This window comes from Pungitius pungitius, chromosome 19, assembly GCF_949316345.1.
Source record: "Pungitius pungitius chromosome 19, fPunPun2.1, whole genome shotgun sequence".
Lineage (NCBI taxonomy): Eukaryota > Metazoa > Chordata > Actinopteri > Perciformes > Gasterosteidae > Pungitius > Pungitius pungitius.
Window position 1 is genome coordinate 2,755,727 of NC_084918.1, and position 123,510 is coordinate 2,879,236.

Sequence of the window (123,510 nt, forward strand, 5' to 3'; positions counted from 1 at the left end):
CCGTCAACGCGCTCCAGAGACGCTCTCGGCCCTCACGCCCTTTAAATGCCACCGCGCTCCGTAACGCACAGGCTGCCCGGCAGCAGAGACGGTGCAACAGAGGAAGAGAACTACGCGGAACCACAGACGGAGGAGACCTTGATGCTGACCTCTCCGAGGGGGGCCCCAACGGAGGCAGGCCCCCCGGGTGAAGCCCGAGTGGTGCTTGAATGCCGAGCTCCACGGCTGTGCATCAGCACACAGAGATCCCTCCAAGCCTTCCTACCTTCCTGTAATCATCCGGGGGGCTTTTTGGAGAATGCTGCTGCGTGCAAACAGCTCACTTGTTGAGATTTAGCTGCAAAAAAAAGAGTCAGAAAGCTAGTTTTCCATATTGTGAGGAAAAGGTGTTTACTGTTTTACCACAGAACGTAGTGACAATGGAGCAAATGAAAGCACCACTGATTCCTTATAGCATGAATAACGTAAAATAAATGGAACTAATTCCAAACATTTTAACCCATAACTCAAATCCTTGAGTGTTCATTGACACTCTGACACCAGCTCTTTCTTTACATTGTGGCACTCGATTTTTACACCACTGTCAAGATGCTTTTCTAATAGTCGGCCTGTGCGGCACATTTATTGTAATGAACCTTCGCCGATGCGCTCCCGCGCTCGGATCGCTTTCGCTCCCATGGAACGGCGGCGGCGCCCAAGGTGAAGTGGAGGAAGCCTCCCACGCTGAGGCCAAGCTACACAAAGCGAACCGGCTCTTTTCTGAACACCCCTGCTGACTCTTGTGTCTCTGCTCGCAGCACACACACACACACGCACACACACACACGCACACAAAAACACACTCACACACCTCGTAATAGGTGCCTGGGTTTCCGCACTTCTTCTTTTTTCTTATCCGGCCTCCCGTTGAGGAAGCCTGCCCCTTCTCGCCGCCGCCGCTTCTCAATCAACGTGGCTCCAACCTCCAATTTGGTCCCGTTCCCACGATGCGAGAGCAATTACTCTGTCCTCGCCGTCCACGTCCCTCGCCGCCACCGCCGCGAGCGCCGCCGGCTTGTCACCGAGCCACCACATTAAAAAAAAAAGGAAGAATATCCCGATTGAGTGAATTAAACGGCCCGTGAGTGAGTAATGGAGCCGTGACTCACGGACCAGTTGGTGGTAGCGGTCCTGCAGGTTTTGCTTGTGTCTTCCTACCGTTTGGACTGTTAATTCTACACTGTCAGTTTAGGGGGGAAATGTGAGGTCTACGCCAGCTGCTGGCCAAGGAAAAAGGTCTCAGTTTCAAAATACTGGTGTTTGTCGGAGATGGAAGTAGTAAAAAAAAAAAGTGTATTTTTGTAAGGTCAACAAGGTCAACAGGAATAGAAAGCAGGCCTAACCCGAAACCCCAGTCAGCTCAACTGACCTCCAACTGTCACTCCACTCATGATCTGTTTGAACCTGCTGCTCTTCTTCACAAGTGCCCACCGACACCCAATGATGATTTCTATCGCAGGTTTCAGTTTAAGGGGAAGGGGGGGTGTGGTTATCAATGAAAACGTTTCCTGACAGCCTCATGCATGAAGCCATGGCAACCAACGAAAATGACATCACATGACCCTGATGACAGCGACGTGCTCCCCGAGTGATGGTAGTAATGAGCAATTTACTGACTTCTGTATGTGTCAAAGATCCATAAGATTTATAGAAAGAAGTAGTTCTCAAAACCCGCGAGATAAATGAAGCGCTTTGAGCGGATCCAAAACTAAAAGAGCGACATCATCCTTCTAAGTATCGGTAATAGAGTCTTTGCTCATCTCGGGGGGGGTCACTGCAAAGGTCCCCGCAGTGGCAGGGAGCCAGGGGTGGACGAGATCCGAGCTGAAGTAATGAGGACTCCGGATATCAGGGTGTCATGGCTGATACATCTCTCCGATGACATTGAGTTCCCAGTGACGTTGGACTCGGGTGGTGGTCCTTTTCTTTAAAGACGGGTCCACTGGGTACGTTCAAACCACCCCAATCAAAACAAGATCACGTGACCGTTTGCAGGAAGCTGTGCAGGAGGGCTGAATAGGACCAAGATGGAGATCTGTGTCTACAAATTTGTCTGAATTTGTAGAATTGTGGAGATTCAATAGTTTGAATCAGTGGCGAGTGTAATGTACAACGCCTCCTTGTGGAGGCGTAACCGGATGGCGACCAAGGACGGGATGAACGGCCGACCGCAGATGACAAACATTACATTTCTCCTCTTGTAGCTGAACATTTAGGGAATGGATTTTGAAAATGAAATAAAATGTCATCATGCAGAGGGAATTAGCGGATTTTCACAGGAAATGGCTAATGGCTTTGATTCAGGCAATCTTTTATCTCCATTAAATTATTTCAAGGCCACTCAGGTGCTTAGATGGAGCGCTCCTTTCCATCCTAACTCTGAGATAGAATCAAGACTTTGGCTTTTAGCATTGAAGTTCCCAGTCTGATGCTAAAAAGCAAAGCCAAATCACCTTCACTCTAATAGCTCATATTTCACTTCCTCTTTTACTCTTGATGTATGCTCATAAAATTTGAAACCTAATCTGCAAACCTTTTTTAAACTACTATTTTAGTTGTATACTTAATTCACAAAAGTGGCCATTTTTTAAATGTGCACGGTCGTGGGAGCTGCTGAAAAGAATATTTTTTTAGAAAAAGCTTCCACCGCGGCCGAGGCTCTGACCTATTGCTGCAGACCAATTTTCCAAAGTTCCAGATATCGAAAGTTTTCTCGTAACTCATGAGGAGAATTTGTCTAATCATTTTTAAAATTCATCTCTGTTTTTTTTTTCCGACCCAAACTTGCTGAACCTCGGGTCGCCGGCGCCTTTTTCACGCCCACGCGCACGGGTCACGGCGAGCACCCTCGCTCCGTCCTCTGCATGTTCACCCTGAACACAATTAATCAGAGAGCCGGGCGAGTCCAAGATAAAAACAACATTAGTCAAAAATTACTGGTGACCTTCTCTCGGTCGCAGAGTAAGCCTCCCGTCTGGTGTTCACTAAATCACCTCCAGGCGAGAACACACTCTCCATCCTTTCCGGGTCTCCTCTCGTCTCTCTGTGGGGGGAATGTGAAGGGAACCAAAGGGCGAACGGTTGGGTTGGTTTTTGTTGCCTGAGAGCGAGTCGCTACGGTGGCCGGGAAGGTTCAGACAAATACAAAAGCCGCAACACAACCGCAAATGCCACAACACAACCGAACGCCGCAACACAACACGAACGCCACAAAACAAAAGCGAAAACGGAAGTAGCTAAGTAACTGCCCACAGGAGCTGGAGGATGCCCGATCGTTTAAGAAGTAAGTGAAACACTATTCTTTGCGGCTACAGTTTAACTAACGTTAGCCAAATGGCGCCACGCATCTTTTAGCTAACGTTAGTTAGTTAAATTCTGTTGTGTTGTGGCTTGTGTATTTTGTGTTGTGGCGTTCGCGTTGTGTTGTGGCTTTTGTATTTGTCTGAACCTTCTCGGCCACTGTAGAGTCGCTCAACATCGACGGCGGATAAAAAAAAAACCACACTGACTCTGGATGGCGAGGTTTGGTGGTTCTTTGTGCGCGCACGTCAGTTGCATTCTGTAACCTCGTCGACAGGTGGCGCCAAATCTCACACGGCGCACCTTTAAATGAAGCACTCGTATTCATACTCACTCAATTTGCTCTTTTAGATCAGATTATTTCCACGGTAGTAACCGTATGTACGTTTTGTTTAATCGTCCTACCTCCAAGTCGAGCCAAAGTCAAAGTACTTTGGTAAAGTGAGCGTATCAAGTCCGCAGAGAGGGAGTTTTAATGAAAAACAAGATCAGACAATGAGTCTCTATAAACACGTCTGGTAAATAACTAATTCCCTGGTAATGTCAGCGCAATAAGGCAGCAGCTGTTTGGAAAGGCTGGCTAAATGGGAACGTGTCATCCTCGGGGATTATTCCCAAGACCTCAATATATGCTGGAGCTGTTGTGACCCACAATGTGCCGCTCCCTGTATTTTAGATTTTCTACGTGTAATACTGACAGAGTCAACTGTGAATGTGAAGGAGAGAGAGACAATTCCCGTAAACGGTGCATTTGAAGACAGCATTTCTGGAGAAAGAGAGTCAACTTGCAAAATGTCTCATATTCTATTAAGCTTCAAATCCTCAGTGAACATCCGCGTCGGGCTCCTTTTAACTAGAAACAAGACAATTTTGTCCCATGGTACGATGTGGAATGTCAGTCTGACTTCGCACTGAGCACATCCATTGAAAAATGAATCGTAAAACGACGGAAAATGTGACTTTGACGGTAATCCGGGATGATTTCCTAAGGATCAGGATACATTTATGGCTCCGAATTGGCACCGCCGCCCGGATATGGAACTCAATCACATGGAAAAGTTTAGACAGGCAATCGTTGAATTGCTTTCTGGTATATTAATTACTGCTGGAGCGGGTGTAAGGTATCCATTGCTGCTCATACGCTGACCCTCAATAACTAAACATTAAAACCGATGATGACGTTAAGTTGTGATTTTGAGTAATTTTTCTTATAAAATGCTTATTATCTTTCTGGCGGATAGTTAGCTGAGAAGATTAAGCCACTATCGAAAAACTCTAGCAAACCAGCGGAAATCAACAAAAAGAGAATTTGATAACAATGGCCCCCTTCTACAGTGAAAAGGATCTCTTCTTTGTGGATTTTGCCCCTCGCCGCTCCTACGATCATCGGGGGGGGGGGGCATCAGTCAGGAAAGCTTAATCGGCCCCTTTGAAGAACACGTGTCACACGCATTGATGCGCTGCGCTGCCTTTGCCAACATTTTAATGTTCTACCTCAGAGGTGTCTTCATCAACATATTGAATAACAGGTGGTGTTTGTAATGGATTAATTACAATTCTCCACGGAGGGGGGGGAGGGGGGGTGATTTGCCAGGCAAAAACCCAGTTACTATAATTAAGTCATCATTTTTCAATCGATATGAAAAGTAGAGAAGAAGAGATTTGCCTCAGTCTGTATTTGAGTGGAATGAAAGCAGCTCATTACACTGAATGTCTTGATATACATTATTAATTTGCATTTTTTTCCCTCGTCCTTGTTTTTCATATTTTATATCTCATCTGTTCATTTGCATCGCACACATTATTATATACTTTTCTTCTTTTTCTTTTTACTTAAATAACTACATAAACCAGGAGGCAACACTAAGTAAAAAGAACAGCACCCTGCTGACGTGTTGATGAAGACGTGGTGAGCTCTCACACCGCAACGGTTGTGCATCCTGTGGAAGCTCTGTGCACAACAGGTGCTTCGACAGCCACCCCTCAGCTTTTACAACAACTCCCAACTGTTTAACACACCTCCATCATCTTTCATCACGTTTGTCTTCCCTGTCTCTCTCGCACACGCACACACACACACATTATGAACTCTAGGCCTCCACGTCTTTCACCCACATGACACCTACCACACTGCGTCCCCACGAGGCTCTGCAGCCGCTAATCAGAGCGCCATAGCTGTGTTTCCATGCAATAATCTCTTCATTGTCCTCACCCTAATTACGCACATGAACCCATTATGTTGTTTACAAGCCACGTGTGGGAGAGTAGCCGGTTAATATTACCATCTTAATCCAATCTGGCATCTTGTAATTGATTCAATATAGTAGTTGCCTATCTGCAGCAGGACACAAGTGATGCCAGTCATCTGCCTTTTGTTCTTACCGTCAGACAAACTGATTGCGATTTCTGCATATTATCCTTGATAAGAGGACCGGAGCTTCAGACATTTCGGTCCCTGATCTTATTTAATACAAACGATGAGGCGGAAATGTTGCTTGTGGAGCTCTGATTAAACAGAACGACATGATCGTGTATTTATACTGTTAATGTCCCCAGTGTGAGGGATGCATGGCGCCTCCTCTACTCCGCCACAGGCTTAAATATGAAGAGTGCCATGCAGTTCAGTTACAACGGGGTCTGTGTGGCTGGGGGGGGGGGGGTCGTGAAAAGATCTTTTCCCATTTCCATAGCATGAGTCTCTCGTTCTCTGTTTGCTGTAAAACCCCAAACATTGTATTTAAAATATATATACGCCAAAAGATGTGTGTGTGTGTGTTTGGGCCCATTGTGACTAATTTACTCCCCCTGCTTTCTGCTATCAACTGAAAGTAAAAAAAAAAGAATTGAAAAGAAAACCTGCTTAGTGGTTAAACTATAATAACATTTGAAAAGCCGACGGCGATGAGTCTTTGTTCTGCTGTTTTTCTTCCGTTTAACGCATTTCAATTAAGATCTCACAGTCGGCTCTCTGAACAGTCTCAGGGAAAACAGTAAAAAAAAAAAAAGTGAGTTCTTTTTTTTATTGGAATTTTCGGTAAACTGACCCAACGACCCCTAAGAAAGTAGTTATTTAGCTAGTTAGTTTTGCCTTAATCTCATTTAGTATTTCAGGACGTCTCAGCCCATTTTGATTGTTTGTTTCAGTCTCCCAGTGTTCTTTAGTGCAGAGCAATGCTAAATTAGGGGGAGTTGTTGGTGTTTGTGTACCTCACAATGGTACATCTAGAGACCTTTTCATTTAACACATCAAGGCAATTGCCCAAATCTTGCCAAACTATCTCTCAATGTAAGTCCATCTTATACGATTTTAATAAGAAAACTAATAAAAGATTAAATGAATGAATTTAAATTACACACCTACTACACACACACACAGATTTACTGAGCAAAAACACATAAATGTTACATAACAGCAAACTAATGCATTATAAAACTCTGAGGCGAAAACCTCTCCAGAGTGAGCCAGAGATTTGTCTAAAATAATGTATCAGGAGACGTATTACCTCGGGGACCGTCGTCCCTACCAGGGCCGCCCGCGATAAATAATGCAACGAAAATTCATCATCGTGATGTTTCTCTTTATCCAACATGTGTAGCTGTCAACTTTGATCAATAAGAACGCACTAAACGCAACGGCATATGAACACAGTCCTTTTGTATGTCCGAACCCGGGGACACACTGCAAATAAGGCATTTAGATGCAAAACATTTGTGGCCCCCCGGGGGCCCCAGAAAACCTCCAAGGTTGACCTGGGGAGCGCTGCGTGCAGCAGGAGCACCGGTGTGAAGACATACATATCGAGACGCAGAGGGTTTGGAGCCCAAGCGCTATACGGTGCGCATTGATGTTCTCTAAAAGGTTCGAGGCTTTTCCAAATTACCAATTTACGCAGCGTCTCCGCAGCGCGCGCGCGCGCGTGTGCAGACCGGGACGCACCGGGACGGATCATTTGAAATTCAAATGCCTTTTCCTCTCATCTCTCATCACACGGGTGTGGTGATCTAAGGAGCAACCCATCAATTTTAACCGTCAGATCAAAAAAAGGGGTCTTCATTTGCGTCGGCTCATATGCGTTCTCATCATCCCACGTGTCATTGTCTGACAGACGTTTGAATAGTTAAAACAATTTGCTGAAAAGCATACTTAGCTTTTATACTTTAAACCCCGCATGACACAAAACCGCCAGGTGATGTCATTGTGTGATCAGTGAATGGTGTGCATTGAAGTTCACACTTCAAACGGTTCAAGCTCCAAAGAAAAGGAGAGGATGGCGCATTGGAAATAAGATAATTGAGTTCCTGAAAAAAAAGAGGAAGTATAGTGGTAACAATGCAGCAGGGTTGAAGAGGAACTCCGCCTGTCAACGTCTCCTCACATCTGCTGAATTCTCTCTGTGACGATGAGCAGCTGTGACCCGGCCCCTCGAACTGCCGCAGCGCATCTTGCACCGGATTCATGCCCCCCCCTCCACCTGCACGAGCTCCCTGGGCCTCAATAACCGGACCCCGAAGACGCGTGGTGCGGCCCCGGAGATCCACGGTGCCCAAGGGGGGAGGGGGGGGGAGGGGGGCTCCCGGGACTTCTGGAGCTCTGAAGCATCTTTTTGATGTCGAAGTCAAGGAGCGCTCTTTGTATTCCGCGGGCAGACCCTGCGATCAGAGATCCATTACTCACCTCTTAGCCATTTGCCGGTTTAAATTGATCTGTACTCTTGGTTTCTGGTCCATTGGGACAAAAACCTCTCGGTTTCAATTTCCACCGGCAATATATTACCATCAATGCATTATTGGAGTAATATCATCGCTTATACTCTGGGTTATTTGCATTTGATTCGGGCGCAGGTCTGCAGAGGGGGAGAGGGGGAGGGGGGGGGGCGAGATCGCTCCCAGTCGCGTCCCTTCCTGCCCAAACATTTCAACGTCATCCGGCCGCGTGCCGGGGACAGAGCGGCGCAGAACGGGGACCCTGAATACATTCGGGGGCCGAGGTAACAAATTAGATCAGTCTATTTATCCACGAGCCCCCCCCCCCCCCCCCACCCCCGGCCCTCTCTCTTTTCTCGGCGGGAGGCCGCAGTCGTGTCGCCGCCGCCGTCTCCTCTCCCGTTTTCCCCCTCAGACGCAAACCGTCCCCGCCGATCAGCCTCCGCGCTGCCAGACGGAGGGGAGATGAAGGAAGGGGGTGGGGGGGAGGCAGAGCTGGGGGGGGGGGGGGGGGCTCAGCGTCGATGTGGCCGGATCATGAATATATTCAACACGCTGGGAGAAGACTGCGACCCAGCTGTTGTGGGGATATTTCATATTACCATCCCGCACGTGTGAGGCAGTAATCGTGTGAATGGAAGCAATGCATATTATATTTTCATTTCCCCTCCTCCCTTTTTCTACGCAGGCAGCTGTGGATTTTTATTTGACTGAAGTAAAAAAAAAAAAATAATAATAATCCAACAGTTTGCTGCGTGGAGGTAATGTTCTCATTCTGAGCTCTGTCAATATTCTCCCACGGCTGTTGTTGTAGGGTACAATAACTGAGTAGCAGGTGTGTATTACGGGGGGGGGGGGTGGGGGGGACACATTCCAGCATTATTTCACAGCTGAAAAGCTCATTGAACCGCATCCCAGAAAAAGTCTCAAAGTCATGGAAACGGCATAAATGTGATATACCCCCCCCCCCCCCCTCGAGGCCGCCCGCGCTACGTTTTTTCCCGCTCATTTCGCACCCGGCTCACGGCCGTCTCCATTGCACTCAAAGCGGCCCGCGTGGCCACGCATCAACAAAACGGCTTAATTTGAGTAAACAAGTGACTTCAAAAGCCGCAGAGGTGTCGCGGTAAATCCACATTAATTATTTTTTGTTATCTGCTAATGACACCGTGTGTCATTAAGAGGCGGTTGGAGTGAATCGTGGCTTCATCAGTCGCTCACCCGCCAACATTGCAGGTGGGAAGTGTCGGATTGATATTTGAGTCTTTGACACGGAGGAGGAGCTCGCTTAAGTGCTCGTCATCATTTACATGCACTCGCATGGAAAGTGCGTTATTTATTAAATACATTATACCCACTACTCTTTTGAAGGCCTTTTGAAGGCCTTTTGCGTCCCGCTTGCGGCTGTTATGCTTCTCTTTGTGTCCTTTTGGTGTCTTCTCGTGTCAGTGGCGCCTTTTGTTGTAGCTGTTGGTCCCCGCGTCTGTTCTTCGTGTCTCTTTGTGGCCATTTTGTGTGTCAGCGGCCGCTCCGTACCCCCGTGGATGTGCCTCTCTTTGTGTTGGATTCCTGTCCCTCTGTGGTCATTTTGCATCTCTCTGTAGTTGTGTTTGGTTTCACGTCTCCCTCTGACCATTTTGCATCTTTGGTCGCGTATAGGCCCGTTTCAGCGAACCCAACAACGAGCTCACCACCTCTCCCCCTCGCGGGCCAACACTGATGCCAATACGTGATGACAGTTCACGGTGCACGCTCCCCCCCGATGATACCGTCCACGCGGCGAGTCAGACTCCACAGATAAGGTCTTATCTCGTTGTATACAACTAGATAACTCGTATAAAACCCTATCAGTGCTGCAGTGTATCACAACAGTTTGGGCCACGTTCTCAACGATGCTCGTTAAGTCCAAATGAAACATGGCGACTGATATCTAGTCGCCTGATATTAGAGTTGGCGGCGGGATTCCTAATGGGGCCACAGCGGCAGAATGGTGTTGGAAGTTGTAAAGCCTTTTCGCGTGGCACCCAACGACTGTTGTCACTACCTGTGTTGACCTAATTCAATTTCCTTTTCAATTACCTGTAGTATGTTACCATTACAGCCGTTGGTATTGTGGTATAAATCACCCAGCCGGGCCCTGTGGCTGGAGCGGACAGCCACCCCACTGCGTGATGTAGAGCTGTGTGCTGCCTGGCCCTTGACTCCCTTGGATGTATTTTAGATTGAAGAAAAGAACACAAAATAACTCACGACACATATTTTGAGCAGCCAGACGAGGCCGCCGGCCCCCTTCATAGCGACGCAGAGCATAATTACAGCGACTCAAGGTCAGAGACGGACTAAAGTGAACGAAGCTCCCGGGATGCGAGGATTATTATTTGGGGATGTGTATTTAAAAAGGCTGAATTTTCTCGCGTCTTTGTTTTTTTCGATCCTCACATCTCGAGAGCTTGTGGCAGGTTCAACGAGGTGAGTGGTGGTTAACGAGTAGTGGGAGGGGGGGCATTGACTGGCTCGTGCTGCTCAGTGTCACCTCAGTGTCCCACCGAGGTGAGATCATTGATTCATTCAAGTGGGAAGAACCGAGAGCAGCGGGGGGTTCGAAAAAAACACCCGCTAATCAGCATGGGCGGTTGGTCCAATGAGTTTAATGTGTGTGTGTGTGTGTGGGGGGGGGGGGAATTATCCATGGCGTCATGCGATGTGGGTGCGGTCGAAACGAAATGTCATGCAGAAGCGCGGGCTTCTAAAAGGTCGTGTGCATCGGCGCTGAAGGTGTCAGTTGCTTTTATTGACGGGTCAAGTCGAGGTTAAAGGGGGGCCCGAGCTGCTGTGTCTTCTGAGCGAAGGAACCAGCATGTGGTCCCAGTTCATTTATACATTAATACACTCCAAGCCTTGCTGGGGGGGGGGGGGGCGGTCTGGCTGCCCAGTTGGTACGGATTGAAATGTCTCAATGACTCCTCGATGGAACCTTTGTACGGACATTCGTGGTTCCCAGAGGAGGAATCCTTTCCTCAGTCTTTCCACCACAAGGTTGACATTCATGGTCATTTAGTGAAATGTGGATGGATTAGCCGTTACGTTTTTTTTACATACATCAATCCTTCTCAGGTTGTGACTAAAAAATGATTTGTAGTTAGTGATCCCTTCATTTCTGATGAACCCTTCCGGGTCAGAGATCTGGAAAATATCTGACACGGTAAATATCTTCTGCTCCCAGCAGAAGTTTCAACAGACCTGTGAGAAAAAAAGCAAGTGTTGCTGGCATTGGCAGGAAAAATAAAATCCAATATTACACGAATACAATTGATTGAGCTTGAGAGGCTATTAAGTGTTTGTTTGTGTCTGGTTTCACTCGTTAACTTTAAGAAAAGGAGAAAAAAAAAAAAAACATTCGGTTCATTTAAAAGGCAGATAAAATTCAGATCAACAGCCTCACATAGTGTTTTAAGGGCTGAGGACTCGTTCACTGCAGCTAGTTGTATTAAGATAAAGGTACGGAGATCACTTTTTGTCAGCCAAATGTCCAAAACTGAACGAACAATGCGCAGTTTAGTGCGATGAAATGAAGCTAAGAACCGGAAACGTGTTTTCTGTGTGTTTTCTCACACATGAGGGGGGGTGGAAGAGGGGAGGAAGAGGGGAGATTCACTATTCGGGGTCGCGCTAAGCGGCTTTTGTAAAGGCTGGTTAATTAAATGAGATGCCGGAGTCGTCTTGTCCGAATTCGGGGACTTAATGAGGTTGATAACTGTGTTCTTTTTAATTAAACTCTTAGTTTTTTGTTTTTTTCTCTCTGGAAACCTGTAAGTGGAGGTAATGCCAGTGAAAAAGACATCACAACTTTGTTGAGAGATTTTTCCACCAAAGTAGAGAGTCTGTCGCGTCCTGATAATAAGCTGTGAGGCGGACTAAAAAAACAAATATCAGGAAACACATGAGAACTTGATAATTTAGTGATAATTATCCGTGGGTTTGTCACTACAAGTGACACCTTTCACACACACAACGAATAGGTTATAACAGGTTTTAATTGCAGTAATATTGATAATTCTTGATTATCAGTGAAAAATGTTCTATTAAAAACATGCAAAACATCTTTCAGTATTAATTATAACCGAATTGCTGTTAACTTCATCTGGTTAAGACATCCTAACTTGTATTGATTTGCATAATGCAGTGGCAGAAGAGCAGGGAGATTAATCGCGTCGGGTTTGGGGAAGCACACAGCTAAGGGGAGGCCTAAAGAGACAGTGTGCAGTGCTTTATTTGCATTAAGCAAATTGGACTTTTAGTTGCATGAGCAACATTCTGCAGAGCCCGAGCTGCTCCAGAGGCACAAGTAATCTTATTAGTTTAGTTAAACCTGGCAGAGCCAAATGACCAAAGTTTGTCTCCGCCTCAGTCAGGCAAAGTTTCTGCGATGCGATTTTCCTTTAACGGCTGTGCACTATTTGCTGGAAATAGGAAATTTTTTTAAAAACACTTTTTAATAACGCTCAGATTTGCCGCCCTGTGTTCATTTACAAAGGTTTGGAAGATTGGGCTGAAGCTGAATTGAAGCTGGGCATTTCATTATTAGCTTTTTACTGGGGGGGGGGGGGGGTTGTTTTAAACGAATTTTGGTCAGTCTACCAGAGCAGATTTAGGAAAAGTAAGAAGCAAAAAGTGTAAATATTTGAGGGCGTCGGCTCGTCCTTCTCGTCGCGGCGCTGAGAGCGAGTTCATTTAACACCGAACTCCAGCCAGCCTGCCTGTTATTAACGGGCGATTAACCAGCCCACCCGCTAGAAGGTTTCCTGTCAAATGTCCAACCAGACTGGTCCTGCTTTCCAACACAACCCCCCCCCCCTCCCCTGTCTTCATTTTCCTGCTGCAAGTCTGTATCAGTACAAACGATAGAAAGGGCAACACACCGTATAGGAGGGACTCGTGTGTGTGTGTGAGACACTGGTTGGAGAAAATCTATAAAACCTTAACATCAGAGAACTACTACACAACAAAAAATAAAGAAGTAAAGAAGCAGCTACAGAAAAAAAACAGCTTCAGGGTGAGCTTTGTCACAGCGGCTTCAACAACTTGCCTCCACGTGTGTATTTATACCCGGAATCTTGCAGAAGCAGAAGAGTTAAGTGTCAAACACCCCACAACACATCTTCAAGGGGACCAAGTCCATTTTCACACTGGTATTTTGGGGTTTTAATGTTCAGAAAATCCTTATATCTCATAATTGTATCTCTGAATATGCTTTTCTTTTTGCACCTGTCAACCCCGAAGAAGCAATCGCAAAAATGTTATGTGCAAAGAAGCGGTTTGTTGAATTCAATTCAAGTCGAGCCGCAGGAAACTGAAAAAGGACCCGCTCGACGCGTTTGGCGAGTAGGGGCGCGGAGGCCGCCGCGTTGGTTTAATTTCACGCTGTTGTTTCAAAGCTCTCAGTGCTGTACATGTAAAAGCAACCATTTCCGGTGCGTCCCGTCAATCCCGAACCAACTGAAGCGAGACAACTCAGGGAAGGTCAACTCCGGGCCAACTCCCGACGGCGGTGAGACGGGTGTGAAAAGCACCTTGTTCAACACGACACGACGAATCGACACCTGGGAACAGGACGAGCTTAAACGAAGGCTGGATTTACCGCCGCGTCGCATTGCACGAGTCTCTAGTCGCTAGGTGTACCTTAACGGGATGAAATACCGGATGTCATCAAACATCTGAGGATTGGATCCCACTTCAATAAATGAATGAATGTGAGCACCTCACCAAAGAACAATTGTGTACATTTTCCTTAATTATTTTGATATCTTTAATTAGTTTCTCCCCCAAAGTAATTGTGTCTCCAGGTGATTGAGAAATGCTGCTTTTAAGTCTACTTCACGGAGCTACTCTCAACTGCGCCTGTGCTCGGGCCCCGTTTGTGTCCATGTAAAGTGTGTTTGCGAGAAAGCGTCACCTCGGCAGTCCGTCCTGCTGACGGACGGGTCTCTCGAGCCGACGCGGGCCCAACAAACGAGATCACAGTCGGAATGAAAAGCATTATTACTGCTGACATCTTTATCTCCGGCCTACCTTATTCAATAAGCAACTCCTTTGAAGGCTTCCAGGAGGAGTTTACCCTTCGGGCCTCTCTGTGCAGCTGGGGATCTGCCGTTTCGTTGTGTACAGCCAGCTTCCAGAGGTTTTGTAGCTATTGGCTCATGGCTTTTCCCAATAAGGCTCCGGGGTGTTCAATTGGACAAAGGAATACGGCGCATGGGGCCTGGGGAGAAAGATCTGTCATAATGTGGCATTTCATTTGTCAAATGATTAGTATGATTAATCATTCATTTAAACAGCGGGCCGTACATGTCCACAGACCTCTGTGGGGCGACGCTTAGTGGTGCTTCGCTTTGAGCTAAATGCGTGGAGAATGCTTTGGGTATTGGATGTTCCAATAATAGATTCAAAACATGTAGAAAAAGAAAAAGCACGCATGTCTGTACAGAATTTCACAACCTTCCATCAAATATTGAATGCAATTGTTTACTGAAAGCCCCCCAAAAGAGGAAAAGACGACCTGCTTCAGTTGGCATCATCCTGTTGACACCATGAATGTTCAAAATAAAGGTGTCAATCAATCCAACGATTGCGGAGACGTTTCGGTCTGGACCGGAGTGACGGGTCGCCGATGTGACGACCGAATGCTTCCATTTTTATACTGTTTTTTTCATGACCTTCGGTTTTCTTATTACTGTGTTGACGACGTCTCGATGAGAGAGCTCTCAGCTGTTACGACCTCAAAACCTCAGTGGGGCCCCCGGCTCCTGTCCCCCCCCCCCTCCGCGGCACTCCCGTAACACTGTGCACTGATTAATGAACTTTTTCTTTTTCGAGTGCGGAGTTTGCGATTGAGAGAGGATCTCGCGATCGATGGTACAGCAAAGGGGATCAATTGCAATTAGGTGTCTGTAACACAGTGTGGCTGATAAGCGCGCCCCCCCTGCCCCCAACCCCCCCGCCCCCCCCCCACGCCGTCGGTCGAAAGCGTTGACACACTCTCGCAGGGCCCCCGAGGCGTCTTCTCTCTTCGTCATCGACCCCGCGCGGGGTCAGTGAGCAGAGATCAGCGTTTGTCGCGGCCCTGTCATGCGAGAAAATGGCGGCGGCTTTGCGTTCGCAGTCGTGTTTATTTTTATGCAAATGCTCAGTGATCTGCTGGAGACGCCGGCGCGGTCGGGACAATGCGGGCGCCGCGCCGTATGCTAATGCCGGGCACGGAGGCAGCGGGATGTTTGGAATCCTTCTGAATTGTCAGCGGGACAAAGATTGGCATGTGGGGTAGGTCGTGAAAACGGAGCTGTAGACGTCAGTCGTTTGGCATCTCGGACCATTCTGTCATGGTCTGATGCCAGAGGTGGATATTTATTAATATAACTTTACTAATGCGTTCCATGCGCGGTTGATTTTCTTTGTAAACTATTCAAAGGCTTTCCGCTGCCTGAATCCGTGCCTGCACTGAGCCTAAAACCTCTGTGCTTTGATCCCTCTTTTTATCGTGCATTGATCCTTTGGATCTGCTGAATTACTCCAGTGAGAATATTTGCAAATAGCCGTAAATGTACATGTTTTTTGATCCTTGACAAATACTCCCAGTAAACGTTTTGGACCAACTCTTGTGATCAAAGAAACCGAATCCTAAACGTACAACATTTTACGTGAATAGCATTTTGTAAATCGTAAACTTCAACATTTGTCTGTAATAGTATATAAATGTATTTTCCTTTGAAAAGATGGATCACACTTTACAAAGAACAACTTATTGCTCTTCTTATTTCTTGTTTTTTAAAACTAATGCACATGGACAAGCTCAATCTGTCAACTCTTGAGTGTCTAAACTGTGAGAAAATATTCAAATGTTTTAACTTGAAACAGACGGGTGGATGAATGTGTCCATCAAAAGGTTAAATCCATTTGCAACATCATCACTTCCCTTCATTCCTCGCCGCTCTTCCTCGTCACTGTCACAGCTTGTGACTGACACATCATCACAACTCCTATAATTGAATAAAAAAAATGGTCTCCAAATGCATTTCTGGTCTCAAGGCTGGCTGTTAATTCATTTCACACATTTAACAATGGCGGCAATCACGGCAGCAGAGGTGGGAAGAGAGCGCTGTGCCCTCAGTCATCAGGCCGCGAGAGAGAAACTAGTGCTGCAGGGCGGATTAAGTGCGGCAAAAAAAAAAAAGCATTCAGGAAACGGAGGGGAAGAGAGTGTAAGCCGGGGCCAAATGTCACAGAGTGTCAAAATGTATCCATTTTATATTTATTAGACACAACATTGGGATGTAGGCAAGGTGACCTTTGACCTCCGGCTGTTAGGTGAGGAAGATAAAGGTATGGCAGCAGTGATTAGTGGATGTACACAAAGTGGTATATATATATATATATGTATATCTATATACATATATATATATATTAGTATCTCGTCCTAGCAATATTCTTCTTTGTGCTTGACTACATTTACTGGATAGTTTCAGATTATCAATAACACAGTCAACCAATACATCAGGATGTATAATTATAAGTTAAGCTACCTGGTAGTGTATATAGATAGATTAATTATTCCAAACGTTTCTAGTTAGGAATCCTTTTAATCATCAGTCTAAATAAAAGGGATAAACACAGTACAGACACGTCTTACATCAATGAGGCCTGTCTTTACCTCATTAATAAGAAAGATTAAATAGAATAGCAAAGGTGTTTTTTGCTAACGTGGTTATAGATTCCCTTAAATTAATAACAATAATTATGTGCACCATTAATTATTTGGTCTTGACGTTGTAGACTTTGACGTCTATGCATGCCATGAAAACTCTTCAAATGTAATTTATTGGAAGTTTGGAAAAGTTTGACCACCGCCTCAAATTTCCCCAGAATAATAACCGTGTGAAGCTCTGCTATGAAACCTATTCTGTGGGCTGGACAGGTTTGATCCATTTGTGCAGGAAGCTTCCCAGCTCATCGACACACCTGTGAGGTCATTGACCTTGACCTTGAATAACTGGTGCAACTGTTTCCTGGAGCAGCCACAATGCTGATTTATGGTTTTGAGGGGCTTGTTTCCAGCCGTGCACCTGGAAATGTTTGTTGTTCGTCTAAGAGATTGTTCATACAACTTTTAACAAATTAATAAAGTGCAGTGTAGTGAACTTTTTGTAATAATAAAAAAAAAAAAACTTAAATAAAGAAAAATTACCAGGCTTAAAGGTCGGTGTTGCAGGGAAAAGTAAATTAAAAAAAGACAGAAACAGCTAAATTGAAATAAAACACTTTATCATGTTCTACAACAACAATAAAAAAAACCTTTAATTTCTGATAGGTCAGCATGCACATCGTTAAGTCTGCAATTCACAGTATGGGAATAACTATCATTATGTTCTCTTTCATTTCTTCTTGTCCTCCCTAATTACGCGTATGTCATTTAGACAAATACGAGACCGAAATGCATGGGCGTGTACGATGACTGGCATTGGGTTAAAATGTAGCATTAAATAACAGCAGCGACACTTTGTGTTTATTTATATTCATCCACATATATTAAAATTCATTACATCCATTTGATCTGATATTTGATCCTGTGCAAATTGAATAGTTATAGCCGCAGAACAACTAATCTAAATCTGCAGGGGTTTTTTTCTCCTGGTTACAAAGCGCTTAATACCCCTCCGGTGCAAAGTGCACACTGTGGCAATTCACAGCTTAAAACCTGCTTCTCCGGGAAAGGAAGACTCCAGCATCGCTCGGGCAGAATGCTGAGCCGCATTCACTGTTTCCTTAAGGCATAACGGAAAACCTTGCAGCCAGCGATCCTCGTCCTCCTAGTTTTAGAGGAAATCCTCAGCCCGGCTGGTACCTGCGTGTTTGTCTGAGTGCCAAGAGGATTACACGGCTAACACCGGCATCATCACTTCCTTTCTCCTGCTTTAAAAGCTACAGTACGACTCGGGCTAGAAGGTTAATACCTTGAGTGCAAACAGGAACGCTTCTGTGTATGTAAACATTCACATCCCGGTTCAGCGGATGTCTTTGTGGCGCTAACGCGGCTTACTCTGAATCCGCCGACGCTTCTTTGCTTCACACTTATGTGTGGCAATCTATTTTACACTTACTGCCGTGTCTTAACATATTCCAATTTCAATTAACCCACTGACTCCTAGTTACTGTTGCTATAGCTGTAAAGCTAGTAAACAATTATCGGTTGCACATTTAACAGTTTTTTCACTTTTTGTGGAATTTATTTTAGTAACATGTAACTGTGGCTAGCAGACTTTGTTAGCTATAGCTAGCTAGGAGGAGCTGAGGCAGACTCAAACAGGACAGTGTTTAAAATAGTACGGTTTCAGCAAAGATTAAAACATGACTTGATAAATTGAAACCTTTTGCTTCATTTGCTTCAATTCATCAATGTGGTGAAATCATTTTGATGACTCTTAGTGTGGTGAAACAGCTTAAATAATATTGTTTCTTACTGGACATGCAGTTAGCATATCAACATCTCCCTTTGCTTCACATTAGTCTTCCACTTGAAGGATATTATGGGGTCTGCCTGTATTTGTTATCGCTCCGTGTCATCTTTACACTGCAGTGAGGAAGTGAGACATGACGTGTGCTTCTGTCTCTTGTCTTCATGAAATTACCAGAGGCAGTGCAACTATTGCAATTATTCAATTTATTCTGATGCCACTGATGTTCGCCGCATTCGTATTCTTTGTAATCTATGATGCAATAGTTTACACAAGGTGCATCAATAAAACATTAAACGGACGTAAAAGCCAACGAGCTGTGTGACAGATGAATTCGCTGATGGCCTATTTACATTTTTTAAATGGTTTGTAACTTTTCTAAAGACGCTCTCTTTCTGCAATCATTTGCCTCCTCGGAGCGACAGAATTAGGTGAAATCTATCTGAGGTGGCAGAGAGACGCAGAGTTCGACCGCGCTGATTGTAAAACGCAGAGCGAAGAGGCCATGCTCCCATCCAAGGGAAAGTTGGAAGAGGCAGAGATTTGCAAAGCCAATCCCCGCCACCCTGTTAGCTTCAGATACACTGCTCGATAAGGTCTTTGGATCGATTTGCTGATGGACACGGTGACAGGGGTTGTGTAATCCCGGCCCCCGGGATCTTTCTATGTGTTGTCTTGTGTTGCAGGATTGGCTCATCAAACTGGACCATGAGTGACACATGAACATCCATGAATGGCTCTATGAATACTACTGTGTACTATTGTTCATTAGCTGCAATGAAAGAACATCTCCAGCCACACCTTTAGGCAATTTGGGGGAACCTTTCCTATTGCACTCATATTACAGTAAAATGTCCATGTGTAACATGGCCTGGTGCACAGAGACCTCACCGTGGCCCTTTCCAACACCTCCAGCGTGAACTGGAGCGCTGACAGCAAGACGGGCCTTATCACTAACATCAGTGTTGGACCTTACTGATGCTCTGAATGAGAATAAATCCGTGCAGCATTCCTGCGAGGATTGGAGGCTGATAGAATGCCCTTGGCCTTTAAAGCAGAGATGTTATAATCACACAAGGGCGTAACGTTCAGGTGCTTATACTCTTTTCACCATGTTTGCTGTATTCTGAACGTGGCCGTTCTACCGTTTGAGTTCGTAGAATTCAATGGGTAAATAACTTTTTTGGATGACCTGTTCTTAATTGGCAGGACTTCTCCCTGTCAGAATGTATTTTAACATTAAGGTAAGACTCCTTTTTGATTGAGAGAGCACTCCAGAGACTTATACAGGTTGTGGACTTTAAAGAGAAAGCCCTCAAAATTATTGCTGCTGAGGTCAAGATATCCTGACTTTCGTCCGTAGTATGGGTGATAATCATAAAAATGCTGCATAGGAAAACCCCCTAAAACCTAAATGTGATAAAAATGTGTATTCTCCAAACAGGCTACGATTGCAGAGGATTATAAAACTGTTTTCACAGGCTAATAACTGCAATACTCGTCATTTATTAATCCTAAGAACCCACTGTATCCTGTCAGCCCCCTTTGAACGGCAGACGTATATATTCAAGCAGTCTTTCCAAAAACACAATAGATTCCGTGGGTTTCCTCTCTTCACCTTCCAGAGAAAAACGCATCGAGCCGAGCTGCAGGGGATGAGCTCCCGAAGCATTGTTTTCCTCACCAGTCTAATGGAGATTTTGCTGTTACTGACACTGGGCCGTCAAGAAAAGGCAGCCCTCCCCTCCCCTCTTCCCCCCTCCGCCGACTCCTTCTGTTCTTATCAGCGGGAGGGAGATTGAAAGTTTCAATTGGGTTTATCGCATCAATTGTCCGGACTGACATTCAAGGTTTGGACTGGCAGCTCTGTCACGGTCAAGGAAAGGAAAAATACACTCTTGAACAAAGTTGTGCTCTTAACGTGGGCGGAATGTCAAAGTGTTGCAATAACATGTCCGCGAGGCAATAATGTTATTTTATACAAGCTGGTTACCGTTTATACTGAAAAGTCTATTCTTTAAAAGTGCAAATATTACAAATAATAGATAAGGCTGTCCACGCATCCTTCCCGTCTTATTGCTGATCCTCTTCGGGGTCGCATGGAGCTGGTCTCCCAGCATGCATTTGTGACAGAGTCGAGATGCACCGTGGACGGGATGTCTATCAAAGGGAAAACACACACAGAGACAACTCGGGTTTGAACTGAGGCCCTTCTGCTGTGAGGCGCCACGCTACCCCGTCTTATCCCTCGAGGCATCACATCCCTCTATGCCTTTTACCTTTTTACTTGTTATTCCAGAGTGAAAATGCATTTTGATTTTTTTTAATATACATGAAAACACGCTGCTATTGAAAGTTAGGTGAGCAAAATCCATATTTATTTATTATGAATGATAGAACGGCTGAACACGGTTCCAGACAGCCCAAATCCGGCTGACACGCATCTCATGCATCTCTTTCTCACTAAACTACAACGGATCATCAGGTCTGCAGAGATACTCATTGGCTTCGGCCTGCCTTCTGAGTCAGGAAATGACAAAAAGGGTTTTTACATGGATAATAATTAGCGCTGTCAACATAAACGCGTCATTTTATGCGATTAATGTGGCCGAAATTATTGCGACGAAATATTCGAAAAGTTATAATTTATTTCCGGAAGTAAACCGGAAGTTGGCCGCGGAAACGAAACGGCCGCTAGCTGCGGTCAGCTACATCGGAGACAGCAAGACGGTAGCTCAGGATGGAGAGAGCTTTTTTCATTGGAAGTAAAACAAACAGAGGCGCGACATGCAGCGGACAACTGTGCGGAGGAATTCCTCCACGTGTCAAACTGAAGGGGGGTGAGTGGCAAACGGATCACTCAAAGCACCGCTATGCTAAGCTAGCTGCTAGGCTAAGCTAGCTGGAAAAGTTGCTAGTTCCACATGTTCCACACGGGTGGAAGTCTGCCTCCAAGATGATCAAATGTGTGTAGTTTTTAGTTTAAAATAACATTAACAACTAAACGAGTGTCTAAATTAGACAGTATTCTAAAGTGATTACTCATTACTTTTCATTCATTAAAAACAACATTTAACACCAACAACAAAAGTATTTATTAATTGTCATAAATCGAGATGAATGAATTTCAAAATGTGCAATTAATTAGTAATTTTTTAATCTATTGACATCCCTAATAATAATGGCTATAACTGATTCTGACCAGATCATATTTATATACTGTAACTGTACATGTGATCAACCCCCGCTTTCTTTACTTTAAGTTTGCTACTTAGTGTAAACAAGTTGAGGCCTTTTACCAAATATCAGTTATCTATCGATGTCTAGGAATTTTTCTTGCAAAAAATGTTCATGCTAATCCTTTCAATCATTGCTGAACTATTTTATGTTGCACTTGGGTGGCGGTTGACCAAGACACTGACATGTCCTTCACAGCCAGGCTGCTTGCTTAAAACATGATAATTGTGAACTCTGACAAAAGAGAATATGGATTCTACAGCTATGCAAAGACAAGGCCAGTCCGAGTCAGTTTAATTCATTCAGTCTTGAGCAATCACGACCGAATTAGCTTTTGCAATAATAGTGCGACACCATGTGACACCATGAGATCAGTCCTTCTTATCTCACGAGTCCAGAAATCTCCTCTTTTGGGGTCTTATGTATGTTTGACGATGTTCTAACTTGAAGGCCGAGTTAAAGCGGGGCTCAAAGGTTTGTACGGACCTTCAAAGTGCAGAAAATTGAAATCCTCTGCAAGCGTCTCCATTTACGACTTTTATGTTGGTTTGATGTGGGCTTTTGTGAGGTGTTGCATGGCAACGTGATGCAAAACAATATTCTGTGCCTCTTCTCGTGGACTTTCTTTTTCTTCTCACGTTCATCTACGAATTCCAATGGTTTCGTGGAGTGAAATATATTCACAAGACGTGCTCCCACTTCCCACACCACTTGTTACCCCGTGCGAAGTGTCCTTTTTGTCAGTGACAAATGCTGCTGCGGCTTGTTTTCCTAATAGGTTCACAGTTTTCTCTTTCTTGTCAACTTGTGAGGTTAAAAAAAAGCAGCAAGCCTCTACGTCACTGAAGGTTTTCCAAGGACGTGAAGTCGACGTTGTGATTATTGACAAAGAAGATTACTCAAATTCACTCCAGGGAACCTAGGACCTGGCAGCTTGTATTCTTTTCAATATAGAGATACTTCTCAATGGTGTAATAGTCCTTAATAATAGTGTTATGTTTCATTTTATTGAAGGTTTCCCACCCGTAGGTTGAGCTTATTTTTAACATAAGTTATCTAACATTACAATGGTGATGCATTCATTTTAAAGCATGATGTGTTTAATTGTAACTCATTTGTAATAGTAAATATGCTACTAGTACTATTTTTGCGCTCACATGTTTGTCTACGATGTGATCATAAGTCTAAAAACAAACGCTTTGCCTCATTCTGTCTCACTTCTTATTTAGTGTGAAATGTACGACACGTGTCCGATTGGAAGCAGCCGCTGATCTGCGGGTGTGAGAGATTTAACAACAACGTCCTGCTCTCCGGGAAGGAATGCGGCGCAACATAAAACATGACATTCTGCCCATGATTCAATTTGAAATGATTGATAACATTACTTAGGAAGTCTAACAGCTCTATGAATGTAGAGCAGCAACAAAGACCTGAGGGGAAGCCGCTGCGTGATGGAATGATGGAAACAGGAAAACAGATTTGAGTGTTTTCCTGACGATGATATTTTACATTTTAAGGTTCAAAGGTGTTGATTCGCGTATTTGTTTCTCTTTTTCTCTTTAGAAGCAGAATGAACAAGTGTGTGAAATGTTTTGCTAGAATCAAATTTGGTCACTTTAGAGCAGTTGTTCCCTCAGCACATTCTAATGTAGTCTTTTTTTTGTGTTAACGATCTATCTAAACCATTTATGTCACATTTAAGCCACGTGAGAAGGCCGGATTGTATGTATTGTTCTGATAATTAGTTCTTAAATCTTTGAATCAATAAAATCTGATTCGTTCTATTGATGAGAGGAGACGAAACGAGGTGTTAACGCTGCATTATTGCATTGATTTGGTCTATTGACGTTCCTTAACATTTATTAAAAGAAGTTGTGATTTATCAAAGAAACATTTCTAGATGCTTCGTTGGTGATGCAGGATTGGTTGAGATAAAATATGAGATAAGATCTTTTGTGAATCTGGTCGTGTTGGTTTGTCATTTTTAGTTGGTACCCAGAAAAAAAGCATTTTAGGAACCACAATTGTAGATTACAGACCACAGAAAGAAGCCTTAACAGCAGTTTTGGGGACTCTGGGATCAAGTGACAGTGCTGCCTTCCAGCCAGAGGAACACAAGTGTCCAATAAATCCCCCCAACTATTATAAAATATTAGCTAATCTTTTTACAATCCAAAATGACACGGAGGTTTTTTTTTTTTTTTAACAGGTGCATTACTGCTGAAGTGCCTTGGGGGAAGAGATTAGCTGCTGCGCCAGTGCATGACTGCAGGACTGAATGAATAATGCCACGAATGCCGAGTATTACTGTGACCAGCCACTGTGAGGACGGACTCTGCTGCAATCGGAATGTCCGTTTTTAAGCCCCTGCTGTCGATTTACCCCGAGCGACATTTGTTAACCGCGCCGATATGTCTGCAGCTCATGAAGATAACGTCAGAGTCCGTCGCAATTTGTCAACCGCATCTCTTATTTATCAAAAACCTCTCAGCGTACCAGCACATCCACACATTGACTGAGATCACATTTTGGGTTGTACGGCGTTAAACCGAAATGTTGTCTCCCCGTGGCAGGGCGGTGGCAACATTAGCTTGCAAAAAATCGAGGGCGGCAAAAGTTTCACAAGAGTTTAGGTGCCCCAGGGCGCGCGTTTTTAATTTGTGATGTCCTGAGACGGGCCGCTTGTGGCTGTAATAAGAGCCTTCTAGTCTGCAGGCCCAATGCTGAATGCTTGTATTAAACCGATTTACAAAGCAACACTCAGTATACACGACTCCTTTAAGTACTCCGGGTACTTTGTGGTTTTTTTGTTAATGCACTGAGTGGGAGGCGTTTCAAATGCGGATTTTCCAGGCGAACGTGGCGGCGGCGGCGACGCGCTCTCTCGGAGAAAGACCTTGACGAACAGATCTTTGAACCCGCTCCGGCCCAAACCAGAATGGAACAGCTGTCTGCGAGCAACAGCAGCACCAATCCCTCATTAATCACCTGTTTGTCTTAAATACCGCAGCGCAGAGGGGGCCAAAAGGTGTGCCAGTAATTTTGTGCTTTCATTAGCGGCTAACGGTGATGATTACCCGGAGGACATTTTGGAGGTGACTCAAATTTGGTGAAATTATTAAAACCATCATTGCAAACTCTCCAACCCGGTTTGAAAGGCTTTTCCGGAATGGCAGCAGCTCGGTGATGAATAAAAACATTATTTTTTTTGGGACGGCGGGGAGACGAGATCACAAAGAAGCCGCGATGTTAACATCCTCCCCCCCCCCCCCCCCCCCCCCCCCCCGTTGTCCTCGCACAACGCGCCCCTGTCGCAGGTTTTAGACTTATCACTTTTGCTGGTGTCCCCAGAGGTGCCTGCTTTTCCCAGCGACTCGAGGTAGAGGACATCGCCCGGGACACGGCAGCTTGTACATGTTAATGTCCCCCCTTTTTTCCTATTCCACTCGGGCTAGATTGATGGCTCAGCAGCGGTTCTCATTGATCAATCAGACACAATCTGCGTCTGAAATGAACCCCGGGGGCCGGGGGGGGGATTGTGCATTCTTCCAGGGGAACCACGTCCCTAAGGGTATGACAGCGCGCCGCACTGGATCGATTGTTTTCAACTTATTTGTGTAAATACTTTGTAACCTTGCCAATTTATCATCTTCATCCCTTCGCCGCTGTGTGAGGAAACTACAACGGATGCCGAGGCGGGGCCCCGCTAACACCGGGCCCCCGGTTTGTAATTTCCATCCCTGCGCTGAAGTCTGGAGAAGGATTACGGGAGTGATGAGAATTAATTATGCATTTCGTGAGCGTGATGGATACCGCACGTTAAAACTCAGAACTATATTTCCCCCGAGAACGGAGAGGAGTCGGCTCGTTCCTCGAGTGACTCCTGTGAGAAATCTCACTCTCAGAAGATGAGACTTTGCTTAAAAAAAAAAAAAAAAAAAATTCAAAAAAAACAACAACAACAACATTGACTTTCTTACCACAGTGGAATATTCAGGTCGTTTTAAGTCTGTGTGGACACATCTTTTAGAACACTTCAAAGCCACCTCTGTTGTGTTTGGTCTCGGTTCCGCCCTCGGTCTCGGCACACAAGCCTCGAGGCCTCAAACGCCTCGCGGCTCTGGTCTATCGTCTCTCACCTGGATGTTGGAAGCTCAGAATTTGTGTTATGATCTAAACATCACGCGTGTTCTCAGAGGCCGATAACAGCTCAGAGCCGTCGCCCCCCCCCCCCCCCCCCTCCTGCTGCCTCCTTGCATGTTTTCAATGATAAAACGGATGCTATTGAATCATTTTTCCCCCCAAAAAAACAATGTCTCAGTTGTCACTAAAAGTGCAGAGACTCTCTTTTTTTCTCTGCCCCTGCCTCCGGCTGTCACCCCCCCCCCCCCCCCCCCCTTCCTCCTCTCCCCCCTCTCTGAGGATCCTGGAGGGGAGGGGGCCAGCTTAGAAGGTTGTTTTTTTGCGACCCACAACGCACAGATCCTACTTATTCTGTTGTTTTCCACTGGTGATTACAGTTTAAGGTCACTGCCTGGCAGCATATGGCAATAATGTTGTTGCTATGGTTACCTTCATGTTAATTAAGCCGCAAAATAGAAGTGGCTGCCAAGAAGTATTTTTCCCCTCCACTGAAAATGTACCTTGAAAAAAAGAGATTTTTCTCCCATGTGGTAATAATGATCCTTTTCTCCACTATACCCATAATCAAGGTCTCTGTTTGGGTATTTCTATTCAATACTACTTTATACTTCTACTTGGATAACTTTTGCGTACTTTTTGCCACGCTGTTGGCTAACGGTTGTTTTCTTTTTGAAGTGATGACTGTAAATGCTGTAGGAACTTTACTTGTAACAAGCTCAAAGTTCTCGCGTACACAAACCCCGCGTCCGATGCACCGCTTTATCGAGCGCACGCCGCGTTGTTAGTTCTCCCCCCTTGACTTTCGTGTTTTCTGGACAGAACGCTTTTGACCAAACGCTGCCCTCTGGTTCCAGGAGATTTCCCCGCGCCGCCCAGGCGTGCAGTCCGCGCTCATTTGTGGCAGATTCCTGGAGGATTCACAAGACCTGAGATGCCTCGCAGGCGGCGGCGGCGGCGAAAGCGGGCGGTCGAAAGTCGGCCGCCGGCCATTAGTCGACTTGTCGCAGCTCAGTTCAAACGTCACTTAAAACCGCCGCAGTGTTTACAGGCCGTGTACGCATTTTGGCTCCGGCTGATCATTGCCAGAGAGAGAGAGAGAGAGAGAGAGAGAGAGAGTAAAAAACCTTTATTTTTTCGTAAAGCAATATCAATGTTTAGACAATCTAACAGGTATATAATTTATGATTTATTTAATATAATCAATCAAAAAATCAGTCTCTTTTCCAATGGGCCGCCCCGCTCAGGAACCTCCTCAGCCGAGACTGACGCCTCACTCGGTCCCGGTTGTGCTCCCCCCTTCTCGGTTGAGCTTGAGGAGGAACTTCCTCAGCCTGTAGACCTCCTGCTGGGTGAAGTCTCCAGCTCCCTTCTTCATGCTGCCGTGTCGGGCAGAGCGAGCGAACTTCTCCACGTCAGAGAAGTACTCCTCCAGCTTCACTCCCCTCTCGTTCTTGGTGGCCAGCAGGAACTCCTTCACCTGCCCCACCCCGTACCTCCTGGAGACCGTCCCACCGGAGGAGACACTGATGGCAGAGCCCCACCCCGAAGAGGAGTCGGACTCCCCACCCCCCGCCTCCCCTCTGCTCGACGCCCCTCCCCTCTTTGCCTGAGAGCCTCCTCTACCGGCCCTCGTCTTTCTCTTCAGGTGGGGGACCTTAAAGCCCACCCTCCCCTCCTCCATCTCCTCCTCACTGTCGGAGACGCCCATCCCACCATCGAGCGACCCCCGAGCTCCTTTACAGTCGCTCTCACGACTCATCCCACTCGTCCCCTCTTTCACTCTGTCACACACGAGACTCGCCCACTGGGCTACATTCGCTTCTCCATTCACTCCTACACTCACCCCCTCACCCACCTGACCGACCGGCTGGGCCACACTCACTCCCTCACCCACCCCCTCACCCACCTGACCGACCGGCCGGGCCTCACTCACCCCCTCACCCAACTCTCCAACAACCTCCTCGGCTTCCCCAGCCCCCTCTTCCTCCCCGGCCCCCCCAGCACCCTCCCGGTTCTGGTCCTGAGAGGAGGACTTCACTGGACAACCCCTCGCCAGGTGCCCCTCTCCACCACACCGGAAACACCTCCCATCGTCCGATGTAGCGAACATGACGTATTCAAACCCCTCGATCCTCACCTTGATCACCAGGTTGAGAGCCTGGGTCCTGGTGAGGACCATGTGGAGCTGTCTCCTGTGCGACACCACATGTCTCAGCAGAGGAGACCTACACCCCGAGGACACCTTCCTCATTTGGGACACCACCGTCCCGTGCTTCACCAACTCGGCGAGCAGCGCATCGTCCGGTACGAACGGCGGAACGTTTGAGACCGTGACTCTGACCGCCGGCTCGGCGAGAGGCAGCACGGGAACGAGGGTGCCGCGCACCACCACGCCGCTCGCCACCACCTTGCGCGCTTTCTCCACGCTCTCCACGAAGATGACCACCGCGTGGTTCATCCGTGCAGCGGACTTCACGCTACCGTGACCCACCAACCCCCCCACGGCCAAGCCACAGTCCTCCACGGAACACGCGAAGCACGGCGCGAGCTTCACGCCGTGCTTCCGCGTTAGCCCCGCGAGGTCCATCTGTGCGTGCTGCACGCCGATCGGCTACAAACACGCACAAATTAGGACAGACAGAAACCAAATTCACACACACACACACAACCACACATTCACACTAAAAGATCCGAAATTAAACAAAATTACAGCTAGAAACCACAATCAAACAATTCACCTCACGCCACGCTCCGTTCACTCCGCACTCCTTCCACTCAGAGAGAGAGAGAGAGAGAGAGAGAGAGAGACCTGGATCCATGTTCTCGTTGGTCAGATGAGAGACTTTTTTCTTGTTCACTCTCTTGTGACTTTTTGTTTGCCAAAGTCCGTACAACTTGTGACCCGCTTTCCTTTTGTAGGGCCTCGTGCGGAGTGAGCGGACTTCTGCTGGGGAGATGCTGATGTTTTTTTTTTTTTTTTTTTTTACTGTCGTACGCAGAGATCCACCTCCGGGCAGCGTCAGCCCGTGTCCTTATTTGTCATAAGTGTCCGCTGTTTCCCGTGGCCGAAGACAAAAGGCCAAAGAACGCACGAGGAACATGCATTTTTAATGCGACATCTCTCATCAAATTGCACCACAATGCACTGAGCAGAATGCCAAGCGACGCTTTGCTCTTCTTCCAATCACAGCGGGGACGGCGCAACAATACGAATGGGAGCCGTGAAGGGCACAGCGTGTCAACGCCTGAACCGCTGCGTGCTCCGTCCCCCGTCAGTCGAAACCTGTGAACTTTACGGCATATTGACGTTTTTTTCTTCTTTTTTTTTTTTTCAAAGAAATATTCAGAAATCAGAAAAATGTGAAAACAACAACAACGCACGCCTGAGTTTTATGCCAAAACGACATCGTCTTCCCTTGAGACGATGGCGAAATATTCATCTCCATTACAGCCGACGCTATTTACACAACACGACATCCGCATTTGACCGGGCTCACCTTTATCCCGCTGCAAATATGCTGACCATTACTCGCTGGCCATCATTTCACAGCCCTGAAATGTCACCGGAGACACAGAGAGAGAGAGAGAGAGAGAGACAGTCCGGCTCGCCCGTGCCTTCGCCCAGATGAGGACAGCGGGAATGTAAATGTGCCTCGCTGGCGCCCGGGCCGCGGCTTTCATCCGCCGGTGTTCTTTTTTTCGCCGGTGGTCGGTTCACACTCCATCATTATAATGAGGGAGGTTCAATTAGACGGGGTCTACAATGGGGGCTTTAAATGTCACAGTGCAGGTCCTGACATTTCTCTGTTTGATATGGAATCAGAATGAGAGGCGGAGGAGTTCACGGCGAGAACTAATCTCAACTACCGAAATAACAAATCCCACCCTGTCACAAAGCTCTGAGGGAAGGATGCCGCGTCCCCGACATTTCCATCCTCCACACAGCTAGCGTCCTCCTTTTTGGAGCATTCTAATGAGGGAATCTATTAGCGTTGTCCAGGGCTGTAATTAGCCCCTGGGAGGTTAGCATGTGTACGAGAAGCATTTAACGAAGGCTCTTCTGGTGTTTCAATCAAAAGGTTATTTGGTTGTCAAATGTGAAAGAAATGACTCGATAAATGACTTAACTTTTAACCGAGCGGCGTCCGTTGAAGTGGAGGGTAAACGCCGTTTGGGGCGCCCGCTCTAAAACAACTATTTTATTCATTTTTATATAACAAACAAACCTCTTCGAAGCCCGGACCGCAATCATTTCCTCACCCCGGCCGAGTGGTTTATCAGCAGAAGGGGCTGGCACAGGCTCCCTGCTCCATCACTTCATGTTCCATCAGCACCTCCAACTCACCGCCTCCAATAAGGAGTCACATCAGTAGATGAGAGCAAAATCAGGCTCACAGTTAGACCACTGGAAAGTGCTCCTTAACTCCAAGCAAAAACTCAGTGGTACAAAGAAGAAGAAGAAGAAGAAAAAAAATATGAATCTTTCAGTTGTCGCTAATATGCCGATTCTAACTTAATCTCACATATTGCTTTAATTTGAATTAGCATAAATGACACTCAATAGCTAATTAACTCCCACAACATGAAATGAATCCGCGGTTGATGTAATTAACACTAGTAAAAAAAAAAGCCTTTTTTATATATATGGTTAATTAGATATAATACAAGATTTCATTGTGGAGGCAAAGCAGCGTGGAGGAAGTAAAGGTGTTACAGGATTTGATAAAGAATATGTTGTAAAAAAAACTGTTGTAGAAATAGATGCATTTAAATGATTCTTTTCAGTTCTTATGAGAAATAGAACAAATCCACAGTTTTGTTACTCTGCTTTGCTCCAAACATCAACACGTAATAAAGACATTTTTCGAGTCGTTTTTTAGACTCGTAGATCTACCCTTGACTTCCCGCTGCGCCCCTCACTGCGACAACGTCTCCAGTGATCCCACCGCGTGTCCCGGCTGACACCGCGTCACACTGGACCTTTTGAGGAGCAGGCTTGAATGTCAAAAAAAAAAAAAAAAAAAAACCAGGCCGTCGCCACACAGCGGAGGAATTACCAACCCCTGCATGCTGCTCCGTCTCCAGTCTAATAAAGCCGACGGCTTGTTCGCCGAAATGGGGAGGCTGAGGAGATAGAAATCCATTTTGTGAGCTGCGCGGTGGCTATTTGCATCGCGATGAAGGCCCCGAGTGTTCCGCAGACAATAGGGCCTGTGTGTGCTCTTCCCCGGGAACCTCTGAGAAGGGCCCGAATACGGGGAGAGGAGGAGGAGGAGGAGAAGAAAAGGGGAGGTCGTGGAGGGGGGGCAGGGGGCCATTGTGAAAACCACACGCGCTGGCTTCTTCCATTGTGGCCACCGAATTGCTTCTTGCGGCACCACCGCGGCGCTCAGTTAAGCAGATCGTGTTCCCTGAACAGCGCGACGCCGATCTCTGGTTGGATGAGAAGTGACTCGGGGTGTGTGTGTGTGTGGGGGGGGACACACCGCGGAATCACACAAACAGGTGGGTGTGGGGTGTGTGTGTGTGGAGGGGGGGGGTGTTCAGGCGCCGAACACCCCGGGAGAGATTGTGTTTCTTCCCCCCCCGAATGATGTTTTAGATGCAGTTTTTCCTGCGTTGTCCCGGAGAGGATCTCAAGGAGCAAAAATACCCTTTCAGCGTAAAAGCAGCCGCGGGAATTCCGAGAAAATGTCAAAATGTGCCGGTTTTTGTTGCGTTTGAGACAGTGAGAGATCTGCTTCTGTTTTATGTTTTTTTTTTTTTGCTGCTCTTGAAACAAATGACAATGACGTTTTTTACGCCGCGTAGGGAGCGGAGGTCAACGGGGTCGATCAGGGGGCGCGATCCCGTCGCACAGCTGCGCCGATTACCCCCCCCAAAAGGTTTATTTCATCAAAGCAAACATTCTTTTTGAATCTGATATTTAGTGCTAACTGCTAGCCTGCATCGACGTGGCCACCAAACACCGACCCTTCGGCGCATCCCGGCATTGGAAATTAAAGGAGGGCATTCAACATGTGACCTTCTCTTTCAGGCTCCGAGTAGTTTGTTCCTCTCGATCAAAGGCAGAAGACGGCGATGTGCAAACCGTGTTTACGAGAACAGAACATCCTGAGTGTGTGGTGGTGGTGGGGGGGGGGGGGGGGGGGTGGACAACCTTGGCCAAACAATCACACGTGTGTGAGGGGGCCGCTCACACGATGTGGTATTTGAGTGTGTTTGGAAAGAAGAGCTGTCCCTTTCACATTTTTGCACCATAATTAATTCTTTTTAGATAATTGCCTGTGGTTCAAATTCACCGTTCTCGGTCGATTGTTTTTGATGGAGAAAAAAAAAAATGCTTCGGCTGATAAACGTCATGGGGAAACTTTGCTTAAGAGTGAGGATTTTTCCACTGGCGCACGCAATAAAATGACAAAGAAACGACTTCCCAGCGCGTACTTGATAGCTTGACATCACCCCGTCGTTCCGCCTCGGTCTCTGGACTCGTTCGAGGTCCTGATTTAGGAAACACGAACTGCACGCCAGCGTTGTTGTTTTACGGAGCAGTAAACAGCAGGTCCCATGATGGGCTCCCAAATGACCAATTAAGGACATATTGCCTTGGAAGGGTGAACTTAAAGAAGCGAGGCTAAACAGATGCTTCTGCCTTCCAGACGGCAGATGGCTTTAGTGTCTATATTCATACCCACCGCCGCGTTTTCAGCGTCACACCTTTTTGCTGTGTAAAGACTACACAATCGGTGCCTGGGTAGAGTTAGCATTACTTGGCTGTTAGCGTGCATGTTCGACCTGTCATTCACAATGTCAAGTAGGAGATTCTCCTCCTTTATCGGAACGTATAAACACCCCTGACGGAGAACTAGATACAGCATTGATGCCACGGCGTAGCGCTCGACATTTGTGCGACTGCAGCTGGTTGTCATCCCGCCGTCATCGCCGTGCACTGTGCACACGGGGCCACAGCAGGTGGGATGAAAAGAGGATATCTGATCCATCGAAGGTGGTTTTTTTGAAGTACATTCTGTTCATTACTTTCCCCGGGGATTTCATCACTTATTTCCAAGAAGGCCCACGTCGTGGAATTGGCACACGGCGAAAAACACACCCGTTGACCCCGTGCGCGGCGACAGCCACACCAGCGATGCCTGACGCCTCGTCGGGGGGGGGGGCTCTTAAGCGGACTCCTCCTTGGCACGCCGGCGGGCTCCGATTAGCGTCATCAAGGGGGGGCGCCGTCTGGTCCTTTGGCTCGCGGCGCCGTTCGGGGGGGCCGCGTGCCTGGCGGCGCCGCCGCCGCACCAACAAGGAGCTCACGATTCACTGGCCACTAATTGGACTGTCACCCCGCGACGCTCCCCGACATCCGAAAATCTGGCCCCCGCAGAGGCGCAGACAGCGAGTTTTCACAGATAAAAGCGTGCGTCGGCAGCTGATTTTCTTTCCAGCCCCATTACGACTGGATGTTGGCAGCTAATTCGGTTTCAGCAGATTAAACGTGGACTTTACGAGCTGTTAAGCATTAGCCACCGAAAACTACTCCCAACGACGTCCTGGAGTGCACTCCAAAACCCCCGAGTTCCTCCACCGGGACCAGCCATGCGGAAAAATGTGCGCAGCCTGGATTCAAGCGTCCCAAATATTTGGGACTCCCATTTGTCACGTGCCAATGCAACAGTGTCAAAAAGCTCCCTTTTTGGAGGGGTTTAGAATTAAAGCCTCAGGCAAAGGTACCAATTTAGTCGCTAGTTTTCTATGGAAATGTTTGGTCTCTTCGACAGTAACGCGCTGACAGTGGATCGTTATTGCTGCTAACGGTTGAAAGGCATTTTTACGGTTAATCCGTTCATCTGAAGGCAAATTCGTAGAGGTTTCGACTGGGGAAGCGTCGCCGAGGCGGGTTCAAAGACGTCGCGTCGTCCTGACTAATCTGCCGTGTCGTCTGACCTTCGCCGTCCTCGCGCTCCCGACCCCGGGTCCGCGTTGTAATCGCATTGATTCCACTCGTGTGTTGTGTCTCTGTTTTTTCCATGTCTGGGAAGACATTGATCTAATTAGAAATCTTCATTAGCGAGCTGCAGAGTGCATCGTCAGGCTTTAGGAATGATTTTCAGGCCCTACATCCCCCCCCCCCCCCCCCTCCTCGACCCTCCTCCCTCATCCTGTGAAACACAGTGCAGGGCCTTGTCTCAACTCAGAACTTCATGGAAAAAACAAAAGGGGGGAGAGTTTGTGTAAAATTCCATCCCTCATCCGGCTTCCTTGCTTGAACTTCTCAAACATCTGATAAACATCTCATAAAATAACTTCATCATTTCCTCATCAAGCTCAAGGTTTTTAACCTGCATGTTGTTTTAATACTATTAATCATATAAAAGATAATATTGTTTGAGCACAGCAGGGTAGGTAAATGTTGTGTTTGGGGAAAGCGTGTTAACTCTCCCTTAGATTTGGGAGCTTTTGAAATGGAGCGTGTTCTACATTTGCCAATTTTTGCATCCGGTCCTGCAGATTTTAATTTCCTCATTTAGCAAACTGGAGATTTCTCACTCCGGCCTTTAATCGAATTGTTTCAGAGACATGAGCGCGCGTGCAAACCACGGCATAACGAGATGGGATCCAGTGAAGCACTGTGCTGCGGATAGAAGAATGAAGGCGACGGTGCACCAGTGAGCCCCCACCCCCCCGCCCCCCCTCTGTCCGCCGACCATGGGAAGTGCCGGGGAAGTGCGCGGATGGGCGGTGAAAATGAGCATGCCCAGCGTCCTGGCCGTGGTGGCGGTCTTTGCTGTGATGCCCGGCGGTGCACTGAGCGACATGAGAGGCGCTCGGGGCCCGGAAGCCCAGCAACTGGCCCAAGGATCCGCTCCACTGCACCGCCGCTCCAAGAGGGGCTGGATCTGGAAGCAGCTGTTTGTCCCCGAGGAAGATCCCACTCCTCGCGTTATTGGCCAGGTACCATTTTCAGATTGAATGTCCTCCAAGTCCTTGACAAGCTAATTTGTATTTTATTCGTTATATTGAGCTTGCGTGTACCTTTCCGCAGCTCAAATCCGACTACGACCGAGGGGAGGTCTCCTTAAAGTACATACTAACCGGAGAAGGGGCCGGAGACGCGTTCGAGATAGACGAGTACTCCGGGGAGATCCGGACCCTGAAGAAGCTCGACCGAGAGGAGAAGTCCTTCTACGTCCTCCAAGCCCAGGCCATCAACAGGAGGTCCAATGAGCCGGAGGAACCCCAGTCCGAGTTCATCATCAAGGTGCAGGACATCAATGACAATGGGCCGCAGTTCCAGAACGAACCGTATGTGTCCAGCATCCCTGAGATGTGTCCAACCGGTACGTGTACGAGAGGCCGGAGGAAATAACCCAATCAAGTGCTAAGGCCTGTTTTTATATGCTAACGGAGTTACTTATTTCATAAATCTAAAGTTAGAATTAATCTGTTTACACATAAAAGTGAAACCCTCGCTCTGGAACGGTGAGGATCGGCTTTATCGTTCTGAGCATATACTTTTAAAATGAATTTTCTTAACTTAGATCTGGACTGAAGACAATGATCTTTTAGGTTTTATGAATGTCTGTCATCTGTCCCCATGCAGGAAGTTCAAAGTATTGGATTGTGAAATGCAGCTCGGATGCCTTTTATGGATAAATGTATCGTATAATGTTATTATAACCACTGCCCTTTCATACCACAAACATAATGCAATCTGCTTCTGTGGCGTAATATCTCATTTGGATCATAATGCATTTGACTCTGAAAAGAGAAAGAAAGCCCCCCCCCCCCCCCCCCCCCATGTAAGGAAAAAAGAGGGTGTCTTCCGGGGTAAAAAAAGAGAAAAGAACAAGATTGACGAGGACTGAGGGAGAGGATGTGGTCAGTGGAGAAGAGGGCAGTAAGCGTGGAAAGATGGAGAGGCGGATTGGATTGGAAGGGAGGGGGGGTGGGGGGGGGGGTAAGGAGCAGCAGGTGGACGGCGAGCGAGACGTCGCTGTGGGGCCCGGCGAGGTCATCGCACACACCTGCACAGCCCGCCATGCTCCCCGCCGTCCTCCGCCATCGCCAGCCCCCTCCCCAAATCATCCCTCCTCTCATCCGCTTTCCCCCCCCCCAAGCCAGACAGACAGACCCTGCGGGACTGTGGCATAATCACTTCATCTCCTCGTCGACTGGAACTGCTGCCCAAGCTTACTCTGACTGTGTGATCTGCCCCCCCCCCCCCCACAGGGACCACCGTGGCCCGGGTGACAGCCACAGATGCTGATGATCCCTCGTTTGGAAACAACGCCAAGCTCATCTACTCCATCCTGCAGGGGGAGCCCTACTTCTCTGTGGAGCCAAAGACAGGTAGCTCTCCCACCCCCCAGGAGGCCTTTAGTGAATAATGTTAAACTCCACACAACAGGAACAGAACCCATCACACATCTCATCACTTTGAAAAGTGCATAAATGCACTTCCTTCTTTTCTTTAAACAGCTATTATTCACAGGTTTACATGGGTCTTTCTAACATGATGTTAGAAAGACGTTTACATGCAAATGAATGCATTGTGTAAAAGTGTAAATATCATAGCTACAGGTACCTGTGAAAAGACCAAAACAGCAGATGAATTGATCTTAGAAGCTTTTACTGCCTGTGTTTTTCCCTCCCTGTAAGAAAGCTCCATTCTTCCCTGAAATGCTTCAAATCATCAATGAGGAACAAAAGATGAAAGAAATAACAATGAGGCTCAGTGTTGCTCCAACAGACATGAGAAGCAGTTTGGCCACAGAGTGAGACCGAATGCTAAATGCGACATTTTTAAGGGGACTAAAATAATGTTGAAATGAACATCCGTGAACTAGAAACACATTGTGAAAGGGTTAACGCCGTAGGACGAGAGCACGGACGTCTACACACTGGACAGTAAAGGTTTACTCCAAATCAGACCAGAGTTTAAAAAAGGGATTATGTAATGTTTACTAAGGTGACAAATCAAGTGAAGAGCATCAACACTTCCCTCCCTAGCCCTCCTGGTATTAATCTACTTCTAATCTACTAGTCATGTTGATTTCAAAGCCCTCCTGGTATTAATCTGCTTCTAATCTACTAGTCACGTTGATTTCAAAGCCCTCCTGGTATTAATCTACTTCTAATCTACTAGTCATGTTGATTTCAAAGCCCTCCTGGTATTAATCTACTTCTAATCTACTAGTCATGTTGATTTCAAAGCCCTCCTGGTATTAATCTACTTCTAATCTACTAGTCATGTTGATTTCAAAGCCCTCCTGGTATTAATCTACTTCTAATCTACTAGTCACGTTGATTTCAAAGCCCTCCTGGTATTAATCTACTTCTAATCTACTAGTCACGTTGATTTCAAAGCCCTCCTGGTATTAATCTACTAGTCATGTTGATTTCAAAGCCCTCCTGGTATAAATCTACTTCTAATCTACTAGTCATGTTGATTTCAAAGCCCTCCTGGTATAAATCTACTTCTAATCTACTAGTCATGTTGATTTCAAAGCCCTCCTGGTATTAATCTACTTCTAATCTACTAGTCACGTTGATTTCAAAGCCCTCCTGGTATAAATCTACTTCTAATCTACTAGTCATGTTGATTTCAAAGCCCTCCTGGTATTAATCTACTTCTAATCTACTAGTCACGTTGATTTCAAAGCCCTCCTGGTATTAATCTACTAGTCATGTTGATTTCAAAGCCCTCCTGGTATTAATCTATTTCTAATCTACTAGTCACGTTGATTTCAAAGCCCTCCTGGTATTAATCTACTTCTAATCTACTAGTCATGTTGATTTCAAAGCCCTCCTGGTATTAATCTACTTCTAATCTACTAGTCATGTTGATTTCAAAGCCCTCCTGGTATTAATCTACTTCTAATCTACTAGTCACGTTGATTTCAAAGCCCTCCTGGTATTAATCTACTTCTAATCTACTAGTCATGTTGATTTCAAAGCCCTCCTGGTATTAATCTACTTCTAATCTACTAGTCATGTTGATTTCAAAGCCCTCCTGGTATTAATCTACTTCTAATCTACTAGTCATGTTGATTTCAAAGCCCTCCTGGTATTAATCTACTTCTAATCTACTAGTCACGTTGATTTCAAAGCCCTCCTGGTATTAATCTACTTCTAATCTACTAGTCACGTTGATTTAAAAGCCCTCCTGGTATTAATCTACTAGTCATGTTGATTTCAAAGCCCTCCTGGTATAAATCTACTTCTAATCTACTAGTCATGTTGATTTCAAAGCCCTCCTGGTATAAATCTACTTCTAATCTACTAGTCATGTTGATTTCAAAGCCCTCCTGGTATTAATCTACTTCTAATCTACTAGTCACGTTGATTTCAAAGCCCTCCTGGTATTAATCTACTTCTAATCTACTAGTCATGTTGATTTCAAAGCCCTCCTGGTATTAATCTACTTCTAATCTACTAGTCACGTTGATTTCAAAGCCCTCCTGGTATAAATCTACTTCTAATCTACTAGTCATGTTGATTTCAAAGCCCTCCTGGTATTAATCTACTTCTAATCTACTAGTCACGTTGATTTCAAAGCCCTCCTGGTATTAATCTACTAGTCATGTTGATTTCAAAGCCCTCCTGGTATTAATCTATTTCTAATCTACTAGTCACGTTGATTTCAAAGCCCTCCTGGTATTAATCTACTTCTAATCTACTAGTCATGTTGATTTCAAAGCCCTCCTGGTATTAATCTACTTCTAATCTACTAGTCACGTTGATTTCAAAGCCCTCCTGGTATTAATCTACTTCTAATCTACTAGTCATGTTGATTTCAAAGCCCTCCTGGTATTAATCTACTTCTAATCTACTAGTCACGTTGATTTCAAAGCCCTCCTGGTATTAATCTACTTCTAATCTACTAGTCATGTTGATTTCAAAGCCCTCCTGGTATTAATCTACTTCTAATCTACTAGTCACGTTGATTTCAAAGCCCTCCTGGTATTAATCTACTTCTAATCTACTAGTCACGTTGATTTCTAAGCCCTCCTGGTATAAATCTACTTCTAATCTACTAGTCATGTTGATTTCAAAGCCCTCCTGGTATTAATCTACTTCTAATCTACTAGTCACGTTGATTTCAAAGCCCTCCTGGTATTACTATATATCAAACAGGGTTTACAGGCCTGAGGCAGAGATTTACTCACAGTTTGAACAAACACCTGACGGCCTCCCCTTGGTGCACCACCTCTCCGTCTGTCCGTCTCTCGCTCCACCCGCCAGGCATCGTCCTGACGTCCAGGCCCGACATGGACCGCGAGGCCCGGGACCAGTACCTGGTGGTGGTGCAGGTGAAGGACATGCTCGGCCTCGGCGGCGGCTACTCCGCCTCCACCACCGTCACCGTCAGCCTGACCGACGTCAACGACAACGGACCCACTTTCCAGCACCGTGAGTCCGTTTTTAAATGCCGCACCTAAAGATGCTTCTATTTGGTCGGGGGGGGGGAGGGAGGGAGGGAGAGGGTGCACGTGCACAGGCGTCGCCCGCCGGATGGATTTAATCATTCACACATGAAAGGACATTTGTCATGACCTTTAGAAACAAACCCGGGATTCCCGGTGATAAAGCTCACTAAATGAATGCTCCGGGAAGAAATCAATTCTGAAGAAATGAGACGGCAGGGATGATACCTTTAACTATTAATGTAACATTCACATTCACTGCATCCTATCCAGTCAAAAGGCCTTATAATTATTGTATGACCACACTTCACTTTGAACTGTGCCCTCTGTTTTGTGACATAATTGGTGATTATTATGTGGGTTTTCTGTGTGTGTGTGTGTGTGTGTGTGTGTGTGTGTGTGTGTTCCTCCCAGTCGGGGGAGCCGTCCAAATAGAGTCACTCAAAGGCACAATCGCGTTTTTCTCATCTTGGTATTAGAGCTCTGGGATTATGTGGAGTCGCCGCCATTTATCTGCGACTCACACAAATTGACCCAACACCACAATGTTCCCCCCTTCTTATCACTTCACACACGAGCAGACTCTCTCCAACAGATATTAACAACTTTCTGTCACGCTATGTGGCCAAAGTTAAGTAAAGAAACCCCCTTTTTTTAAAATCTATATATTCGTCATTTTTCACCAAAAGTGTCATGTGCTCTCACAGAGCTTTTGAATTCTTTTTTTACAACGTCCACATCGTCCTCGTTTCTTCAGACCTGTACGCCTTTGCCGTGCCCGAGGACTCGGCAGTGGGCACCACGGTGGGCAGGATCATGGCGCTGGACGGAGACAGCGGTGTCCACGCCAGGATGACCTACAGCCTGGAGGACGACCTGGAGGAAAGCGCCACGTTTGTCATCCAAACGGACCCGGTGACGCAGGAGGGGGTCGTTGTGCTCGCCAAGGTGAGCACAACGCGCCGCGTCGCCCGCCATCGTCTAATGCACGGATTCATGTTGTTTTTGTTTTAATGCGTTTAAGGGCAGGAGTGCAGTGAGGAAGCAAAAGGACGGGCCAGATTCCATCAACATGACACACACACACACACACACACACACACACCGAAGCGAAATGAATAAACTTCTAAAAGTATCCACACTATGATACGACTCAACATGCACGACGAGAGAGTGTAAATAGCTTGATTTGAAGATTAAATATAAGCACTTCAAGACAAGTGATCACTTTGCGATGATTAAAAAAAAAAAAGAAAAAAAAAAAGAAGTAGTAGTGAGGCCTCACTCAGTATTTCACATATAAGTAAAAATGTGTTCATCAGCATCAGAGTATTCTTTAACTACCTCAGTAGGAGTTCTCATTACGCAGAATGATCCATTTAAGAGTTATTATTATTAGTAACATCGTTATTGAAGCATCAATGTGTTCATCGCTTTAATCGTACAGCTGGTGAAGGAGGGGGTGGGGCGGGGGCTTAATTAAAACTCTTTAAATACTGCTGGGTAACAAAATCCCTAATAATGCATTGGATCTTATGTTTATATTAATGTGCTTTGTTACATTCCATCACCTGACAGTCCTAAAAATATTCATTGAAGAATCCTCACAGATTCTCTTGTTTTCCTCCAGGACTTGTGCTTCACACTCGGAAATCATCACATAAAAGATGCTTCTTCATTCAATTTAGATGCCGTGATAATGAAATAAAAAAACAAACACGTTATTGACTCTGTCTCTGAATCCTTTTGGAAATGCAATAACGGTTTGCATGTTGCTGTTTTTTTTATTTTTTTTATTACCAGGGTTATAACGTTAAGAAATCTATTAAAGGCCGCATTATTTAAGCGCATGCTCACGGCTGCGGGCCGGAAAGCGGTCTCCCTCCGAGCCTGATGGCGACGGACCAGGTGCTAACGCGACTGTTCCGTTTCCCCTCGCAGCCTCTGGACTACGAAACCAAGAGGCGCTTCGTCATGGCCGCCGAGGCCGCCAACGACCACGTGGACACTCGCTTTCTGACCCCGGAGGAGTTCAGGGACAGGACGACGCTCAAGATCGTCGTGGAGGACGTGGACGAGCCGCCCGCCTTCCTGCCGGCGCCCCGCGAGTGGAAGGTCCCCGAAAATGCAGCGGTGGGGGCCGTGGTCGGCGGCGTCACGGCCAGAGACACGGACGCCGTCAACAATCCCATCAGGTGCGGTAATGGGGGAGGAGGGGGGGGGGGGGGGGGGGGTGTTCGTCCTAACCGGGAAGAATGGCACCTGCCAGCAGACGGTGCGGTAATGACGGGGGGGGGGGGGGGGGGGGCAGCTTGCTCCACGCGGTGAAAAATCATTCCATTTGCAGAAGTGTAGGCTGGCTCGGTGCATCTGTTTTTACCCTTGATCCCCGGATACCCCGCTGCACGTTTATCTCACATCACTTTAGTAGGAAATGAGCCCCGCTGAATAAATCATCAGGATTCTTTTTCTTTTTCTTTTTTACCTCACAGTCTCCTTTTTTTTTTCTTCTATCCGTTGCCGTGGCATCGTCACAAAGCGACGCGGGGATGTAATAAAGCGCCATACGGCGTGGCAGCACGTGGAACAGAGATTTGCAGTCATTTGCAGGTGGGGCACGTTGCGGCGGAGACATCAGCGGCCACCGTAGCGCACGTAGTCCATCTTCAGCAGAGCTTAAGAGTGGCAGGTGCTGCACATCATCCTCAGCCCCGGCATGCATTACCCTCCCCTTTTTTTTTTCTTTTTTTTTTTTTTAGAGACTGGGCCTCACTGATCAATAAAGTCACGTTGACATTTTCGGGGAGGGTTTTTCCGCGACTCTACTAAATGCGATCGAGTTTACTTTGGTTCGAATTGTCAAACTTTTCCCCGTTGTTAGAGAGAGGGGGGGCTCTCGCAAAAAGGATTCGTTAGTCACCCTGATGTCACAATCACTTCTATTAATGAGTATCAGAAGGTACGGCGGCGTGGAAGACACGCGGCGCGTCGCCTACTGGCACAGAGCACCACGCGCTGGTGTTGGTTTTGTCCCTGCAGCCACACCGCCTTCATGTCTCATGCTTTTTTAACCATATTTATTATGATAAAAACTCAATAAGGGGAAAAAGAAACCACGGTGTAGCTTCGTGAGGCGCTTTGTTTCCCACCGAGTTGTTGTCACACGGGCGCGCGCACGTGCTCACGTGCTCGCGCTGCCTTTGTTGGGTGTCTGTCAACAGATTAGAAGAAACGAGCAGTTTCCCCCCTAATTAATCTCCCAGTGGCATCGCAATGTTTTGTTGGCCCAGAAAGCGGGGCCTCCACCGCTAAATGCGCCTCTCTGAGGTTTCCCCCCCCCCCGCCCTCCCCCCCTTGCAGATATTCCATCGACAGGAGGAGCGGCGGCACAAAGGCGTTCAAGATAGACCCCGACAATGGAACCGTAACCGTCGCCGAGGCGCTGGACCGGGAGGCCGCCGAGTGGCACAACGTGACCGTCGAAGCCAGGGAAGGCGGTAAGGAGGACGCCGTTTATCCTCGCTCGGGGTAGAGAGACCTGCTCGGGATATATTATTAACATCGCGCGTTGATGACAAGTCTTTGTCTGGAAGTAACACACAGGGAGGGGTGGGGAGGGGGGGGTACTGATGGGAGGATTATGCAGAAAAATACAAAAAAAAAAAAAAAAAGAACACGGTTAATCCTGCAGGAAAGGATTGTGTTTGTAGTTAGAATAATCAAATAACATTTAAATAACCGGCGATAGTTAAGATGACGAGAGCTGTCGGTCCATCCTGAACACACACTGCCTCCAAAATGTAGCAATAAGTAGGAGGAGTAAACAAGAACATCCATGAAAAGTTGGCCAAAAGTTATGAGTCAACAATTGAAATACTTAAAGGCGTGTAAAAGTTGTTACAAATACCTGTTTTGCCACTTTAAGTTGGGATACAAATGCAAAGATGTCAACATTAAGCTATTGGAGGAGCACTGGTCTACACTGAGGAACTCACCTCTCCCCTTCCTTCGTTGGAAGACGCTCTACATGCCATTTGCACGCCGAAAAAGAAACATTAATCAGTCCTAAGTGTTATTTCGACAGAGCTTTTAGAAAGCGTTTACGGTACACGCACCCGGTGGACCCCAGCAAATGTCTATCTTCACTCCTGCAGCGCCGAACCATTTATCCTCCTCCGTGGTGGTGTTCATCAAAGTGCTGGACGTAAACGACAACGTGCCGAGGCTCGCAGCCGATTACCAGCCGTTCATCTGCGAGGGAACGCAAGCCGGAGAAGTACATTGTTTTAATTTTTCTTTGGCGGTTGGATATTTGAGAATTTACTATTTATTTATCGAATGGACGGCGAATGTATTTGTAATGCAACGTGTTCTATTCCATCCAAGTACTATTTTTACACCTTAAATGACTCTCAAGGAGACACCTCAGACACGGACATTGTGAGTTGTTAAATCGGATTGTTTGTGCCTGCGTGTCTCTCAGCTCATTCAGCTGCTCAGCGCGGTCGACATGGACGAGCCGGTCGAGGGACACCACTTCTACTTCTCCATGGTCCCCGAGAAGCACATCAATCCGAACTTCACCATCAGAGACAACCAAGGTCACAACCATAATGTTTACATCCCTGAGCGGGGGGGGGGGGGGGGGAGGAGCGACAATAAACGCTTCGGGAACAAGAGGCGGCGGGTCAAATGTTTCTCATTTGCATGAATTGATGTGATGCGATCCATTTGTTTTCAAGCACCAGCCGGCAAAGCTGGGGCCCAAGACCCATTTTCCCGTCTTTTTGCTAAGCTAACCGTAGCGCTGCAGTGACCAAATGTCCTCCTGCATTTTGCACTGTTTTTGCCATTTTGGCATGAAACCCTTCAGTAGGTTGTCGTTTTATTTTGTGAGTCCGTCAATTATAAAAGGCGGTCAACCTTTTCCTCAAAGGCTGCAGGTATCAAACAACAACTGTTAAAGTGGGCAGCGGGGGAGATATTGGGTCGTTTTACGGCACCGCAGCCCACTCAGCAACCCGGGACGCCGGCGGTGAGTCAGGCGTCAGAAACAAACCGCCATTTTTGGGGTCTTTTTTTTTTTTTAACAGACAACACGGCCGGCATCGTGGCCCGAAGGAGCAGCTTCACGCGGAAGGATCGGAGCCGCTACCTGCTGCCCGTGGTGGTGACCGACAGCGGCTCGCCGGCCCTCTCCGGCACCGCCACGCTGACCGTCAGCGTCTGCAGCTGCCGGCCCGCCGGCCACTGCCCCGCCGCGGGGGGGGTGGAGGCCCTCGCCCTGTCCATGGGGGTCAGCCTGCAGACCCTGCTGGGGCTGCTGGTCTGCCTCGTCACACTCACGGGTGAGATAAGCGCCGGACTCGCCTTCGGGTCCAGCAAAGTCCATTCAAACTAGTGCGAGTCAAGTCCAAAATATTCAGAATGTTGAAATAGACTTTAAAGTTTCAACTGATAATGCGCCTTCAAAAGGAAAGGATCTTTCTTTGTGTCAATTTGCAAAGCTAGAGCTCCATCCTCCAGACACTAAAAGTAATGAGAAAAAAAAGACTACTGAGGAATCTTGACAAAGGTCTTGTCCCGAAAAGTTTCTGCGGACCTCCTGGAGTGAGACAAAAGAGAGACGTGAGAGGCATTTTGATTGATCACCTTTGATCAATGGATGGGTGTCTGTCTGATATCAACTCATTCTCTTTCAGCGGATCTCTTGTGCTAAAGCAGCTCCACCTCACGTAATGTTTTGGCAAGTACGTAAACTTGAGTTAAAAAAAAAAAAGAAGTCATTTTTCCATTAACAAATTGCCCCTTTTCATTTGATTCCCCATTTAAAAAAACTCACCCGCGTGCCTTTAACACACACTTTTAAAAACGCCGGCGGGTAATGAGCACACTGGTTTGCGATGCATCAGCAGCGAAGCCGTCCCGGGACACTGATGGGTTTGCATAGTGAAGAGCTTTATTAAGACCTCAGCCGCTCTGTGTCCCTCCCCGTGCCCATCGCATGAAAGATGAATGGCGATACCTGCTGTGCTAACACTCAGACGTCAGGTGAGCACAGCCCCCCCCCCCCCCGACCAAAGCGTGGCACAATCAGATAAACGCTCTTCTTAACACCCTGTGCCAAACAAACAAGTCCTTTCATGTGTGAGCCAGAGTTAAAAAAAATTAAAAATTAAAAACTAATTTTGATGCCTCGCACCGGCAGTGATTTACAGGGGAGGAAACGGGGGGGGGGGAGGGGGGCTCCGTCGGGCCACCGGTGTTTAACGCTAACGACCCCCCGCCGCGTTGTGTCTGCAGCGCTGTCAGCCCTGATGCTCGTGGTGAGGAGGCACAGGCGCCAGAAGCAGCAGGAGGAGGAGGAGGAGGAGGCGGGGGCGATGGAGACGGCGTCGCAGAAGGTGCTGCGCTACGGAGCGGACGGGGGCCCCCGCCGGCCCGCCGTCCCGCTGCGCCGCCACCCGAGGAGGCGGGAGAGGAGGCTGCGCAGGGAGGACGTCAGGGCCAGCATACGGATGTCCCTCGGGGAGTCCCACCTCATCGGGCCGGACGACGAGGTCTTCGGGCGGTTCATCCTGGACCGGCTGGCGGAGGCGGACCGGGACCCCGGCGCCGCCCCGCCCGACTGCCTGAGGCGCTTCGCCTACGAGGGGTCCGGCTCCCCCGCGGGCTCCCTGAGCTCGCTGGAGTCGGCCTCCCTGGAGCTGGAGCCCGGGCGACCCGTTTGTAACCCCCGCCCCCCCCCGGTCAGACTCACGCCGTGGTACGGGGGAGGGGAGGAAGACACGTTCTTCTGAGCTGCTCCCCTGCCTTTTCTCATGTATTTATCTTGCGCCCCTCATATTCGGAGCCCTTCCTATGTCCCCTCATTTCATTGTGCTGGGTCCTGACGGGCAGCCTCTCGTGCTTGTGCAAATATTGGCTGTGGGCGTAGCATGACGGGACAACACGCCGAGGCCACACAGCGTGCTGTTTACTCTGCAGAAACGCTCCGTCTGCAAGCCTAAAAAACGACTGTTTTAACCACGTCCCCCCTCCCCGAGTCAAAGAGTCCCCCCCCCCTGTGTAAAGTCGTGAAGGAGGACTGTTGAGTCTACAGCTTTGTGTGAATCTAAAGACTCGAAAAATAAAAAACCACACGAGAGGAAAGTGTGACCCTGAAAACAGCAAATGTACCGACATAGCTGGTAACGGTGCAGTATGTATGATGCTTCAATTGTTACATTTATTACAGTGTGATATTTCTACACTCATTATACGTACATTATTACTTACCTGTGACATTTACAATTCTTTTATATTTTGTATTTTTACCGGCTGTGTAATTATATTCTACTCTATGGAATGATATACATGAATGCAAATCTCCCTTAGGTACATGTACGGCAACATATTTTTTTAAACAGAGATTTTGTTTCCCGATTAGCCTGCACATACCGAAGGGTTCTCCATTAAATATGAACCCTGGACCATGCATAATGCTGTGTGATATGATCACAGGACACACGTCGGCCAATCAGCAGCAGAAAAGCCCGACTTGGAGGAGAGAGAAAAGAGAGAGATTTGAAATGCAGAGAAGAGAAGAAGTGAAGCTGGAGAAAGGCCAACGTGTGCAGCGCCTCTTCTTTCTTCCCTCTGCAGCGTTCGTTGCTGGTTGCGTGGGACATGTGTTGCGTGGGCGGGCTGCTGGCGGGGTGACTGGAGGTGACCGCATGGGCCTCAGGTTCCGCCCCCCCCCTCCCCTTCACCTTCTCGTCCACTAATTGGGCCTCGCTCGGCGTCTGCGAAAGGAATAACTAAAACACAAATATGTTTACGCACCTATTCGGAAAGTAAGAGAGAATTCGAAAAGGAAACCACTAACTGCTTGTATCTATTCAGCTCTTCTTCTTTTTCTTTTTTTTTTGCCGCGGTTACTTGCGTGATGGGTTCACCGCCCAGCGAGACAATTTCCAGACACCACTGCGACTCGGAGTGAAGCTTCAAATAGCTTCCGCTGCGGGAACAATCTCTCCGGCCAGGTCTTTTTCAGACGGAGTCATTGTCTCCGTCTGATGGCTTCTGAAGGCGCAGGTTCTCTCCTTTCAAACCGATCTCCACCCTCCAACATGGGGGGGGCTATTTGCCCACAAACGCGCCGTTGTAATTCCCTCCTTCAAAAAGTACCGTAAATGTCAAAAAGTCATTCAGCTCCTGGTGTCATTTAACCTTCTGAGTTTCTTTCATTACCCACGGTGAATATCACGGGTAATTTAACCTAACAGCTCCTTTCTTTGTGTAATTACACCCATTACAGCAATGTGAAGGATTTCGCTCCGTCAACTGTCTCCGTCCCTCTTTTCTCTTTTCAAACCCGGGTCGGCAGACTCGTCGCCACGGCGACGAGCCTTTGAGGAGCCATCCCGGAACGCGGCACTCGTGAGCATGAGTGGACACCAAATAAAACAAATCAAACGGTCTGTTTTGGTTGATGAGGTCATTTGTCTGAAAAGTTTGAATCTTGAACGTAATTAAAGAGTCCGAAAAAGATAAAAAGCTTGGACAACAGTTTGTTTTCATGAATCCTTTTCCCATTGGAGCTGGGCCCTCTGTGGAAAAACTACCCAACACACTTTAGAGAGACTTGAGGGCCTAAAGGGCGCCGCCCGGCGCGCGTGAGTCACCTCGGGCGCCGTTCGTCGCGCTGCTTTCAGATCTGACAGCAAACGTGTTAAAGAGATTAACGCCAACTTTGAATATTTTGGGATTTACACAACATAGTTTTTTTTTTTTTTTTTTTTTCGGTGTGAACCTTCGGCGCGTTAATAAGCGTTCCCTCGCGGCGGGGCGAGACTCGGGGGGGGGGGGTTGTCTTTGAAAATGAATTATTGATGGCGTGCGAGGCGTTTTGCAGCCGTGTTTTGTTGCTCATCGGAGGCTAATTGGTGGATGTTTGGGGGATAATGTGCAGCCTCGTTCACAACACGGTTGATAGGTTTATATCAGGCCCGAGGCCACTCCATTGTTATCCGGACAATTTGGACTGGAGAGGATTTTATTTTTTTTGGGGGGGGGGGGGGGGGGGGCTCTGTGGATCCGCCTGAAGAGAGTGTTTACACTGCAAATCATGTGGGTGGTGTGTTTCACTTTCACGCTTTTCCGAGTACCCAATCCCAAGTGCCAAATTACAAGGAATGGATTAGACAATTTGTTCATATTATTTAATGTATGCTGTAATCATTAGCGTGCTGACTGCTAGCGAGGGACGAGCCCCCCCCCCCCCCCGACCCCGATGCGCTGTAATTATTTTACTGGGGTCTCGTATCGAAAACGACTCATCTGGAAACACTAGAAAATAAATCCGATTCTTTTCATTTCAGTGAATCACAGCTGGACTCGAACCACACAAGAGACGTTGTTGATGAAGATCAGCTTTTCGCTAACTACAAAACATAAATTGTATTTATGTTACACATAAGATATAATTTATATATATAACATATGAAAACGCTGGTACATGTGATTTTGGTTTTGACAATATTGATTAAAAAAATGCTTTTTCCATTTGAGTAATATTATAATGACAGTCTCCGATTGACCGACTCACATTGACATCGTCATCACCTCCTCATCTCCTATTTATTGAACATTTTGTGGGTGGCTCTTTGAAGCAAATATGACGTTTTGCCTGTGATGTACTTTCTATTTCACGTAGTCGTTAGACGGCGCTGCCGCGACGGCGTTTCGCCTCGTTTGAAGACGCCACACTTAAGGTTAAGCATCACCAGCCGCAGAATATAGCTCCGATCTCCATGTTCACTTAGACAGACATTTCACCAGCACCGCCCCCCCCCCGATTACTGTGACTTTTGTCTGTCTGAAATGAAAATGGCAGCAGAAACAGCCTGTGATTGTGTGACGGGGGGGAGGTAGTGAGCCTGTTTGCTAATCACCAATCATCGTTTTGACTGCGGCATTAAATCAACATTAAAAAGCATTTTTTGCATCCTTTGACAAATCAGATTACAGGCAAAAAACCAACAGCCAGCCGCACACGAGGGAGCCGAGTGGCGTCCGGGGGCCGAGTGGCGTCCCGAGGCTCGTCCTTCAGCCACAAAGACTCGGCCTCGAGCCCCATCACGGCCTTCGCTGCCCCCCCCCCCTTCCCCCGGGCACGGTGCACTCGGCACTTAAGTGCTTCCCTCTGTGGCTTTTATTGGATTCGGGAGAGGGCCGCATTCAGTTGACGGTTACTGTCCGTCAAATTAGAGCCCAAACACACCCCTCCCTCCCCCACACACACACACACACACACTCCTGGTTGAGCAGATTGTTGTCTAGAGGAATAGCTCCCCCCTCCATTGAGGGAAGTGTTGAGCAACATCACATCACAGATTGTCAGACTTTTCATTGGATCAGAAAACACAATAAGCTATTTTTCACAGAGCTTCTTCCATCTCATCATTCTTTCTGCTTCCCTTTCCACTTATCATACGTAACACATCCGCTTGATCTGATTTCATATTGTTCTCTCCTCCAGGTCTGTGCTATGAAGCCACCATTATGGATAACCAAAGGCCTCGGGTTCAAAGTGAAAAGTCCCATTAATAAAGAAGAGATTACTTTCCCTTTGCTGTCGAGGCTCCGTGAGGCTCTGGGATTGATGCTCTCACATTAAATCAGACCCTTCAAAGGTCCTTCCCAAACTGCACCAGTGCCAACTTTACAGGTGACTCTTTTTTTTTTTTTGATCTTTTTTTGCTCCACTTTCATGGAATGTTCACTGTGTTTTTTTTTTTATCCAGACATTGATATTAGGATTTTGCTTTGTTTGTTGGTTTGGTTAAAAATGCAAGGATTTTTTTTGCGTTGTTTCTTCCTTCCTCTCTTTCTTTCTTTCTTCCCCCCCCCCCCCCCCCCCCCCCCCCTCGGAGCCACAGGGTTTGTTGTTCACTCTTTTTTTTTTTTTTTTTTTTTTTGTCTGAGCCATCATTCAAAACGCGGGGCTTTCTTCTGACAGGCAGCGGAGCGAGGAAATGAGAAATGACTTACACAGTTTAGCTCCTCTTCATTTCCACTTGCTTTATTATTACCACACACGTTCTCATGCCCCCTCTCTGTGTGTGTGTGTGTATGTGTGTGTGTGTGTGTGATCAAACTGCAGATGATTAGTGAAGTCTCCTTGGCAAAAAGACACCCACATCTGTAAAAACGCGGAGAGGTTTTTTGTCAAATGTCCACACGCGACATCCGGTGCATTCGGTCGATCTCGACACAGCAGACAGCGATGCCCCCCCCCCCCCCCACTCACGCTGCACTAATTAGCTGTCATTCATAATTTATTGAAGTCAGAATGGGAATAATAAATGGGAATGGGATTTTTTTATTTGGGGTGTGATGTCAGCTGCCGCTGCTGCCGGGGCACCGCTGGAGACCCGCTGGTAAACATGGCGGCATAACTGCAGGATCGTTTGTCAGTCGAATGAGTTAATAGTTAATTGTGTGCAAAGGGGGCGAAGTGAGGCCAAACGTGTGACTGTTGATTGTATTCAGGTCTCCACCTCGGTTTACATCCGGCACACGAGGATCGGATGGGCAGCGGTCTGAAGGCATCAGCTGGATGTGAGAAGAACGCAGAAGAAACAGACTGATGGTTTCTCTGCTCCTCTTCATGCATGAGTTAGAATATCAATTGTAGTTCTTGGTGGGGGGGGGGAAAAAGATCCAATCAATCAGTCAACTGATCCAAACAGATGGTCCAACTCCTTCCCTCTCTGCTCTGTTTGTAAAGTGGGAGACTAAAATATTTCAATAAAGTTTTGGAGAAGGAAAAAAAAAAAAAAAAGGCAAATCAGCGGAAACAGAATAAATGACAATCAGCGAACAGCACGCGGCGGCTGCAATATGCAGGTTTTTTGCGGGAGGACGACGTCTCTGATGTTTTATCTGCTGTTGATTAAAAAAATAATCCGATAATCCGTTTCTTGTGTTTGGGTGTGAACAGCTGAGCGTAGCGGCAATACGGAGACTGGCTGTTTTTATTTGGTTAAATCGTGTTGTCTCACGCAGGGCGGCTTCTTCTTAAATGTGTTTAACCCCTGTTTTAAAACCATATCATGGTATGGCGTAGGTGTGATGACTCTCAGCCGGGGTCTCTCCTTCAGTTTGAGATGTGTCTCCATTGTTTATGCGCATGTTGTGAGGTGCTCCGCAAGTCAGGAAAGAAAAAACAAAAAAAGCCATCGATGCAGTCCTCAGAAGTAGCACATCATTAATAACGGAGGGACCTTTGAACATCCTGCATAAATGTCTAATTAGGTTTGGTAACCTTTAGGAAACTCAAGTGGCTGAATGCTAAACAGGCCTGGAGATCTTGTACTGCATGGCAAACGGAGGCCTCAACACGCGGTGCCGACATTGAGGTCGGTTTGCCCCTCCCCAAACCCCCCCACCCCTGCACGAAAAGGGCATGCGATTAAAACCACGTGGGATCCCAATGGGCAATTTGTGGGCAGTTTGTGGTAGTGAAACCACGCTGTGCAGGTGGCACATGAGCACGCGCGCGTTCTGCACGCTGCCCTCGGAGCGCCGTCGTTCCGCGTCGCTGCGACGGCGCCCGCGCGGCGTTTAGCGAGTATTCCAGCCGGCGGCCGCGCTTCCTGCTGACAGCGTTAGAAGGACATGACCCGGGAAAACGCTGCCCTCGTCCTCGTCCTCACGGCGGCCGCATTTTAGAGGCTGACGGCAAAAGACCATGAAGAATATGGCCATGTTGTGTTTTAATACACCTCCTGCTGCGGGTTAAGCTTCCGTCTTTAGCCGCATGTTGGCTCCGCTGCGGTCGACCTGACGCCCGTGAGGCCGGAGAGCAGCAGATGTTCTACAAAATGAGCCAGAAATGTGCCCAGAAATGGCCGAGGGATTTAGAGAAAGTTTTAAGATACAAGTTTATTAAAAAAATAACACAGTAAAAGACAGCAACGATGACCCCATTGTGGTGATCGAAAGTGAAAACCAAGTCATCATCAGGAACAAACTGTCCTCGTCTCCAACGCCATGCGTCCCACAATTGTAGAAAGCATTGTGTTTGTTGCATCTACTAATTGGAAGGCAGCACCTAACTTTGATTTTAACCACTTGCTGATTATATATATATTTTAGTACACTAAATGCCAGGGTGAGAAATGGTTTGACTATAGACTAAAAAATACAACGTCTTATTCAAGAGAAAATAGCCATAATAAACTATGTTGGCGTAAAAATCCATTACTTATTCATCATTATTCAGTATTTTTATTACCAGTATACAAACAAACATTACTCCTCACGCTGCCTGTTTGCCAAACTGCGTTTCGTTGTCTCAGTACTTGCAGTCTGTGCAATGACACTCAAGTCGAGTCTGGATTACCGCACACAAAGACAATATCACTCTTCATTGGTGCAAAGAGCACACAAGTTGCGTAAAGTATCTACAGAATGCATTTCATATTCCCAGATCGTTTCCTCCCCCTTTTTTTTCCCAACATGACATTGTGTCCCGTTAAACCCACGTAGAAGTGTGCACATGCACATAAATTATGCTGCAAAACTGGGAAGAGTCGCAGGCCGCGATGTAAAAAAAGACCGCATGTACGTTCTTTTTACGTCCCTCAAAGGAATTCATGCTGTCGCGATCATCTGAAAGTAAACACACCCCGTGTCCCCTGCGTGACACCTCGGTGCCACACAACAACGTCAACGCGCACATCCCGAGACACACATCACAGGCACTCAAACATGTTTATTACGTGCCCTCACACACACACACACACAGTTGTCAGAGGCACAGCTTAGAATCAGAGGGGCCGTTAATGGAGGCGGACAGCTCGCCTTCATCAAAGTGCAGAGGAGATGCAGATCCGTGTCCTGCAGGATGCGGGGACTCGGATGTGTGCCCCCCCCCCCCCCTCCCGTCGGGGGGCCCCGAACCCTTTCTCTCTCGCTGCGATGACATCATTTCACCACCGTCAGGGTTTATTTTTATTATTATTATTATTATTATTTATTATTTTTATTTTTTCCCTCCGTATTTGACCGATTACGAGAAGCCGCGAGCGGCTGAAACGCGTGGCCTGGTTGATGATGACGGCGGCGGGAGGCCGTCCCCCGGGAAACGGAGAGGTGACACGAGGACACTGTCGCCAGATGTTTACACCTGTGTGTGTGTGTGTGTGTGTGTGTGTGTGTGTTGTGTTGCTGTGGTCAAAGCAGCAGCTTTACGGAGTAAACATGCTTCATTAGTCAAATTCTGCCCCTTTGAATTCCTCCAAAAGAGCAGTTTTCCAAATTATTCTTTCACATTGTGGCTGTTAAATCGGATCATTGGTCTCATTCATCTCTTATTATTGTGTAGTGAAATATATAAATGACTCCTTAGGATGTTTATAGTTCGTGCTGCTTCTTCTTCTCCCTCTAAATATTAAATATGTAGGAGGTGCGATAGAGAGGTGGACATTTTTCCTTAATCACTTCGCCCTGAGTCAACATCACCCATCTCTCATCAGTTATTTGCCATCTTCTTTCTTTGTATTTCAAATTTTAACCTCTAATTACTCTGAGGGAAGAACGGCTTCGCCTCAGTGCCGTTATTGAGTGTGTGAGGCACAACGAACACGAGTTCCACTTGTCACCATTCGCAGGTGTCAAAACAAGGCATTTTACTGCCACCAGGCGCCGGAGCCGCAGCCATTCCACGCCAGGCGTAAGGAACAATGTGCCAGATGTTTTGTCATCAGCCATCAAGGCAGCGCGCTTGATCGCCGCCATTCAACAAGGGCGCTTAAACGGATCACTTTGGGGCCGCTGTTATTCCAGCGCGCGTCGGCCCCCGGGACCCATACGTGGGATTTCATAACGCGTCCCGCAATCTGTCTGCGCGCTATTTACTCCAAGGTGAAGGTCGGGGGGGGTGGCGGGGGGTGGGGGGGGAATCAATGTGTACCATCGTGCAATACAAACTTTTACAAACGAGTGAAATCACCTGAAATACGTTTTTAATCCCACTCGTGAGACGGTGTCAACTGCTTTTTTGGCATATTGATGGAGCCAAGGGGGGGGGGGGGGGTGGTGCAGACGTCCCCAGAAAGAGCTAATGACATGTTAATGCTGAGAGGCAGACGTTGGGGAGGCCGAATGACGGCAGTCTCCCAATTATTACCTCTGAGGGACGGGGGCCCCGAGCGTCACGCAAACAAACCTCGGTGTAAATACAAATAACTGGCTGACATGTGACAGAAGGCCCCGCCGCGCCACCGCTGCTCCAACCGCGTTCACGCCCCCGCGCTTTGTTTCAGGCGGAGACAACAACACAACGACCCCCCCACCCCCCAGATTTAAACATTTCTGACTTTAAACCGGTGAAACTTTTCCTTGTTCCCCTTTCGTTTGGGACTTTTCCAATACTTTGTTAGGCCAGGAATACGTGAATTTCAGTGTGTGTGTGGGGGAGGGGTCAAGAGGGGGGGGGGGGTCTGTGGGAGGAGGGTAAAGGCTGGTGCATGTTGTGTGTCGACGGATTCGCTTCGATTCATGTTTTCTGAAAGGCCTGCGCGTGTTGCAGTTCACCTCCAGACCACCAGGTGGAGTCACGCTTTTTGTCGAGGACGACCTACAGACGTCTTTGTGTCAAATGTGACACATTTGTCCCGTATTTTCCTCCACAACTCTGCGCAGCCCTCGAGCTGCGTAAGTGGTCAAAAGTCCTCAAACTGATTCGTTGTCTCGTACAAACAAAATCCTTCTTTTAAAAATGGCGGAATTATGCTATGGAACCGGAAATGTGAGACTCCCGAAGGGATGCAGTCAGCACAGGGTTAGGGTTTACCTGTGAATGCATCTGTGTGTTCCTGTTTTGCTTGGCTTAGCTGGAGCTTGCTCCCCCCCCCCCCCCTTCCCCCTCCCCTCTGGTGCGTGCAGCATGCGGCGGCCATTGTGACGGAGGGTGAAGGGAGACGACAGGGCGGCGTCTGAAGATGCTCTCGTCCCCGCCTCATGAATGATGCAGAAGGTGCAGCCAGCAGGTTCTCGGCGCCGGGGCTTCAAAGTTTATCGGCCTCCCCGGGAGAGAGACTTCAGTGCTGGGGTGGGTGAGGAGGGGGGAGGGGGGGGGGGGGACCTGGTCAAACTCAATTAAATACTACCAGGGATAATTCCATCCCCTCATTGTGGCATTTTTTATTTTTTTTTAGAAGAATAAAGCCGGGATGGTTCCACCTTGAGGGGACAACAGCCTGTGAATTATTAAGCTTCAGGTTTAGTCGCTTCATGTGAAAATGTTTCAATTTGTGGATCGCAGAAGACGTGATTTATGAATATTTCCATTAATTGTGTGAGTCGCTCTAAGATCCGCAGACGGACAGACATTTATACGTCGGACTGGTAGATTTAAATCCATAACGTTACTTGAGCGCACAGTTAAACCTCTGGATGAGCTGTAATTGTCCCATTAACGGTTGATTTATTAATCATCCCGATTTGAATGTATAATTCGTCTGATGATGACAAACACACACAAAAAAAATCCCAAAACCCAGTCTTTAGAGATGCAATTAGCTGCGGAGCCCCCCCCCCCCCCCCTGACGGCAGACACCCCCCCTTCACAGAGGCTATTGTAGCATGTAACTATTTTCCTTGTCTACATGACAAACAAACACTTATGCCACCCACATACTCTGCAGCTATATCAAGCCAGGCTTGGCTAATGATGATAAACCTTACGTTAAAAAGTACAAAGTGCCGCTAATTAGGCCCTGTGTCGATTACGGCTCATTAATGCCGACGTCGCCCCTGACGTGTGTGTGTTTTTTTCGCCACAATCATCACCGGCGAGAGGCTCCGCTGCGTCATTCCCCCAATTACTTGAATCCATCATTGTACCGAATGCTTTGAGCGAGTTTAAATGAGAATTTAAGCAACCTTCTAGGAAAATACAAACTGCGATTGGGCGGGGGTGGGGGGGGGGGGGGGGAAAGGGACCGTCCACTCACTCCTGTTGTATTTTGTACCAGACGTTGCGCGGAGAGATTTTCTTTCAACTGTCGAAAAGGCAAAGAAATTGGATGATGTAACACGGTTTTCCTTCCAGGGTGAGTTTTCAAAGCTCACATCCAGCGAGTCAAAAGTAAAAAATTGAGTAGAAATAGGATCAAATGCAGTCTGGATTGAATAGTCCAGCCAGCGATTTATGGACAACATTTTCACAAATCGACACACACACACACACACACACACACTTCAGCACCACCTGCACCCAGCAGCCCTCGGCTCCTCCCCTTCACTCTCGCCTCTGCTGCTGCTTTCTTCACCCTTTTTTTTTTTTTTTTGTGTGTGCCCCAAACGTGCTTCTCCTCTCTGCAGCATTCGTCTTCCTGCATCGTGTGAAGCTTCAGAAGTGAACGCCCGAATCATCTCGTTGTCTCTGACCTTTCTGAAGACAAACTAAATGGCAGCTTTCCGAAGCTCAATGATTTCCTGACCATCACTTTTTGTTTATATTCGTCTCACAATTGGTGTCAACATTCGCCTCCGCCGGCTACTTCATCACTCTGGTGACGTGTGCATTTGGAGTTGGACTGTCCAGGTATTATCCCAAACGTTCTCAGCTTTTCCAGCCCATCACCACTTTGACCTGCTTCTCATGTGCCCGCCTCCAGAGAATCATTTCCATTGGCCGGCTGAAGGCAGGCGAGCACCAAGAAAAACATGGCGCGGCGAAGGGCTTCTGATGTGCCTTTTCTCTCTTTTTCAAAGGACCAGTGATGCCGGTGCAGTGGGGGGGGTTTGTGTTTGGGGGGGGGGGGGGTGGCCTCCATTTCTCTGCCACCCACGCACATTTTTTAATTTTAATATTTGCTTTCCCGGGCGATCGCAGGAAAAACGTACATTCACCTCGAGTTGTACAGAAACCCAAGCCAAAGAATTGGAGTGTGTGTGAAAGTGCCCCCCCCCCCCGACCCCCCCACACACCCCACCCCCTCTCAGTGGGGGGCAATCTGTTGATGACGTGTGGTTACTTTAAGGATCGGGTGGAGTGGGCGTCGCCGCCCGGGGGCCTCGGCAGCCGAGGCCAAAGCCGGTAATCAACCGATGTCCAGATGGAGCCGCTGATAGCAGGGGGTGGGGGGACGTGGGGGGGTCCCTGATTGCTCCTGAGGACCCCCGGGCAGCCGCTATTTAACACACTTCCCGCTGATTTTGATTGACAGCCGGTCCATCAAAATAATCACCTTGTCGCTATCAGGGGAGGAGATTGCATCAGGTGCATCAGGTGTCTGCGTCGGAGTCTGTCCGCTTGGATGAAAGCGGCGTGGTGGACTCCGGCGGACGCACCCGCTGCATCTCGCCACGATATCACTCAAATCTGTGTCGCTGCCATTACCAGTAATCGCTTTCTCTCAAACTTCTTCTGGGGAAATGGGAGGACAGTTGTTATCGAGTTTGTAGATGCGCAGCGGGTAGAACTTTTCCAATGTGTAGCTGTGATGACTGTGATGCTAAATGCTAAGCTAGCTAGCTTAACAGCGTCACGCTGAACTCCTGGTGCCTTTATTTTCTCTTTTTACTTGTATAATTTATGTATACTCTCCATTTTGTGGAAGAAAACACGAGGCGCCACAAGCCACTGGTGACGCGGCACAGCGAGAGCTTCCCGTGAATCCGACTGAGCGACGAGGCATTTTATCGGCCATTAATTCGGCCTCTGAATACGTGAGAGGACGTTTGCGGTTTGATTTGAAACCGCTAACGACGGTGACCTTGGCTCCCCCCCCCCCCCGACCGCCTGGTAAGAAATCTCTGGTGTTTTGTTTTCTGCCGGGTTCAAAGCTTTGGGAAACTGTGTCAATACCTGAGAGGAGAGGAACGTCTTCACCGAGCAAAGATGCAGAAGAAGCCCATTGCAAGCTCTTGCATCACTGTGAATTATACTGTCGCTTGTTTTTGTGAACCTCAGAGTTAAGGAGAAGGCTTCTATTTGACTTCTATCGAGATTGTTGTGGGTCATCAACTCGGTTCCATTTGCACTCTCTTGTGAGATCTGTGGCCTGAAAAAGTAGCTTTTAGGAGGCCACATTGTAGCAGATTTTGACTGCTGTATTATTTTTCTGACATAGTGTATGAATTCTTTAATAATATTTATGACGTACTCTACTTTAATGTGACTTTTTATTACATTCATTTCATATACTATATTTTCCTTTTTCAAGACATTTTACACAATGATTGTGTCAAAGTTTTATTAGAATACTAAATTATAACTTTTCAGGACACTTTTGCTGCATGACATTTTAATGACTCATTTTTCATATACAATGCTTGTACTATTTCTAAAACTTTATTCACATACTGTACTGTGACTTTGTTTGACATACTAAGTCTTTATTTGTTTGTTTTTATAACAATTTGACTATCAACTATTTTTCTGCAGACAGTTCATTACTTTTTTATTATACTCTAAGATCTGAATTTTTTCAGACTATTTTTTACATTTTATGTCACTATTTTTTTCTGACTTTGGTAACTATTTTTCTACAGACATTGTCTTTTTAAGTATATTGTTTCATTTTAGTCAAACTATACCATGACTTTTAAATGACATTGAATACTGTGACTTTTCCCAAAAAATTGAGAGATCTTATTCATTACTTGTGCAATTTATAATGACATACTACACTATGACTTTTAAGAAAAACATTTCAACTAGGGCCGGGACTTTAGCGCGTTAATTACGATTAATTAATTACAATGTGAATTAAGATTAATTAGTCACACAAAAAATAACACATTAAACATTTTTTACGCATTTTTACACTTATTTTTTGCACCGCGGAACGTTTCTCACTTGATGAGTTTCGGAGGACCGATTATACTGGAGCACCAACTAGCGTTCATGACTTCAGACAACAACAAACCACAGTGAACATGAACGAAGAAGCTGACGAGACCGTGTCGGGTGGCCCCGTGAATGGGAAATCTTATTATAATAAACACACGGATTGAAGCGTCGATAAGAGCGTGGTTGTGTGCAAGCTGTGCAACAAGGAATTCACATCGAGCCTCAAGTATCACCTCAACGCAAAACAATTAGCAGCTAGCGTGGACGTTAGCCCCACTCCGAGTACAAGGACCCACACCCAACCCACACTGCACCAGATGACTGCTTTAAGGACCAGGGCAACTAAGTCCACGTCTGAAAAAATAACCAATGTTCTGAATGTACTTGAAAGTATTGGTCTGGTTAAAAAAACAAGGTCTACTTACCTATAGGCTACCTAAATTTCTGAAAGTACTATATTTCTAAATATGCTATTGCTACACTTGTCTGCTGGAATTGGTTGAACAAAAATCCATGTGAAAAAAATTACTTCTCCCTGTTCTCAGGTCAAATATTTATGCAATTAAAATGCGATTAATTTTGATTAATTAATTACAAAGCCTCTAATTAGATTAATAATTTTAATCGAGTCCCGGCCCTAATAATATATATATTATATTATATATATATTATATTTTGACCCTACATATTTTGACTTTTTTCACAATATTTTTTTCCCATGACATGACTGGAATGATCTTAGATGGAGCAACCTACACGTCTCTGTCACTAATGCCAAATGCCCCAGATTTCTGTACTTTAAACCTTATCTGGGTTCAACCCTCAAGGGACATGGTGGCTCTTCCTAAATCCTTTTTTAGTTTTGGGTAACTGACATTTATAAAAAATCATAATGGGATATTGGTGCATCTTGGAGGATCAACCATGCTATTCATCCTTCCTGCATTGGTAAAGGCACAAGTGAGTTGAATTTGAATGTAACAGAGAATTGGAGGGTGGATGCACTAAAAAGGGTAAACAAATCTACACCCTGTGCCAGACTGTCAGTTTAAGGTTGTCCACAGGATGCCCTGAAGTAGACAAACATGTGATTGTCTTGAAAAAGGCCCTCAGAGGCTGTAATAAGTTTCATGTCAGTGTGACCACTGAATGAGACACATCTGCTCATCTTTACTGACTCATCCGGCCTTCTCTCCCGTCAAAAAGGTGGAACCCTGTAGCATGGCTAATAAGTGATAAAAGCTTAATTAGCAATTAACATCAAATTTTGTCAATTCATCATTCAAAAGATTCTTCATCATTCTTGACAATGCCATCATAACCCAAGTGAACGCGCCTTGTGTTTCTGCATAACCCCCAGGGTCCACTTCTCTGAAACAACCAGTGGGGACAATGCCCCCACAACTACCTCCGCGGTAGTGCGCTCAAGACTTGGCAGGAGCGGGATTTGAACCCACTGGCGGCGCTTACAGAGGCTTTCGGCTCCTTCTTGCACCCCTACACTACCAGTCCTGGTCACATTTTGCCAACTTTGATTCTTCTATTTAACCTTGAGCATGTGAGTTAAACTTTAAAAGTCTTTTAATTGCTATTTCCACATCTGGGCTTGAACCCACAACCTTCAAGTGCAGTGCAGGGGCTTATGTCAGCAGCTCTTCCACTGTGCTACTTCACCACACACTAACCAGCCCTTTGTTTGTTGTATTCAACCTTGAGATTGCTACTCAAACCTAAAGTAAAGCCAAAGGCTCAAACCCAAGACTGGGCTTGAACCCACAACCTTCAAATGCAGTGCAGGCTTGTGGCAGCAGCTCTTCCGCTGTGCTACTTCACCACACACTAACCAACCCTTTGTTTGTTGTATTCAACCTTGAGATTGCTACTCAAACCTGAAGTAAAGCCAAAGGCTCAAACCCAAGACTGGGCTTGAACCCACAACCTACAGGGTAAGGACAGTAGCTCCTCTGCTCTCGTGCTGCACTACCTCACCATGCACAAATTAAATCTCTCGTATTTAACCTTGAGACTGCTACTCAAACCTCAAAACACTTTCAAAGTTTACAGTTTGAAGCCCTGACTGCAACCAAACCCTCCTTCTGAGAGAGCAGGTTTGAACTGAGGATCCTCCACACTTCAGCCTTCCTGCTATCTCCCTGCACTGTTCCACCACACACCTGTTGATGCTTTTGAATCCAACCTCAATTCTCATAGATTCTCAGGCTGGAATCCACAACACAACACACTTGTCTGCTGGAATTGGTTGAACAAAAATAAAAATCCATGTGAAAAAAATTACTTCTCACTGTTCTCAGGTCAAATATTTATGCAATTAAAATGTGATTAATTTTGATTAATTAATTAAAGCCTCTAATTAATTAGATTAATATTTTTAATCGAGTCCCGGCCCTCATTTCAACACATTCTTTAGTTTTTACAAAAAATATGTCAAACACATCTCAAATGAAAGCATCTTTTGTTAGCTTCCACTCAGAAGAACAAAAGCATCACCAAAAATATATATGAATAAAAAAAGTATTTTAAGGAACTGAATGTCAATTTTATTTTCAGCAAAAACAGATAAAAACATCATTTGCACAATTCTGCCTCTTCAAAATAAATAATACATATCGGTTGTACATGTTGACACCCAATTCATTTATTTAAGCCGGAAAAACCAACGATCATACAGCGTCCTTCGGCCTTCATTTAACAGACGACCCACAGACATCATTGATTTCATTTCTGAACGACAACAAAGGCTTTTAACCTGCAAACTACTGAGGCAACATTTGTATTATTACAAACTTTGAGTAAATGTCCCTTTCAGAAAACAAAATCAATTTTTTTTCTAGAATCTAGGTGGTGTGAATCTTGTCATCAAGCACAACAAGGACCCTCAACAAAGCTTTGTCTTGCAACAGACGCCCCCCCCCCCCCCCCTCCCCGCCTCGTACAAAAGCAACAGGACCCAATCCTCACATCAGAAATCATACATTGGACTTGTCGATAGAAAGGCGAAAGAAAAGAGGAATAAAAAAAAAAAACACTCAGACAAACACTACATTGCAACACCTGCAAAATGTATTGTTAGGAGAAAAAGAAACGATCCTGTTTCATCAGAGGTGGGATTCTTCTTTTTTTTAAATATTTGCACAGCACGTCTTCACATCACTTACGAGTCTCTGCCGTGTGAGTGCAGCCGAGTAATGTGGTAAATGTTAATGAAAAACACCTTCTCTTTAATTTGCCCCCCCCCCCCACCCCGCCCCCAACCACAAACAGAGAAAAAATAAAACCCACAGAATTCTGCTGTCAAATTTTGCGCAAACAGTGGAGCGACTGCTGATTAGCCACCAGGGACACGTTGTTTCACGGGAGCACAAAGACAGCAGAGGAATGCATCAAAGCGAGCGCATCGCTGGAATGAAAGGACAGGTGCCCCCCCCCCCCCCATATCACCTCCCACCACCCTGTCAAAAGGCCCCCGACATGTATGCACTCTGCAGTGGACCCTTGGACCGGAGCCCGGGCTCTGGAACCTTTTCATGTCTCTTCCACACGAGGCCGAGCCCCTCCGGAAGTCTGTGTCAGAACCCGCGGTGGCATGAGGGGGGGGCATTTAAACCTCAAAGTGTTTTCCTTAAGCTCAAAAGTCCCTGTTTGTCTTTCAATCTCCCCCCCCCCCACCCCCCACCCCCCGTGCACTAAGGCGGACAAAATAATTCTCTCTGACGATAAATTACTTTCTTTTTTTTTGGGAGTTTTTTTTCTTCTATTTTTTCTTTTTCCCCCCCCCTCTGTTTCTCTAGTTCCGGAGAAATGTTCAGGGCGGGGGGGGGGGGTTGGGGGGTCGGGGGGCTATGAGAAAACGCCGGCCCCTTCGCCTCCGCCGTACAGGTCAGCCAGCTTCTTGAAGCGCGGCCCCCAGCTGCTGAGGTAGTCGTAGCTCTGCTCCGAGTCGGCGCTCAGCGACTCCAGCGAGCTCAGCGACGCGGCCACCGAGCCGCTGCCCTCGAAGGCGTACGTCTGCAGCGAGTCGTAAGGGGGCGCCGCCGAGTCCACGTCGGCGTCCTTCAGCCGCTCCCAGATGAACTCCCGGAACACCACGTTGTCCGGCAGCGACTTGTGGGCCGGGCGGGCGGCGGGCGCGTAGCGGAAGAAGGTGGGCGTGTCCGGCGTCACGTCCCGCCGCGCCCCGGGGTCCCGGATGGCGTTGAGGTTGCGCAGGGTCACCATGTCGAAGGCCTCCGTGTCCTCCTCGCCGCCGCCCTCGTCGTCGTAGCGGACGATATTCTCCCTGATGTCGCGCTCCTCCTCCAGGATCAGGGGCTCCTTCCGCCGCCGCCGCATCGTCACGATCAGCAGCACCATCACTGCGGGGAGAAGACGGAGGAGACTCGATGGCGTTTTTTGGGATGTGGAGGGGGGGGGGGGGGGGGGCATCGACTGCAAAAACCCTGTAATTGAATCCGCTGGGCCCCTCTGTGGTTTACACCACCTACATTTGGCTTCAAGACAAAACTCCACCAAATCTGTGTCCTCCTGAGATCTCACCCCCCCCCCTCCCCATCCTCTCCTCCTCTCCTCCCCCCCCCGTTCCCTCAGCCATACGTTATTGCTGAAAATAACTCTACGCCCAAGCAAACTGGCAAATGTCTAATGACGCTCAATCCGTCACTGTCGAGCTGATGCCAGTGAAGGATCGCTCCGCGCGCCATAACTCTCCTCCTCCTCCTCCCCTTCCTCCTCCTCCTCTTCCTCCTCGAGCCAGAGAGAAGCCCACGAGCCGAAATTCAAACACTACTTCACATCCTCTAATAAGGGAGCAAATGGAAGAGATGGAGGGTAGTGGGGTGTGGGGGGGATGTGTCACATGGAAGGGCAGCAGGAGATGAATGGCTAGGCCTCTGTGGGCAGTTTTCTTTTGTAAAACACTTGGAACGGTTCCTCCGGTCCGGCTCGACTAATAAAAAAAATAAATAAAACCCCACGGCGCTCTCAAGACAGAACGAACCCTCCGGTGGGGGTGGGGGGGGGGGGGTCGTTTCCTTTAATTCCACAACCTTCACGTCGTTGTGAACTCCATTGGATTCTGTAAAGTGAATTACAAAGTGACACATTGAAATAGAATATTCTCAGCGCTTTCCAGCAAAGCTCTTTAAGGGGTTTAATGCCTAGACGCCGTGGGCGGTAGGGGGGGGGGTGGGGGGGGGTTGGGGGGGCATCCAATCCCGCCGTGGGAGGACGAGCAGGTGGATGGCCGGGCATACAAATAGCCGGGTCCGTGTCGGGTACCGAGGGTCCTGTAAGAAATGATTTCCAGCCCTCAGACAGGTGAGCACACACACACACACACACACACACACACACTTACTGATGCTGTACACCAAATAACGGGAAAAAAAGGACATCAGCTTGGAGTCATGAAGGCTTTTTGCTGAAATTGAATTGTTTAAATGATCTACTCGGCACAATCAATACTGAACAAGGTGAGTTTTCCGCGCTGCCCTTTTCCTCCCAGCATGCATCAGTGCATGCACTCATTAGAGGATTGTTTTCTCCACGCGATTCCAGAGAATGTGGACCGATTATTCATTCATTCGGTGTCTCCTTCCTGCGAGAGGTATCAATCCGCAGCGGTCTGCAGGGAGGACCATGTTTGTACAAGTGTCATCATTTTCTCTGTTGTAAAAAAAAAAAAGAAAAAAAGAACAATAAGGGCCCAGAAAAGCTATTTTTTTAGTTAGTAATGTAAAAAAAAAAAGATTTGTTTTGGTTCTGAGAAATTCCTGTATTTGTGTTTGTCTTTGAGCTCTTCTAACTGGTTCAAAAGGGGCGGGAGCTTGATTTGATGCGTATTTCGTTTCCTGCTGTTTAATACCTGCTGCACATGTAAAACAACATGAGGGGGGGGGGGGGGGTCATGTCCAAATCATTGAGACATAACTTACGTGCAATTTAGTGATCTTAGTTTTTCTGAAACATTTAGAAGTACCAACCAACATTATTACGTTGAATTCAGAGCCACAAGATTTTCACTATGGACTAATCTGAAGATAATTTTCTCAATGAATTGATTAATTGAAAATGTTTAAAATGAAATCCAATTAGCCTATTTTTAACCAAATGATGACGTTTAGCTTTGGTTACTCACTGACTTTGAGAATTTGAAACCACAGAAACCGAAGCGGAAGATGAGATCCGGCAGGAATAAAGGTGTCCTCGTCACGATGAACTATATCAGCGCTCTGCATAAATTACACTGCAACGAAATGCGTTCTGCACCAGAAGCTGTTGACGGGCAGAGAAAACAATCACAACGTGCAAACACAAATCCTCCGTGTTATTGGCTTCTTTATCTGTATGTTTGCTGCATGATTCAAGCGGCTCCCATTGTTTCTTTGTTTGTGCAGATGTTATCCGTCACACTTGCCTTTCTGTCCCGACGACGTTCCCCTGTGTCTTTAGTGTCTTTTTTTTGTTGTTGTGTTGCTGTTGTTCCAAGTATCCTTCTGCAAGCTGTTGGCGGTTTTTTTTCTCTTCTTCTCACAACTCCCTTACAAGAGGTCTGTTTAGCGTCTGCCGAGCTGTCGTTATGAAGACAAATCTGCTCTTAATTGATTCGCTTAAAAAAAAAATCCTCTCCTTTTTTCCCTTTATTGTTAAAGTGCATCTCATCCAGTGTGACAGCAAATAATTGCACCGCTTGAACAAACAAATGCGAAGGTTTCCGATGTCCACAATGAAGCTTAAAGTTCTGCCGTGGAAGAATCAATGAGTCTGAATATGAACTCGTAAACACACAAACGGAGGGAGGGGGGGTCGCTTCGGGACACAGAAAGTGGAATTAGAGGCAGCTGTATAGAAATAAAGATTCATAGAATAAGCACAACTCAGACATAACATACTGTCTGGAGATTTAGAGTGCTACGTGATGTCCTAATTGGTCCTCTGGAGGATTGGGCCCTACCTGACATGCACCCGGGGGGGGGGGGGAGAAATGCCACTGGATCTTAACAAGATAATGATTGCCTCAGTACTTTGGGTGCATCATCCCCAAGTGATCCTACCATTAAAAAAAGGGTTTAGATGACATTTACAGCCACAACAAAAAAAACAAAACAAAAGGAGTTTTGTACTCAGTACTTTTCAGACGTATTACTGCAAAGAGCAGGGGACAAACTCTGTAATTAAATCTAAAAATATCAACTTATGATTAATGACCACTTGGCTTAGGAGCATGCAGCCGGAGCTAACTGCACACCACGCAGGACCCGCGTGAGTCCCTCAAAGCCAGCGAGAGGAGGAGGAGGAGGAGGGGGAGGAGGAGAAGGAGGAGGAGGAGGAGGAGGAGTGGCGGCACTCGGACCGCGGCTTTGAACCCGACTTCTTAGATACGACTGGCAGAATTTCCATTTTCATGTTACTTTATACTTTCAGAAAATTTAAACCATACATCACAAACTTTGTGACACATCCTTATATGTTTAGCTACCCAGCAGCAGATGAATTAAATCGAATAATTAAAATGTGTTTTTCTGGATACCTTTATATTTCATATTTCATATGGTCCAATCGCAACCAATCACGGCCCCCCCAGTCGCTGCCTACAGATTGGAAGAGATCTTGATGGAAGCGCATCAAGGAGGATCACAGTAGAGGGAGGGGAGGGGGGGGGGGGACTGACACGTCTTCCTGTGGGTTTGATGAGCGGTTACAGAGAGCCAAACCCCAGAATGCACCATTCCTGTGACCTCCACAAAATATTCAAGTCTATAAGAGCACATCAGGAGGAAAGAAGCACCAGAATCACCTCAAATCTCATCACCGACTCGGGCGGCCTTCAGGCACTACTTTCCTTCACTACTCACACATTAAATTAACTGGCAATGCTTTTTAATAAAGATTTAAGCATAATAAAGATCCTTATGATGAAGTGACCAATCAAGTGAATGTATTCTTATGAAAATACATTTCGATTGATACCATCTCAGCTGGAGCGACTATCGGACAAATCTCGAAAATAAATATCTTGAAATGCAATCCAGGTCAAACATTACAATAAAAAGGCTCCAGCGAGGCCCGGTTTGCAGACTCTAATTGATGGCGTTGGAGCGATTTCACTGGTGTTTTCTTTGTAAAAAAAAAAAAAAACCCGGGCAGCTATTCAGAGCCGGCTGACCGGGGTCACCCGTACTCACCCAAAGAGGAAATGCGAGGGGAGCACATCTCCCTGCAAGTTTGACATGTGCAGGACCTCCGAATGCAACTGTGTGTTTTAGCGAAGCTTCTCTCACACAAACACACACACAAACACACACACACTTCTTCAAGGACCCGCATAATGACTAACAGCACAGATGAGTGTGAATGGGTTGTAAACACTGAGGTGAGCGGGCTTTTCTATAGCGCAGCACATATTTAACATCGGCGCACTTACCAAATCGCAGCTTAATCTGAACCGCAGAGGTTGCCCTCGAGCCGCATCAGACTGCAGAGGTCGGCTCTGATGACCTGCACATTCTTCTGATTTGCAAACTGTGCACTGAGTGGGACGAGGGGGGGGGGGGGTGGGGGGGGGGGGGGCGAGAGCATTCCTGCAGGGTAGGGCTCGCATCCAACATCCGTTGTCACGTGATCTTAAGACATTCCATTGATTTCATCCATAGTTATATTATATGGGTGAATGGCTGGAATATGTAGAAATCCAACTTTTGTCATAAGAACAACCTTCTGAGACATCAGAACAGACGCCAATTGCTGTTTCGTTTCGCTCGCTGTCCATAACTCTGTCCTGCCTTCCCCGCTGCTAATGCATATCTGCCATTTGCATGACAGCGTTTGTTTTGGTGCTTTCTGGCATGCGGCGGCCCCCTTTTCAGCAGCTCGGATAATCCACATGTTCACAAACACCTGTTACTTCTGAGGGAAGCATCGAGCAGTTCTGTGGTACCTTGTGCTGCACTCGAGCATCGCGTGAAGTACTACTGGAAACTTTGCTGTGACCAAACACCCGGTTGTTTTGTTGAGCCAAATGTAACGATGAATGAATGAAGCCGTTACCCCTGACCCCCCCCCCCCCCCCCACCCACCCTACACAGGATCTTACCCAGGAGCGTGATGATGCAGCCCAGGATCGCCACCAGGGCGCCGGTGCTCAGGCCGGTGGCCGTGTAGGCCACGGCGCCGCAGGACAGGGCCACGCCGTCCGAGTCGCAGTCGCACACGCGCACCGACAGCGCGTTGGTGCTGCTGAGGGCGGGGCTCCCGCTGTCCACGATCACAACCGGCAGCCGGTACGCGGCCTGCTCCCGCCTCCGGAACCCGCCTCGCCTGGTCAGCACGGAGGCCGTGTTGTCTGCAGAGGGGGGGGAAGGGGGGGGGGGGGGAGGAGTAGTTAATCGGTTAGGTTTGTCGAGGTTCCTTGGCGTCAGGTGACACCGGCGCACATGTGACCAGCGGGAGGCCTGGCGTCCTCCCGGCCCGATGAGCGCCGCGCTTTCGGGCGCCGTCTGGAATGATTTCACGGCGCTCTCGCCGGCAGATGGTGTCAATTAACACACTTCATTACGTGACACTCGGCGGCGTCTCTCCCTGCTCGCGACCACCTGTTGGCTAATAACGGCGTTGGTTTGATGGTTAAAAAAAAAACCTGTATGTGAGAGAAAGAAGGCGGAACTATGTGCAACGAAAAGAGAAAAATAAAGCCTTTTTGTGACTTCAATAGATTGAAATGCACTTTAAATTGAGCCGTCAGACTACAGGAATGTAGATTTAACCTTGAAGAAAAAAAAATAAATCCTTTGTGTGCTCATATCCGTCGATACTCAGATTGCTCTTTAGAGTCTAAGAATAGAGTAAAAATGAACACAGAGAAGAGCTCTCGTGTCGGCGCCACATCAGACAAATCAGCAGAAAATGTCTCGCCTTTGAAAATGTGTCGATAAACGTATTGTGATGGTAAAAAAAACACTTATTATCCAATATAATATTGTGTGTTACCCTTCTGTAGGGCTATAACTACGCAGACATAGAAGCGCCACAGTGTAGAAATACTGAGGTATATAAGAGAAAAATACTTCACTACTACACCTTTTTAACATGTCTTGCAAAGTTTTGTCCCCCCCGACCCCCCACCCCCCACTGGCCTTCACGGTTACAAAGGCGGGCTCCCGAGGCTGCGCGCTGAGGTCAGAGTTCTTCTTCTGCATTTTCTTCTTTTGCATTCAGTTTTGATGCAGCAGAGGAGCAGAGAGAGAGGGAGGGGACGTGTGGGGGTGGGGGGTGGTGGGGCATTGTCACGGCAGAAGTACGTGTTTCATTTTGCCCCCCCCCCCGGTCGCTCTCCTCCTCCTGAGCGAGATCGAGGTGGGAGAACGTGTCCTGATTTCGGGGCTCGATGGGGAGGGAGAGAGCAGCAAGTAGAGACGAGCCCGACCTGCAACCAGCAACGGGGGGGGGGGTCTTTGACCAGGAGCAACGTTCATAATTGGTGACAGAGCGGTTGGTGGTAAAACCCAGCTCCTGTGTTTTTTTTTGTTTTTTTTTCGTATTATCAGGCTTTTCCCCCCCCCCCATTCATTCCCAGCAGATCATTCCCAGCAGATCATTCCAACACTTCGACGTCACCGGGGAGCTAAAGTTTGGGGCGGAGCCTCACCTTTGTTGTCCCGCAGGGTGAAGTTGGGGTTGCCGGCGACGGCGGCGGCGAGGGCGAAGTAGAAGCGGTGGCCGCTCGGAGGTTCGTCCTTGTCCACGGCGCTGACGGTCTGGATCACCTGAGGAGCACAGGTGAGAAGGAAGAAGGGCGGCAGATTAAGCGGCAGATTAAGCGGCAATCTCTGCGCGGGGGGGGGGGGTGGGGGGGGTGGGAGCCGAAGCGACGGCGTGTGGAGTGGATTGTGACGGATGGAAAGGATTTGACAGTAAGAGCTTATTTGGCAGCCTCTTAGGGAACAAGTGGTTTTCTTTGGGGAGGTGATTTCATCTGAAGAAAGTTATTGTCCAGGCAACAGTTCTTTGTCCCCCCCCTTCCCCCCCCCCCCCCCCCTCCCTCACACACCTCGGACCGAAACATCCATTTAGTGAAATAATGGAAAAGGATTATGGATTTTTTTTTTTTTTTTTGCATTACATAGTTCCTTCAGGCAATGGCAAGAATTCTTTTTTTTTTTTTTTCTTCAAACCTTTGTGAAGTGAGGTCACAATGAGGAACAGTGATAACAATCCGCATTCACTTTTCTCCCTTTTATCGATTTGGTTTTCTGCCCTTTGATGGGAGACGAGCATCTAAACATGAACACAACACATATTCACCACACACCCTTTTTTTTTTTTTTGTGGCCTTCTATGAGCCATCGCTGCCTCGTTGGAAGTATTTTCCGTTTTGGACACACGCACGAGGAGATCCACTCCCTTTCAGTGAGAAGAGTCCAGAAATATACAACAAGGACAACGGATTAAATGGAATTACTGACACGATTTAATAATTTCCACCTTTAAATGGGCCTTTTCTCAGATTCTTTGGGAATTGGTCAAACTAAAACCTGCCGGGGTGGTGGAAGTCACATTACAAAAGGTCTTCCAACCTCTAACGTCCAAAGTCACAACCACCTGCCCGGGTCAGGAGACGCTTTCACTGCCACACGTGTGGAAGTGACATCTTCCAGGTAAAACCAAGCGAAAGCCGTTTGGTTTGGGACTCTTTCTTTTTGCCTCTCGGACTCCTCGGGCCGCACCGAGTCCTCCTCCCTTCGGCCGCACCGCAGCGCCGACGTCTATGAATAATTCAGGAGATGAAAACCACCAAATAACCCAATTTATTTACGCCCACCAGCGCGCGCTGTAATCTTTTTCTTCGCCAACACCAAACGCGCTGTTTCCCCCCCCAAACACACACAATCGGACGCCGCGCTCAGCTGTGCAGCGAGAAGGAGACGAAGGGGAGGGAGGTGTGACCGGCGCCACGCGGGACGATGGCCGCGGACGTCAAAGGGCGAGCTACTCGCACCGGCGGACGGGATCCAAAGGGACTCGCGCCGAATTATCACGTCTCGCAGGCCGCCTCAAAAAAAAAAAAAAAAATATGATGAAGAATGATCCATCGGTGGATGATCGTTTGTCAGCTGTGAGTAAATGCTGCTGGTTACACGCTGTCAGGTGTAGGTGGCAAACGACGACCTGCCCATAATTAAAACTGGCAGGCGGGGGTAGGGGGGGGGGTGAAATTCATAAATATTTGACCCCAAAATAAAATAAAAAATAAAAAAACAGGTGCTCTTTCATCAGCAGAATGAATCACAAGGTCCTGCTTCCCGGCTGCCATGGCAGAGGTTGCACCCGGGGGTGTCTGTGCATGCACACGCAGGTCTGTGTGACGCCGCCGCTGAGCACCCAGTGTGCATGTGTGTGTGCGTGTGTGCATCTGCATATCACGAAAGCTGCCACTGATCCCGGGTTCACAATAACTCAAACGCACCTCTCACTCTCTCGTGGAAATCTCACATCTGATGAATCCCGCGCACAATGTCAACGCCCCCCCCCCCCCCCTTTTTGAGATGTCCTTTGAACGTCGCAGATGAGTTGGGAGCTTATCTCTGGTAAGGTTCCGTTTCCTCCCGCTGGGGGAAGGGACTGTAAATCACCCTTGAATCACACGCTGCGTAATGTACGGCGCCTTTCATTAGAGGCGCTCTGATGCAAAGGCGTTCCAGAGAACGGGGGGGGGGGTTCTCTAATGGCTTGAGCGGCAGACAGCAGGTGGGGGGGGGGGGGGGGGGGGGGCATGGGTGTAGACATAAATTCCGACGGAAAGACATTAACGGCAGCGGCAGACTGGTGCCTGTCGCAAGCAAAGACCGAGGAGGCCCATGAATCACCGAATCACAGGGTTTTTTGGGGGGGGTTTTTAAAGTTCACAAATCGGCCGCACATCAGATCAAAGAGGATGTGAAAAAGGACAAAGGTGTCTCTGGCTTTTTGGAGGAGGACGTGCAAACGACCATCAGAAGCCGCCGCTGTGTGCTGAAGGCATGCGGGCACCCAGTGCAGTCCCAAAACATTTGTGACTTTAAAACTAAGCACCAGCTAAAAATCCGAGATCTCTAAGGAATATGTGAACAAATAAGAGAGTTAACTGTGACGGTTTGGGTTTGTTTCCTGTTTGATTTTGTAAAACTTCCCCTGCCTTGTCCTGTCGTCCCCTGTGATCATGTCCAATCAGCTGCACCTTCCCGGTGTCTTCGAGGAGCGTGTGTGTGTCTCTTGTCTTTCCTGAAGCGTCTGCTTGTGACTTCCTGGTCTTTGTCTGACCTTTGACCCCCCCAAGCATTTTGATTTATTAAAGTACTTTTTGTTTTCAACTTCTGACCCCGCTCTGCGACAGTTAACGGATTCTTTTCTATTCAAATTGTATAGAAGGACATTTCTCACTGCTTTGTAACTGTACTCCTTCTGACCTCATTTAACCTCAATTCCAGTTTGGCATTTGTGTTCTTGTGTGTTTTTCATTTTCTTATCAGCCGACGTATACACGCCGAGGCCGAGGTATAAGCAACGATCCGAATTATTGACCCGGGCTCTGATGCCAACCCCGCGAGTCCACATCGCAGGCGGCGGCGGCGATTCGATCCGGCAGCGGGCGGCGCGTCCTTTTCCCGCTCAGCGCCGCGACGATCTTGATTGACAAAAATCAAGCTCGGCTCGCAAACTGCAAAAATTGAATTTGACAGCAGTAGGTTGATTAGAGAGGATCTTTAGAAAAGCCAAGAACCCCCCCGCGGTGGTGAATGCTTGCACCGATTTTGTGCGTCTTGTGTATTTATTTGATGATCCGACGCACACAAACATCAGGCACTAAAGTTTAAAACGAAGCTATTTTAATCAGACTGTTCGAGGAGCAGTTTTAGAACATTTAAGTGAAAGGAAATGAACGAGAATATTCTTCACCGCGAGACAAAGCACAAACTCCGCCGCCGTTGATCCGACGCCATCGACTCCCGAGTCCGTGTCTTCGAGACTTCAGGTCCAGTAATTTGGGCGTCCGCGCAGTCTAATTATTACCAGAACACCGGGAGGCATCTTAAGTGAAACGCCACGACGGCGCCTGTGAGCGGCGGTGTGCGTCTGCGCCGCGCCGGGGGAGAGACGCCGCCCCCCCCCCCCCCCTCGTAACGAGGGGAGAGAGATGTCGGCTAATGCAGCACGGCCAGACACAGAGGCTTCGGTTTGTGTGAGAAACCGGAGGGATAACGAGCTGGAATAATACGTTCCCCTCCTGCATTAAAAAAAAAAAACACTCCTTTAACTACTCCAAAATGTGCAGTGTGTTTAACATGATCTGAAAACTGTAATTATCAACATTTGTCAAAAAGCAAAAGAGTGAAGCCAGCAAAATAAAACTCAAATGGATTTACAATGAGCATCGCATCAAATGGGCGGCACGCGTTGCCATGGCGCCAGCTGCAGGAGAGAGAAATGGGGGGTGGGGGAGGTGATCCTGCGTTTTTCACACCCTTCCGTTGACGTCGACGACCCAAACATCACCCGTGTGACACCCGGTGACTTTGTGCAGCAGTGGATCAACAGCACCCGCACACACCTGTCTCCCCCCCCTCATCCCCCCCGCCCCCCGCTGTCATCACACAAAGCAGTCAGCGGGCGCGTCATCGTTCAACCGGTTCGCCCTCACAAATGGGGACGGAGCGATCTGGTGGCGTCCGAGTTGACCTTTCCCCCCCCCCCCATGTTCAGAGCGCACTAATCTTTCGTCCCCCACCTGGATGCAACACTCGTGATGAACTGATCATTTGGATGAAGGACTGGAGGCGTGAAGGTGTCTGTGGGGTCCGTGCGACGGACGCTGACAGCCGAGGCTTCGCTTTAGGAGGTGTCGAGTCAAGTTTCCACATCACAGGGCAGGTACATGAAGTCCTCACGGAGCGGTTCTAACACGCTACGTGCTATTAACCAGGTGAAGCGGTACCAGAACCCGGCTCCTCCTCCACGGGGCCTCAGGAGGACGCTGGCTCTCCTCCGGGATGCTGAGGGCGGGGCCACGGAATGCCAAGTCCAATCACGTGTGTAATGGTTACACTGAAGTGATTGCACAACATGACCCAACCCCCCCCCGCCCCCCCTCCCTCCCCCACACTGCCCCTGCCCTGTTCCACCCCATCATAATATCAATTAGCATCATGGCGGAAGACAGACGCAGCAGTGATCCGTAACGAGTGGCATCTCTGGAGAGAGCCGGTGCCACGAGACGGCCTTAATTAGGCCTCAAAGATGGCAGGTCCCCCCCCCTCCCAGCCCCCCCGCGGTCCCTGTTAATCTGTGCCACGCAGTCAACCCCCCAGTCAACCCTCCCCGGCCCCAACCGGCGAAATGTTATCATTCCACCTCCGCCGGAGGTTTTTAACCACTCTTTACGGGGAGGCGAACAAAGGGGCTTCAGCCGGACAAACACTACTTGAATTAATTTGGGATAAGGGGGGCGGGGGGGTCTGGGGCGGCGCACAACTGACAAGTCACGAGTCCCGCCAGCCCGACGGCTCGCAGAGACAGCAGACACCTCGTTGTCATTCAGACCGCCCTCCGCATCCAAATGCCAACCCCCGCCTCCACTCCCCTCCCCCCCCCCCTCTTCCTCCCTTTGCGCCGGATGTGTTTTTGGGTGTAAATTTCATCTATTACGACCGAAGGTGAAATCCCGCTGGTGCACCTCTGTATTTGAGTGTGATTTAATAGGTAAGAGAACTATTCTCAACATTGGTTCTGCCCGGCAACAAGGGGAAGAGGAAGTTTACATTTTATTTTGTCAACTCTCCACTAAACATTTTCATGATATCTGCAGAAGTAAGATATGGTGAAATATCTCATATAAAACACACGGCACGTGAAATAGAGTCGGATGTGTTTCTTCTGGTTCAGTGATTGGAGGAATAGGAATAAAGACGCTTCATTTCAACGCGTATCCCTGCCATCCTTCATCCACTTTATAACAGGCCACAAACGCACCTGACCGGAGACGTCTCTCTTCGAACAAACAACGGCCCCCTTTGAGGGCGACGCCGAGGGGGAGTTTGGATGCGGCGCCCTGCAGCCCGAGCGGCGGCTGGCCGGCTGCGCCGAGAGCGGCCCCCTCGCAGCTCGGGCCCCCGGCTGGCGTTGACCGAGCGCCCCGTCGGCTCCGGGGCTGAGTAATTACCGATACGCGCTACCTTTTCCTGCTGATGACGCTGTCACGGACCGCGGCCCCGTTGCCGTGTCCTCGGGGGCCGGGTTTGATTGTTTGGAAATGACTTTGTTTCAGTGTCGTCGCATCGGTCCCGCGCGGCGTCATTTATCAGACGCCGGCGGGGGAGAAATGTGCAAATTATCCGTTGAGCTTGAAAGTCCAGGGTGCGTTGGACGGGTGATGGATGGTTGCTAGGGATGCTCTCGATTTGATATTACTGAGCGACAACGCTCATCCAAAGATAAGTGGCAGCGTCGTTAACAAAAGAACAGACATTCAGCCGCGGTAGAAAGGAATTCTTCAATAATGATGGCAACTAATGTAGAGCCAATGTTTATTTCAGCAAATACTCCGCACCCGAAGGCTAGAATCTAATTAATTAAATATAGATCAGCAATGTCTCAAAAGACCTCAAGGTAGGTTGAATTTTATGCCGGGAAAGTTTTTAATCTTGTATTTTGAGGTCTGAACAAAACAAATAAAGGGAGAAACAGAAAAATAACACACCCGGGAAGCTTCACCTGCACGTCGTGGTCAAGCATCACGCGCACAGAGAAGGAGGCCGACATGAAATACGGTCTCTCATTATCCCAAATGAAATTTGTTCACCCTCCTGTGAGCACGGTGACAAACAGCTCTGAAATATAAATGCAAATAGCATATTTAAAAAGGGCCTAATAGCCATTTTCCAATACCATGCATCATTCTGATCAATCGTACTTATGCAGGTCTACGCGCCTCCTTTACACGTTGCCTCTGATTGTATTTTTCCCCAAATGCCACGAGCAGACGAATCGCCGCCGGAGACGCACGAGTCATTTAGCAACAATGAAGCCAAATGCCACGCATGGCCGCAGCTTCATTTCCTCCCTTCCTTCTCCCCCCCCCCCCCGGATCACATCGCCAAACCCTCACCGGTCCCTTTTTTATTTATTTATTTGGGTGATCTGCCTCTCGTCCCGCCGCGGCGGTCGTTAAATTACGCGCTCGGATCGCGGCGGGGGGGGGCAGCAATCCTTCCCGTCGCGTTGTTATTGTGGATTTAGACCACAGGCGGGAGTCGTTAATTCGGTGGGCTTTTTGACATAATGGAATGAGGGGTACATCTCCGATGAGGGATGACACAGCACCTGCTATAAAATCTTGAGGATGAGTCTCATGCTAATGAGGCCTTCTCCCTGGGACGACCTCGAGCTGTGGAGACGTGCGCAGTGGACTTGTTTTGAGGAACAGGAACGAGGTTGCATGGCTTCGAGAGTCAGCTGGCGGCGTTGGAGGCGGCGGCGGCGGCGTCTTACCTGTCCTGCCGCGGCGTTTTCACAGAGGACGGTTTCATAGTCTAGTGCGAAGACCGGAGCGTTATCGTTTATGTCCAGCACGGTGATGAGAGCGACGCCTTTTCCAATTTGGGTCGGGTCCTCTGAAGGAAAAAAAAGAAAAGGAGAGAAGAGAGAGTCCTGGTGTCAGAGCTTTTTTCGGGGGGTAAAAAAAACACTTTCATGCTGCCTCGACTCTGCTTTGGCCGCTTTATGGAGTATTGATCTTTTCTCTTGTGTTCTAATTAATCTCAAAGGAGGAGGGGGGGGGGGGGGGGACTGGCAACCCGGGGGCCCGACCAGCTGCGGACGAGCCGCCTTCGCGCCGCTGCCACGCACTGACGGCTAAACGGCCCCGCGTCTCAGAGCGAGACGATGATTAAGGCCGGCGGCACGAACCGCGCTGACATCCGTGGGTGCCGGTTGATTTGCCGCCGATAAAAAAAGGGGACGGCGCGGCGCCTCGGGGGGGGGGGGGGGGTAGCTGCAGCTCCTTGCACACTGCAGGCTGCTTACTGTAAACACTGGGATGATGCGCACGGGGCAGTGGATGACGCTCTGAAAAAAAAAAAAAAAAAACTGAAGGATGTTTCCAGCTGGGAAAACGGCCCCCGGTGTCACCGTGAGTCAGAGGCCGGTGCCTCGCGCATGAGGGGCCGCCGTGGCATTTCACCGCGGCTATTATTACACGCTGCCGTCTCTTTGCTGCTATATCCGGCACGGCGGTGTGTCAGTGTGGCATTAGATGTAAATAAAAAAGAAAACCCCCTTTGAAGCAGAGGACGAACCCTTCCCTTTTCAAACCGTGTGTTTAAGTGGAAGCGGAGGAGCCGGAAGGCCGAAGGCCTCGGGTTCCTTGTGTCGGGTCGCGTGCCGTGGATTGTTGTCCGATGTGTTTGCATGATCGAAGCCAAGTGACGCAAAGACTGGAAAAAAAGAAGAAAGACTGCACTCGGTGTCCTCGGAGCCATTGGGGGGGGGGGGGGGGTAATCAGAAAGGCAGCCGGCACTTCTTCCTGTCGCGTTAGCGTAGTTCAGCCCGTGGGTGAGATCGCCCCCCCCCCTTAGTCAGCGTCTCGTCCCCACCGGCTCACGGACACGCGGAGGTCGACTGTCCCGTGCGTGAATTAACATTCCCCGACAGCCCCACAGTGACCTCCCCCTCCCCCCCCCCCCCCCCCCCCGACAACCGAGCCAACCCTCTGCACGGACGTTGCGGAGCAGGACAACAGGTCGGACGCAGCAGCGTCGCAGTGTGAAACCCGACAAGTGTCCCAACGTCCAACGCTCTGCGGTGGCAGGTTTACGGCTCGAAGGCCTCAGTCAGTTTGAAAAAAACGAGTCCAAGGGAGGGCCTGTCGTTTCTCTGGAGGTCGAGATGGAAGGTTTTGCCCTCGCGGAATGACGTGACATCCGGTCGACAGGCCTGTGGACATTTTCGTCTCCTTTTGGGAATCTGGTGAAAGCGTAACGCACGACGCACAGAACTGAACCCAATCTGCAGAGGACATGCAAACAAACGGCGTAGCTCTTGCAGTGTTGAGCTCGTTAGTGCTATTATATGTAGGTTAAGATGTATGATCAGACGGTTACTTTATGCTACTAGAACACTGTATTGCGGCTTAAATAACTTACATAATATTATTATTTATCAAAGTAAAGGTTTGTAGGGCTTGCATTCATTATTATATTGTGCAAAAATCACATAAACAGCGCCTACAAATGAATGTAGTAATAATGTCCTCCAAGGGGGCTTTAAAGTTACACGTGTGCTAACTTGTTCTTTCGGGGGGTTAAACTCACGCGTCTCGATGGCGAAGACGGTGAGGTTGTGGATGGAGTTGGCCTCCCGGTCCAGAGGCTTGGCCGAACTGATGAGGCCGCTCAGAGCGTCCACGTTGAAGAAGCGCTCCAGGTCCGTGTTTCTGTCGATGGAGTACCTAGACGACGACACACAGCGCACTCACCAAAAGGGGCCTACATTTACATTTCAGTAGTTCTTCACGGAGATGATGGGTCTCCCTTGTCAAACTGTACATAAATCCCACTTTGGGTGAATAAAGGGAGAGCGAGAGAGCTCAATAAGTCGTGTTCACGTTTGATAAAAACGTAGAAGTTTCAGAATGGCGGCAGGAACTTGGACCTTCGCCGCACAAACGCCACAAAACCCTTTTGTTGTTGATCAAGGCGCGGCCTCTCTCCGGTCGGCCCTCAGCACACAACGAGGCGGATTTCTAGAGAAAATTACAACTTCAATTAGCCTACATCCAAAAGGGTATTATTGCAATGTAATTTGACTCTTGTGGCTGAATTAGTTCCACAATAATTTTAATTTCAACAGATGTAGAGAAATATATTGCAGACACTGATAACAGTCGCGGAAGGGAAAAAAAAAGCGGCAATTTACAGCAACAATGGTGCAGTAATTTGATTTTCTGATCAAGATTACTTACAATCCTAACAGAGCAAGGCATGAATACCCCACAATATTCATTCAATTAACAGAAAATAGAAGGGGATCTCGAGAGCGACGCCGCGCAGATTGGCAATACGAGTGCTTGTTTGGACCCTCCTGAAGGACTGCTCTTCTCCAACATGGCATTTCACTTTTTTTTTTGCTAGTGTTGCAGTCCTCTGCCCCCCCCCCCCCCTCCCCGCCATCTGGCCGCGTGTCTGCGACAGCCAAACAGGGGGGGGGGGGGGGGGGGATCATGTGGAAGTGTTTGAACAGAACACGAACACGCTTCGTTCTGGGGATTCTGGGAGATTTCACTTGTTGGTTAACAAACAGCTCGGAGTGTCGGAGCCGCGGGGCGCGCTGCGGACGGGGGGGGGGGGGGTTACCTGATGGCGTTGCCGGAGCTGTCCGGGTCGTGGGCGGAGACTTTGCCGATGGAGGTGCCCACCCGGGCGTCCTCCGAGACGACCATCCTGCTGAGCGGCGGCGAGAAGACGGGCGGCTCGTTCACGTCCTCCACGGTCACCCGGACGGACGCCGTGTCGCTGAACGGCCCGGCGCTCAGGAAGTTGGAGTCAATGTTCCTGTTGGTAGCCTCGATTCTCAGGGAGAAGGTGCTCTTCGTTTCAAAGTCCAGAGGCTGTGGGGGGTGGAGGAGGGGGGGGGGGGCAGAATGGACAACATGGGTGTAAGATGTCCACTCTCCTCATCAATGTAAGAGCGTCTCAGCTGGTCTTTGTGGTTCTCGACGTCGATCGAAGGCGGACGACGTGGTGACAAGGGGAGAGAGAAATAAAAGCTGCCGGGACGTTTCTAGTCATTTTGTCCAGCTTATCGAACCCCCCCCCCGACTGATAATACACTGCAGAAGGACGTTGATTTGACACGTTCATCCCCCAGCGGGGTTGGAGCCGTCTGAGTTTGTTGCAGAACCGGCCACAAAACGCCTCCGACTCTCCCACAAAAAGACCAGCGAGACATGTGACGCGCTCAACGTCAGATTGGTCATTTAAGTCCGCGGTTATCGATGAGGTCATTCATTGAGGTTTTTTTTTTTTTTTTTAAATCTCTATGTTGTTTTGCTGGAGCGACCAACGGGATGCAAACTTCGATCCACGTGCGAGTCAATGCCGATTCGCCATTAGTGAACATCACTTAATCTGATGGCCTAAAAGACGGCGAAGAGAAGCTGAAATGCCTTTATTATCATCTCACTCCGTTTGTTATGACCTGAGAAAACAGTCATTATTTTTCCTGGAACGCCAATCTCCCTCCAGCGCTGTACAGGCCGTCCAATATACGCCGCCGATCCAAAAAGGGAGAATTCACAGAGCTCGTAGATATTTTTTTCATGGTGCCAAATCCCATGAAAAGACTAAAATCCACAAAGCTGCAGTCTCTTAATACTTTCTGACTCCCCCCACCCTGCCTGTGCACTCAGCCCTGCTCAGTCCTCCCAATACTTCAAACATTTAGTCACAAATATGTAGTTTCTGCTGGAAATAAAAAAAGGCTAGGTAAGTTCCCCACAGAAAATGTTGCTCTAACAGGTGGAAAATGGTATTTATGAATTAGTTGGGGGCTTTTACAAGCTATTGATTAATTCACATTTGGTGCTTTTTAAAATATATGATGTAATATCTCTTTGTAAGGAAGAGAAATACCACACACGGGCTCCGGGTACCTTGAGGAGAACGATGACCCCGTCCTGCGTGCTCTCGTCGGTCGTTATGTTGAACACGCCGGGCCCGTCGCCGTCCATGATCCTGTAGTCCATCTCGGCGTTGGAGCCGACGTCCGCGTCGGCCGCTTTGATTCTGGCCACGACGGATCGCAGCGGCAGCGACTCCGGCACCGCGTGCAGATAGTTTTCTGGGGGGAGGGAGGACAGCAGCGGATGCCGGTAATGGATGTGCTTATTTCACCACCAACTCACCTTCAAGCAGCTCAGATAGCTTTTTTTTTTGTATACCCCCTTCAGCTTTGATTCAGCTGTGTGGCTCCTCAATAAATTCATGTTGCGTAACGCAGACAGACAGACAGACAGACAGACAGACAGACAGACAGACAGACAGACAGACAGCAGCAGTTGTGACACACAGGGAATGAAGCGGTTTGCTTCGTGCAGCAGTGGAGAATCCGATGTGCGAGTTGGATAAAAAGCGAAGACCATTTTACAGCTGGAAAAGAATATTTAGCATATTGTAAAGCTCCCTTAATGCTGCCTTGATGTAATGGCTTACCCCGAGACCAAAATAGAAAGGGAATTTTAAAAAGACTGATGCTAAAGGTCCTTTCGGTATCTTCCATGGGATGAAATGTCCACTCGAGGATTCTATTACTCAAAAACTCTCCATTGTGTTCCCTCGGCTTTCTGTCTGACCCTTTGGGTTTAAAGCACTCTTATAAGAATAAAGAAGGGAATCATATTCATAATCATAATCTACCCAATCACCACGGCAGAGCTCATTACCAGACCTTTCCGTGTTCCTTACAGTGTCTCCCTCAGCCACCGTCTAAATGCTAATCTGCCTGACATTGTTTGCCGCCATGTAATCTTTATAATGGCTTTTTAATTTGCCGTGGAATAGAAGCTCTTTAAAAGAGCGAAGAATTGCTTTCCTCCCTCCGATTTGCCCCCATGCACATAAACCCCCCCCCGCCCCCTCCCTCCCTCCACCCCTCCCTGTGCGCTCACGCACGCCAACCTTGGCTTCTCTCCTTTCGCCTCGTCCAAGGACCAGCTCCAAAGCCACTGGACTCTACACCAGCTCCACTGATTCTACGGATTCTGACCTGTGACCCCTGTGAGCGCAACGGAACCGTCCAACGTGACACCAATAAAACGCCATTGATGACTAGAACCTGATCCTTTCTCCCCCCCCGGGATGGAGGTGGGGGGGGGGGACCAGCGAATTGCCTCTGCTTCGGCGCTTTTGGGATTATCACGAGAAGCGCCGCACGCCTTTGAGTCTCAAAGCCGAGCCCGGAAACCATTTGCAGCGCGTTAAAAAACAGGCCGACAACAAACGGACAAAAAGAGAACGGCGCCCCGATTGATCCCGGTGTCGAACCCCCCCCAAGCTCTGCACACCTTGCAGGAAGGTGCCTTTTTTCCCTTTCAGGAGAGGGTTCGCGGCGATAAAGAGAGAATTTGTGCCCGGGTGGCAGTTGGACCGCTTTGATGAGCGCGTCTGGCTTCAAACGGGCCTTTTTCCTGTTGAACTTTTATTCACCACACAGCAAACGCAGGAGGCCGCAGGTACCGACCACCCGGCCCACGCTGCAGTGTGTGTGAGTGTTCACGGCGGGGGGGGGGGCTCACTGTGGGTGAAGCGGGGCGGGTTGTCGTTGACGTCGGTGAGCGTGACGGTGACGGAGGTGGTGCCGGAGAGGCCGCCCATCTGGCCCACCATGTCTTTGGCCTGGATGACGAGCACGTACTGGTCCCTGGTCTCCCGGTCCATGTTGGGCAGCGCCGTCCTGATGACGCCTGCGAGGGAGGGGGGGGGGGGGGGGGGATTAGCTGACTTCAAACATGCTATTTAACATATATTCCATAGTGGATACCCAACAATAATCATACATGTGCTGTATTTTGTTATTCTGTCCGGTTTGTGTTATTTATTTATTTATTTGTGTGTTTGTCTCAGGAATCTGTTCCATCATTTATGAAGCATTTTAAAAATGAAAAAGAATGATCATTTTCTCCCGATTTTGCAACAAAGGATTTACCAGCAATAGCTTATTATTTTTGAAATGATTCAGTCATCCATGAGGGAATATGTCAGAGTTGAAAATATTTTTTTCGTTTTAAATTTTTTTTTTTTTTAAGGATTTTTAAATTCATGGAGCTCTACAATCTTTCCACAATAGAATCACAACAATAGGGAATAATAGTTATCCTTGAATTACATTCGCCTGTAAATTAGTTTTGTTGCACAGCTTTTTAAATGCCTCCAACCCCCCCGAAAGTATTGATTTTTAATACAAAAGCACACAAAGCTACATCTACCTGCGAGTTGACAACCCACTTAACGCATTTAGAAGTTTGCACTGAGGTTATTGGCTGGATGTCCGGCACCAATGAGCCTCTTTGGGGGGGCCCTGAAACGCGGCGTCACTCCCGAGCGGCTTCAGAGAGGGACGCGCCACGCGGTCAATGTTAAAGAAGCTGTCAGAGAGGAGAGCACATGCAGGGGCGGGGGGGGGGCATTTCAGCCGCCAGGGGAAATATTAAAAAAAAAAAAAAAAACGGATCAGAGAAGTGACAGCGGCGGCATCGACAGGGTGGCATTCATCCGCTGAACAGCTCCTGTTCAGCCTCGTGTAAAAAAAACAAAGAGCTTCTCGAGAAACCTTTTCTATTAACGCCGTTTTCCAGAGCTCAACTTCCTCTTAAAAAACGCTGTGCATTTGAAATGCATGGAAGAAATCCCTTCTGCTTTTAGAGTAAACGAATTAGCGCACATTGTGTTTTTCATTCATGAAATGGCACTTATTAAAACTCGTGAGATTACTCATTAGGAAACACACAAAGCCTCAAAACACACAGTTCCTGGATGAACGAATCTTTCTGACGAAGCCGATCAAAGCCGAGCTCTCGGCAGGAGTTAGTGCCTCAACATTTTATCATAATCCGTTAAATTCCACAAATAAATTGAGGTCCAATCTCTGGAGGACAAATTAAAACACTTGTTTTTTTATTTTTTCAGATGATTCAGCGAGAGAAAGGTTTCTGATTTAAAAAAAAGGCGTGGATTAAAGTCCAGCCCCGTGATGTTCTCACAGTGAAGAGCACAGCTGCCTGTTATTTGGGGGCTCGGATGGGGGGGGGGGGGGGGGGGTTAGAGAACAATACTCTCCTCCGACTGCATGCCTGGCCTCACCCTCATTCTGGTTAAATGTCTCATATCAGATTCTCATAGGAAAAGTACAAGCACACACACACACACACACACACACACACACACACTCACATAGTATTTGCAATTAAGCTCAATCCAGGAACAAAGGAGGGAAAAAAAAAATCCAATAAGTGAGTCAAAAGACAAAGAGAAAAATGAAGATGCCTTTTGACTGTCAACCGCGGGTGTACTTGAAAAATAAACAATTCCATTAAGTGTTTAATTTTCTCTCCCTGCCATCCTTTATTAATGTCATTACAGTCCCTCCAGCTGAAAATTGTTATTGGCTGCTGTAACTAAATGGCTCAGTTAGCTAAACCATGGCGGCTCGTCCACCTTCTTTCTTTCCAAAGCCGCTGCCCGAGGGCTTACGTCGGGACGACGGTGGTCAATAAAGCAATAATCTTTTGCTGTTGCTCTGCAAAACATGCCATTTCAGTCCTGCATCAAATAATGAACGGTGGGATGTTGTTCTGCAGCAGTGTGGGGGGGTGGGGAGGGGGGGGGGGGGGGGGACAAGGCTGCTTTTCTCTCCCGACGACAGAGTCAAAAACACGTCATTTGTTTCTTTCTTCTTCGGCTCGAGGTTTCAGAGAATGCATCCTGGGAGACGTGGACCCGCTTCGATTATCTCCTTTTACCGCTTCTCTGACGCGCTCTCGCGCGGTGCGACCCCCCCCCCCCCCCCCCTTCCCCCCGTAGCCAATTAGAGAGCACCACCGCTACCTGTGAACCCTGTTTACCTGAGAATCACCAGAATCCTTTAATACCAGTCGGACCCAAAGAGAACAAAAGAAACACGCTCTCTTCTTTTTTCCATACAACACTGGACCAGAAAGAGGAACCTTTTCAAACATGTGAGAGAGAGACAGAGAGAGAGAGAGAGAGAGAGGCGAGGGAGGATGATGGTTGGATTGTAATAAAGAGGACGGCTCCCAAAAATGAAAGAGGTTGAGCTGGCAGCGAGACAAATGAACGGCTGATTTACTTATTTAACACCGGCTTGGTGAGATGTTGGCCGTGGTTAATGATGCCATGAATCCTGATTCTAGCAAGCAACAAAAAAAAAAAAAAAGCAACACACACACACACACACTTCTCGCCAAGCGACGCCCTTCTAATCCACACGCTGATGTTGCGCCCCCACTTCGCGCGGCGCTGGTGTCATGGCGATGATTGAAAACCCTCCCGCGAGGCCCGCCGCATTCGCCCAGCTGCCTGCACGCGGACGCCGAGGCCCCCGGATGCTCGACGTTTGTATTGGGAGGAGGAAATAAAAGCGCAGGCTTTTTTGGGGGGGGGAGGAACCTTCTGGCTCCGCCGCGCAGCAGCCATGAGAGGTTCCTGATGAAGGTGACAAACACTTGAACATGAAGGGTGCAGTGCGTGTGTGTGTGTGTGTGGGGGGGGGGGGGGGGTCACCGGCAAAGAATGGATCCCGTAACACAAACCGAGAGGGGATGAAAGCTGCTGCCCAGGTAGTTTATTACTGGGCCACATGGAGGCTTCGCGCTCCAATCACGGGTCACCGTACCTGCTCCGCGTGAAGAGGGCCACAACGTAGGAGGGGGGAGGGCCCCCGAGTGTTATAGAACACCGGGTCCATTCGTTAGTAATGACACGCTGGGAGGGAACCTGTGTTGCTGTTTGTGATTAGATTTGAGGAATTGCGTGTCCCCGCCGTACGAGGGACGGCGAGATTTATCCCCAGCCTTGAGCCCGGAGGGTTTGCGGCTCCACGGCGGAGCGCACCTCCGCAGGTACGGAACACACAGTGCACGGACCCTCACAGGTGAGGATCGGACCGGGCCTTTTCCCTTTATTTGAGACTATTTCGATTCCCCGCGGAGGCTCCTCCCACCCGGGCGCCCCCCCCCGTCACATTCGGATGTCCCGCCTCCAACGAACCCCTTTCGGAGTCTAATTAATCCACCTGGCATTTTTCTCCTAACCAAACCCCCCTCTCGTTAATGCGCGCCGGGATAATTGTCTCCAAAGCCCTCGCCCTGTGGCGCCCGAGGTGCGCGTGGCCCGGAGGCAGCTGCTCCAACCTCCCCGAGCCCGCCATCAATTAGGGACGCGGTCCGTGACAGCATTTACCGCCTCAGCCTCACCTTCAAACTACAACCACGGGGGAATCAATCAATATACATTACAAAAACGCAGACTCGACCCGAGCACCTTCGGGCGCGGCCAACTCGTGTATTTTGCCGACATTATGTAGTGCTTCGAAGTTATTGGAGCTCTTCGGGATTAAGTACTTTTCCCCAAGGGCACCTTGCAGATTCAATTTGGGATTAAGAACGGGAGGAAGGAGACTTGTTGGACGAGAGTAAGGCAGGATGCTAGCCCCCCCCCCTCACACACCCCCACCTGACCATTAGCCCCGTGCCACTTAATCGCTAGTGCAGTATTGCAGTGCGGAGTGTATTTCAGCCCCGGCACTTTGTCAAAGTCACCCTGCGCTACGGGCCGGGCGGGTGCTGCAAATGGGACTAATTAGCAAGTTGCAAAGACAGAAGAACGCTCATCCCACAACACTCAATCCTGCTGGGCTGTCTGAGCAAAGCTGCTGTCCCCCGTCCCCCCCCCGGAGCGCATTCTGTGAGATATATATATATATATACACACGGTATTGACGATATGCTAGAAACTAACAGCTAACACAACCAGTGTGGCCCCATTACCAGCCAGTGCACACAGTACTCGACACCTGTGGGGAATTGTAGGGACATTTAAAGTAAGAATTTTGTTTGTTTGTTTAAAAAAAGAAAAGAAAAAATGAAATCCACTTGCGGTGGTTAATGCAATATATTGTGACTTTACAGCTAGCGGGCTTTACCCGGCCTGATGTTATAACACGTTTACATTCCAAACTTGACATGGATGAAAAAATCCAATGAACAAAAATGGCATATATATTAAAAAAAATGCAATGATTTCCAAAATGTGTTTTCAAACTATAATGTTTTAAGATTCCAGGATTTCTGTTCTATTTGTGATTCCTGCAATGGGGGTTAACGGGAGTCCGACTGCAGGACAACACGGGGCCTCTTACAGGAAGCAATCGCAACCCATCAAATCGTTTGAAATATCAACCTCGAAAGGTTTAAAGAACCCACTTTGCTTAATGAAAAACACTTCAGCAACCGAGGCCGCGAAAGTATACGAGCTCCAGTCATTGAGCTGGGAGGAAAAAGGGCAATATGAGAGTATAATGGAGCGCTCATGGGGCAGACTCGCTGTTTGAGCATCACTTAAATAAATGCCTGCTGGCGCTCTTGATTGGTATTGGTGTCGCGGGTTCTAACTCGAGACTCGTCCAACGTGGGTTCAAGTGTTTTTAACTTTGTTAAAGACCGTTGGAGTGCCAGGCGGAAGAGGTCGAGTTTCACGACCCGACGAGTGAGACCAATTCTTGGTTCTTCGTGGAGATGTTTCTCATTTCATTTCATTTCGTAAACAAGATTTTGGCGGCAAGTGAGCTGCTTTTGGATATTCGATGCTTGAAGGAAAGGTCAAACTAAATAACCCCCAAACAGACGAACATGAATAAAAAAAAGTGGAAGAGTTTTAAAAAGGGGCGACAGCGTTAGAAGCTGATAACACGACACAAGCCTCCAGACAGAAAAACAGCAGAGCATTATTTAAAAGCATAAATATTTCCCCAAGGAAATTCTTCCTGGAGGGAAACTAAATTAACACAAGCGTGTGAACACTCATATTTCTGGAACATACTATAAAGCTGTTTCTGGGGGGCAGTGCAGAGAGATAAAATCTACAAAGAAATCCATCCAGAGAAACAATGCTGCCATAAAAGCCTGCAGGATTTCCCCCCCTCGACGCAAACACACACTCTGCTGGTGTTGAGGTTACTCGTGTCCGCCCGCCATGTCTTCACCCGTCCCGTCCCGTCCCTCTGACGGCCACCCGGGCTCCTTCGATCCCGACACCGACGCGGTGCCTCACGACCACGAGACCCGGCGGGCACGGAAACGAGAGAGCGAGAGAGAGCGAGGATGGCCAGGTACAATCAGCTGTGGTCGGGGACCTAAGGGCTGTGTCTGGGTGCACATTTAGGTGTGTGTGTGTGTGTGTGTGTGTGTTTGCCTCTGGTGTGACAGGTTAATAAACCGGCCGCGGTCCTGCAGAAGGAGCACCAAGCTGGGATTTATTTGTGAGCCTCAAGTTTTACGCTTAAAGCAACTTAAACCTAAAAAAAAAAGAAAACATCTTTTTTTTTTTTTTTTTTTAATCCCCACACATGGGGACCAAGCTGTGGTTCAGTGCCTTGCTCAAGGACACATTGGAGGATTCTGGGCAGCAGAAGGTTTAAGCTCCGGGTGTGGCGCTGGTGGACACAATACGACTTTAAATGCCACAGTAAGAGACGGCTCCTCCGTACTATGTCCTACAAGAAGAGGAGAATAATCATTTAGCAGCTAAAGGTCGACATGTTTTAGTCAGGAAATCGTAGAGCTGTAAATCTTTGGAACAAAAGAATGTTCCCAGGTAAGTAGCATGAAGGTGGAAGAAATTACCTATTAATTATTTGAAATAGAATAAACTAGTCTACAGAGTAAACGTGAAGTGCCGTTGGGTTTTTAGGTGTCAAATAACCAACTGTTTCCTGCCGTGGTTTTATAAAAAAAAAAAAAAGTGAACCAACATCCACGGATGTCAGGTGCTTGATCAACGAGGTAATTGATTATTCCCAGAAAGCGACGGCAGGAAAACATTAAAGCGTGCAAATAAGTCACGAGTTCCAAACCAGACTCGTCTCAATGAAGGTGATCACAGCACCATCGCACTAATTGGCCCACAGACGCTCCAGCGCCCGAGCCGCCAGGAACAATCACTTCAAATCAAAGATTCCCATCGGCGGCGGGGGGAGTCCGCAGCTTAAAGAGTATGCACGAGGATACTTTTTCACTTAGAGGGTGTAAAACATGTAAAATGTTCACCCCCCCGCCCCTCCTCCTCCTCCGAAACAGGGAAACACTGAAATGTCTCCTAATGAAAGCTTCAGCGGGAGGCTTCATTAGTCGAGCGTCTCCAGAAAGTGAAAAACAACACAGGGAAAAAAAATCCTGTGTACTCCTCAGACATCACAGATGAGTCGGCTCAAACCTCGATGGCCCACGACGTCGTCTCCTCCTCCTCAGACGCCGCGTCCGTTAATGCCGCCGCGGTTTGAAGCCATTTCCCTTTTCTTCTTGTGTGAAACAATCATCACTCCACTTCTGCTGGTTTACGCTCATTGGATGTCTACAGTGAACCTAGCGGGTCACCGTGGAGTCTTCTCTTCCCCCCCCCCCCCACCAGAATTTCTCCACCCGCCCCGGGAGTGAAAAATAACGACATGAATCCCTGCATTGCAGTGGCTCTCACCAGTTCATGAACTACATTGATAAAAAAAACACACACACACACACAGACCCGGCGCGTCCATGTGTTGCAGGATGAAGCCTTCGGGATGGCCCACATTTCTCTGTTTGCTTTGCATGAAGTAGCCGAGGCTCGGCAGGGCGGCGGCTAATGAGCCGGCTACGAGGACGAGGACCGCCGGTGCACTTCTCGGGATAAAGCGGCCCACAAGTCAACAAACCAGCGCACATCTCATGTGGCACGTTGTTTCGGGCCTTTTTTTCTCAGGCTTTGGTTTTTCACTGTTTACCGGTCAGCTGCGTTCTTTGAAGCAAGAGCTTGGGGATTGGAAAATGTTGTAGTTCTTCAATCGTGTGCTCACTTTCATATACTAGTGACTTTAGACATTCAGATTATTATATAAAAAGTAAAACTCGCAAGTATACTACACATTATCGTGGATTAATCCACCTGTTTTAATCTGTCAATTATTATAATTCAATAAAACAATACACATATTTCTGAAACGTGCCATTTTTTGTAATCAATTAAATTACTTTGAGAAAAATAATCTTTTTTTGTTTATGGTGAATATAGAGAAAATTAAAAAGCTAAATAAATAAACGATTTTTTGAAAAATAACATCCTATTTCAGTATATGTTAGATTAATGCTAATGATAATTACTTCCGTTTGGAAGTAAACCGAAAATTGACCGCGGAAACGCAATGGCGTTACATCACGATGGCAAATGCTCGCTTCTATGCTAAGCTAGCTGCTATGCTAGCTATACGAAACTTCCATTAAAACGAACCAAACCAAAACCAAAAAAGCTAACACTAGCATGCTAACATCCCATTTCAGTAAATGTTAGGGCTGTCAACATAAACACATTAATTTATGTGATTAATGTGCAAAATAATATTTTAACGTAGTTACCGTACGTTTGTTTACTTCCGTTTGGAAGTGAACCGTAGGTTGACCGCGGAAACGCAATGGCGTTACGTCACGATGGCAAATGCTCGCTGCTACGCTAAGCTAGCTGCTATGCTAGCTATACGAAACTTCCATTAAAACGAACCAAACCGAAACCAAAAATGCTCACACTATGATGATGATTATATCGATGACCTCGGGTGGCCGCATCTGTGCATCGCGACCCCCCCCCCCCCCCGTCTTGTCCCCCGCGTGGGGTCTTACCCGTCTTGGGCTCCACTGAGAAGTACGGCTGTCCGTGGATGATGCTGTAAACCACCCTGGCGCTGTTCCCGTACGTCGGGTCATCTGCGTCTGTGGCCGCCACTTGCACCACCATGGTTCCTGTGGACGGAAATAAAAGCCTCTCGATTAGTCTCCATCCGGCGGCCGAGTCCGACGGAGCCAGATGAGGGAAACAGTCATCGTCATCATCATCATCATCATCATCAGAGCGCGCGCGACCGATTCGACTTGAAAGAGTGGGGGAGGAAAAATAAAGAAGTTAGAAAGCAGTGAAAATGCAACTTGTGAGGCGGTTAAATAATCTCATTAGTCATAACAGACATTCTTTTGTTGTTTACTTTGAAGGTTCATTTTTATACAAATGCCTGAGTTTAAAGCACCACCGAAAGATCCGACATGTGCACCGGCTCAGGGCCTCAAACGCTGCTCCACACTTGTCTTTTTGCAATCCTTTGCAGGGGTTAAAGTGTCTTTTAGCTTTAGCTAAATTGTTATGGATCTCATTCTACACTGATCCCGAACTGATCCCGAAACCTTTTATTTTAACGGTTTGAACTGTTGCTTCACTGATGTGATAGGATGGCGACCTTATCTCTGTGTTTCACTAATTAGAGCTCAATTAAAAAAAGTATAGAGAAAACGATTTTAATGAGAAAAAGTTAGGGAAAGCGTTTTTTCCCCTTTTTCTCCACCCAGTGAATTGATTTCACAGTGAAAATCATAGTTCTCATGCACAGATGGTGACGCATTGAGAAACTGCTTCTGGAGAAGACGTTGACTCGCAGAGAGCAAAATGGAACTAAAACAAAATAAAATCTGAAAGCGAGAGGAGAGCAGTTCTGCCCCACACACATCTGAAGGGTTGGTTCTAGTTTAGATGGTTCCAGGCACTTCCACTGGATTAGATTACTCCCTCATTAAGTTGTGGATAAAAGTAAAGATGTATAGGTGTGGTCTGCAGGGATCAAATTGTCCATTAGTAATAATTGATGGTCAGTATCATCTGATGCACACATCAGTCAGCTATAAAGCTAACACTGCACCATGCACTGCCTGTTAGCTACTGAGCCACGGCTAACACTGACATGAAATAATAAAGTCTAACAGAAAATAAATCAGTGATGTTCAAGTCTCAGCAAAAATGAAAAATAACTGACGTAAAAAAACATTCTGAGTCAGATTTAGTTTCAGCGCCCTTTAGAGTCCCCGAATCAACAAACCTCCTCTCAGCTCACAAGAAGGAAATTTTATTATTTTCAAACCCGAGCGTTGAACCCCGCCGACAACTGACAACTGTTTCTGCGTGGCGTGCAGTGTCGTCCTCTCCCACTCGTCCTCCGAGGCAGAGGAGGCATCAGACATGACTCCTCGTGTACTTCTTCTTAAACGTGCCGCCTGACGGGGGGGGGGGGGGGGGGACTCGAGCTGACAGCGAGGCGAAGGCAGAGAGCGTTTGAAGACTCCGCCGAGAGAGAACGGCGGGAAAAAAAAGAACGGCTTCCCATAAGTCGCCAGTTTAATGCTTGCACATCTTTACTGCCGTAGAACGAATGACCCCCCCCCCCCCCCCCATCCGGTGATGTATTGTTTCGGCGTCAGACTGTACGTCGGTGAGGGCCTTAAAGCCGACGCCCAGCGAACGAAACCATCGACAAAAGCCATTGTTGGAATAACCTTGAAAATGAGAGAGGAAAAACACGCCTTTACAAGTTTGACACATGAATATTTCACTTTAATAGCGAGCTGCGCATATACTGAGCTATAATATTGTAGCATCTGACGGAAAGTGCTGTCTGGCGAGTTGGTGATATTTCACTCTGAAGAAAACATCTTAATAAAAAATTTTTTTTTTAAAAGAACCCTGCTCTTCAACATGAGATGATTTTTACAGTCTTTTTACAATATGAAAGTGATCATGGAAATGGAAGATTAAAGTCCTCCATTCCGGGCCGTAAAGCAAAATGAGCCGGCTCCTGTGGAGAAGTTATCACCGGGCCCAGCTGCAGAAGGACACCTAGATTATATCATCGCCTCTTAGTCGTGACAGGTTATATTACAGGTAGTTTAAAACACCAAGGTCAAAGGACGGCTCCACGGAAAAAGAGAACTCGGGCCCATGGCAGAAATCCCCTTTTTTTTACAGGTTGATAGTTAAAATCCCTCCACCCGGCGAGGCGGTAAATTGACATTCAACATGGAACCCGCGTGGAGCTCGGCTCTGAAGGGGTCCATCCCTCCTGCAGGTTGTCCGGCGAGCATCATTCCCGCAAACAAATTGCAGGAATGAAACATTTTGAAACTTGAGCCCGATTCTTCCTGCTCCACGAGGCTGTCACCTGCTACTCAATCTGCCCCCCCCTCCCCCCCCGCGCCCCTCCCGGTGTCGCTCCGCCCTCGTTGACTGGAGCTGGAGCTGATGTTTGCATTTTTGTATTTATTCCCCCCCCCCCCCTCCCCCACCCCCCCGCAGCTGTGTGCGAAACAGGTTTCTTAATCAATTCCGCATCTTGGGTGAGCAACTGTCATCTGCCAGTAATGAAAATAAATGTGGCGTGCCGGGGCTGAGGGCGGGAGACAGGTATTCTTCGAGGGCTCTTGCGTAAACGTGGCCGCGACCCGAGCGCCGACGTGCATTTCTGAGTGCACGCTGTGAGCTGCGCGCCGCCGAGAAACACAACACAGGTATTTATGAATATTCAAAGCTTTGGTTTTCAATTCAATAACTGAGCATGCAATGGTTTTAAAAGAAAGTTCCTATCTCTGTTTTAACAGGCAAGGTTCTCTCTATTGTTGCTTCATGAAGTACACCTGCACAATCTAATGCAGTCCGATGCATGATGAAGACCCCTTTTAGAAAGTCTGTCCAGTTCAATGACAAAAACATTTTAATGCGGCCCGCCCTGCGGTGGAAGAAGTACTTTTCTGAAGTGAACGTAACACTCATACGTGAAAATACTCCAGTACCAGTCCAAGTATAAAAGTATCGGCAAAATATGCTAGGCATCATGTGTGTTTGTGGTGATAGAAACTCTGTTAAATAAGCTCAGACAAATGGCTGTTTTCAGCTTTGTGACGATGCAAATTCCAGCCGAATCCTGAGGCTTTTTGAAATATAATTTACCCAAAAAATTATCGGAGAATCAACCGAAAAAAGTCAATTTTTAACATCAGCCAATTTGCAGATTCATGCTTTTCACGGGACAAGAAGGCTGCGACTCATTGTAATCTGATACAAATGTAGTGCAGTGCAACATTAAAAATGAACCCCCACGCTACAGTGGACCGAAGAAGGTGATGAATAAACACTAGAAACCCTCCTTGGTTCAAAAGCCCGTCCCTTGCCCCCTGACAGCTGGATGAAGGAGGGGGGGGGCAGCGCGTTCCGGGGGCCTCGGCTCGACATCGCGCTCTCTGTGCTTGTAATGAGCGGCGCTCGGAGGGAGGGGAGCGACTGTCACACCTCCAGCCCTCCTGTCTCCATCGCCGACGTCCCGCCCCACCCTCGCCCCCCCCCCGATTAAGACAGAAGCCTTCAGAGATCCCCCGGGGCCCAAAAAAGGTCTCCACGTGCGTGTGGACCAGTCCTCCCTCTAATTACTTGGATTCATTAAATCCATGATTTCCCCTAAATTGAACTCATTCATCAGCGGCGCAGAGCTGTGACCAATAATGATTTAAAGACATCTATGGAGGGATCATTGAGGACGGGAGGACGCCTGCTCTTTTACTGCATCGATGATTGCTTTGAGCAGATATTTACACAGGGAGGCGCCGCATTGTTCCCTCAGCTCGCGGCGAAGACCTTCACGGGAGCCGGCAGGGTAAATAAAGTGGCGAGGGTGCCCCCCCCCCCCCCAAGGCGGTGGGAACGCATTCCTCCTCCTCCTCCTCCTCCTCCTCCTCCGTGGTTGATGTGCCGAGGCGCTGTCTTATCTCGGGTTGGACACGAGACTCCGAGCCCTTGTACTCTAATCCTCTGGTTCCTTAAGCCTGAGCTCTGTACCCCCCCAAACCCCCCCCCACCCCCCCCAAAGTAATCCTTCAGAGATCTCCCTGCCTGTGTAGTAAAGCAAAGCACTGCTCCCCGCCGCCTCGTGTGCACGCTCAAATGTTCCCTCTGGAGGTCGTGAGGAAGCCGGAACACCTTTTGTTGTTTACTCACTCATTTCTGTCTGGGGGGCCGTGGGGTGGGGTGAGGGAGGGGGGGGGGGGTTGCGGCATGTTCAAAAAGGTGCGTGCTAACGTTTTCCTCTAGTTGACATCATGTCATCGATGCCCCCATGTGGGCCGAACCCTCTTTTCTCTATTCTCAAACCCCCCCCCTCACGTTCCCCAAGTTACCACAGGCCGAGCAACACATCTCTCCTTTTAGATTACAGTCAACGTAGAACTCTTGATGGAAGCAAAGACCTTGTGGGGAGTTTTATGGCTTGAGAACTCACCAGTCAGACCGGTAGGAGAAAATGTCAATGGTCTCATAAAATGACTGACCATGAAATTAGGTAACTCCAAAAAATCTCAGAAACAGTCTTGAGGGACTTGCTTAAACAACTATATATATGAAATACTGTATATATGATGATGTTTTAAATAATCTGGAACATACCACCTATCACCTATTTTATTTTTTGCTGTAGATATCGCTGGTCGTTTTGATTGGACCACAGCTCCCAGCATGCCCAGCTCCCGCCTGGGGAGCCCCCGGCGGGAGCTGGAAGGGGTTACGGATGCTGCTGTGTCTCTCACGGATGGATGGGAATGTGTTTCTCTGGATCAGGCATTATTCAGAGGCATTTCTGCAGCAGAGCGGTCGCAGTAGCGGGCGGCATGAACTCTGAGCCCAATTTGTGGGAAACATGCCCGTGGCCTTCAAGCGTGATTCAGACCTCAAGTTTGCTCGAGTCGGTTTTTTAAACATTCGTCACTCATCAACATTTCTGAGCCCCAGAGGTCTTGGCGGCATTTGTGAGGCGATAAATATGTAAATTTAGGTACATCAGGCTCACTTAAAGACACCATCAAATAGCACGTATTGGTCACCTGGTAATATTTCAAACATATCAAATATTTGCTGCTGTGTTAGATCCAACATGCTGTGTAAATACGGCGGCCACTCTCTCTGTTTCCTACACACCTGCTAAGCTGAAAAGCCTCAGGATGTTGTTGCGGCTCATTTGCATCTACCGGCGCCATGAGGCGGAGCGTGACCCGCTCTCCGAAACCGCCGACCCGCTCTGACCCGTGGACCGTGCAGCAGGAGGCGCTGCGTCACGGGGGGGGGGGGGGGGGGGGTCGTCTCTGATGCGATGGCCTCCTGAACGACGGCGTCCAAAGCGGACACGTCGCAACAAACGCGTGCAGCGATAAATGACGATGCGGTGGGTGGAGTTTCGGCCGTTCCGAACCGCGCGCAGCGGCGCCGCTATGGAGCGGTCGGTTCCTGAGTGGAACAAAGCGAACAAATGTTCACTCAAGGTATCGAGGGGATGAATCGTTAAAGCTTCAGCTTGGTTCTGGGGGTAGTTTTGTTGTCACTTTGGTGATCATCTGACTTTTTATAAACTGAGTTTCCTGGTTGCCAGGTGATGGTTGTTGACTTTTAACGCTGTGATTTGTAGGCTGTCGCTTCTGACTTTACCTTCTTAACCTGTTTTCGCTGCTCAGTCAGTTTGACATCGTGGATAAATCCTTCAGAAAAAAAAGCTTTTTCCTGTTTCCAAAAGGTAGGTAGAATCGTTTCAGCGAGTGCGGACAGTTTGATGATAATAAAAAAGAATAAATGTTATTATACATTTCCTTACATCAATTCAATAACTGTGTGTGATTAATTAAATAGTTAAATGTTGAAACAAACTATGCGATTGTGTTTCTGAAGTGAGAGACCTTCTTTTCTTGTTCCTGTGATACATAATAAAAATCAAGGAGCTGTTTTCAACCACTGTGTTCTTAAAAAAACCTCTCTGTTTTTTTTTTCCTTTTATAATTTTTTCCCTTTGTATCTTTTGTGAAGCTCTTTGGATTCTTTTCTAAATCTGCCACATGAACGAATCTCCTCGTCAAACATTCCAAGGGAAATTTGCTACAAACGGTACAATCTAACTAAAGTGCTGATTTATCCTCATTCAGGGTTAGTTAAATAACAAAGAGGACAATAAACCTTAATAAATGCTCCGGAGGTCAGATTCCACGTAGTCAGAAATGATGTCGAGCTCCCTTCACGCACGAGAACATGCTCATGCAGTTTAAATGTGGCCCAACGTGATTAGTGCATATTGAGTGATACAAAGCGAACACGCTGGATTAAAATTAATATTAAATTTCCCCCCGAACCCCCCATTACCTAAAGACTGAGAGCGATGGAGAAAAACTCAGCGAGGTGGAAAATGATCAAATGCAGATGTCGGAGGGAAGGGCGAATCAAACAGAAAGTGAGAGTGTGGGAGGGCGTGAAAGAAAAGAAGGGATGAAGTAGATGAATGGAAGAAGAAAGTGGGGGGGGGGGCAATGGGCACTTACCTAAAGGGGACATCTCCGGCACTCCGGCCAGGTACGGCCCGTCTAGGAACTTTGGCTCGTTGTCGTTGATGTCCTGCACCTTGACCACGAATTCGGACCTGGGCTCCACGGGAATGCTGGTGATCCGGTCCACGGCTTGCGCTTGCAGGGTGTAGTAGGCCTGCGCCTCGCGGTCCAGGCGCTTGGTGGCGTGGATGTCCCCCGTGTTCTCGTCGATGGTGAAGATGGAGGAGGAGCCCTCGCCGGACAACACGTACTTCACCTTGCCGTCCCCTTTGTCCACGTCCGAGTGCAGCTGAAAGTAGGGATGTGCCGCATTGATGAACTGTTTCAGCACATTTCACACCATTTGGCGTGTTCAACGCGGTGCACAAACATCTCGTATTGAACACAGTGCAAATTCAACTGCTGATATTTATAGCGAGCAGCAGCGGATCATGTTTGTTTGGACAAACATCTGAATCAGATCAAAGCACGCCGTGTTTGGGCATGAATTCATTTTGCCACAGAATAATGGAATAAACTGAAACGGTGCCATTCAGTGCTTGCTAATGTAAATGCTCATTTCACATCATCTAACTAACATCCTCCATTAAAACCTCCGGAATAACAGACGACCATTCACCAAACGCGACTCAACAACATGTTTTTGTCCATTTGGAACATCTAAATAAAACGTTTCCTTGGGAGAAATACGTCAACAGACATGCAGAACTTTTCTAAAGGTGCACTTGGAAACCTTTCTAATATTATTATCTTTTATGTATGAGTGGATGAAGTGTCGGTGTTCCTTTTGTTTGTGTCCCTCCCGTTGGAATAAAAGGAGCAGACGGTTTGGTGGACGTGCGTATGTTCTCTGTGCAATCTCACAAATGACATATCTCTTTGACGTCACCTTTGATTGTTATAGTTGAAATATTTTCCAACAGTTCCATCGAGAGCAGCGTATTGACAGCAACAAAAAACAGCCCCACTCTACAGGTTTTTTCGCCCTGACAATCGGTAGCAGGAGCTGACGCCACACTGTCACATCCGTCCTTTGCCGTGACCACATCTGAAAGGAACGGCACACCAAATGACTGAGTCTTTTTAGCTCAAAGCATCCGGGCCCCCACTTTGAAACCCGAGTTTTTGTTTCCCCCGAGCAGGAACACGAACAGAAGTTCTGTTAGATGTTCCACAGACAGACTCCTCGGGTCGGCGGAGGTGTCAGATCGAGCTACATGCTCATCACCGAGACCTGTTCGCTGACTACAGCAGCCGTCACTTTGTGGTGACTTTCGAGATGACTTTAATCTCATCCTAATGACCGAATCACTGTGACACTGTGACATCATCGGAGGTATTTCATCCGATTTGGGACATTTGTTTCCACCTGAGCTTCGCGGAGAATTGCAATTTTTTTTGTTTTTTTACAGCCGGGATGGAACAAAAACCTTTGCGTATTACTTGAAACGAAGTGGTTGGCCTCTCCCGTCGTCGTTGATTAGGACACATTTCTCTCGCTCGTGTTACAAACCCTTCTCTCAAGTTGCCTGTAAATGTCAACACCTCATTATATCAGGAGAACAACACGGGCATTTACCGTGAGGTCAGTCATCGCGTCGTCTGCACGGAGGAACAGCGGATAGCGAAAGCGGCGCCTCTCCTGCGGGGCTGTTCTGAGGCCGGGGGGGGGGTCGAAGGTCGAGCACACTTCAAAAGGTCTTTTTTTTAAGGGGGGAACTCGTCGGTGCATTTCCTGTTTCTTGAGTCTCCTCCTTGAGCTTATTAGAAGTCTCCCTCTCTCATTAATTTAACCCATTTGAAACCCGTCACTGCTCACTTTCAGGCGGGTTTCAACTCTCATTGCTTTCCCTCAGCGCCTCGCCCCCCCCCCCCCCCCCCCCCCCGCGCGTGACGCGGCGGCGTAGCTCAAAGGCACTCGGAGGGATTGCGAGGGAGGGAAGGAATCTGAACGCCGAACACCCCTTGTGAAATCAGCGCGCAGACACTTATCTTCACTTTGTATGCAGGCGGCCCTCCAGGGAACAGCCTGTTAGCTTTGTGTTTGCTCGTTTGCCTCGTAGCGAGGGAGCGGGGGTAAAAGCGCATTAAAAGGACCCGGAACAACTCGCGGGAACACAGGCACCGTCCCCGTCGCTGCCACTTGGTGCGCTCAAGTGGTTCTTCGAGATTTTCATTTTTTTTTTTTTCATTTGAAGAAAAATGATGTTGGAAAGTGTGTAATTTGGTTCCTCTTTACGCCCCGCGTGGCTCGGCTCGGTGCTGAAAAGTGTAAACACATACGAAAACAGCAAATACTCAACCTCCCCCCCCCCCCCCCCCCGAGGATGTGTGTTTCAAGCTCTGTATTTGCACACCTCTCTTGAGGAGGGCGCAAATTCACCCGTTCAATGGACTGTGCACAATCCCCCAAAAATGGGGGGGGGGGGGGCTTCACAAACAACCCTAAAAATAAAAGAGCGAAGCGCTGGGCCGGCTGCCCTCCTGCACGCAGCGGGCCCTCAGTGTCAATCACGGTTATTACATCCCACGGAAACCTGCCAGCCGACGGACGGCATGGCGGGGCGAAGACAACAACAAGAAAAGGGTTCACGAGGCGCACACAAAGAAGGGCAGGAGACGGGGAGGAGGGGGGGGGGGGGGGGGGCGAGAAGGGTCGCTGTGATGCATTAAAGAGCTGAAAATGCCGGCGCTGCTGTTACCGACGCGCTCGGCTCGTCGTCCATCCACCGGGCCATGTGCTGGTCAGTCGCCATGGCGCTGGGCTCCGAGCAGAGGCTCGCCCACACCCCCCCCCCCCTGGTCGCCATGGAGAAAGGCCCGTGTGTGCGGACGCATGGGATCCGCACACACGGGCCTCGGAGGCCACGCCCCCTTAGATGTAATGACTTGTGGTTCAAATTCTTCCTGTTGAATTACTTTAAGGCTGCTTTTGAGTATCTATTCTCACACCTCCATATGTACGTGTCCGTTTTTGACTCTTTTACATATTTTATATTCTTATTCGTCACATCCCGTCCTACGTGCTTTGCTACTTTGCCTATTTTTTTGTTGTCTGACTTTATTGAGTTGGAAAGCATTTTGTTTTGGACAATTTGCGTTATTGTCATTTCCAATCCCCTCACGACTATAAAATACCGCGATTGCATGTACTTTTGGATTATTGCTGTATGAAAATGGAGTTATTGAGTTGGGGTACATTCCAGCATGGCGCGCTCTGCAATTTGTGAAGCTATTTAAGAGATTTACACACCGAGTTCTCTCCAACAGAGCTTTGTGTATTTCTTCTGAACAGCAGCATTGCTTTTGGACTCGTTTGCAGTTAATCAGTCCATTTCCCAAGAATAACTGCGAGTTATTTACTCTGGAAAAAAAAAAAAAAAGACTCCTCAAGCACAAAGGTAGTGTAGAAAGCGTCCGGCCCTAAAGAGCCAATCAGCTGATACACCTTTCTGCTGTCAGAAATATCAACTGTAAACAACTCGAAATGCCTTGTAGAAGCACTGGAGGCCTTTGCTTGTCGCGGTTTAAAGCTCCGAAAGGAGAGTTTCAGCGCCAAGTGGAAGCTCTGTCAGCAGTGGAGGTGAAGCGATGAGAGCGGTGACACCATTGATATGGAAGCCAAAGTTGAACATTTTTACTGTTTTGTGTCCGGAGTAAAGCTGCCTCGCGGTGAGTGAAAAAAAAAACCCCGACGTGTGTGACGGTTCGACAGCGGCTACAAAAACAGCTTCTTTTTTTTTTTTTCGGAGTGAATTTTGAAACGCAGAGGGACGCGGGCTCCTCGCTCTCTCGAATGTTCACGCGCGGGAATCGGCTTTCAATCAAAGTCACAAATGGTTTTATGCACTTGGTCTGGCATGTGCACCTGCTGGCTGAGTCACATGGCAGCCAGAGACGAGGGAATTAGAATTAGCTTTAAAAAAACAAGAGCTCATTCATTTTTCTTTAAACAAAGTTCAGATTCATGGAATTACTTCGGCATGTCCACACTAAATCTATTATGATGCAATGTGCTGCATATGATGCAAATGGATCCATAATGCGCTCATTAGCCAATCAGATCAGACAGGGACCACGGTAAAAGGTTCCTTGGGCCCAAAAAAAGCTTAAAAGAAATAAACACTGCACACCTTTTAAACATATCTGAAATTGCATAACTTCATTCCTAGATAGTTGCAGGCAGCAATGAATCATCAGGATGTTTGGGGGCATGCATTTTGATATGATGACTTCGGATAAAGTTATTCTTTCACACATTCCTCACGAGATTCTCGACACAACCCGACGTCCTTTACGCTAAAATACCTCGTATTGAATGAGTGTTATCTGACTGTGGATTTGATATGTGAGTCCATAATGAATAATAAATTACAAACAGTGCGATGCTTTTGCAGTTGAAATATCTCAGAAGATGTCTTGAGTTGCTCTTCCTAACAGCCAGAAAGCTACTGCAGATATCTTCAATAATACATCTGAAATCTGAATAATAGTCAAATTGTAATTATGCTTTTTTAAGCTTCATAGTCAACGGAAGCCGATAAACTCGCTTGAAATAATGAATTAATGTGGATGTGTTTAAGTTTGATAACTTTATCTCATGGGATTATTTAATTTGTACACACTTCTTGTATCTACTTTGTGGTAAATGACTAAATGCATTTTGGCTGAAGCGTGAGTTGAAGGATGTTTCTCTGCTGTAATCTGGTCCCGGCTTTTATTAATGTTTATTAATAAAACGTCGTAAATACTCCACGAGCTGTATGTGCAGAGTCAGAGACACACACACACAGGCATCATCCATCAAATTAAAGCTTATTAACTATCGACCAACATGAGCTCCTAAATGCTTTTTAAAGGTGACAACACATTTACTTTGATTTACTTTTGCACGGTGCTTCTGCACCGACACATGCACGCAGACACACACACACACGCACACGCATGTTAATTAAAGACATGATGGAGAGCGTCCCGGGGTCTGTCACTGTGGTGTGTCGCGCCGGCCTTGCCGCCGTGCACAACTGTCACCCACATCAATGAAAGTAATCAAGCTAGCAATCAGGGCGAGCTTTCACCTGTTTTCTATTTGTATTGTCTGTTCTTGTTGTGTGTGTGTGTGTGTGTGTGCAGCATTCAGCTGCCCCCATCACAGCGATGCACATAAGTAGAAGACAGGAATAGGCACCCCTTTCAAAGTGTAACGGGTGAAGGAATCAAAGCTCTTTTGTCACCGCGCGGCTCCTCAGATGCAACCGCTGTGACGACGACGCGGGGCCTGTGCACTACTGGGTACTGTTGTGTACCACTGTGTAGTACTGTGTGGTACTGTGTACTATTGTGTAGTACTGTGCGAGTGAACGCAGGCTGCAGCTGACAGTGGATTGAAGGATGAATCACATCTGTGACCTGAGGGGTAAGGAGCGAGGCCTATTTCGGGTACAGCGGTAAATAGATGAAATCACCTTTGCGTGCCGTTGACTTTTACACTTTAAATTCACTTCCTTACTGAGCAAAGTACTTACTACTAGACGCAGACAAAGCAAAAAAAGAAGTGACGATTGTTCGAATGAAATTGGTGTGAAATGCATTTTTTGTCGCCCAATCTCTTCTCACCTTTTTGGGACTTTTGGTGGAAGTGACGAGACGTAACGAGCGTAAACCCACGGAGCAACGAAAGATTGGACTTTAACTCCGGTTTAGTTGTAGTGGGACCAAACCCGTGAGGTAGAGCCATCGTGGTCCGGGGAGGACGACGTGCCGATTGGCAGAGAGACGGACCAATGAGAGCGGAGGAGTCGACCTCGACGTCGGCACAACGAACCCACTGAAACAATAAAGATCCCAACTATACCTCCGGGTCATGAATTATGCATATTTCTATCAATTTAATTGAATTGAATTGAATTTATTTTGTTTGTATTTAAGGTGAAATTAAGCACACAAAGGCACAACTTGAAGATGACCTTGTGGAATGCACTTTGGCTGCCGTATAAAAGGCGTTAAATGGATAAAGGATAAAATAAAGTGACGTGTAAATGTGCAGACTTCAGCTCCTTTGGGAGCTTTCACCCTCAGATCAACACAAATATGTATTTTACACACACAAGTGTTTCTCCTCGTGAAATAACAAACACTCCTACACATGCTCCTAGTTTCAATTAGTGCATTGGTTCTCTTTTTCCGCTCGTCTTGCTAAAACAGACTTGGCATGAACAACAATGAAAGTTATTGTCTGCCAAGTAAAGCAAATCTCAATTAAAAAAAAAAAGAAAAAACCCCTCTGTGGATCCTGAGGATGAACGCGATGCGGCCCGCCGGACGCCGAAACAGACGCGTCGGCAGTTCGGTTCTGCATGATTAGGTTGTGCGTTTCAGTTGGAGTAGTCGACCTCGAAATGCGACAAACTTAAAAGTTGTTCCTGTTTTCTCTCCGGGCTCGAGAGGAAACACTTTTGATTGTGCGGAAAATAGAAAGAGGTGAGTCACAAAAGCTTCTCGGGAGAAAAAAAAAAAAAAGAGTCGACGCAGCTCCGCGAGGACTTCAAAACCTCCACAAACTAGTTAGTCATTATATTGTTATCACATTGTGTCGGCTGCGTTAAAAAAACCAAACAACACAGTCCACTTTTGTGTGGTGAAAAAGTTGAATTGTTGTTCAAACTTTAGAAAGAGCTTCACTCTGCCAGCAGAAGCGTTTCCAACATGGCCGCCTTCCATCTGTCTAGCAGCCACTCACCAAACAGAAAAAAGGCCCTGGCACTTCGTTAAAACGCCTTAAAGTGGCCAAAATAAGGGGGGGGGGGGTATTTTCCACTGTCCACGCGTGTCCTTTTGTCCCCAAATGACATTAAAAACAAGAGCAGTTACAAAGGCCTCGTGGCGTACGTTTTGGGGGGCGTCTGTGTGACTTTATGTCACGCTGCTCGTTTAAGCCCGTCCAAGGGGCTCGAGTCGTCAAACTCACCTTCATTAAACCGAGACCAAACCGGCGGAGGGGTGGGGGGTTGGGGGGGGGGGGGATTTTGTGCCGTTAATCTCTGGATATCTGCCCGTCGCACGCACCGAAATATCAGGAGTCGACGGCTGAAGCCTCTCATTCCGTCGCAAAACAAACTTAAATCCACTCGGAGACGCGAGGCACCTGAGGATCCACACGGGCTCCTACGTCCTTCAGCGCCACGCTGTGAGAGCGAGACGCGTTAAACGCTACCTCTGCATCACAACAACAACTGCAAAACGAATAACTAGCGCAGTGTCTGAGGGCATTAGCTCTGTGAGCACGTTAGCATGCCACAGCGCAGCATTCATCGAGCTGCTATTGCTGTGGAATTGTCGTCTTCCCAAGTCTCCAATTCACATATTCATCACTTCATCAATTCCCGTTCCCATTGGGCCAATAATATCAATCAGATATTTTTTGTCAGGGCACAAAGTATATGGAGGCTTCCCTGTGCGAATGTTCCATTAAATGATTTGTCTTCGAAGAAAACACAAATAGACCAAAGGTTATCAATAAGAAAAGAGATCTTTGCTATTTCTTGCCATTATTTGAACGAAATGCCATTCACTTTTCTTTTTTTTTTAACGCTTGAGGAAGCATAATTGTTGCCTTTGTTTGTTTACTAGTTATCCACACGCACTCGAGTCCCCCCCCCCCCCCCCCCCTGCTAAATCAGGTTTCGCTAGTGTTTGACACACATCGTTTTGATTGAAAAAGCTGTTCGGCGAAGAGCACCCGTCGCTGCGAGCGGCTCGGAGGTGACCGCTCGGGGGGGTGACAGTGACAGTGACATCAATAATGTCTCCCACATCACATGGGATGGAGATGTGCCCGACAAGGACAACGGACAATACAAAAAGTGATGATAACCACCGGATTATTAGCCATAAATCATCCTCTTTCAAGGAATGGAGACTGGCATTACTCAGCCATTCATGACTTTAACACACAGAAGAAGTGTGGGGAGGGGGGGGAGGGGGGGGAGGGGGGGTGGTGGTTGAAAGGGCAGGCCTCCTCAGTGCTGGGAATAAATACTGGGAAATGCTCCGTTTGTTTAAAGTGCCATTTCCAAAGTGGAACCCATGTAATTGCCCCCCCCCCCGCGGGCGCCGCCCCCCTGTGGAATTTGATCAGAGCTAAAGCTGTTTAGCGATGTTTGCGGCCTGACATTTATTGAAAGTGGCCTTTTGGTAAAAAAAAGTCATAGATAAAGCGTGAAGAGTTTCTCCACCTCCTGAGGCCAATGAGGCAGAAAGTGTTCAAATCCCTTAAAAAGAGGGATGCATCATTTAGTCGCATCAGCTGGGGAACAGGTACAAGCAATAATATACATATATATATATAAATTATATATATATATATATATATATATAATTTACTGAGACACGGATCCAGAGCCGCGACGCTGTTTGAGGTTCGGAGTACGCCGCCATGTATGAAAACACCTCAAAATGAACATTATAAGACCGACTGCTACATTAAAGAAACTCGTCATTCTTCCCCGAGCTTTTTGATCTCTACGAGCCGTTTCCACTTAATATATTCACGGCGTACCACATAAAGTAATTACAAGTGGCCCGGCTTGTTAATGGGCCCCGCGTATCACATTCAGTAAATGTGAAAGAAATGTTAATTGTTTTGGTAATTGTACACCTGTGCGCCCTGATTTCATTTCCCCAGTGGCCTTTTGCACGTCTGTGAGCCTGATTTATACATGAATATATATAGATATATAGATATATACATATATATCTATATATATACAGACACCATGCCTTCAACTCTCGGTTCTCTGTTAACATGTAACTGACCTTTTGGTTACTGCCTGTTTCTGAGCAGGCTGTCGGTCTGTGAGCAGTTCAGATCTCAGCATAATGACGCACTGCCTTCAAAACAAAGGGATAAAAGCCATGCGTAACTTGAATGGTGTGCTCTTGCCACGCAGGGGCCCCTGGTATCCGCATGACAACGGAGCAAAACCCGGTCCCTGATCATCATTTCGGGAATCCACGTCCCGCGAGCTTCAAAGTTGCCGTGGCGACGGCGAATCGTGCTTTTGGAATGGTTGCGATTTTCGCATCCCGACGCGGACTACGTGCGTACGCACGCACACAAAACAAAAAAAAACACACTCACGTCGACAATGTCGATTGGGAGGAAGTGTGTTCGCTCATGATGACGTGATTTAGCTGACACAGAAGTCAAATGAACAGTTTTAGCTGACGTCTGCAGGACGTCACTAACGGGCGCCGCTTTACGCTCAGTTAATCTCAGCCTCCGCGTCACTAAACGAGTGCCTACATTTCCCGGGATGCACGCAGGGCTCGCTCGGAGGCGGCGCGTATGGATCCTGTCGGTGGGGAGAGCGGCCGCCATGCTGTTAAACACAGAGACCGGGCTCAACGTGTCTCGAGGGTGCACTCTGCTCTATTGATTTTCTTTTTTTTCTTCGTTTTTTTTGTGCCTGTATCAAAGTCCTCTGACAAGGTTTCAGACCTCCAGAAATCTGTGAATCAAATCAAACGTCAGGTGGGGTGGGGGGTGGGGGGGGCGTTTAGGGTGGTATCTTCGCATCCAGTCCTGTCACTATTTAAAATCCACCGCAGAAAGACACCGTCAAGCTCAAGGCGGAGGCGATCAAATTCAGGAAATTCAAATCTAGAACATGGTTTACTTTCTTTTAACATAAGCGCGTGTCTTAAAAAAAAAAAACAGAAACCACACATCTGTTATTCCACGTAGACATCTGCATGCGGCCATGTGTGCTCCAGGAGCTGCTGGTAAACAGCTTTATGCGATGTACTTTAATTGATGGAGTGCCATGTAAAGTAGAGTTGATCATATATATATATATATATATACATATATATATAGCAAAAAGTGAAACAGACGTGAACAACCCCCTCAAAGCATTCACCCGTCTGCATCACTTCCCACAGATAATTCTAATGAAACAGGGGTGTTCAGAACAGGCTCCTCAATGACTCCACACTAGCGTTAGAGGTGTGAAGCTTTCATTTTAAACATTTGCCTGCTGTGTGCGTTGTCATTTTGCAATTTTAAGATTCATTTTGTATTTTTGAACGAATACTTGTAAGGCTAAAAATAACACCTGCTTTGTAGTCGACTCACCTGTCGAGTCTTAATTAAATGAGTCGCTGATTGGAAATGTTCCAAACTTCAGAGCCTCGCCCCCCCCCCCCTCTCCCCCCCAAAAAGCACGTATGCGTCTGTAATTACCAGCGTTTAGTCACTTCAACAATTAATTGCAGATTGTCTTGGAATTGTCTAACTAATTAAACATTTCCAACTCCATCGCTTTACAATGTTATCTCCGTGGTATCGCGCCGGTGTCAGATGACAGGTGTCAGATGTCCTGTTATTCGGGTGAGGGTTGTTGTTGTTTTTTTTTTTAGCTGAACAGCACAGTGAGGTGTGATATGTGTCCTCGGCCTATTTCAAGTGTTGGACACGTTGCTCTGCTGGACCTGAAGGAGAAGTCAAGCTGTGCTTGCACCAACGTTCACGCCAGATGGCCACGAGGGGATCGGCTGCCTCGCTGTGTGCTGCAGACACTCCTCACACAGATCCTGTGGACACTACCTGTGATGTGTCCATCACCAATGCAATTGTTATAGTCTCAGGGCTATAATTAAGATTTTTTTTTAAATTGTTAATCATTTTTATTTCAAGAAGAATATTTGACTTGAAAGTATTACACCCCTTTCAAGTGGATAAAAAAGCCCTTGCTATGAACTAGAAATCATTTCTCACATTTCAGCACGGTAACGTTAAAAATGGTCAAAATGGCGACCTTGATGCCTCATCCAAGTTACAAGGATGAAGAAAGAAAAAAAAGAAAATCTGAAACTGAAGAGATTGTTCGAATGAAACAAGGAGAAAGGATCCAGTGAGCCTCCTTCAGCCGTGGAGCGGGAGCTCCTTCACGTGATGAAAACTAACATGTTTATAATATGCATTCTGAGCCATGTGATTCTGTGGGGGGGGGGGGGGGGGGTGAAAGCCCACCTGGATGACACGACGTGACCAACCAGGCTGGAAAAGACAACGCCGTCACTGCTGCCACGATCCATTGTAAACAACTCAAACAAGCAGAACCACTTCAAACAATAAAATACCTTATTAAACCCCAACAGGGGTGGAGGGGGGGGGGGGGGGGCTGGAAAGGAAGACTTTTGATGTGCACACAAAGCCTCCAGTAGCGAATATATCTCGGGATCTCGGGAGCCAAATTCAATAACTTCAGATCGCAGCCTCTAATCCGCCTCTGAATCACCGCTCAGTCTTTGCATAGCCTCAGCACCCCCCCCCACCCCCTCCCCTCACCCCCCCCAGCGTAATTTAACACTGTCACACTATGAACTCATCTCCTGCGTGGCAAAAATGAACGGGCCCGCTTCCAAGAACACGATATCTTCAGCGAAAATCCCTCAAAAACCCGCTCCGGAAGCCGCAGAGTTTACACCGACTTCAGGCCGGAGTCCAAGTGGTGCCTCCTGGAAGCACCCAAAGGAGACGGGTTTACGTTTCCCAGGCCGACCGGAGGTGGGCTGATTTGTCTTTTCAAACAGTTCCGTCGGTTTGATGCTGGGAGTTTTGGAAATGGTGTAAAAAAAAAAAGTCCATTTTACGCTTGTTTTGTACCGAAACCAACGGCACAAAAGGAAGAAAAGGGGAAGGGAAATTAAAAGTTTTTCTGTCCAATTAAAGAAAACGTCGTGTTCATAACAAAAACCCGCAGTCCGCCGTGAGAGGGAACAGCTATTTAACTTTGCTTACACCCTGAGATTGAATGAAGGAGTGAGAATGAAAAGCAGCAGAATGGACTCAGCCACCAGCTCCCAGCGACGCCGCCGCCGCCGCCGCCGCCGTGCTCCTGGTTTCCACCGCTCGGCCTCGCCGGATCCCGACTGGATCGAATTTCCAAAATCAGTCACGCGGGCCTCAGTAATGAGGGGGGGGGGGGGTTAGCTTTGTTCATCCAAGCGACCGGGTTCCAAATAGGGCAATTACGCTCTTAGCGGCCTGTCTGCTCCCCTCGGACGAGGGGAGCGGGCGGCAAAGGTCACTTTTTGCATTCCGATTATCTCGGAGATCATTTGGTTGCCGGGCTCGGCCTTTGAATGAAATGCCTTTTTGAACAAAACGACACGGGCCAGTTTCCCCGCCTGCGACTCTGTGATCACGGCCTGTCACTCAACCTCTTTTGCGTTCAGACTGGTCACAAATGTGTTGTCATTCATCGCTTTGGAACATGTGTGCGATCTGACAAAATAATGAGGAAAAAAAAAAAAAAACAGGCTGTTTTTTGCGGTTCGCCCGTGATTGACAGTTGAGGTCCATTACCAGGCAACATTTAAAGCTTGAATACTTTTTTTTTTTTATCACATTCTACAATGTAATTAGTGACTACATACAATTAGATGGCAAAAAAACCCGGGAGAAATCTATTCCCCACGATGACTCAAACATGCGAGTCGATGATTGAAATCCTAATTAACGCAGCCAAGCGCACTATTGTCCTTTCATTCTCCGTGTTCTGCTCCCAACGCCGTCCCTAAAACGATGAAATGCGACGTCATATATTCCCTCCCCCCCCCCCCCAATGCGAAGGCCCTAATTGCCCGGCGTTGCTGCAACGAGCCTCTGCACATTCCATCGCTTTCTGAGTCACAGAAACATCAGCTGGAACCCGGGGGGGGGGGGGGGTGTAAAAAAAATAAAGTGAAGGGAGAATTATTGGGGGAACGCCGGCGTCCGATGAATCTGGCGAAGCCGCCGCCTGGTTATGTTAACGGAGGGCTGTGTGATGTACATATTTACATGTAAATGGACACCACTGATATGGAAATAAGCACGCCTCAAAGAGGTGTCTGTGTGTGTGTGTGTGTGTGTGGGGGGGGGGGAGGGAGCCGCAGTAGAAAAGGCTTTTCCACTCCACGTGGGACGTTTGTCGTTCCCGCGGAAACCCGGCCGGCTTCAGGATTAGAGGCTGTGATTCATTATGACGGGATTTAATCACAGAGAGAGGTGGCCAATGCATCTCCCGTTTTAACATACATCCACCGGATGGTAAATGTCGAGAGGAGGGGGGGTGGGGTGTGTGTGTGTGTGTGTGTGTGTGTGTGTGTGTGTGTGTGTACCGGATGGAGGAGGACAGGAGGCTTCGGGTTCCTCTCGATGAGCTGGAACCTGCACACGTTTACACGTGCACACTCATGCCAGCAGATTACTGCCAGTGGTCCAGTTTGGGCGGGAAAGTATTCCCCCCCCAAAAAAAGAGTAATCATAATGCACTATGGCAAAGAAGTAGAGTGAAATAGTTATTAGACCTTCTAACGTCGATTTATTTTGGCTCAAGTCCATCATTGCGATCATATACTCACCATTAACTAATAATCACAAATAGGTAATATAATAAACTTTTTTTTATCTAATCATTTTCTTTTCTGCCAGGATTTTCCAAATTCCAATTTTTCCCGCCTACCCCCCAAGATACAAGTGTGCTTCCTTGGGACTATATTTCAAAAGAAAAGAAGAAACCCCGATGAGGTGATACTACAGAAAGTAAGTTGGTTTCGCCTTCACAAATCAACCTCCTTTAATCAAATTCTTCTTCCTCCCCTAGCATGAAAAATGAGACCAAGTTTCTCACTTACACGGACGTCTCTGAGATTAGAGACCACGGCGCAGAGTGGAGAAAAATCCCATCTACCACGGAGCGTCGATGTTTGTTAGCTTGGGTGGAGGTTTGATCGGGCATCGACCCCTCGGGTCCCATGAAGCAACACGGCGCCACACAGAGGGAACCAAACTGCTTTTGAGGAAACATCTCTGATTCTGTCTGGTGTATAAAACACCTGTGACCTGTGAACACTGAGGGCTGAGCAACATCTGCATTTCACTGGAACGCATATCACGACCTCTGCTTCGGACCATACGACCTCCAGGAGGAGCAAATGGCAGACATTTTACACGCCTCCTTTGTTATACATGAGCTGCTGTTAAGCCGCGCCGCGCTTAAATTATTCATGGGCCCCGGAGAAGAATGCACGATGCACACCGAGCACAACAGTCTCCGGGCCACCTGTTATCCACGGAGAGCGGGAAGAGAAAAAAAGAAAAAAAAAATGCAGAGATCTAAAAACGGAACTTTTGTGTTTCACAGTACGCCGATACTCTCGGAGGACCTGAGTTATTCGAGGTCCGGCCCGTTGGGGGATGGAGAGAGAACCCGGTAGATCAGCACTTCAGGAAACAGACGAAAAAAGAACATGTAAACAAGGACTTTAAAACGCAGGGAAAACATCAAATAGACAAAACAGCTCACAATATCCCTGTGTGGTTAACTGCTGCAAGGGAGGATGTGTGTGTGTGTGTGTGTGTGTGTGTGTGTGTGTGTGTGTGTGTGTGTGTGTGTGTGTGTGTGTTATACAGTGCATCCACCAAACACCACAATGATGGACATTTGTCTCTACAGAGCCATAAACAGGACACCATAAATTTGAAGAATTGAGGGTGGGAGGGGAGGAGGGGGGGGGCAACTCGACAAACTGCTTCTGTGATGAGTGCAAACATATGAGATGTAAATCACTGTGCAGGACCAACGCCCCCTTTTTGCAAATGTCCGTTCTTTTTTTTTCTTTCTTTTTTTTAGCAAACCTGTTGTAATCAAAGGAGAAAAGTGCCGCGCCGTGGTTCCTTTTTATGCACCGCGTCTGGAGAATTAGCACTTTTATCCCATCCAGCATTTGTCAAATTCAGAGTGCGAAAGCTTCCCACTGGAGCAGCTTCGCCTCCAGATCTTCTGGGTCAAAGCGGCAGCGTGGTGCTCAGGTGACATTTCTCACGCTCTCTCCTGTGACAATAACGGCAGGTTCGTTCCTACATGCACAGAGCGAATGGTCTCGTAACGATGGTGTCGTGACAGAAAAAAAGTTACAGGATTGTTGGTCCAAAAATCTGAACCTTTGCAATAAAAGTGCGTCTCGCAAATCTGCAGCTTTGTGTCATTTAAAAAAAAGAAACACGTGCGCGATAAATGTAACATTCAGTTGGCGCGCAACACTCACATTTCTTCACTGGTTTTTTCTTTTCTCCAAATAAACACTCTAAATATAAGGTGTTAGTGGGCTTTGGAAGTTCTGTCTCCTGAAAACGGGCTGCAGCTCCGCAGCTAACGTGCCGACGCCAGCGGCGCCGCGGGTTCTGATTTGTGAATAAAGATGTGCTTGTTTGTGTTCCTCGTGTCTGGCTTTGTGGGGTTTAATGGAAGAAAATGTAGTTCCTGTTCTCACACTGGGATGAATGTGTCCAACTGTGAACTCAACTCAACCATTTCATTTGTTTAAAAAAAAAAAACAGATCCACCATCCAGCATCTTGAATTTGTCTTGAAAAAATATTTACAGAGATTCGTGCGGCTGCATCTGATATTTTCAACACAGTGAACTCCTTTGTCTTCGTTTGGTACCACTTGAGTCCTCCGGCGGGTGTGAGTTGCCCCCCCCCCCCCCCCCTGCCGGCGCCTGACCTTTTGCGGCTGTGATTCCGCCCCCCCCCGTTTTTGGCGGCGAGGGCGCCTAATGGGATGCTAATGACGTAGCGACATGCTATGCCGGGGCTCCATTTGTAATTATCTGAGGGATTATCCCCCCCCCCCCCCTCCCCCCCCCGCCTGCCCGCGATGCAAATTGTTTGATTATTAAACTGAATTACTGTCACGCGCGACACGAGGGCTCCCGCTGCCGGGGTCAGAGATGACTGATGACGCACACTCGATGGGTTCCAATAAATATCATCAAGCAGCGGCACTTGTTGCCGAAGAGGAAGAGGAAAAAGGAAGAATTCCCCCCCCCCCCCCCCCCCCTCTGTGAGACGAGTCATTTCCTTGCTGCGCTCTCGCTCGATGACACGGAATGAGAGATGCTGGTATCGTTTTTTTTTCGCGTGCAGAAGCCCTTTGGTGAGTGCGAGGCGGAATGCGGGCTGAATTATAAGGTGATATGAATCCAACCATTACTCCGAGACGGCCCGCTTTGAAGACATCTCTATAAATAAAAGGGGTATGCAGCACGAGGGCTTTGTCTTGTACCTCAAAAGACGGCTAATTTTCCTTCCACTCACTTGAGTTGAAATTAATCCATGAAAAAAAAAAAAAGTCCTACTTACTGAAGTTATTAATTAGAAGACGGGAATCTTCCAAAGGTTAAAGCGAGGGATGTCCCTCCATTAGCAGAACGAGGATCCCTTCGTGAGTTACAATAATCGTTTGCTTACTCGGCAGAAGCTACAGATTGGTACGTTTCAAACACTTGAAATTATTTAATCACACAAACACCCGGCAGGAAATGTTAATCACATCACGTTGACGACGAATCTGTTAAGTGGATGAGTCGCTGCGGCGTTCTGCGCTTGTTTAAATATGTCCGTGTTGCCAATTTGCAGCGGGAGGAGTTGGGTTTCTTTTAATGTACGTTTTTCCAATGGCTTGATGTTGGCTGCAGCTGATTCCGGGCCAGTACACTTACCCGAGGCAGAGTGCCAAGGCATAATAGGACATTTGGTTGTGAAATTTCCGAATCTGACAGAACGCATTAAAGCCAAAGCAGACTGCAGACGCAAAGGGAGCAGACAGGCCAAAGTGATGACTTCCCATTTCCTACCAACTGTATCATATTTCCCTGTGCTTCCAGCCAAACAAATGACCAAATTGTGCAGCAACTGTGCCATTGTTTGGACACAGGGTCCCATTGTTTGTCATATTAGATACCCACACACATCCGACAAAAGCAATTACTGTCCATGTCACTCTGGTGCTTTTTGCTCATAATCGGCTGGATTTCGGAGCCAAGAATGAAGCTTCGTTCGCATTGGTTTTCATTTTTTTTTTTTTTTATGTCTAGGAAGGTCATTCTCTTAACATGGCGGGACCTTCCACGTCGCTCCCACTGAGTCACCGGGTCAGGGTGTTCCGCCCAGACTTATTATTCGCAGCGGCGTGCCCTTGTGATACCAAACAAACGCACCCCATGTGACAACCTGCGATCCCAGGGAACAAATAATGTGACAGCCCCTCATGCTCGTGGGGCGGGCTGCTCTGCCAGCGGGGAGTAAATGAATCCCATCGCTCCTGTTTCTGAAAGGGTTGGATGCAGCTGGGGCATAAGAGCAGGATGTAGGCAGACTGCTATGGCCGCCACAGATACAAAAAGACCAACAGCAACAAACAAAAAGAGGCAATCAATGCATGCCCTTAGAAGAGGGGGTTCAAAGAGACACGTGCAAATGTTCAAATGAACAATCAGCATGTGTGAAAGAAATGAAACGTTTAAAACGCGCCGCACCCGACATCTAAATCCGAAAACAGATGTTCACAAGCAAAGAAATACTCTAACCTCCACGAGTCAGATAGAGTGGATATCTGGGGACAGACAGATCCGACATGAAGGGACCGCGGACGCCGGGACCAAGAAATGACCTTTAGCTGAACTCCAGCAGAGTCACAAAATACGCTCGCTTCGGTTCGGCTTCCCTCCGGCGAAAAATAGAGGAGAACAATAGGACAGTCAAATGTATCCTAATTCCAGATGGAGACGCTAATCCGGTTCAGAGGCAGCAAGGAAATGGGCTTGTGAGAGAAGACCCTGGCAAATACATGCAGATGAGAATGATTATCCTGCAGATGAGCGGAAAGATGAAAACAAATTTAATAATAACACCAGAAAATTCTCCACGATAACAGGGATCTGGAGAGCGATCCGAGACCCATCTGGCTGCACGGAGCACAGGAGCTGTCCACCTACCGAGCGGTGCTGAAAGCTTTGTGCACAGAAAACCCTGCTCCACTTCTACAAAGAAATGATTCTGAAAGTTGTTTAAACTTTTACTTATATTGTAAGTTTGTTAGGCTTTGTGTATTTGACAACTTTAACCACGTCTTCAGACCCAGAATTTACATTTCAGAGGTAAAAGAATGTATAATTTTCTCCACTACGTGGATCTGAGCCCATATGTTTATTGACGACTCGCCAGCTCATGTAACATTCAAATGCTGCTTATCAAGGCAGCAGTAATAATGGATCAAAACTATGACTGTCAACATAAACGCATTAATCTATGCGATTAATGTGGCCGAATTAATCCAACTAAATATTTTAACGTAGAAACGTAACGCTAGTTGCAGTTACATCAAGACGGAGAGAGCTTGGAGGAAGTAAAACAAACAGAGGAGCGACATACAGCGGAGAACTGTGCAGAGGAGTTAAACAGAAGAGGAGGTGAGTGGCAAACAGACCACTTAAAGCGCAGCTGTGCTAACGCTGCTAGGCTAAGCTAGCTGCTAGGCTAAGCTAGCTGCGAGGCTACTTCCATCTGAACATCTAACGTTATCCACCACTGTGTCCCTGAAGGACCTCGGTATGAAAAGGTCCTGGCTAAATGTGGGGAGATTGGCGCTAGTTCGACACGTTCCGGCTGGTGATCCAAGATGATCAAATGCGTGTAGTGTTGTGTTTAAATTAACATTAACAAAACAGAACAACAGTGTCTAAAATACACGCTTTCTGAAGTAAATACTCATTACACGGAAGCTTTAGAAGAAAAACAAACATTCATTAAAAACAACATTGTAACAACAACAACATTCATTAATCCCCATTAATCGAGATTAATGAATTTCAAAATGTGCAATTAATAAGTGAATTTTTTATTGACAGCCCTAATCCAAACATATAATATAGTCAACAGTCATGTCTAAATTGTGGTATCTGAATATTTTAACTTGTGTGCATACATTTTTACCAGAGGAAAAGTGATCCATGAGAGAAAAGCTGTGGTTCCATATTTCATGAATACATGATGAGTCCTTTTGTTGCTTTATCCTCATGTTAACTAGCGCTATTTGTGACAAGCGTATTTATCTGCCAAAACATGCATTACTTTGATCTATCTGCTTATTCCTTGGTGGAACGCCTACTGTATAAAGACACTTTTGAGTAAGATAGATGTTTTTTTTCTTCCCGCGGACTGATTACAATGCAAATTACCCCGTCGAGTCGAACGCCGCCCTCTAAACTAAAACCACGCGTTTATACGAGCGCATACTTCAGCCGGGCTGAAGGAAAAAAAAAAAAACACACTGCCTGCTGGTACTTCATTTGTTCAACACTTTATATATGGGGCACGGGGAATATGAACAACTCTGTAAAACACTGCTGTGTCCCAGATTCTAGGTCATTATTCTAAGAGCCTTATTGATATGTGCATCTCTGTGCAGGCGCACCGAGGCCCCGGCGCCGGACCCGCAGTAAATAAGGTGTGTGTGAACCAGTTCGCCGGGGTTTTCACAAACGCCTACCTTGCCAACGTAGAGCGGCTCATTTCCGGTGTACTCCTCCAACACGAAGAACTGGTTCCATACCCAGCTGCGTCTGTGCCTGTGCGGGGCCTCCCGGGGGTCCGGGTCAGAGCGCGGGGACTCCTCCACATCCCCAGAGCTGGGATTCAGCCCCCAGCAGCCTCTCTGCCGCAGGGGACACAGGAGCGCCAGGAGAGCCAGGGCTCCGCATATGCCGGAGCAACACCACCCCATCATCTGGGCGCCCCCCCTCCAAAGAAAAAAAAAAAAAAAAAAAAGCAGCAGCAGCGAGGCCAAAAGAGGATAGAAAAAAATAGAAAAAATAAACAGACAGCGAGAAACAAAATGTCAAAACCCTCAAGGTTCTTATCCACACAGTCGTGATCCTGTGCTTCAGCGGCGACCCTGAGGCTGGACCCGGGTGGAGCGCGGCCTTCTGCCGCGTTGCTCTTCTTCTTTTCCCGATCGGAGCCCAGAAGTGGAGTAATTCCCCCCACTTAGGTGCCAGGGAGATGACATTAAAGCCCGGTAACGGGGTCAGGGGCGACCGGGCAGGCTGCAACACACAGGCGGTATAATTGGCACCTATCAGAAGGGTGATAGAGGGGGGGGGGGACAAAAGAGAGGCATAGAGGAGAGAGGAGAGAAAGTACCGTCAGCGTTATCGCCTCGGTGACCGCAGTCACATCAGGCGGCATGTGATGCAACGACTACGGCGCTTTTCACCAATCCTGAAGAAAAGACAAAACACGCTGCACGTGCGATGGACCCGCCGTCCTTCACCCGCGGGCGCGGGAGGGAGGGAGGGAGGGAGAAGAACTGTTGGAGGTCACGGTGTTAATGAGGGTAAGACGGAGGGAGGGGGGGGGGGGGGACGCTGATTTCACGGCGGCCGCGTGGAATAACAATCAAACGGCGCTCAGCTGGCTCCCCGTCAGCCGGCCTCCGCCTCGCCAAGGTCGCCGCTTTGTCACATTTCCTTTTGTGTAAGAGCACGGCGGCAAGGGGGCGAGGGGGTCGGAGGTGGGGGGGGTGGGGGAGGGGCGCCACTCAAAACTAACAAGCCACATGATCTGCGCGGCGAGCCCCCTCGTCGGCGAGATTAAAAATAAATCTGGGCTGTCGGCGTGGGGGGGTGGAGGGGGGGGCACGCGACGGCCCCCGAGCGCTCCTGACCTCTGCTCCGAGCGGCCTGTTGTCCGGGGCCCGAGCGCACGCGAGAGGGGGGGTGGAGGGGGGGGGATCTGTCTCCCCGCCGCGCCGTCACGCCGTGACAGACCCCCACCCCCTCCAAGATGCCGGGACATGAGGCCTTGTCAGTCCGGGAGAAGGATCGGGCTCCTGACAGATAATGTTCTCCGTGTCACAACACATCCCTGGAGGTCGCGAGCGGCCGAGCGACCTCGCAGAACCTCGTGATGTCGCCGCGGTTTGTCGGCCTGGTTCGAGAGTGACTTCCCTCAATATGTTATTTTAGAAAGGGGGGGTGGGGGGTGGGGGGGAGGGGGCGGTTATAAAAAACCCAACACCTCATTCGGGGGGTCTCCTTGTCATTTGACTTCCTCCCCGGTAAAAACAGCACACAGCACATCCAGAGTAAATTACGCGGTGCAAATAATCAACGCGGATGTGAATACAAACAGTGTGATCTTCACCTCTGCAGAAACCTTGTTGTTTGTGAAGAGCACCTGGAACTTTGAAAGTTCAAATACCCATTGGAGGCATCTTAAATTAACCCCCTACCGCCCTTGTTTCCCCCCCAACCCCCCTCAACTCCCTTCACCATAATCTGCCATAAAGCCCTAATGTTGCAACACACATTGAAAGTCACTGCCTCCGCGATGGTTGGGGTGGAAAGTGGAGCAGATCTGTCTGCAGGGCGGCCGCGGAGCAGGTTGAAGCGGCGGGTACTGAGGGGGGGGGGGGGGGGGGTCAGTCTGAGCCGGCGTGCGGGGTTAATGCTCCTCATTCGCTGGAGGAGATGGGAGTCGGATGGAGGCGGGAGATAGAGCTGCTGGAGCTCTGGGTGCAGCAGATATTGGCTCGCTATTAAATGAGTTTTTTACTGATTTGCTGTCCGGTTGATTCTTTCAAAAGTATTAAGCAATTCATGCTGCGGAGAAAAGCCATTTTTTTCCAATCCGTCTCCATTGTTCAGCATTTTGAAGATCACAAGCGCCCGCTGTCAAATCTGACTTGAAATGAGCGGCTCTACTCGCATAAGAAAATTCTCACGTGGCGAGAGTGCTTTACGAGAACATCTTGACTGTTCCCCCCCCTCTCTTCTTCTTCTTCTTCTTCCTGTCAGTGTCAGGTGATTGACGGCAAGCGGAGCGGAACGGAACGCGGCGTTGATGTGAAAAACCCTCGAGTGGCGCCCGTCGAAGTGACAACCGGGCAGAAAAAAGGGAAAAACTGAAAAACTTTTGGGGCCCCAAAAATAAATTAGAAAAAGCCCAACAACAACAAACAAATGAAGGCGACGCGTCGACCGTGATGGATTGTCTCGCCGTTGTGTTTTTTCCGCACTGTACAGGAGTGTCTGGCGGGCCTGATGGGGAGGGGCGGTGGGGGGGGGAGGGGGTGAAGATCTGGCACAAATGCTCTTCTTCTCCCCCTTAAAGGGAGTGACGGCCTTGTGATGAGTAGCTGCGTTAAAGCAGGGCCAGTGTGTTGGTACCAAAGGTTCACGGCTATTAACAAACATCAGCTGGAAATGTCCTGTTGTGGCACCCCCCCCCCCCCCCGCCCTGTGGAGAAGCAGACTGATTGTGTCAATGTGAGGCGAAGCCATGAACGTGCCCCCCCCCCCGGCTCTGTTTCTCTTACACACTGAGCTCTAATCCCGTTTGCCAGTCTCACAACGGCATTACCACTGCCGGGGAGCTCAGTAACCAATCACACGCTCCCTCTGATCCATATTCCCCTCAATCATTCGAGCGCCAACCCCCCCCTAGGACACACAGCCCCCTCCCCCCCCCCCACCCCCCCCCGCTGGGAACGTGAGTTCGTTACGGCTTCAGACACCTCGTGGCGGCGCTTTGAGGCCCGTCGCATATGAAGATCTTTCAATAATGCGTCGATGCGTTGATTTCTCCTGCACCTCTGTGACTGTCTGGGGGGGTGAGGGGGGGGTTGTGTATGTGTGTGTGTGTTGGGGGGGGGGTCATCGACGGAGCGGCAAAAAGCCTGCAGCCAAGGCCAATCACAGAAGATTTCTAATAACTCATCTCGCATCCATTTGAATTCCTCCTGCATCCTGTGGGCAACACAGTTCAGTGACTGGGTTTTAACAGATTAATACACATGATGGAGTCGCCTTCTCTTCTGTTAAATCACTCTTAAAAAGATGCTTGAGTTGCACTACGGTGGGTCCCCCCCCCTGACAGCGGTGGGATGATTGGTGAGTGGAAGAGGCAGAGAGGTGCGACAACAGCGTATTAAAATCCTACCCGGAGCCGGGTGGTGAATTGTAATTCACGTTTCCCCCGAGATAAAAGGAACGAAGGAAACTTTAATGGAGAGAGAATATTCTTTCCAATAATGCACTTTAAAAACTCAATTCAATTGAGACCTTAAGTTCCATGCACGTGCACTGATGCAAACGAATCCCCCTGTGTGACCGCCCAGCAGCAACATGACACTATGAATCATGAATGCCGGCCGATGGTCTCATGCACGCCCTCAGCGTGGCGACTGCAACCGTGAGAGAGATCTCACCATCGTCTGATGTAATTTCGCTTTTCAAAATGAACTTGCACCGCGATAATTCTCCATCAGGTTCATCTCGTCGTGTATTGATCCCACGTCTTGTCCTTAAACAAGTGGGACACGTCTTCCTTGAATTCCATCTGCGGCTATTAGTCCCATGAATTCCCTTGGAACAAGCGGAGGTATATTACCCCTGAAATAGGGCAGATATTCTCATTTAGAAAATTCTTAATTATAGCTTCTTCTTTTTTTTCCTCTTCTTCTCATTAAAACAAAATGACATCAGCCCAGTTCTGCACTCCGTGACACTTTGACAGGGACTCTTTGCAGTGTAAATTCGGCAGGTATACCCTTCCTCTCAGCCTTGTGACCTGATTGCTTTGACCCCCCCCCCCCTCCCTCTCCCCCCGCCCTCCTGTCAACTATCAATCATTGCGCATTTCGACCGTCAACACCTGCACAAGGCAGAAAAGTTCGCAGGGCGCACCTGTTTCCCGTCGTCCGATTTGGTGGAGAAGGGAAGAAGGAAAACGCACGCGTAATTTGCATAGATCGATTAAACATCTCAGTGACTTCGGTTTTTTTTTTTTTTTTTGGAGAAACACGGCGGAAGAGGACGCTGGCATGATGGGAATCAACCAACAGTGAGAACGACCGCCGCAGGAAACCTGTGTCCGCGGAATACTAATTACAGACGAGACAAAGACGCGCGGAATACACAAGTAGACCATAAATTAAACTCAGATGCATTATGGGAACGTCAAGAGAAAAAAAAAAAAAAAAAAGTCGACACGCGATCGGAACCGTCCTCGCGGTGCTGTGAAATCTTGTGCGCGTTACTCACCAAACGGAAGGTGGAACAACTTCACCGCCGCGCGTTCAGACGGCGTGCGCAGCTAAAAGTTGTGCGGTGGGGGGGGTTGTTTCCGTCTCCGCGCACCGCGCAGAGGAGCGCGCAAGCCTATGTGGAAGTGCGCAGGTTAAAAGTTGCCATGATGAAAATAGTCCCGGTGGCAGGGCAGCGCTGCTGGAGAATGACCGCTGGATCGCGCGTAAATGCTTCCCTTCGGAGAGAGGGGCCAGACTTGCCACATCCCTCCCTCACAGTCTCTCTCTCTCTCTCTCTCGCTCTCTCCCCCCCCCCCCACCCCCCTCTCTCTCTCTTTTATTCTGCGCAGTGCTGCCTCTGTGCGGGGAGCCCCAGCTGCAGCGTTCGGGCACGTATCTATCCGGCGCTCTCTTTGCAGAGGCGTCGGGGGGACGCGCAGCAGCGAGCAGAGTGAGCGCGCCGCTGGTCTCCTCTGAGTTAAATCCTCGCCGAATGGAGTGGAGGGAGCATATCGAAATAGTTTGACCGGAGTAAGTTGGCCAAGGCGGGGGGGGGGGGGGGAGGGGGGGAGTCGGGAACGCACGCGGCGTTCTGGCAAGAGACGACGAGGCTCCGAAATTTTCCAAACCTGCCGGGTTGTTGGCGGCAGATGGCACGCGCTCTGATATATGATTGCCTGGATGGTGCATAGAAAAACCAACACAACATTCGTGACAGCTTCCGCCAATGAGAGGACTGACACCCCTCCCGCGCACACACACACACACACAGATACACACACACCGCTCCTTCACTTTGTGAGAGGGAATTAAATCCTGCACAAATTATATTACATTTTGATGAGAAAGAACATAATTGTCCTTCATTTCCCTTGCATATTACACACTTGCCAAATGAACTTTTTACATGCGCACATTTTGAAGTGCATTTCATGAAGATGTCTGAGGCAGAAATTTAGATTTTCCTCCAATTAGAAGCAAACTGAGCTCCAGCGGTGGAAGAAGAATGCAGCACGAACTCCAGAAACTACACAGACCTTTGAAACCAAAACAGTATTAGTTACGGCCCTAATTATCCTGCACCGGTGTCTCCAATTAATAACAGATATTTGCACAGACTGCAGCACCGCTCTCCTGTAAACAGTCTGAACTCCCATTTTGACATTGCATTTCAACATTATTTACACCTTTTGTCACATGGATAAACATTGTACTTCACTTTAAACAAAACCCCCGATGACTATTCATCAGAGCATTCTGCTCCTCTGCAGAATACATTAAAACCCAGCAGCTCATTCTGTCACTTAAGAAAAGGAGCACTGAACCAAACTAACAGAAAGAGCAGCCTCTGTCTGTCAAACCTGGAAGAGCAGTTAGCAAAAGATGAAATGAGACACGGGGGACAATGGACAGGTAAGAATAAGATACAGTACAATGGGGAGAGCGTGTGTGAGGGGGGAGGAGGGTGGGGGGGGGGGGGGGGGGCAAAGAGGAAGAATGATGTTGTCGGAGGCAAAGTGAAGGTAAAAAAAAAAAAAAAAAGGTGCTTGATGCCAAGGAGATAAAAAACGCTCTAAATAAGAAGCTGCAGGGAGACCGAGTGCAGAGTTGTGGGTGTGTGATGATAGAGGCAGAGGTGAAAGGGAGGAGAAGGGGGAGGTGTATCGCAGGAAGGGGTGAAAGCAGGGGTTGGGAATGTGTGTGGGGGGGGGGGGAGGAGGGGTGAGGGTGTGGGGGGGGGTGTTGCAGTTCAGCGGTGAGAGTTATTTAATTGGAGAGTGACATTGGGAGCTCGGCTTGTCAGCTCTTCGCCATCAATCACTGGCGGTCAGGAGATGCCTGAGGTGATGTGGCCCCCGTCCTGCCCCCCCCCCCCCCCCCCACCGACCCCCCTCCCTGCGGATCCCACAGGCCGGCACCGGCATTTAGCTGGCGTGCCTCCATTAAATCTCCAGCACCCCCCCCCCGTCCACGCAGCAGGATGCTCTGACCTCCGCTCACCTGGCCGACTGTTATCTGCCCCCGTGGGACTCGCTGTGCTTGATGGGTCTTTTTGTTAACAGGACGGGGGGGAGGGGGGGGCGGGGTTACAGAAGCAGCCTATGGAGGCATTAATAAAATATGACCTCCAAGGACGATCGGGTCGGATTGATGCGTAATATTTGCCGCTGTAGACCTCATCTCAGTAGCTGGATTTATTATTTACATTACGGCTCTAATGGAGTCCGATGAGCTGTGGGAAAGAGATAAGGGTTTTGGTTTTTTTTTTTTCTGCATACAGTAATGTTTTTACATTCAAATCAATGTTTGGGGCGGCTTGGTCTATCACTTGAAATCACTGAAGCTGTTC

At 47.9% G+C, this 123,510-nt stretch overlaps 2 protein-coding genes across 4 annotated transcripts; one reads left to right on the top strand and one right to left on the bottom strand.

Moving 5' to 3' along the window:
• Positions 1-34,621: 34,621 nt before the first annotated feature.
• On the top strand, positions 34,622-48,087 carry cdh19 (cadherin 19, type 2). 3 transcript variants are annotated; one of them, XM_037456368.2, is made up of 12 exons: positions 34,622-34,886; positions 34,978-35,272; positions 36,165-36,284; positions 39,180-39,347; positions 40,119-40,309; positions 41,303-41,556; positions 42,722-42,858; positions 43,516-43,637; positions 43,845-43,962; positions 44,455-44,709; positions 45,064-45,111; positions 45,665-45,780. In XM_037456368.2, the coding sequence occupies exons 1-11, from the start codon at positions 34,641-34,643 to the stop codon at positions 45,078-45,080; spliced, it is 1,923 nt and encodes a 640-aa protein (XP_037312265.2). In that variant the 5' UTR covers positions 34,622-34,640; the 3' UTR covers positions 45,081-45,111; positions 45,665-45,780. The 3 variants fall into 3 exon arrangements, 2 of the variants coding, with proteins under 2 accessions (XP_037312265.2, XP_037312264.2); XR_009942747.1 differs by having other exon boundaries at positions 44,455-45,111; positions 45,665-45,714; XM_037456367.2 differs by lacking the exon at positions 45,064-45,111 and having other exon boundaries at positions 45,665-48,087.
• Positions 48,088-62,954: 14,867 nt separating this feature from the next.
• cdh7a (cadherin 7a) lies at positions 62,955-121,461 on the bottom strand. Its single transcript, XM_037456347.2, has 12 exons — positions 121,177-121,461; positions 116,622-117,206; positions 97,235-97,529; positions 90,698-90,817; positions 82,550-82,717; positions 80,909-81,096; positions 79,611-79,864; positions 78,570-78,706; positions 76,749-76,870; positions 69,874-69,991; positions 68,323-68,571; positions 62,955-63,586 (listed from the first exon to the last, which is right to left on the bottom strand). The coding sequence occupies exons 2-12, from the start codon at positions 116,856-116,858 to the stop codon at positions 63,072-63,074; spliced, it is 2,403 nt and encodes an 800-aa protein (XP_037312244.2). The 5' UTR covers positions 116,859-117,206; positions 121,177-121,461; the 3' UTR covers positions 62,955-63,071.
• Between the last annotated feature and the right edge of the window lie 2,049 nt (positions 121,462-123,510).

What these genes read in the sequence shown, in the direction of transcription:
- cdh19 (XM_037456367.2), top strand. Translation starts at nt 34,641, where the DNA reads ATGGGAAGTGCCGGGGAAGTGCGCGGATGGGCGGTGAAAATGAGCATG. An exon ending in CGTCGAAGCCAGGGAAGGCG is followed by an intron (nt 42,859 to 43,515) that starts GTAAGGAGGACG and finishes TCACTCCTGCAG; the next exon opens with CGCCGAACCATTTATCCTCC. An exon ending in CACCATCAGAGACAACCAAG is followed by an intron (nt 43,963 to 44,454) that starts GTCACAACCATA and finishes TTTTTTTAACAG; the next exon opens with ACAACACGGCCGGCATCGTG.
- cdh7a (XM_037456347.2), bottom strand. Translation starts at nt 116,858, where the DNA reads ATGATGGGGTGGTGTTGCTCCGGCATATGCGGAGCCCTGGCTCTCCTG. An exon ending in CCCGCCCCGCTTCACCCACA is followed by an intron (nt 81,097 to 82,549) that starts GTGAGCCCCCCC and finishes CCCTCCCCCCAG; the next exon opens with AAAACTATCTGCACGCGGTG. An exon ending in CTGCATCATCACGCTCCTGG is followed by an intron (nt 63,587 to 68,322) that starts GTAAGATCCTGT and finishes TTCTCCCCGCAG; the next exon opens with TGATGGTGCTGCTGATCGTG.